General features: G+C 44.4%; 3 protein-coding genes and 1 non-coding gene across 4 annotated transcripts in view; 3 read left to right on the forward strand and 1 right to left on the reverse strand.

Moving 5' to 3' along the window:
- Nucleotides 1–18557, forward strand: part of IL18R1 (interleukin 18 receptor 1) — a 26328-nt gene extending 7771 nt beyond the window's left edge. Inside the window, exons 5-10 of the mRNA XM_052649379.1 lie at nucleotides 2855–2917; nucleotides 4100–4220; nucleotides 8382–8521; nucleotides 10361–10519; nucleotides 14944–15102; nucleotides 18202–18557. Coding sequence (XP_052505339.1) covers nucleotides 2855–2917; nucleotides 4100–4220; nucleotides 8382–8521; nucleotides 10361–10519; nucleotides 14944–15102; nucleotides 18202–18557 — 998 coding nt within the window. The remainder of the gene's footprint in view (nucleotides 1–2854; nucleotides 2918–4099; nucleotides 4221–8381; nucleotides 8522–10360; nucleotides 10520–14943; nucleotides 15103–18201) is intronic.
- Nucleotides 18558–36659: 18102 nt separating this feature from the next.
- IL18RAP (interleukin 18 receptor accessory protein) lies at nucleotides 36660–60561 on the forward strand. Its single transcript, XM_052649556.1, has 10 exons — nucleotides 36660–36732; nucleotides 37538–37859; nucleotides 38287–38470; nucleotides 45822–45972; nucleotides 51275–51340; nucleotides 53913–54036; nucleotides 56034–56185; nucleotides 57262–57399; nucleotides 59300–59473; nucleotides 60188–60561. The coding sequence occupies exons 1-10, from the start codon at nucleotides 36660–36662 to the stop codon at nucleotides 60559–60561; spliced, it is 1758 nt and encodes a 585-aa protein (XP_052505516.1).
- Nucleotides 60562–69240: 8679 nt separating this feature from the next.
- On the forward strand, nucleotides 69241–121133 carry SLC9A4 (solute carrier family 9 member A4). The gene is made up of 12 exons (XM_052649388.1): nucleotides 69241–69496; nucleotides 75145–75608; nucleotides 91929–92188; nucleotides 94473–94690; nucleotides 98115–98317; nucleotides 98878–98964; nucleotides 101237–101307; nucleotides 104123–104284; nucleotides 111323–111419; nucleotides 114899–115030; nucleotides 116270–116357; nucleotides 120781–121133. Exons 1-12 carry the CDS (start codon nucleotides 69241–69243, stop codon nucleotides 121131–121133), a joined length of 2391 nt encoding a protein of 796 aa, XP_052505348.1.
- LOC128057036 (U6 spliceosomal RNA) lies at nucleotides 91766–91869 on the reverse strand. The gene has a single exon (XR_008200230.1). It is a non-coding gene; the product is annotated as a U6 spliceosomal RNA (small nuclear RNA).
- Nucleotides 121134–128401: the final 7268 nt, after the last annotated feature.

A 128401-nucleotide genomic window follows, 5' to 3' on the forward strand; every position in this document is an offset into this window, starting at 1 on the left:
GCCCCCCTGGATCCTGCTCTGTATCAAGATAATAAGCCACATAGAAGCACCATGGAATATGAAATTGAAGTCATCTGTGAGTTTCTAAGGGTTCAGAAAGAGTCCAGAGGTAGAAGAGATGCTGGAGGCTGTTTGAGCTGGTTCCTAGAGGCAGAGCATGAAGGACAGATAGGAGGACACGCTAGGGACAGTCCACTCAGGCGAGAGCATGTAAGGAGCACAAGTCTGGAAGAAGCTTTACATTTGGGGATGACGGCTTTTATTCTGGTTTACCATGAACCCAGACCCTATGTAATGGAAACACTGAAGCCTGGACTTGTAGGGTATTGGAGACCTTGCTTGCTTGCTTGGAAAATCTCTTCAGTCATGTCTGACTCTTTGTGATCACATGGACTGTAGCCCACCAGGCTCCTCTGTCCATGGGGACTCTCCAGGCAAGAATACTGGAGTGGGTAGCCATTTCCTTCTCCAAGGCATCTTCCCAACCCAGGGATCTAACCCAGGTCTCCTGCATTGCAGGCAGATTCTTTACCATCTAAGCCACCAGAGCTGGAGACCTTAGAAGTAATTATTTAATTAAATCCCACCCAGTGAAGATATCCTTCATATGGCTCAGCCAATAATAGATCATTCAGTCTCTTCTTGGGAACTGCCTTGGAAATGACCAAATCACTCAGCAGCTGGGTCCAGATTTTAATGCTTGATTGTCAACGAGTCTTTTTTTTTTTTTTTCCATTGAGTCCACTTATGCCTTCACAATGAACTGTGGAAAATTCTTAAAGAGATTGGAATACCAGATCACCTGACCTGCCTCCTGAGAAAACTGTATGTAGGTCAAGAAACAACAGTTAGAACTGGACATGGAACAACACACTTGTTCCAAATTGGGAAAAGAGTACGTCAAGGCTGTATATTGTCGCCCTGCTTATTATATAACTTATATATCATGAGAAATGCTGGGCTAGATGAAACACAAGCTGGATTCAAGAATGCTGGGAGAAATGTCAGTAACCTCAGATATGCAGATGACACCACACTCATGGCAGAAAGCAAAGAAGAACTAAAGAGCCTCTTGATGAAACTGAAAGAGGAGAGTAAAGAAGTTGGCTTAAAACTCAACATTCAGACAACTAAGCATATGGCATCTGGTCCTATCACTTCATGGCAAATAGATAGGGAAACAATGGAAACAGTGAGAGACTTTATTTTCTGGGGCTCCAAAATCACTGCAGATAGTGACTGCAGTCATGAAATTAAAAGACACTTACTCCTTGAAATGGAGAAGGCAATGGCAGCCCACTCCAGTGTTCTTGCCTGGAGAATCCCAGGGACAGGGGAGCCTGGTGGGCTGCCATCTATGGGGTCGCACAGAGTCAAACATGACTAAAGCGACTTAGCAGCAGCAGCAGCAGCAGCAGCAGCAGTACTTGAAAGGAAAGTTATGACAAGCCTAGGCAGCATATTAAAAAGCAGACATTACTTTGCCAGAAAGGTCCATCTAGTCAAAGCTATGGTTTTTCCAGTAGTCACGTATGGATGTGAGAGTTGGACTGTAAAGAAAGCTGAGCACTGAAGAATTGATGCTTTTGAACTGTGGTGTTGGAGAAGATGCTTGAGAGTCCTTTGGACTGCTAGGAGATCCAAGAAGTTCATCCTAAAGGAGATCAGTCCTGAGTGTTCATTGGAAGGACTGATGCTGAAGCTGAAACTCCAATACTTTGGCCACCTAATGTGAAGAACTGACTCACTTGAAAAGACCCTGATGCTGGGAAAGATTGAAGGCGGGAGGAGAAGGGGACGACAGAGGATGAGATGGCTGGATGGCATCACCAGCTCAATGGACATGAGTTTGAGTAAATTCCAGGAGTTGGTGATGGACAGGGAGGCTGGGCGTGCTGCAGTCTACGGGGTCACAAAGAGTCAGATGCGACTGAACGACTGAACTGAACTGACGCCTTCCTGTAGTTTCCACTCATGTCTGTGGTTGCCTTCAGTAACGCCACAAATTAAATCTGGTCCCTTCTGCAAAGGGACCCACTCCTTCAAGTGTCTGAAAACAGGTGGCTTATCCACCCTTCTTGTTCTTTCCCAGGAAGCTGTAAACTCCTAGGTTGACTCATCCAACAAGGTGGTGGGCTCACAGTTTCTAGAGCTCATTTACTTTAGCAGCATTTTCCCTTTTCTCTCCAACTGTCCACGTATATAGCTTTATTCCATGCATGCATTGTGAATGTACAAATTACCACAAGCTTCCTGTCTTCAAACAACATAAATGTATTGTACAGTTTTAGAGGTCAAAAGTCTAAGATGGTTTCCCTGGGCTAAGTTCCAGGTTTCGGTAGGATTGTGTTCATTCTAGAGGCTCTGCAGGAGAATCAGTACCTTGCCTTCCCCAGCTTCTAGAGGCACCTTCATCCTTGGCACATGCCCCTTGACAGTGCCCTGCACCCAGTAAATCTATTTTGAGGCATTGAGGGCAGAGAGAAGGGAGAACATAAAGGCAATTCCCAGTGAGTCTGCGTCTTCTAAGTCTGGAGGTTTCATTGTCTTCCTGCATTTTCTGGCCTTTAGCTGTGCTGGGCAGAAGTCGTAGGTGGAATTGAGGGGAGACCAAGTTCAGTAAGCTCTCTCCAGCTAGGTGAGCTTTCAGTTGATGGAAAGTGAAAGGGCAACCAGTATTCCCTGCCTCCCTTATCTAATGAAAATACAATAAAGTAATAAATGTAAAGTGATGATTGTCAGAATGTTTGTTACCTGCAATAATAAGTATATTACAACAGATATTGTAATACATCTGTCTTCGCAAAGCTCCCTGCAACACTAATGCATTTTTCTTTTCTTTATTCACTTTCAGACCACAGTAAGATAATCCCAGCTCTTCTTGGACCAAAGATCGATGAAGTTAAAGTGGAACTAGGTATATTTTGACCAATATATATTTTGGGTTTATGAACGGGGGGCATAATTGAGTCTTTCAAGGCTAAATCTGGTTTTTTATTGATCAACATTGTGTTTGTAACACATATCATGTTTACGGAACAATATTACAGAAGCAGGAAAGCCTTGTCATTGTTTGAATGTTGCCCTTTTTAGTGATAGTTAAAATTAGCAATGTGTTCAAATGATTATGGAAGTGCCTATGGTTTGCAGACCCATGGTTTTAGTCACTTTCTATGTGGCTTTTCTATAACAGTAACTGTTGTTTAGTCACTAAGTCATGTCTGACTCTTTGCGACCCCCTGGACTGTAGACCTCTAGGCTCCTCTGTCCATGGGATTTTCCAGGCCAGAATCCTAGAGTGGGTTGCCATTTCCTTCTCCAAATAGTAACTGTGGTCCTTTTTCAATATGAAAACTCAGTGGGAATTCTCTAGAGAAATTATTCAAACTTACTGTATGGTTTGAATATTTGATTAAGGGATTCACTTTGAATCAGTGGACTGACTTGAGTTGTGTTGGGTTCTTTTGTGACCCTGCGGACCGTAGCCTGCCAGGCGCCTCTGTCCATGTACTTCTCCAGGCAAGAAGACTGGAGTGTGTAGCCATTCGCTCACCAGGGGATCTCCTGAGCCAGGGATTGAACTTGTATCTCCTGCATTGGCAGGGAGATTCTTTACGCCTAAGCCACCAGGGAAGCCCCAGTTCACCCTGGAAGAACTTGATTCCTCACTGTACTTTCTGTCCAACTGTTTCTCTTGGTTTCCCCTGCACTTTGACAACTTTAATTTTTAGCTAATTTAATTTTTTGTCTTTTATCCATTTTGTTTTTCTAGACGTTACAGTGGGTGTTTTGGCCTGACACTGCTTATTAGACTGTTGGTTGAAAACAAAGTCCACTGGCCTTCCTAAGTTTTAATAATTGATTTCAACATAAATATTTGAATAGAGGCCAATTCATAGTTTGGTGATGACTCGTAATCACAACCTAATTTCTCTGCTTTATAAGTTTTTTTTTTTAATGAAAACAAGGCATATTTTTCCTAGATGCAGCACTATATTAGCATTATATGTTACATTAATATACATTGGCTTTATTAATTTTAGCCTTTGGGAAACTTGAGTTTCTAAAATCAGAATGTTGGTTGTCAACTTTTACCTAGGAAAAGATATACAGCTCAACTGCTCTGCTTTGCTGAATGAAAAGGATGTAATTTACTGGCACACCCCGGGAAACAATAAAAGTGATCCTAATGTACATGAAGGGAATATGACGAGAATTAGGTATGGATCTGTGATATATTGTTGTTGTTCAGCTACTAAGTCGTGTCTGAGTGTTTTGCAACTCCATGGGCTGTAGTGTGCCAGACTCCTCTGTCCATGGGATTTCCCAGGCAAGAATACTGGAGTGAGATGCCATTTCCTAATTTAGGAGATCTTCCCAGACCAAGAATCAAACCCACATCTCCTGCACTGGCAGGTGGGATCTTTACCACCAAGCCACCAGGAAAGCCCCTGTATCATATATATATATATATATATATATATATATATATATGATCAAAACACCAGACTCCTGAAAGACTGATAAGATGCTTGAGATGAATTAACTTATAATTATAACTGACATAGTTTATAATCATAATTCTCATATCCAAGCTGATGAATGATGCAGAAATTTATTGCTGAGATCTAAATTAGAAAGAGAAGGTCGGGACTTCCCTGGCAGTCCAGTGGTCCAGTCTGCCTGCTTCCAGTGTAGGAGGTGGGGGCTCGTTCCCTGATCAGGGAGCTAAGATCCTGCATGACATGTGGTGTAGTCAAAAGAGAAAAAGAAGGTCAGTGAGGCTTATTAGCACTGCCTTACAGAAGTAGCTTTTGGTGAGTCAGGATCTGATGGGGGTGAAGACTTTACCTTAAGCATCTTATGAAAGAGTGATTAACTAGGCCACTGTCATATGAACTTTGAACATCGTGTTAGATGCTTTGATTTTACGAATGTGCCAGAGAAAAGACCAAGTCAGGAGACTGGGACATGTCAAGTCACGCTGGGCCCCTTGAGCGCGCTCCAGACCCTTAGTGCATGCCTGGCTGTGTCGCCTACGTGTCACCGTGGGGCCAGCTGGGTGTCTGTGGGTGACACAGCCCGTCATCAGCACCTCTCTCTGAGAATCCTGGGACGCCCCTGGCCACAGGCAGGCCATCTATTAATACCACTTCCTCTCCAGATCTGCCCCCGTACTTTCCCCCGTGCACACTTTTCTTTGTTCTCTTGTTGGAAATTATGGAAACGAGAACTAAAAATTGCGAAGATGGAGAGAGCCATTTGAAGACAGTTTTTTGGAGATATCTTCACTGGGTGTGAGGAATGCTGACATAGACACTGCCTCCTGCTCTTTGGGGATAGTTCAGAGCTGCCATTCCTTATAGTGATTATCTTTTTTTTTAGGGTAGTCCAACTAATCAATTATATTTGCTTTTTAAAAATTTTTATTGGAGTGTAGTTGCTTTACAATGCTGTGTTAGTTTCTACTGTACAACAAGCCGAATCAGCCATATATATATATATATATGTATATGATTATCTTTCTTAAAGGTGAGAATTAAGGAAGTTTCTTAAGTCCAGGAGGTCTCCAAAGATCGTCGGGTGTAAATGATGACTCGAGAAAACACTGATTTAAATGACTCATCACCTACCCCACGACATTTGCTGTTGGTCGATTGACATTGACCATGGTAATTGTGGCAGCCTTTTCCTGTCAGTGCCCATTAATGGAAATTAGAAGCGCAATAAGAGCAGGTAGAATAAAACCCAACAGGGTGGTTAGGTATAAATTCCTAGGAGGCAGCGTTAGTGCAAAAAGCTCCAAATGGCATATAGTTCAATACTTAAATATCCTGTATTAAAGAACATGAGTTGGAGTAAACTCTGGGAGATGGTGGAGGACAGGGAAGCCTGGTGGGCTGCAGGCCTGCTGTCCATGGGGTTGCAAAAGAGTTGGACCTGACTGAGTGACTGGACAGCAGCAACAAAGGAATGGTTATACTTTATGAAAACAAAGCACACGGAACCTATGACCATGTATTCATTTTTGCCTGCACCTGCCTTTGTGGGATCTTAGTTCTCTGACCTAGAATCAAACCAGCACCTCCTAAAGTGCAAGTGCTAAATCTTAACCGCTGGACCGCCTGGGAAGTCCCTCTGTGGCCATTTAATGCTTCTGAACGGTTTGGAGTCATTACTGTCATTATTAAGTAATTGTACACTTAGGTTTTAGTGAGTCATGGTCCTGAGGTGTCTGTCACCTTAGCTGCATTTTTTAGCTTTTCCTGCTTTTTTTTATACACACACACACACACACACACACACATATATATATATGTTGTATATATATTCTCTATCGTCTTGCTGGCAGCCCTCAATTCTTGCTGACATGTGTGTACAAGCTTCTTACAGTGCAAGGTCCATGCCCTCACCCAGAATCAGGTGTGCGCTTGGTGCTCATGCAGCGTTGGCTCAGCTGGACTATGGCCTTCCGGCTGCTGTGTCTTGTCCTCAGCATCCTTTCCCCCACTGGATTCCTGCATTTCCCTCTTCCCATGGTCTATCGCTCATCTCTGGAGGCACAGAAAACCAACTCACCAAACTTACAGAAATGAGGCTTAAACTCAGCTAAGCGCTAAAGTGATGCCGAATCTTTCCTTATAGTGGCTGCATGAACTTATGTCTGCTATTTTGGCTTCTCGGTAGCTTTTCTGTGTCTTGTTTGTGGATTTCACATTGATGTTGAAAGAAAGATGAAAGTGTTAGTCGCTCAGTTGTGTTTGACTCTTTGTGACCCCGTGGACTCTTTACACCAGGCTCCTCTGTCCATGGAATTCTCCCGGCAAGAACACTGAAGTGGGGTGCCATTTCCTTCTCCAGGGGATCTCCACAACCCAGGGGGCAAACCGAGGTCCTCCCACATTGCAGGCAAATTCTTTACCATATGAGTCACCAGGGAAGCTATTTCTGGTTTGGTGACTTCAGTAGAGACTTTGGTTCTAAAATGAAACTGAGAGAGTTGGAGGCTGCAATGGGTCCCCCGTCCAGCTGCTGGAGGCCTGGCAGGTGAATGACTATACCTGGGAGTGCTGGTTGACCCCAAGCCTAAAGAGCCTGCCGTTGGCAAGAGGCAGATATCAAGAGCATTTGCCCTGTATCAAAGACAGGACATCTTGAGTCCTTTCATAAGAGAAAGACAGCTGACTGCACTGGTGGTCTCTGGTCCTTTTCTGACACTCTCTGAGCAGCTTGACTGGTATTTCTCATGTGCTTGGAGGATGTCTGAAAACAGTATTGTGTTTTAACTTACATGCGGAACAAAATAAGCGTTATCATTAGGGTTGTGAGGACAAGGCTGACAAGCATCTCTGTCTGTACCAAGGATTCGCAGCCCGTCACTGCTGGCAGAGACTTCACGGTGGGAGGGACACTGAATAGTCAGGATGGGAGGAGTGGATGAAACACAGGCACACCTTGGAGCTACTGCGGGTTTGGTTCCAGACCACCGCCATAAAGCAAACACTGCAATAAAGCGAGTCCCATGAGTTTTTTGGTTTCCCAATGCACGTGAAATTATTTACACTATACTGTGCGCGTCCCCAGTGACTCAGTGGTAAAGAATCTACGAGATGCGGGGACGCAGGTTTGATTCCTGGATTGGGAAGATCCCCTGGAGAAGGAAACAGCAACCCACTCCAATATTCTTACCTGGGAAACTGCATGGACAGAGGAACCTGGCAGACTACCATCCATGGGGTCGCAAAAGAGTCAGACACAATTGAGTGACTGGCCATGTACTGTACTCTATTAAGTGTGTGATGGCATTAAATGTAAAAAACAATGTCCCTACCTCATTTAAAAGTACTTGATGGCTAAAATAAATGCCCAAACCATTATGATAGTAGCATCAAAGATCCCTGATCACAGATTCCCTAACAAGTATAATGATAATGAAAAAATGTGAATTTATGAGAATTACCAAAATGCGACATAGAGACAGAAAGGGAGCAAATGCTGTTGGGAAAACGGCACCCAGAGACTTGCTTGATACACCTTTAATTTATAAAAAGTGCAATATCTGCAAAGTGCAATAAAGCAAAGTTCAGTAAAATGAAGTATCCCTGTAATTGAGAGAGAAAATATTTTCTTGTATTTTCAACTGTCATCTTCCAGGCATTTTAGTTCTAGGCAGCACCTGCCCCAGATGGTCTCAGGAGGACTGACATTCCCAGGGAGCAGGCAGCTCACACTTGAACAGAACTCACCAGAAAGCGAAGATCACTGAAGTCCACAGAGCATTGCTTTTTACAGGTGTATTTGTGCAAACAGATTCCTCTCTCATGGGTCATGTTGCTGGTAACGACCCACAGCCTATTCTAAACCATGTTCCTCTCTTACAGGACTTCAGAAGGCAAATGGCTTGCTTCCAGAATACTGAGGATTAAGAACATAAACACAAGAAATCTAAACTTTTCATACAATTGCACTGCGGCCAGTGAGGGCGGCACCAACACCAAAAGCTTCCTCTTGCTGCTAAAAGGTGTGAGAAATTTTATTTTTGGAAGTTGATGCAAACCTAGAATGCTGCAGCTGAGAGGCCTGTCATAGCTCATCCCTTCCTCACCTTACACACCAGGAACCAACCTCCTGAGAGGTGAAGGGTTTGACTTTTCACAGGTGTTCGGTGGCAGCGCTGGTGCTCAGCCTCACTGCTGTCCCTCATAATGTTAAGCAATAAAGAGTGATCACCACGTGGGTCCAATTAAGTAACTGTTTTCAGGGAAAAAAGAAAATCTAGAAGGAAATGTACTAGCATGTTGGCAGTGGCCCTGGTCACACTGTGGAATGGTTATTAAAAATTATTCTGTTGGGATTTCCCTGCGGGTCTAGTGATTGGGACTCCGAACTTCCAACGCAGGGGGTGTGGGTTCAGTCCCAGCATAAGATTCCTCACGCTGTGTGGCCAAAAAATTAAAATTAAAAAAAAAAGTGTGCAACTTTAAAAGTTTTGAACAGATTTATTAAAAAAAAATTATTCTGTCCTTTTTACCTTTATGTGTTATATTGTCCCTAATGAGCATAAACTCAATCCATCTAGGAAAGGTAACTTTTTTTCTCAAAGGACATTTTCACATAAAAATATGCAAAAATTCTCAGAGCTGAGTGCCAGGTAATGTGTTCACTACTTATTTGTAATATTTAATCCACCTTCAAAACAGCAGCCCTGTATGTGAAGGAGAAAATATTACTAGCTTCACCACTGTCCTGTGCGTACAGATAACACACGGAGTTTAGGGTATCAGTGACTTTCTCTAGGACACAGAATGGGTGATGGATCCAGGCTGAAGCCCACATGCCCTCACCTGGGCACGCAATCTCTCAAGGTTACCAGGGAGTAAGGGGTGGGGGAGGGGCAAATCAGAAGTTGGGGATGGACATATGTGCACCGCTGTGTATAAAACAGATAACAAATAAGGATCTACTGTATAAGTCAGGGACCTCTACTCAGTATTCTGTAATGGTCTATGTAAGAAAAGAATCTGAAGAAGAGTGAATTTATGCATACATATAACAGATTCACTTTGCTGTGCGCCTGAGACTCGCGTAACAGTATAAATCAACCGCACTTCAATTAAAATATAGTGTCGTTTGCAGAGACATGGGTGGGCCTAGAGAGTGTCATACAGAGTGAAGTCAGAAAGAGGAAAACGAATACCGTCTATGCACGGATATGTGCAATGTAGAAAAATGACGTGGATGCTCCTATGTGCAGAGCGGAAATAGAGACGCAAACGTAGAGAACGAATGTATGGGCACCAAGGGGGAAATGGGGGGTTGAGATTGACACATATAGACTAATGAGATAGATAACTGATGAGTAGAGCACGGAGAACTCTGCTGAATGCTTTGTGGCGAGCTGAATGGGAAGGAAGCCCATACGGGAGGGGGTACATGTATATGTGTGGCCGATTCCTTTGGCTGTACAGTAGAAACTAACACCACGTTGTAAATCAGCAAAAATTAATTAAAAATAAATAAAAATTAAAAGATTCCATGCCTTCACAATGTGTTCCCAGCCCACGAACTGAGCTTTATGTGTGGGTCCTTCTGCATTTTGCTTGGTGTCTCAGCATCCTAGAGATCTGACTTCCTCGGGTAGGAACAGACTCTCAGTCCACATCTCTGAATAATACCCTTGTATACATTTCTGTGGAGCAGAAAGATCACCGCAGGAGACTAAAGGCAGGAGTTCAGAGTAACTGAATAGACAAGTTGATTTGTGTAAAAGGTAAAAAACTGACCACAGCAGCATGACTGTCAAAAGACTCTGATGAGATTTCCCTGACTGATTTTTCCCATTTTCTTTTTCTTTCTAAAGACACAGTTGACATCCCAGGCCACGTCTTCACTAGAGGAATGATCGTAGCTGTCGTGATCTCAGTGATGGTTGTCTGCCTGGTGACCGTGGGTGTTATTTATAGAGTTGACTTGGTTCTATTTTATAGACATTTCATGGGAAGAGACGAAACCTTAACAGGTAACGAATGTCATAATGCTGGGATCTCTTATCTTACAGTTTCATTAAGAAGCTATGAACTAATCTTCACCTTACGTTGATTATATTGTTGAGTTAATGGCAGTAGGGGAGAAGGCAATGGCACCCCACTCCAGTACTCTTGCCTGGAGAATCCCAGGGACAGAGGAGCCTGGTCTGTAGTCCATGGGGTCTCAAGGAGTCGGACATGACTGAGCGACTTCACTTTCGCTTTTCACTTTCATGCACTGGAGAAGGAAATGGCAACCCACTCCAGTGTTCTTGCCTGGAGAATCCCAGGGACGGGAGCCTGGTGGGTGGCCATCTATGGGGTCGCACAGAGTCGGACACGACTGCCATGACTTAGCAGCAGCAGCAATGGCAGCAGAGGCTTTCCATGAGAAAAGCTATCTGGCGGATCATCTGCTGTGGATGCTGTCGGCGCCGCTTTCTCTTGTGCTCACTTACCTGCCGCCGAAAATCATTCCCTGATCCTTTCATCCATGTGTACTGTGTTCTTCTAAATGTCCTGTGACGTGTTCTTGCCCAAGGACGGTGAGTCTAAATGTCATTGCTCACACACCATCTGGTGCCTTACGAAAAGTGCACACTCAATTAAAGTCATTTAAATTGAATTGTATAGTGGTTCATTATTTAAACCCGGCAAAGGAGGCTGCATGATGGACTTGCAAGAACCTTGAACTCCATACCACATGACCTGAGTTCCAGTCCCCTAGATCTGCTATTTTTTTAATTTGCTCCTCCTTCTATCTGGGGACTGTGGTTTCTCAGTTTTCCTAATTTTGAAGGTGATTAGAAGTCCTCAAGATTCAAAATAGAGGGGCTTCCCTGGTGATCCTGTGGCTAAGACTCCACGTTCCCAGTGCCGGGGCCCCGGGTTTAATCCCGGGTCTGGGAACTAGATTCCACATGCTGCAGCTGAAAAAAGACATTCTGAATGTCACGACTAAAAAAAAATCCCACCTGCCACAGTGAAGATTCCGAGGGCTGCAAATAAGGCCCAGGGCAGCCAAATAAAGAGATAAATATTTTTTCTTAATTCAAAATAGTTACCAAATTAGAAAGATATATGTATAATGCATCGCACTTGCTTTTGTATCTGTGTGTGTGTATGTGTGTGTATAGCACATATGTAGCTCAAAACACCAAAACTCTTAGAAATGATACATATATGTTTGTTCAACGCCTGTTTCCCACCTCATCTCCTATTGGTAGTATATTCAAATGAATATTAATAATAGAGAATCGTATTTCAATCCTATTTGAAAGTCAGATCTTGCCATGCTCTACACCCTGTTCTGAACTTTGCTTTACTGTACCTTGGATACCCTTCCATCTTAGTTTATAAAGCCTCTCGTTTTTTCGGGTTGCACAATGTTTTATTTCTGTGGATGCACCTTTGTTTATTGAGTCACCACTTGATGGACACTCGGGTTTCTTACAGCCTTCCGTTATTGCAGAAGTGATGCAGTGGAGAACTTTGTATAGCCATCATTTCGTTTGTGTGCAGTGTAACTGAAGGGAAACTCCCTGAAGTAGAATGACTAGAAATATAGATGTGGATAGAGTTGTTTTGATGTACGTTTGTGTGCTCAGCCACTCAGTCATGTCCAACTCTCTAGCCCCATGGACTGTAGCCCACCAGGCTCCTCTGTCCATGGAATTTTCCAGGCAAGAATACTGGAGCCAGTTGCCATTTCCTACTCCAGGGGATCTTCCCAGGCCAGGAATCAAACCTACGTCTCTTGCGTCTCCTGCATTGGCAGGTGGATTCGTTTACCACTAAGTCACCTGGGAAGCCCAATGGAATCACTGGCTCTTACTTATACTGATAGAAGGCTGTATTTCACAACAACCTAAGAGTTATTCAAGGGACCCACTTACTGATTAAATTCAGAAGTAGCTCTATTGCTGCCAACTTTTCTTGCCTTTGATATGAATGTGAATTCTGCAACTTTTACCAAATGTTCAGTCTTTCATATGTGCTCTATCCTGCAAAGCAGTTGCTCTAAACCAACGATAAGTTCTGATTTGAATTGCTGAACCAGGGTGCAAGAGGCAGAACTGGAGAATCTTTTCCCAGAGACAGAAAGGGTTGTTTTGTGAGCCTGGATGCTGCTGAAGATATTGGGCTGGGTCGTTGAGCATAAGTGATAACTCAACATAAAGAACATGGACCAAGAATGCTTTTACCCTATTCTTTTGATATAAAGAAACCAATAATATTTAGCCTTCAACTCAGTAGCAAATTCATTCACCCCAATAATGTGCTCAAGCATAAATCTAATTCCTCTAGCATCGAACCAAATGTCATGGGATAAGGTAGACCTTTTTACAACTACTCCCCCTTCTTCCTCTACTGACCCCAACTAACATCATATCCATGGAGATCTCTGCTTACTCTTTGACCAGGTTTTTTTGTTTATTTGTTTGTTGTTTTGTTTTCATTGTCTTGTAGCTGCTAATATTATTTGTCAGCTTTTTCAAGTTGTTGCATGTGTCCGCTCTGTCTTCTCAAATAGATTGGATGAAAGCAGAAGAGAGAGCTGTGTATTATTTTTCAGTCACCCAGTTAGTAGAACAGTCTTTATTGTTTGCTGACACAGTCCTCTTGAACACTGCTTTCCTATCCAGAATTAAATAGGAGCAGATGTTATCAATGAAAACCTATAATAGAGCAGAAGCTTTTCTATTGCCGTCTAAAGCATCATAGACCATGTAGCGTTTGTTCCTATAGCATATGATTTCAGTCATCTCCCATCACTTCTTTCCATTCTCCAGGCTAAATACTCAGCTTTCTTTTTTTTAATTAATGAATTAATTAATTTTTATTTTACTTTACAATACTGTATTGGTTTTGCCTTACATCAACATGAGTCTGCCACGGGTATACACGTGTTCCCAATCCTGAAACCCCCTCCCTCCTCCCTCCCCATACCATCTCTCTGGGTCATCCCCGTGCACCAGCCCCAAGCATCCTATATCCTGCATCAAACCTGGACTGGCGATTCATTTCTTATATGATATTATACATGTTTCAATGCCATTCTCCCAAATCATCCCACCCTCTCCCACTCCCACAGAGTCCAAGAGACTGTTCTATACATCTGTGTCTCTTTTGTTGTCTTGCATACAGGGTTATCATTACCATCTTTCTAAATTCCATATACATGTGTTAGTATGCTGTACTGGTGTTTTTCTTTCTGGCTTACTTCACTCTGTATAATCGGCTCCAGTTTCATCCACCTCATTAGAACTGATTCAAATGTATTCTTTTTAATGGCTGAGTAATACTCCCTTGTGTATATGTACCACAGCTTTCTTATCCATTCCTCTGCTGATGGACATCTAGGTTGCTTGTGTACCCCAATGTTCATTGCAGCACTGTTTATAATAGTCAGCTTCCTTTTTATTCTCACTTTCAGGGGGTGGCTTTGAGGGTAGATTCAGATGGTGGTAGAATTAAATGATATTAATAGCAGTAGAATAAGCCAAGATAGGATTTGCTTCCCAATCCTGGAAAGAGCTTATTTGGGCTCCTTGACCTTCTGTTTTCTTTAAGCTCCTTTAGTGCCCTAACCTAAAGTCTGCACTCCTTTCAGTTATGGCTTTTGGGGGCCTGGTCTAGGACTTGAACTCTTCATCTGTCTTCACAGGTCTCTGTGTCAAGAGGCCTTTTCGGTGTCAAGCAGTGGGACTCTTAATGTACATGCTTAGGAAACATTTGCCAGTTGACTACTTGATTCCCATACAAGGTCTGAGTATGTTAATTTTTTGTTGGCCGATAATAATAACTGAGTGTATTCCTTGTTGTTGACCACTTCAAAAGTCAGAGATAAAGAGGGATGCGTGAAAAACATGGAACCAAAGGATATTTGAGGGACCTTAGGCATTTCCTAGTTTAAACATTCTTGTTTTATTTTATGATTTGTTTTCTATCAAAAACACTTTATTCTTTTATTTAATAGCTTCATCGAGGTATAATCAATATATGAAGAACTGCACAGACGTTTTGATTGGAGTATAATTGCTTAACAGTGCGTTAGTTTCTGCTGTACCACAAAGTGAATCAGCTATGTGTATACATACGCCCCTTCCCTCTTGGGCCGCCCTCCACCAACGCGCCCCCCGCCCCGACACCCCACCCCTCTAGGTCATCACAGAGCGCCGAGCTGGGCTCCCTGTGCTCTTCAGCAGCCTCCCACTCGCCATCTGTTTCACACACAGCGGTGTATGTGATTTAATGTCTACACTGTGTTGGACTGATGTGCTTGAATGTGAGGATGCTATATTTAACTTTTCTGTTTCAATGATTCCATTCCCACCTTCCAGGACTTTCACTCAAGTCTTTAGTTAAATAAAGCCTTGTTTTCACACTGATGAAAAGGGTCAACCTTATCTCCTAGATGGAAAAACATATGACGCTTTCGTGTCCTACCTGAAAGAGTGTCAGCCCGAGCATGGAGAGGAGCACGCGTTTGCTGTGGAGACTTTGCCCAGGGTGTTGGAGAAACATTTTGGGTATAAGTTATGCATATTTGAAAGAGATGTGGTTCCTGGAGGAGGTAAGAAAGGGAATACCAGACAGAAAACTAGTGGAAGGGGACTTCCCTGGCGATCCAGTGCTTAAAACTCCTAGCTTCCAATATAGGAGGTGTGAGTTCAATCCCTGGTCGGGGAACTAAGATCCCACATGCTGTGAGGTGTGGCCAAATAGGTAAATACACATTAATAATAAATAAACATGGTACATCCAATTTTAAAAGAAGGCATTAAAAAAATAAGGAAAATTAGTGAAGATGGTTTTTAAAAGATGAAGAGCTTACCTTATAAAAGGCTCTCCTGTTTACTTAAAAAATGAAAGAAAAGTGAAAGTGAAAGTCACTCAGTCATGTCCAACTCTTTGTGCCCCATGGACAGTCCAATACATGGAATTCTCCAGGCCAGAATACTGGAGTGGGTAGCTGTTCCCCTGTAACCAGAAATTATGAGCAACCTGCACTCCTTCCAAGCGTGGCTTCTGGGGAGCCGGGTCCAGGACTTGAACTCTTCCTCTTGCTTCAGAGGTCTCTGACTCTGGAGAAAGGGAGCAAGTGCTCCGTTTTCAGAACCAGGGCCAGAATTGCTATCACAAAGCAACTGATAGATCAGAGTGAGGACTGCCCTGGTGGCTCATCGGTTAAGAATCTGCCGCCTGCCTGTCAGAAGATGTGGATTCTATCCCTGGGTGGGGAAGATTCCCTGGAGGCGAAAATGGCAACCCACTCCAATATTCTTGCCTGGAGAATCCCATGGACAGAGGAGCCTGGTGGGTTATAGTCTATGGAGTCACAAATCATCAAACATGACTGAGCACAGGATGAGTCCCTCTTTTGATGGTATTTTGTATAGCAAAACCTAATAAAACTAATTTAATATGTGATTCTTTGGACTATAAATGGAGGTTAATTCTTACCAGAAAATGTTTCTTCTTTATCGTGTTGACATTGTGAGAAAATTAAAATAGAAATTAGGAGTAATGGTAAAGGTTAAGTAAAATGAGATTGATGGTTCATACCATATTTTGATTGCAAAATTCAAGTTTTAAATTAATATATGAATACAAATGGCTGTAACATGATACTGAAGTATATTATAGCTAAACTCCAAATTATTCTAGATGCTAGTGCCTCACAAATGATGCAACACAAACATCTTGATAGTTGCCATCCCTCATTCATTCATTCAGCATTCGCTGAGCACCATTCTTGTGCCAAATTCTAAGTTGGGCATTTAGGATAAGGCAGTAAGTAAGAAACAGTTGTGGGGACTTCCCTGGTGGTCCAGTGGTTAAGACCTCACCTTCCAAGGCAGGGAGTGCAGATTTCATCCCTGGTTTGGGAGCTAATATCCCATGCAGCCAAAATGCAAAGCATAAAACAGAACAATATTGTAGCAAATTCAATAAAGACTTTTAAAAATGGTCCACATCAAAAAAAAAAAAAAAAGGCTTAGAAAAAGTGTTTTTTCCCTCCTAGGTTACAAATTAAGAAGGGAAAATGTTACAAATTAGAAAGAGAAAATATTTTTAAATAACAAATAACCTGTTTAAGGAATAATATACCAAATTGTCAGATGCACTCAACACTGTGATACTTTTGTGTGTCACTTCTTTGCATCCAAGAAGACACGCTGTCACAAAGTATTTCTTCTTGACTTTGCATCCATTTTATTATTAATATATTTCCATTATTTTCTAGGAATCATTTAAAGAACAAGTTTCTTCTTCATTCTTAAATAAAAATAAAGAATGTTTGTATTGTTATTCAGTTACTTAGTCATGTCCATCTCTTTGGGACCCCATGAGCTGCAGCACAGCAGGCTTCTCTGTCTTCCTTCACTATCTCCCAGAGTTTGCTCAAACTCATGTCCAAACTCATGCCATCCAACCATCTCATCCTCTGTTGCACCCTTTTCCTCTTGCCCTCAATCTTTCCCAGCATCAGGGTCTTTTCCAATGAGTTGACTGAGTGGCCAAAGTATTTGGAGCTTCAGCTTTAGCGTCAGTCCTTCCAGTGAATATTCAGGGTTGATTTCCTTTAGAATTGACTGGTTTGATCTCCTTGCTGTCCAGGGGACTCTCAAGAGTCTTCTCCAGCACCACAGTGTGAAAGCATCAATTCATAACTAGTTTGGATCAGAACCTCAGTCTCAGAAGGGCTAGATCTAGAACAGAGGTTGGCAGTCTGTCAACCCCAGCTCCAGTCTTTGAAGCAGCCACACGCATTTGCTCCTTTGTTGTCTGTGGCTGCTTTTGAGCTACATCAGCAGAGTTGAATAACTGTGACAAAGACAGTATGACCTGCCAAGGCTAAAATATTTACCATTTGGCCCTTTACAGAAAAGGTTTATCAACCTGTGGTCTAGAATAATGGCAATGTTGGTTTTTTTTTTTAATATTTCAATTAGAAGTTTAGCATGTTCTTCCATGCATGTAAAGAGGCAAGATGGTGTCATGATTAGGAATAGACACTCTGGAACCAGACCACTTGGGGTCAGATTCCAGTTCTGCCATTTACCAGCTGTGTGACTCTGGGCAAATTACTTAATCACTCTGTGCTTTGGTTTCCTCCTCTGTAAAATGAGGGTAACTACAGTACTTTCTTCATAGGATCATTGTGCTGATTAAAGGAGTTCATATATGTAACATGTTTAGAAGACAGTATGGCACAGAGTTGGAAAAAGAAATAACAACCCACTCCATTATTCTTGCCTGGGAAGCCCCGTGGATAGAGGAGCCTGGTGGGCTACACCCATGGGTTCTCAGAGTTGGATGTTACCGAGCACAGAGTTAGGCTAAGGAGGTATTCATTATCATCTTTGTGCAGTTGATTGCTTCTTTTAATAGGCACGTGGGCTTCCCTGGCAGTGGTTAAGATTCCTAGCTTCCAATGCAGGGCGTGTGAGTTCTATCCCTGGGCAGGGAACTAAGATCCCACATGCCGCACAGCCAAAAAAAAAATTAGTTAAAAAAAATAGGCATATAAAACTGAGAATGACTTACTTCAAACTTTATTAGTGAAGCTGAGTTAAATAATACAAAATAGGACTGTGCAACATGATTTTTATCTCATGTCCACCCTTTTGGTTTTCTTAAATTAACCTGCCACCTCTTGTATTTTCAGCTGTTGTTGATGAAATCCATTCATTGATAGAGAAAAGCCGAAGGCTGATCATTGTTCTCAGTAAAAGTTATATGTCTAGCGAAGTCAGGTATGAACTTGAAAGTGGACTCCATGAAGCACTGGTGGAAAGGAAAATTAAAATCATCTTAATAGAATTTACACCTGTCGGAGACTTCAGCTTTTTGCCTCAATCACTGAAGCTTTTGAAATCCCACAGAGTTCTGAAGTGGAAGGCAGATAAGTCTCTGTCTTATAACTCGAGGTTCTGGAAGAATCTTCTTTACCTGATGCCTGCAAAAGCAGTCAAACCCTGCAGAGATGAGTCAGAAGTCTTGCCTATTCTTTTGAAGACCTAATCTTCAGAAAAGCCGAGCGGAAGAAAGAGCTCTTGACAGTCTGATGACTGAGTGTCTGAGCCTGTGGATAACAGAGGGCATTATTCAAATATTTAACTCTACTCTGTGAACATCTTACTCACAGACTGAAGATGAACTTGGCATTTAGGTTGCCGGGGATAAGACTAAACATTCATCTATGGCCGTGGACTTCCACTGTGTGTGTACCTAGTTGCTCAGTCACATCTGACTCTTTGTTACCCCATGGACTGTAACCCCACCAGACTCCTCTGTCCATGGGGATTCTCTAGGCAAGAATATGGAGTGGGGTGCCATGCCCTCCTCCAGGGGGTCTTCCCAACTCAGGGATCGAACCCAGGTCTCCCACATTGCTTGCATATTGTTTACCATCTGAACCACCAGTGAAGCCCAAGAATACTGGAGTGGGTATCCTATCCCTTCTCCAAGGGGACTTCCCAACCCAGGAATCAAACCAAATCTATTATAGGTGGATTCTTTACCAACTGAGCTACCAGGGAAGTACCCTGAGCTCCCAGAAGTTCCTCCCAGAGGAACTCAAGAGAAATGTGTCTCCTATCTCTCCTTCTGTAACTGGATGCAAGCAGTCTGCTCAGTCACATAGTCAGCAACTGTGAGGTTGGATGTTTTTCAGTCACTCATTTGTGTCCGGTTCTTTGTGACCCCATGGACTATAGCCCACTAAGCCTCCCTGTCCTTCACTATCTCCTGGAGTTTGCTCAAACTCATGTCCATTGGATCAATGATGCTATCCAACCATCTCATCCTCTGATGTGAGGCTGGACATGGCACAAATAACTTAAGGGCAGGCTTTAAGAGCTTTTTAATGCTAAAGGTTGAGCTAAAGGATTTTAAGTTTACCTTGCGATATTGTCTATGCCGTGGGTGACACAGGAACTGGAATGGTGTCTCCAAGCTCTTGAGAGAGCTGCCTACCTCCACACACCTCAGTGCCTGGGACTGGCTGGGGATGGGGCTGCAGGGCTGTGTGCAGGGCGGGGTGTGAGGTTTGAGCTATTGTATCAACCTCAGGGCATCTTTAATCATCCTTGCTACAGTTGCAGGCCTACTGTTCTTGAAATCCCACTAAGATGCTACAGAGGGCTTGCTTAATTGGACCTATTTGTGGAAACTTCTTAAAAGGAACTGCAAACAACCTTTTATCTTTCATGCCAGACACAAATCATTTTCTGGTTTTTTTTTTTTAAAAACAGTCTCAGACATTTCCAATGAGTTGGAAATGGGATAGAGACCAGATCAAATTAGTTATTCAGCAGCCAAATAATTGATGGTTACTTGCTCGATTTTTTTTTTTGAACCTTTTATATTGGGGTATAGCTGGTTAACAATGTTGTGATAGATTCAGGTGGACAGCAAAAGGACTCGGCCATACATACACACATATCTATTCTCCCCTAAACTCACCTCCCATCCAGGCTAACATAACACACAATGGCACATAACACTGAGCAGAGTTTGCTGTGCTGTCCAGGAGGACCTTGTTGGTTATGCATTTTAAATATACTTGCTCAATTTTTAAAAGGTTACAAATTTCAAATGCCCCTCAGCTCAGCAGTAAAATAAATAAGCCTACAAATTTATTTGATCGGAGAAGGCAATGGCAACCCACTCCAGTACTCTTGCCTGGGAAATCTCATGGGTGGAGGAGCTTGGTAGGCTACAGTCCATGGGGTCGCCAAGAGTAGGACACAACTGAGCAACTTCACTTTCACTTTTCATTTTCCTGCACTGGAGAAGGAAATGGCAACCCACTCCAGTATGCTTGCCTGGAAAATCCCAGGGACGGAAGCCTGGTGGACTGCCATCTATGGGGTCGCACAGAGTCGGACACGACTGAAGTGACTTGGCAGCAGCAGCAGCAGGATCAAACCTGCCAAGGGAGACGCAGGTTCCTTCCCTGGGTCGGGAAGATCCCCCGGAGAAAGAAATGGCAACCCACTCCAGTATTCTTGCTGGGAAATCCTGTGAACAGAGGAGCCCAGTGGGCTACATTCCGTGGGGTCTCAAAGAGACAAGACTGAGAACAGATGCGCAGGCATCAGATGGAGGGACAAGACACGGGGGTGTGCAGCCAAGACTCCTGAACTGGACCCTGGGCTTTCTATTACCATGACCTCTGGCGTCTCCTCTGACTCACCTGTGATGAGTTTTCCTCATCAGTAAAATTAGAATTTATAAGAATTGTACAGGGGGGCTAAATGAGTAAATATCAACGAAACACTTACATCAGTTATTGGCACACAATTAACGCTCTGTAAGTGTTGGCCCTGCCACTCTTGTTATTATTAATTGTTGCTTTTCAGTTGCTAAGTTGTGTCTGACTCTCTGCAACCCCATGGACTGCAGCTTGCCAGGCTTCCCTGTTCCTCACTGTCTCCCCAAGTTTGCTCAGATTCAGATACATTGAGTCAGTGACTTGAGGATATTCGTTTATTCAGAGAAGCATAGGCGAGAAGTACATCTATAGGATAAGCTTCATTGGAAAGGATATTTCTTCACTGGACTTGTGCAACTTTCAGTGTCTTTCATATCTGCCTCCTTAAAGTGAACCCAGTACTCTGGGCCTTCCTGACGGCCTTAGTGGTAATGGCTGGACCTGAAAATCAGTGAGAGTGAGAGCTACCAGCCTTACAGAGAAAGGAAAGAGCTGGGTAAGCTTGGAAGCCTAGTTGGATATATGGGTACAGTGTGACAATTCCCCCCAAATTTAAAGCAGATACTGTTTAAAACAGCTGTGGTACTACTGTATATAAAATAGATAATCAGCTAAGACCTACCCTACAGTACAGTCCAGGAAACTCTGTTCAATATCCTGAATGACCTATGTGGGAGAAGAATCTGAATGGATATATGGACGTGGATACATGAATCACTTTGCTGTACACTGAAACTAACACAACATTGTAAATCAATGATACTCCAACATAAAAGAAAAAATTAAAAAAATTAAAGGCGACTTAAAAAATTAAATAGAACAGCTGTGGTAGATACTACTGAAAATCAAAAATAAGATTTTCAGTATAAGAAAGTGATCTAACTGTTGTAGCACTTACAACTTTGTATGCCAGTTGTATGGTTAAAAAAGTAAAAGGATTTAATTACTAAGAAGATTTATATGTGAAAATATACGGTCATGAGAAATTTTATTCCTATCATCGTCTCTAACAGAATGATTTGCTTTCTCATTATGTGTCTTTAAATACATTAAATGGATTTTGTAGTAAATGTGTTAAATGTATATATTAAATATGTGCTTTAAAACACATTAACGGATCGTTGATGTTGTGCTTTTATTTTTGAAAAATCTCAACATCTTTTTCACTTATTTTAAAATTTCAGGGACTTTTCTGGTGGTCCAGCAGTTAGGACTTTGGCTTGCAACGTAGGGAGTTCGAGTTTAATTCCTGATCAGGGAGTTAAGATCCCATGTATCTCTCAGCCAAGAAGTCAAACATAAAACAGAAACAATATTGTAACAAATTCAATAGACTTTTAAAAAATGCCAACCCCTCATTCTCAATGTGGATTCCCACCTCTCTGATAAGATACAGGTCATTCACAATGAACGCTTACATCTGTCTTTTTTTATGTCAAATTACTTTGTACCTACCTTCTTAGGTTCACCTTCCATCCAGGAGCCAAAACTGAGCTTACTGTCACAAGGCCACCCAATGCCCAGCAGGAATATCAGGTTTTGCACATGCCAGTTAATTCATGTGCCTATTTTAAAATGTAAGTGCATGGTGCACTGGGATAACCCAGAGGGATGGTATGGGGAGGGAGGTGGGAGGGGGGTTCAGGAGTGGGAACTTACGTACACCCATGGAGGATTCATGTTGATGTATGGCAAAACCAATACAGTATTGTAAAATAAAAAAATAAAATAAAATAATAAAAATAAATAAATAAAATGTAAGTGCAAACATTTCCAACCAGGACCAATAAGTAGGTCTGAAAAAATAATGTCATTCTCTTTTATGACTTCATATGTCCTTACATATGGAGTCCATCTCAGAAAATGAGAGATGAGTCAGCCACCGAAGATGTACAAAGAAACACTCCATGTGTGTCCATTATGTGCTGGAAGTATTTACTAAATTATTCTGACACTCTCTCAGAGCAGGTGGTGGTTTAGTCACTAAGTCGTGCCCGACTCTTTGTGACCCCCTGTTAGCCCACCAGGCTCCTCTGCCCACGGGATTCTCCAGGCAAGAATACTGGAGTGGGTTGACATTTCTTTCTCCGCTTTGCCATTTCCTTCTCCACTCTGAGAGCAGAGAGCGACCTTATTACCCAATATTCTAAAGCCTGGAACATGAGACACGACCAATCCAGGGACCAGTCCTGCGCATACAGGTGGCTAGTGTCACAGGCTGGAGCAGAGACGGTACTGAACCTTCTCTTTGGAATCACCTGCTGCACAGCGAGACTTGAGGGAAGCTGTGGGCACTTCTCGGGGAGATATGTTGTACCAGAGCATCTAGACAGTCTTGCAGAGAGGAAGCAGGGCTGCTTAGGACTGGCTCATGCTACACAAGCGAAGTCGCTTCAGTCGTGTCTGACTCTGTGCGACCACAGGGCCTGCAGCCCGTCAGGCTTCTCCGTCCATGGGATTCTCCAGGCAAGAGTACTGGAGTGGGTTGCCATTTCCTCTTCCCAAGGTATGGCTCAGAGGGGGACAAAAGAGTACAAGGGTTCTTCTAGGCTACTCGGGTAGGGATGGAGGGCAATAGCACCCAAGTTCTCCACGGGATGGGAATGTGCACTCAACCGTGGTAGCTGCTAAGATACAGGGAGTCAGACCCCTGACAGGTACTAGGAGCGCATCCAATATGGATGCTAGTGGTTGACCAGCTGGCTCCAGAGGACTGTCAGCCGGGCATAGAAGGGGTGAGCTCCCTGCAGCCATCATCAGCATGCTTGTCTGAACGAGACACCAGCACAGTCGAGTTGAATTGCGGCTCTAAATGCTCAGGGGACATAGCTCATCGCATCACCCCGGCGAGAGTGCAGCTCTGAGGGAGGAGACCTGGGCTTTAGGGGGAGCCAGCTTCCTGAGCAGAAGCTACTCTGAGAGATGGGCTTGGGAGCCTTGCGGGGCTCTTCAGAGAGTGACCAAACCACAGCTCTGGCAGGAAACGGGCTGTGTGCACTGTAGGCAGGACACAGGGTCCCTGCAGACCTGCCTCCAGACCACACTGATAGTGATCACAAGCCAGGTGGGGAGGGCTGAGACCAACCCTGTATATCTGCAAGAGGCTTGTGAAAACCAGCTTTTATCTCTTTGTAGCCTACCTTGTGGTTGCACATACCATCCGGGGAACACACGATGCCCCATTTACACACTAGCCACAACTCGATGTGCAAGTTTAATAATGGTGAGACCCTAGAGAAGCTGTCTTACAGAGTGAAGTAAGTCCGAAAGAGAAAAACAAATACTGTATATTTACACATATATGTGGATTTAGAAAAATGATACAGACGAACCTATATGCAAAGCAGAAACAGAGATACAGACATGGAGAACAAGTGTATGATTCCAAGGGGAAGAGATGGGATGGGCTGGGAGACTGGGGTTGACACGTGTACACTATTGATACTATGTATACAGTAGATAACTAATTACTGTACAGCACAGGGAACCCCATTCAGTGCTCTGCAGTGACCCAACTAGGGAAGAAATCCCAAAAGATGGGATATACCTGTATGTAATAGCGATTCACTTTGTTGTACAGTAGAAAGTAATGGCATTGTAAAGTAAGAATACACCAATAAATAATAATAATACTTAATGGTTAACATATTAAAATCAACTTTCAAATTGGGTTTTAGGAATCCCAGGGCTCATGAGAGGTGTCTTAGTGCATATCCAGGCAGTGGGACGGAGTGAGGTGGGCATATAGGTGTGCTGGACCCCAGACCGCTCCCCACCTCCCACTCTCTCCAACCTGTCAACCAGCCCAGCACTGCTTTTACCCATTTTTATTTTGAGATTTCATGTGACAATTTTATTTGGCAAAATCCAACATGTCTGAATAGGCCATGTTTTAGATGTAATGAATGCAAGCAATCCTTTCTAACTAAACAGAAATGATCATAGAATTGTTTAGAAAGGGAAATAGACTCTAGGCACCACCTTTATGGCAGAAAGTGAAGAGGAACTAAAAAGCCTCTTGATGGAAGTGAAAGAGGAAAGTGAAAAAGTTGGCTTAAAGCTCAACATTCAGAAAATGAAGATCATGGCATCTGGTCCCATCACTTCATGGGAAATAGATGGGGAAACAGTGGAAACAGTGTCCGACTTTATTTTGGGGGGCTCCAAAATCACTGCAGATGGTGATTGCAGCCATGAAATTAAAAGACACTTACTCCTTGGAAGGAAAGTTGTGACCAACCTGGAAAGCATATTGAAAAGCAGAGATATTACTTTGTCAACAGGGGTCCATGTAGTTAAGGCTATGGTTTTTCCAGTGGTCATGTATGGATGTGAGAGTTGGACTACAAAGAAAGCTGAGCACTGAAGAATTGATGCTTTTGAACTGTGGTGTTGGAGAAGACTTTTGAGAGTTCCTTGGACTACAAGGAGATCCAACCAGTCCATTCTAAAGGAGATCAGTCCTGGGTGTTCTTTGGAAGGACAGATGCTAAAGCTGAAACTCCAATTCTTTGGCCAACTTATGCAAAAAGTTGACTCATTGGAAAAGACTTTGATGCTGGGAGGCATTGGGGGCAGGAGGAGAAGGGGACGACAGAGGATGAGATGGCTGGATGGCATCACTGAGTCGATGGACATGAGTTTGAGTAAGCTCTGGGAGTTGGTGATGGACAGGGAGGCCTGGCATGCTGTGATTCATGGGGTCACAAAGAGTTGGACATGACTGAGCGACTGAACTGAACTGAAGGCTAATCTTCCAAGGATATCTTCCATAGTGTTAAGTGTTAGTCACTAAGTTGTGTCTGACTCTTTTTGACCCCAAGGACTGCAGCACATCAACCTCCCCTATCCTTCACTATCTCCCAGAGTTTGCTCAAATTCGTGTCCACTGAGTCAGTGATGCTATCTAACCATCTCATCCTCTGCTGCCCCTTCTTATGTCTTCAGTCTTTCCCAATATCAGGGTCTTTTTCAATGAAAAACATTATATAGCATTATATGGCTCAGCCACACAATGGTCACAATGTTGTGAATATTCAACATTTAACTAAAATTAAGGTATATTATTTGGAGGCAGAAAGGGAGGGAAAATGTGTTTGTGGTAGGGTTAGTGTTTGGGGGTTAAACACAACTTTCATTGTTAGGAAGCCATCATTTTATATCTACAACTTTGTCCAAAGTCAAAGTTCTTAGAAAGGCAGGCTATGTCGGCTTACTCATTAATCCCTGACCTGTTTGCTGCAGTGTTTATCACACTCTGCAGGTTCTGGATCCCCGACTCTAACGGGAACTCTTCAATCCCTCTTGACTTCTCTGTTACAGCCCGCAGCAGCTACTTCTCTTTTCTTCTGAAACTTCACTTGGTTTTGTGAGATTCCCTCCTTGTTTTCATGTGTGAATGTGTGCACGCTCAGTCCCTCAGTCATGTCCAACTCTTTGTGACCCCATGGACTGTAGCCTGCCAAGGTCCTCTGTCCGTAGGATTTCCAAGGCAAGAATACTGGGCTGCCATTTCCTCCTCCAGAGGATCTTTCCTACCCAGGGAGTGAACCTGTGTCTTCTGAATCTCCTGCATTGGTGATTATAGTCTCCCTTATCTTACTGAAACCAGCCAGCACGCCTGTGTCTTTTCTCCAGGCATATTCGGTGGTATATGTTTAATTAGGGGATAGAGTTGTTAGTATTTTTTCAAGCTAATGCAATAAAATAGAGTGTCAAGTGAATAAGGGTATAGGCAAGTGACTGATAATGCTGAATGATGATAAAATTTAAGTTGGAAAATGCAGAGATGATGGGTATCATATTGGTAAGATCAACAAAGGTTCATCTGTGACCACATGATGTCACAGATGAATCCAAATTGGAGTGTTTCAGGGAATAAGCTGATAGGAGGAGACTGTCAGGGTGGAGGGTGCTTGAGATGGAAATTACAGAGGCATGTCAATTACTAGTAACGGCAGGTGTAGGAATAAATGCCTGAGGTAGGTGTGAGGACAAGACTTTTAGAAGAAAGGAAGTTGAAGAACTGAGAGATCAGGGTGTTCCTTGGATCATCTAAGTGAACATGAAAATTCAGTTCAGTTCAGTCACTCAGTCGTATCCGACTCTTTGCGACCCGATGAATCGCAACACACCAGGCCTCCCTGTCTATCACCAACTCCCGGAGTCCACCCAAACTCCTGTCCATCAAGTCGGTGATGCCATCTAGCCATCTCATCCTCTGTTGTCCCCTTCTCCTCCTGCCCCCAATCCCTCCCAGGATCAGAGTCTTTTCCAATGAGTCAACCCTTCCCATGAGGTCGCCAAAGTATTGGAGTTTCAGCTTTAGCATCATTCCTTCCAAAGAATGCCCAGGACTGATCTCCTTTAGAATGGAGTGGTTGGATCTCCTTGTAGTCCAAGGAACTCTCAAGAGTCTTCTCCAACACCACAGTTCAAAAGCATCAATTCTTCAGTGCTCAGCTTTCTTCACAGTCAAACTTTCACATCCATACATGACCACTGGAAAAACCATAGCCTTGACTATATGGACTTTTGTTGGCAAAGTAACGTCTCTGCTTTTGAATATGCTATCTAGGTTGGTCACAACTTTCCTTCCAAGGAGTAAACTTCTTTTAATTTCATGGCTGCAATCACCATCTGCAGTGATTTTGGAGCCCAAAAAATAAAGCCTGACACTGTTTCCACTGTTTCCCCATCTATTTCCCATGAAGTGATGGGACCAGATGCCATGATCTTCATTTTCTGAATGTTGAGCTTTAAGCCATCTTTTTCACTCTCCTCTTTCACTTTCATCAAGAGGCTTTTTAGTTCCTCTTCACTTTCTTCCATAATGGTGGTGTTGTCTGCATATCTGAGGATATTGATATTTCTCCCGGCAATCTTGATTCCAGCTTGTGCTTCTTCCAGTCCAGTGTTTCTCATGATGTACTCTGCATAGAAGTTAAATAAGCATGGTGACAATATACAGCCTTGACAAACTCCTTTTCCTATTTGGAACCAGTCTGTTGTTCCATGTCCAGTTCTAACTGTTGCTTCCTGACCTGCATACAGATTTCTCAAGAGGCAGGTCAGGTGGTCTGGTATTCCCATCTCTCTCAGAATTTTCCACAGTTTATTGTGATCCACACAGTCAAAGGCTTTGGCATAGTCAATAAAGCAGAAATAGATGTTTTTCTGGAGCTCTCTTGCTTTTTCCATGATCCAGAGGATGTTGGCAATTTGATCTCTGGTTCCTCTGCCTTTTCTAAGACCAGCTTGAACATCTGCAAGTTCACGGTTCACGTATTTCTGAAGCCTGGCTTGGAGAATTTTGAGTGTTACTTTACTAGCGTGTGAGATGAGTGCGATTGTGTGATCGTTTGACCATTCTTTGGCATTGCCTTTCTTTGGGATTGGGATGAAAACTGACCTTTTCCAGTCCTGTGGCCACGGCTGAGTTTTCCAAATTTGCTGGCATATTGAGTGCAGCACTTTCACAGCATCATCTCCCAGAATTTGAATTAGCCCAACTGGAATTCCGTCACCTCCACTAGCTTTGTTCGTAGTGATACTTTCTAAGGTCCACTTGACTTCACATTCCAGGATGTCTGGCTCTAGGTGAGTGATCACACCATCGTGACTATCTTGGTTGTGAAGATCTTTTTTGTACAGTTCTTCTGTGTATTCTTGCCACCTCTTCTTAATATCTTCTGCTTCTGTTAGGTCCATACCATTTCTGTCCTTTGTCGAGCCCATCTTTGCATGAAATGTTCTCTTGGTATCTCTAATTTTCTTGAAGAGATCTCTAGTCTTTCCCATTCTGTTGTTTTCCTCTATTTCTTTGCATTGATCGCTGAGGAAGGCTTTCTTATCTCTTCTTGCCATTTCTTGGAACTCTGCATTCAAATGCTTATATCTTTCCTTTTCTCCTTTGCTGTTCACTTCTCTTCTTTTCACAGCTATTTGTAAGGTCTTTTTTGCATTGTTCTGGTGAGCATAACGGACTGAACTCTTCAAGGAATGTGAAACTGAGAGGACCCCTGAAGGGCATTCCCAGGGACAGAACCCCAAGTCCCCCACCTCTTGTCTGTAGGAGAGCTTTAGCTGCCTAGGCTTTCCTTGAGTTCCAAAGAGCAAATTTAATCAAAGTGAGAAAATGCAAAAACAAAGGATAGCAATAAAGCAAGATGCAATGCTAAGAATTCAGCCATAAAACTAAGTCAAGGACATTCAGCTCCTCCTCAAGGGCTGAAGATAAGATTACCTCTCCTGTCAAGCCCACTTCATTCTCAATCTGAGCTGTCAAACAACTCACTTTAGGAATCGCCTCCCTGAATCACTTTAGACTCACCTCCAAGGTCTGCACCAGGATCTCTGAAGCTTCACAAAGACAGCTCCCACATCCCAACTCACTTGAATCTAGTTCAACCCAACAGGTATGAATACAGGCCATAGGCAACCCTTATGTTTGGCCTTTCCCTTCCAATCTAGACATGTCTCTTCCCGGGTCTTTATTCTTATTGCGGTGTTGCTGCCTCATGACACTGTGAGCCCGGAGCTTCATGTGCCTGCAATATCGTTCATCTGCTCCCTGGGACCTGTCTGGAAACAGGCCTGGAAGAAACCCCATTTTCTCTTGGAATTCTAGGCAGATTTGTGACCTGGGACGGATATGTTTTGGGGTTCATTCCTAGTTAGAATAACTCACTCCCTTTTTTCTCCTCCATCTCAGGTAAACACTTATTTCGCCTTCATCCCAAAGTGAACATAGTCTTCTTTTGCATTTTACATCATCCTCTAGATAAATGTAGAAACAGCCCTGGAGCGCTCTGATGCTCAATGAATCAGCCTTATCTTGAGGAAGGATGGTTTCTAGCCTTAACCAAGAAGCTTAATCAAAACTCTTTCTGACCAGGGTGCTCTCAGAGAGTCCTCAGTTTCTTATTAAGTGATCTTATTTGTTCCATGAAAGGAACAGTAGTATTCTTAATTGGGATTTCCCAGGGGGCTTAGTGGCTAAATAATCCGCCTACCAATGTAAGAGACGAAGGAGACGCAGATTTGATCCCTGGGTCGGGAAGATCCCCTGGAGTAGGAAACCACTCCAGTATCCTTGCCTGGGAAACCCCAAGGGCAGAAGAGACTGGTGGGCCATAGACCATGGGGTCACAAAGAGTCAGACACACCACATGGGGTGTTCTTAATTATATGTTATATTTTGAATCTTTCCTTTAATAAAAGTAGGCACCAAAAAACATTGATGATTTTAGAGTTTAAATTTATTTCCATGTCTATATAAATAAATTATTGTTTCAAATAAATGTTGATAGAGTTTTTCTTTTTTTTCTTTTGCAGAATTAAAAAAGTTAATCACAAGAAAAGCTTTAGGTTATATCATAAAGGTTACATTTTGGGGAGTTAGTTTTACAAAACAAAACAGAAAAACCCAAAACCCACAGCTGAGAAGTTGAGTTGAATGCTAATAATCTGTACAGGAAATTCCTGTAAAGGAAGTAGGCTTACTCACTCTTTCAACTAAACCTAACCGCAAACCTTATCTAGTCAAGGAGGTTGGCCTGGAGAAAATTTTAGATGCTTCATCTTTAGGTCATTTCCTTCTACTGATAGAGGCAGTTAATTTGATTTTTCTCTTTATGCTCACAAATTTGACAATGTCAATGGTCATTTTCCTTTAGTAAAAGGTTTTCCTTTTTTTTTCTCTCCAGTTTTAGCTTATTATTTCTAAACTTGTGTGAGTTACATGTATCTCTCTGGGCAGGATGACATACTGTATTCCTCTTTCAAAATGGATATGCTCACATTTCTTCATCAGATACAAAAGCCGGCAGTCACTGAACTAAAGCCTTGAAGTTCCTTCCTCCTTTTCAGTGTCTTAAGGACAGGAAGTGCAGGTAAGACATGAGTACATTTTTTTCACGAGATTTCCTAACCAACAAATGTAAGTTGAGGAAAGAACTTGAAACATTCTCAGAATGGGTTGCTAATGCAGTTCCTTTTCATAAACTGTTTTATACTGATAGGTGTGGTATTGAACTAGCAAATTTTGTATCTCCATATATATGGAGGCTTCGCGTTATTAAAAAGCTCGTGGTTACCAAATAAGCCTTTCTATAATGCTGCGGGAAAGCTGGAGAGTAGAGGGATTTAAGGTGGTTGCTGAATTTCAACGCTTGTCTTGACTTGACCGCCTTAAGATCTCTGAGAGTGTAAGCTACACTCTTTAAAAAAATTAGTTGTTTGGCTGCACCAGGTTCTAGTTGCGGCACATGAGTGAGATCTTCAGCGGCAGCAAGCGGGATCCAGTTCCCTAGCCAAGGATTGAACCCTGGCCCCCTGCTTTGGGAGCTCAGAGTCTTAGCCACTGAATCAAGCTACACTCTTGATCTTCTGTAAGTCCTAGACAATGATATATAAAGCTACCATGGATTATGCGAGAACCATAATAATATTAGTTGAATTAAACGGTTGCTATTACAGCAGATCAGATGTCTGCACGTACATGTGTTCTCTGTGTATAGTCACCGATGATCCCAGGGGAAATTGTCTTTGACAGTGGGATTCCCCTACTTGAGTCTCAGATTCTTTGTTGATACCTGCCTACTCCACCTGCCTTTCTTGCCTGGAGAATCCCAGGGACAGGGGAGCCTGGTGGGCTGCCGTCTATGGGGTTGCACAGAGTCGAACACGACTGAAGTGACTTAGCACTGGCAGCATTCTCCCATCAAAAGCCTGGATAAGCAAAAAGATAGTTCATCATCAACCAAAGATATTGAAAGCGTAGTCTTGACCAACTGATTGGGAGGCGGGGTTGGGGGGAGGTGGGGGGATCATAAACCTCTGACAAAGGAAATACGGAAAGCAGATATGGAAGCTGTTTTGGAGAAGAGACCCTTCAGATACTTGAAGTCACCCTGTGACTCTCATTTCCATTTAAAAAATTTATTAATTTGGCCATGCCATTTCTTAGCTGTAGCTTGCAGGATTCCTAGTGTGGCATACAGACTCTTACTTAGTTGAGGCATGTGGGATCTGGTTCCCTGAGTAGGGATGGAATCCAGGCCTTCTGAATTGGGAGCACAGAGTCTTAGCCACTGGACCACCAGGGAAGACCCCTCTCATCTGCTCCTCTGAGGTGGTGACATATGGCGATAGGAAAATTAGAATCTCTGAGACCCTCTTCATACGGACACAAATTCCTCTGCTAATATTTCTAAGATGTGCAATTATCATTAATAGTGGGATCCGCTCTTCAAGCAATGTGAGGCCTTTCTTGTCCATCAGTAAAACCAGAAAGACAACAGCCACCTTCCCAAGTGTGAGCAGAAAGTATATAAAAGGGGAGGACCTGGTTAGATTCAGAGCTCCCTGGCTATTGTTTTACTCCTATGAACAGACTTGCAGCCTGGTTTGGTTAAGTTGCTCAGTGCATGATATATGTTTGATAAACGCACCTTGGGTAATTCCTTATGATTCCTGGAAGTGTTTTTTTGGTGATGGTGGAATGGAAGGCATCTCATAGACACTAAAAGATCTCAAAGAGGTAGATGTTGACAAACAAAACCCATTGAGTTATCCCACATGGATGGGGTTTACAGAATGGACCAGCTCTCACGTTCAGCTGACGGCAGTGCTGGCAATAACTGCCCTGCCTAGCACAGACCCACCTCCCCAGGCTCTGTTCTTGCCCTGGAGCAGGACTGCGCCGGGATGCTCTCTGGGTCACGGTGACTTCCCTGACACTTGTCTATTTCTTTCATGTGTTTATTTTTGGCTGCACTGGGTCTTTACTGTTTCACGCAGGCTTTTCTCTAGTTACGATGAGCAGCGGCTCCTCTTCGTCGCGGCACACAGGATCTCATTATGGTGGCTCCTCTTGTTGCCAGCACAGGCTCTAGGGTCGTGGGCCCAGTAATTGCAGCACACAAGCTTAGCTACTCCACAGCATGTAGGATCTTCCCAGACCAAGGATAGAACCCCTGTCCCCCGCAGTGACAGGTGGACTCCCATCCCCTTCACCACCAGGGAAGTCCCCTGACACTTGTTTATAATATAGAGCCCAATGTTCTTCTCTTTGAGAATCTGATTTAATATGGTTTGGAGAGCTCAGACATGTGAATTTATAACAAGCATTCTGAGTGATTCTTGTCAAGGAGATCATTTGAGAAACACAATCCCAGAGACAAAGGCATAGCCTAGGGACAGTCCTAGGCAGCCTGAGGTCCTATGCCAGCAAGTAAGCTTGTCATGGATAGAACATCTGTCCACTCAAGATGTGGTTGGGAATTTCTGAGGGCTGGAGACTTACAGGTGTCATGGTGGCTGATTTTCTATGATTGGTCATTGGTTCATTCAATCATGGAACCATGGAATGTTAGAGCTGAGATAATCTTAGAAATCACAGAGTCTCATGATTTCCCCCATCAGGGAGCTTTAAAAAAAAAAAAAAAAAAAAGGCAGATTTCTCAGCCAAATCCCCAGAAGTTTGAGCCCCCTAGCTCTAAGGTGGAAGAACGACTGTTACAGTCCAAATAATTTATTTTACAGATAAAAAATCCTGAAGTGCAGAGGGAGGCTACGTGTCTTAGCTAGAATCACACAGCAAGTTAATTGTCGATATTGGTTTGTTTTGACTCCTGAATTCTTCTTCATTTATTTGGACAATAGAATTGATTATGATGTATGCACGAAGATTTGTCCTAGGCTTTGGAGATAAGATTTCTGAAACAGGATCTCTGCCCTTAAGGAGCTCCCAACCTGGTGGGAGAGCACAGTATCAGTTCAGTTCAGTTCAGTCGCTCAGTCGTGTCCGACTCTTTGCGACCCCATGAATCGCAGCACGCCAGGCCTCCCTGTCCATCAGCAACTCCCGGAGTTCACTCAGACTCACGTCCATCGAGTCAGTGATGCCATCCAGCCATCTCATCCTCGGTTGTCCCCTTCTCCTCCTGCCCCCAACCCCTCCCAGCATCAAAGTCTTTTCCAATGAGTCAGCTCTTCGCATGAGGTGGCCAAAGTTATATGAAACGACAATTACAGAGTGGTGTGGATAAATTCTGAAAGAGGACTCACTGAGCTCTGTGTGAGCCACACCCTATTCCTGGAGACAGTGTGCAGCCTGCAAGACAGGCTCAGTTCCTGCCAGCATGGAGCTTTGATTCTAGTTAGGGGAAAAGTCTCTAAAACAAGATGTTTTTCAGACACTAATGAGTGCTGAGACAAAGCAATCCAACACGTGAGTGATAAGAGAGATGGCTGCTGGCTGGTGCAGTGGGGAATAGGGAGGGAGGTAGACCACTTGATCACGCTGCAAGTGGTCAGTGGAGGTCTCTCTGGGAATGAAGCACAAGGTAAGGCCCAAGGGAGCCATATCAGGTCATACAGGGTTTGGCGTCTGATACTTTGGAATGGACTCTTTATCTCATGGGTGGAGGGCTGGTGAGGTTATCAGCACAGAAATGACATTCTCAGGCTTGCTGTCTAGGCAGATGCTTCTAGGCAGTGACTGGAGATGGAGCTATTGTCCCTTCAGGGGCTTTGTGGGCAAAGGAAAGGCAAGCAGAGGCGGGAGGCAGACAGCATCTTGAAAGGCAGTTACTTATCCTGCCCTATTCCTCGACTACAATCTTGGTAGGAAGATAAGAAGAGCCCCCTCCTCACCCCCGCATTGTTACCACTGGGGAAAAGTGATGCGGTGACTCTGGTCCCCGTCCCTGGCACCCTAGGTCTTCCACCATCTTGGGAAGCCCTTTCTTCACTGAACACGCCCTCCTTTCAGCAGATCAGCCGCCAGGTGGAAACATCTTGACTTCGGGTCCCATCAGGGCAAATGGATCTGGAGGGACCTCCCACTGTAGATGACTCTGTTCGCCTCCATCCAAGGTAATGTCTCTGTGGTTTTCTGGGTTTGTCCCTTCCTGCCTCCTCAGAGGAGTTGGTACATGCTGTCTCTCCTTAGCCTCACTTGCATTTGGCCCGCTCCCCCTACCACTCCTCCTCCAAGGTGGAATGAAGTCAGCACAGGAGGAGATACCTCTCTGTCCTGTCTCCTGTGTGCAGGGTAGCCTGGGGAGGGCATGGCTTGCCCCACTCCCCACCTTCCTTTCGGACTCCCTCGTCCCCATCACCCTAAACCCGCCACACTTGCGGATCCAATCGGCCGTGGCCAAGCCTCACAGAAGCTGTCCAGTCCTGCTTGTGCCCAACTTCTCTGTGGCTTTTACCATCGATACTGAGTCTTTCCTCCGAACTTCCTCTGTGCTTCAGGTCAGGGTGGTCTCCGTGTTGTTTCTCTCATACGGGTAGCCCCTTCTGCCATATGAGGACTCAGTGAGAAGGTGTGACTTATGAACCAGGAAAAGAGGCCTCACAGAAGGTGACCCGGCTGGTGCCTCGATCTTGGACTTTCCAGACCCCAGAATTTTGAGAAAGATGTTTCTCTTGGGTATATCACCCAGTCTTTGGTTTTCTGTTATGGCAATCTGAATGGCAAGAATACATGGAAGACCTGTACCAAATAGGTCTTAATGACCAGTATAACCACGATGGTGTGATCCCTCACTTAGAGCCAGACATCCTGGAGTGTGAAGTCAAGCGGTCCTTAGGAAGCATCACTACAAACAAAGCTAGTGGAATGATGGAATTTCGGCTGAGCTATGTCAAATCCTAAAAGATGGTGCTGTTAGAGTGCTGCACTTTACATGCCAGCAAATTTGGAAAACTCAGCAGTGGCCACACGACTGAAAAACATCAGTTTTCATTCCAATCTCAAAGAAGGGCAATGTCTTCAAAAAATGTTCAAACTATCACACAAAACATGGGGTCCCAAAGAGTTGGACACAACTGAGCAACTGAACAATAACAACAACAATAAGCTGAATGGACCCGGGTACGCACCCAGCAGCCTCATCTCTCCTCTCTTCCAAATGGTCTGAAGGGTCCAGCAACCACTCTATCAACAAGGTGGACAAAACCACCGTGAGCACAGCCCAGGGCCTGACATTCTACCCTGGGGTGACCTTCTTTCCCTTTCAGACTTGAGAGAATCCTTAGAAACGCCACCCAGCAACAGTACTCCCTGTCTTACTTGGGGCACAACAAGTCAAACATCCGCTGTTCTCTAACATCTATTACAAACCAGCAAAGGACAGACATTCTCATTTATACACATGAGCAACAGGACTAGCTTCCCTAACAAGAATCTGACATTTTCACTCAACTTGGGTCATCTTTTCAGCAAAACTTTCTCTGAGCTCTTTCTAAACTTCTCATGAAAATAGACGCGATTAGAAGTGAAGTGAAAATCGCTCAGTCTTGTCTGACTCTGCAGCTCCACGGACTGTAACCCGCGAGGCTCCGCTGTCCATTGGATTCTCCAGGCAAGAATACTGGAGTGGGTTGCCATGCCCTCCTCCAGGGGATCTTCCCAACCCGGGGATGGAACCCAGGTCTTCTGCATCGCACGTGGGTTCTTCAACTGGCTGAGCCACCAGGGGAGCCTGAAAATATACATACTTGGTGAGAAACTTAAGAAAAGGAAAAAAAAAAAAGTATTCCAGGAAGAAATAGCATCAAAAGAACACACTGTACGGAGTGCAATTTCAAGCAGGACCCAGAGTCGGAGATGCCCTTCCTCCTTCAGTTGAGTAAGAAGTGACGTGTGCAGAGACTGCCACACACCGCTGAAAATGCCACTAGAGTGTGGGCATGAGAGGGCTCTTTGGGCAGGACCTGCCCTTTCAAAGCTTCCTGTGTGACTTGTGTTTTGATTGCTGGTTCCAATTTCTTCATTTCCCATTTCTTGATTTACAGAAACGATAAAGATTCTCAGGGTGGAGCTCTGAGGGGCAATGTCCTCTACTGTGGCCACAGAACCAATGTCCTGAAGCGATGACAGGGACCCAGGGAGAATGATGCTTTATTTGGGCTGGATATTTCTTTGGCTTGTCGCACAAGGGAGAATTAGAGGATTGAATACTCCAGGTAGGGGTTTTTTGACTTTTCCTGCTAACCCTGTGAGTCTTATGTTCCAAGTTGAAAGAGACAGATATTCTGTAATACAGGAGAAAATTATATAATTATACAGAGTGCTTCCTCTCTGCTGTTAAAATGGGGGTGACATTTTTGGGGAGACACGATTGGGCTGAACAGCTTTGAGTTAATCCCAAGCATTGATGGGGAGCCCAGTTACCCTCTCGGAGTGTTCAGTGGCTGCAACTGAAGAGGAATTACAGGCGGGTTGGCCATCTCTAACAGGAAACCTCCATTACTATTAGTGATGCTGAAGACCAGTGGAAGGGAATTAGACCTGAACTTCTTTTCCTCACAAAATGGGAAATAATAATAAGAAAGACACCCATGGGAGCTTAATTCTTTGTGAAACCATATACTCTTTGGAAATAAAAGTTAGAGTGTCTTCTTTTTTAAAAATTACAACTTTCATTATTTTTTTAACAGAATAGGCAATTTTCCAGTCACTGTTTGAAGATAAACAGTTACTTTTATTTTTTTATTGGAATATAATTGCTTTACAATACTGTGTGAGTTTCTGCTATACAACACCGTGAATCAGCCATATGTATACACGTATCCCCTCCCTCTTGGACTTCCCTCCTACCTCCCACCCCTCCCCTCTAGGTTATCACAGAGAACCGAGCTGAGCTTCCTGGGCTGTGCAACTGTTTCCCACTAGATATCTATTTTATTCTTTATAGTGTATATGCACTAATGCTATAGAGTGTCATCTTCTAATGTGTTTCTGGGTTGTTTTGCTTATTGTGGTTTTCAGATTGCTTCACTGAAAAGCCGCTTAGAACATACTCTGCAAGGTGTGGAGAGGAGTTTGTCTTGTTTTGTGATTTGCCAGAGCCACAGAAATCCCACTTCTACCACGGAAGTCAACTCTCACCCACCCGAGGTTCTGAATACCTGCCCTGTAGTGGCAGTGAGAACCTATCTGATGTCCAGTGGTACCTACAGCCTCAGAATGGAGACCCAGCAGTAGAAATCACTCAGAATGCTCCTCAGGTCATCCAGGAGAAGAGCACCCTTCATTTTCTGACCACAGGGATAAATCATGCCGGGTTATATATTTGTAGACCTAGGATGAGGTAATGTCTCAAGTGTATTTCTCTCTGCAAACATCTCCACGTCCTTTACTATCTGAATATAGCAGCTGTGTTCACGTTGTTGTTGTTCAGTTGCTAAGTCATGTCCGACTCTTTGTGACCCCATGGACTGCAGCACGCCAGGCTTCCCTGTCCTTCACCATCTCCCAGAGTTTCCTCAAATTTATGTCCATTGAGTTGGTGATGCCATCTAACCATCTCATCCTCTGTCATCCCCCTTCTCCTCCTGTCTTTAATCTTTTCCAGCATCAGAGTCTTTTTTCAGTGAGTCAGCTCTTCCCATCAGGTGGTCACAGTATTGAAGCTTCAGCTTCAGCATCAGTCCTCCCAATAAATATTCAGGGTTGATTTCCCTTAAGACTGACTGGATTGATCTCCTGTGTTTACGGGACATTATTAACTTCCCTAGGAGCCCCCAAGAGAATGCCTGCTGTGTCCGGATGATCTTAGAAGTTAAGCCCCAAACAAATATGTCCTGTGAGAGTGCCATCTCACATGAGCAACACCTTCTTCTTGGTAGCATGAGCTCCATTTACTGCCCAGGTCTCAGCCACCAAAGTGATGCACAGAGTCCAGAGGTGACCTGGTACCAGGTAAGAATGACTCCTCTGAATCTGATGTCAGAGTTTGTTTTTTATGGTAACAGCTCCTTACGTACATCATAGAAGCATGGGTTTGAATCTGAGGTCTGGAGCAGGGGTCCCCAACCTCCAGAATCTAACGCCTGATGATCTGAGGGGGAGCTGACGTAATAATGATAAAGTGCACAATAAATGTAATGTGCTTGAATCATCTCAAAAGCACCCCCTCCCCCGACCCTGGTCCATGGAAAAACTGTCTTCCATGCAACCTGCCCCTGGTGCCAAAAATGTTGGGGACCACTGCTCCAGAACTTCCCAAAGCGTGGCCTCATGTCTATGAAAAAGACCTGACTTCCTAAAGCGGTCTATCCCCTAGCAGCCACAGAGTCTGATGTCCCAATCATTAGAACCACCCTCTTGATCAGTGCCAGAAAATCTTCTAAAACTCAAGTACATGATGTGGGAGGCTAAGACATAAACTTATGACCACTCGCTCATGCAGAAAACCTGATTTGTTCAACTTTACTGCCTTTGGAAAGCAAAAGGTATGGTTAAGGTGAAAGGGATACCCAACAAGTGTGTCTTGAACGGTTTCTAAAGAAGCAGGAGACGAGAATACTTTCTGAAGAGGGGACATCTGGGCAGACCAGACGGCAAACACAAGGCCTCCCAGGCGACAGGTGTCTCACGTTGGTGAGTAGTGGGTGGGGGGAGGGCAGTGTTAAGCCAAAAAGGGAACAGGAGCTAGGGAAAGACAAGTTCCCAAACGATTCTGAGTTAGGAACGACGTGCGAGTAAACCTCATGACAAAAACGTTTCACATTTCCCCTGGGCTTTATGGTTTTTCTAAGTTCTGTCAGACACACAAATGCTGCATGAGCATCTCTTCTCAAGTCCTCTGATGTCAGTTGAGCCCTGGGTGGAAGAATTTGGGAAGAGAGTTTAAATTGCCTCTGGTCCCATCACTTCATGGGAAATAGATGGGGAAACAGTGGAAACAGTGTCAGACTTTATTTTGGGGGGCTCCAAAATCACTGCAGATGGTGACTGCAGCCATGAAATTAAAAGACGCTTACTCCTTGGAAGAAAAGTTATGACCAATCTAGATAATATATTCAAAAGCAGAGACATTACTTTGCCGACTAAAGTCTGTCTAGTCAAGGCTATGGTTTTCCCTGTGGTCATGTATGGATGTGAGAGTTGGACTGTGAAGAAGGCTGAGTGCCAAACAATTGATGCTTTTGAACTGTGGTGTTGGAGAAGACTCTTGAGAGTCCCTTGGACTGCAAGGAGATCCAACCAGTCCATTCTGAAGGAGATCAGCCCTGGGTGTTCTTTGGAAGGAATGATGCTAAAGCTGAAACTCCAGTACTTTGGCCACCTCATGCGAAGAGCTGACTCATTGGAAAAGACTTTGATGTTGGGAGGGATTGAGGGCAGGAGGAGAAGGGGACGACCGAGGATGAGATGGCTGGATGGCATCACCGAGTTGATGGACATGAGTCTGAGTGAACTCCGGGAGATGGTGATGGACAGGGAGGCCTGGCGTGCTGTGATTCATGGGGTCACAAAGAGTTGGACACGACTGAGCGACTGAACTGAACTGAACTGAACACTTGTAATGTTTATTTGAAGTTCAATAGTTTGCTTTCAGAAAGCATGCAAAAGTTTAAATTCGACTTCCAAATATATTTGTTTATTAATGTAACATCATTATTTTAAATTGCCACTGATCAAATAGTTTTTATGATTTCTTTTAAAAAATGTACTTATTTATTTGACTGTACCAGGGCTTATTTGCAGCCTATGGGATCTAGTTCCCTGACCAGTGATCAAACCTGGGCCTTCTGCATTGGGAGCACAGAGTTTTAGCCACTGAACCACCAGGGAAGTCTCTATCTGTTGGCTTTCTGTATTCCCAGACTCAGCATCAGATACCCCTGGAGGGACAATTATTGTGGGGTGAGATGCTATATCCTCACTTGATTCTCTTGAGATTCAGTGACAACTGGTGTTATGGCCATTGTAGAAGTAAGTGAACAGGGAGGGTGAGTGCGTGCTGAAGGTCTCAATTTTATATCTTAAAGTGACACTGAAAACATACTGCCCCAGGGAAATCCTAATTTAAGAAACACCTTACTACAATGAGGTATCATTTCACACTGGTCAGAACGGCCTTCATTAAAACGTCTACAAATAAAAACTGCTGAAGAGAAGGTGGAGAAAGGAAACCCTCCGACACTGGGGATGGGAAGGTGAAATTGGTGCAACCCTATGAGCAGCGCACGGAGGTTCCTCAGAAAGGAAGACAGAGGCGCCGCTCAATCCAGCAGCTGCGCTCCTGAGCACACATGCAGACGAAACGCTCATTTGGAAAGATACATGGACCCCAGTGTTCACTGAAGCACTATTTACTATAGCCAAGATATGGAAGTAGCCTAAGTGTCCATCCAGTGAGCAATAAAGAAGATGTGGTGTACACACACACACACACACAATACAATATTACTCAGGCGTAAAAAACAATGAAACACTGCTATTTGCAGGAACATGGATGGACCTAGAGATTGTTACGCTAAGTGAAGTAAATCAGACAGAGACAAGTATCCTATGATATCACATATATGTGGAATCTAAAATAAGACAAAAACGAACTTATTGATGAAAAGGAAACAGATTCACAGACAGAGAAAACAAACTTATGACTACCAAAGGAGAAAGGAGGGGGAGGGATAAATCAGGAGTGTGGGATTAGCAGATACAAATGACTATACATAAAACTGATAAACAACAAGTTTCTACTGTATAGCACAGGGCCCGATAGTCAATATCCTGTAAAAAGCCATAATGAAAAAGAATTTGAAAAAGAGTGTATATGCTGCTGCTAAGTCGCTTCAGTCGTGTCCGACTCTGTGCGACCCCATAGACGGCAGCCCACCAGGCTCCCCCGTCCCCGGGATTCTCCAGGCAAGAACATCGGAGTGGGTTGCCATTTCCTTCTCTAATGCATGAAAGTGAAAAGTGAAAGTGAAGTCGCCCAGTCGTGTCCTACTCTTAGCGACCCCATGGAATGCAGCCCACCAGGCTCCTCCGTCCATGGGATTTTCCAGGCAAGAGTGCTGGAGTGGGGTGCCATTGCCTTCTTCAGTATATGTATATACATATGTATAGATATATATACATATATATGTGTGTACAGATGACACCACCCTTATGGCAGAAAGTGAAGAACTAAAGAGCCTCTTGATGAAAGTGAAGGAGGAGACTGAAAAAGTTGGCTTAGAGCTCAACATTCAGAAAACTAAGATCGTGGCATCTGGTCTCATCACTTCATGGGAAACAGATGCAGAAACAATGGAAACAGTGAGAGATTTTATCAGTTCAGTTCAGTCGCTCAGTTGTGTCTGACTCTTTGCGACCCCATGAACCACAGCATGCCAGGCCTCCCTGTCCATCACCGACTACTGGAGCTTACTCAAATTCATGTCCATTGAGTCGATGATGCCACCCAACCATCTCATCCTCTGTCATCCCCTACTCCTCCCACCTTCAATCTTTCCCAGCAACACAGTCTTTTCAAATGCGTCAGTTCTTCACATCAGGTGGCCAAAGCATTGGAGTTTCAGCTTCAGCATTGGTCCTTCCAATGAATATTCAGGACTGATTTCCTTCATGATTGACTGGTTTGATCTTCTTGGGTATCCAAGGGACTCCCAAGAGTCTTCTCCAACACCACAGTTCAAAAACATCAATTCTTCAGCACTCAGCTTTCTTTATAGTCCAACTCTCACATCCATACATGTATAGTGTGTGTGTGTGTGTGTGTGTGTAACTGTTTGCTATACACCAGAAACTAACACAACATTATAAGTGAACATCCTTGAATTTTTTAAAAAACACATTAATTTCATAGCCTCTAAATTGTAGTAAGAAAAGTCAGTGGTTCTGTTCATTATTTTCAGTTCTCTCGTAAGAAGAAAGCTTCCCATGGTTCAAATGAATCTGTCATCTGGGGTGATCAACATCTTACTATGTCAAGGTGGCTGTTCCCAGTCCCGGAAAGTAAGCTTGTCCCCAGTTATCTAAGTTGAAAATGCATTTGAAGTTTCAATGTTCGTGTCCCTAAAATGAAAGCTATTTTTGCTTTCTGGTAAGCACAATCCACAGGGTAGTTGACAGCTTTCTGTATAAACCACTCTTACAAACGAAACCCTAACACCATGAGGCATGCACAAAAGGAAGTTTTATTTCTTCTCTGGCTTGGCTGCAAAGGTCAGGATGTGTTCAGTGGTGATGACGCATCTGTCTTAAAAGCAGGCAAACAATGACTGACTGTTGTTAACATTGTATCTTTTTTGAAAGTTTTTATTTTGTATTGAAGTATACCCGATTAACAATGTTGTGATGGTTTCAGGTGGACAGCAAATATATACATGTATCCATTCTGATAGAGATTTGGACAGGTCGTCACACAGTATCATGGAAAGTCACAGACCTCCTGGAAGCGACATATCACTAAAAGTGATGACATTGGACAAATGGGGCTTCCCAGGTGCTAGTGGTAGAGAAACAGTCTGCCAGGGCAAGAAACGTCAGAGATGTAGCTTAATAATTTAATAATAAATAAATTATTAATAAATTAATCATACATTTAAAATTAATGATAAATTAATCGATGAACTCAAATGGACTGGACTGTAGCTCACCAGGCTCCTCTGTCTATGGGATTCTCCAAGCAAGAATACTGGAATGGGTTGCCATTCCCTTCTCCAGGGAATCTTCCTAACCCAGGGATCGAACCCAGGTCTCCCACATTGCAGGCAGATTCTTTACCAACTGAGCCACCAGGAAAGCCCTAAATAAAAATATAAGGACAAATAACTGGAATAAACAGAATTCGTCTAGAGATGATGTTATGTTGAGCTGGTCCAAAAGTTCCTTTGGGTCGTTCTTTGAGATGTCGTGGAAAAACCCAAATGAAGTTTTTTGCCAAGTCAGTATCACTGGGAGAGCTTCCCTGATGGTGCAGACGGTAAAGAATCTGCCTCAATATGGGATACCTGGGTTCAATCCCTAGGTTGGGAAGATTCCCTAGAGAAGGGAATGGTAACCCACTCTAGTATTCTTGCCTGGAGAATCCCATGGACAGAGGCCACAGTCCATGGGGTCACAAAAGGTCAACACGACTGAGAGATTCACTCTTTCTAATATTAAGGGGAGCATGTTTTTTGTTCAATCTTTAGTGAATCTTTGACCCAAGGCAGAGTTAGAGCAGTGGGAGAGGCTCCTCTGGAAGGGCTTGGGGCACTGAGCCTTGGGTGCCCACAACACGGCCGTGACCTCCTGCCAGTAAGACTGTGCCCAAATGACTTTTCCACTGGTGGTTCAAGACGGCCTCACTGACACACCACCGCACTGACGTGGCTGCTGTGTCCTCTCTGACCCTGAGCTCCATGGAATTTTCACACATAGACCGCCACTTCTTTTCATTTCCCCTGGCCTCATTCTTCTTGTCCCTGGTGCCCAGTGGCATCCTGTGAGCCCAGGGTCATGGGGAGCTGGGGAGCAGGTGAGGCTCGCCAGACCAAAGGCTGATGTGATGCCAGGGAGGGAGGGGGTTTTGGGAATTATTTCCAAGGTCCATACATTGGCCCATTCAATGGTTCTCACTGTGAAACTTCTGAACCCTGGGCAACTTCCTGCCCTCTGCGCAACACTACAATCCACAGGGTGTCAGAGGTGTCAGCTCTCTGTAGGACTCACTGGTGTTCTTTATACACTCATGCTGATCCACTCTCCTCCTTCCCTGTTTTGTTGACGACCGTTTCTTGTCTGAGCAAAACAAAGAATTTCTCATAAGGCCCCAGCAGCATCTCTTTCCTACTTGGAACATTTACGATTGTCTTATTAGAAGGGCTACCCATCCCTCTTGAGACAAATGGTTTATCTCTTTTCTTTGATGTTTCGCTTGAGTTCTGTCTCATAAACTCTTGTTTTTAAATTTTTATTTATTTTCGGCTATGCTGGGTCTTCGGTGCTGTGCAGGTTTAGCCGCCAAGGAAGCCTCCATCTCATAAAATCTTAATGATACATACTCAGCCATACTTACTTTTCATTAAAATAAATCAGGCTCACTTTGTAATTACTCATCTTCCCCATGGCCCAGCTACAGGCTGGTTCCACCTCTGCGTCCTCTTCTCTGTGTGCTACTTTCTCATATAATTTAAAACCCACCTTCACCAATTTCTGTTCTGCAGGTATATACCGTCTTCTCTAGAAGTTTCATCTCTGAGTTTTACCCCATGCTCTGAAGCTTCCGTTTAAAAGCTTCTTGATCCTTGAGATCCACTAAACACTGTCTAACCTCATCTGTCCCCCTTCTTGGTCTTGTTTGACTTCCTACCTGCAGCTGCCCAGCTCTGACCAGCTCTGATCTTCTTCTCAGCCCCTGGCCAACCTACTGGAAATTCTTTCTGGGGCCACAGGAAACACACCAGAGACTTGAGGAGGGGAATTCCTGCTTCTGAGAGTCAGCAGGCAAAGTGGAAGGGAAATTCCTTAATCAGAACATGAAACTCAGAATCAGAAAAATGCAGATGGATTCTCAGGTCTCTCGTGAGCTGTACAATATGGAGTAAAACACAGACTTCAGAACCTCAGTTTTTCATCTGTAAAATGGAAGCATAGAGTCTGTGCAAACCCAGAGAACCCTTAGAATAATCATACGAAATACACAGAGAAAAAACTTTGCAGCCTACATGCATTGTTGTTTAGTGGCTGAGTCATGTCCAACTCTGTTATGAGCCCATGGACTGTAGCCCGCCAGGCTCCTCTGTCCATGGATTTTCCAGGCACGAACACTGGAGTGGGTTGCCATTGCCTTCCCCAGGGGATCTTCCTGACCCAGAGATCGAACCCACATCTACTGCATTAGTAGGCTGATTCTTTACCACTCAGCTACCAGGAAAGTCTCTACATGGGTAGTAGGTTATCATTATTTTGTTACTTTTGTTTTTTTTTAATCTCTTTTCTTTTGACTGCAGTGGTGAGAAATACACCATTGGAGTACTTGTTGGTACACTCTTAGTGGGAAGTTGGAAGGCCGGGTGCTATGTGAAGGTTAGAGAATTAATGATTACAAGACTAATGATATACTGATCACCCATCATTCAGTAAATATTACAGCGCCCCTAAAGATACAAATACAGAATTTTTTCATAATTTGAGGGTATGAATTTCTGCAATATCCTTATATCTGACTGACCTTCTCTGGTTCAAATTTGTGAAGTTTGGCTATAGCTGAGCTTAATATGAATAGTAATTCTCTGGTTAAGTTATTTAATTTTCTTCTCTCTTGGATTAGAATGGAAAACTTCTTTGTGAAGAGAGGAGCAACCCAATTGAAGTGGATGAAGTTTATGACTATCATCAGGGCACGTACGTGTGTGATTACACTCAGACAGATAATTCAAGTTCATGGACAGTAAGAGCTGTTGTTCAAGTGAAAACCATTGGTAAGTGAGATTTTTCGGTTTCAGTATTTGATATTTCAAGTCCAGTTACCCAATTAAAGTTATCTTCTTTGGCTTAGTGATGTTTTTCCTTTTGGGGGGTAGGGGGAAGAAGATAGTCATAGACTATGGTCATGAAAAGCCTGGAATATTGGTAAACATCAACTTTCCATTAACCCAGCTTCCATCCTCTGAGGAAGGCCGTGTTGTGGATCATATTCAGTTGTCACAATTTGGGTTTTCTATGCACTGATTCATTGTTTTGTGATGCTATGTATATATATGTATATATATATATATATATATATAGGACTTTCCTGGCAGTTCACTGGTTAAGATTTTGCCTTCCAATGCAGGGGTGTGAGTTCAATCCCTGGTCAGAGAGTCAAGATCCCACATGCCTGCTGGCCCCAAAACCAAAACATAAAACAGAGGCAATATTGTGACAAGTTCAATAAAGGCTTTTAAAATGATCCACGTCAAAAAAAAAAAAAAAATCCTAATTAAAAAGTGAAAGATTCATGCACAGAAATAAAAAAGCTTAAATATTTCCCACATGAGAGATGATACATTTAAAAACAATACTAAATGTTTCACACCCAGAGGTAAGTGACACTCCTGTGCCTGTCACCAGCTTCAATAGAGGCTTTTCCGTCCCACTGTTTCTTTCCTGAAACAAAACACTATAGATAGAGCTTGAGGTCTAGGTCCCCAGCCCTTCCCACTTCCTCTCTTTGCAGATGTAGCCCACTCTTTCCATTTATGTGTTTATGCTTTTGCTACATATGTATATTTCCATTAATAAAGTAGGATATTGTTTTAAGTTATAAAATGAGATTTGTGTTACAAACACATGGGATTGTTCTTAGGCATTATTTTGCTAAATTACACCCCCATGAGCAATGTACAGATTCCTATTTGTCCAAAATATTTATAATATTTGGTGGTTTCAGGCTTTCTATCTATTTTATTTTTTGAATTATGAAAATATGATAATACATTTAAAAGAAACTTAGAAAATACAGAACAAAGTTACATATAGTTCTACTATATATTACAATTACTTTTTTAAGTAGATAGATTGAGATTTTTAGTTGGAGTTTGAATATCAAACTCTCAAAAATTAATAGAATGAATATACAGAGAAGCAGAAGGATATGGTAGACCTGAAAAGCACGTGAACCAGCTCAACATAATTAAGATTTATACAATTTTCAGACAACAGCAGAATATACATTCTATGCACATTTCCACAGACCGTAAGCCAGGAGGCACTGGGACATATCTAAGGACATAAAACAAGGTGCAAAAATGTCATGGTCTAAAGGTATTGAGATCATACAGAGTGTGCTCTCTTATCACTGTGGAATCATGTTAGAAATCAATATCAAAAGATATTTGAAAATACCCCACGTAGTTTCAGGGGCCATGTGACACCTAGCAAGAGAGACCTTTGACTTAGCCATTGAAAGCCTCAATAAAGTTAGAAGATGTTTCAGACTTTCTGATTTGTCTCAACTGGACTCTTTTTTTCCATTCCAATTTACATTTCTCTGACGACTATCAAAGTTGAATATCCTGTCATTCGTTTCTTGCTCCATTGAGCTTATTCTTCTGTTGACTTGTCTATTTTTACCCCAGGCTTTCCCTTGGGTCATTCTCATTAGATTTACCAACATCAGCATGGATAAACTATATGATATAAGTTAAGTATGGCTGATCTCAAAACATAACCATACAGATTGGTTGACTGAGCTCTTAGTAAATCTATTAATTACTTTTACTTCCTTTTCTTTCATTACAAGATACAAACCACATGGGGCACCCTAAGACCTGTCTACTTCCTGGCCCTCGCACTCGCCACCACTTTGGACGTCAGCGACTTACATTCATATGAGATTGTTCCTTGGGTGAGGGGTTAGAAGGCAAATAGCCCGCACGGAGGGAGCACTAGCTGCTCTTCCGCTCAGGCAGGATGACTCACCGCATCAAACTTTCAGTGGCATGATTTGCTTCTCTCTCTCCCAGAGGACACCTTGAAACATCCACTGCATCTTTGCACGCCTTCTCCGTCATCATTTCTCTCTCCCTCACTTACTCGTTCATCCTCTCATGTATTCATTCTCACACGAGTATTTGTAGAACATCTAATACATTTCAGGCACTGGGCTTGATGCTAAAGATGTAAGAGGGAACATCTGGACATTTCTCTGACCTCCCAGAACTTTCTATCTTGTGGGACAAACCAGAAGGATTCAGGCTACAGTTCAGTAGGATGAATAGAGAGAAGGGGAAGCCGTGCAGCACGTAGGAGGCCCATCAGACCCACACCTGGGTACCCGAGGCCAGCTGAGAAGTGAGGGGCAAAGACAAATCAGTCCACTGAAGATGGGCAAGATGCTGTTCCAGCCATAGGGAGCAGCACAGCTAATGTGCGGGAGATGAGAGAGAGCATGGTGCATTCAGGGAGAAGAAGAAAGTGCGTTGAGGGTATCTGGAAGCAGAACTGACTCCACACTGTTTTCGTAAGTCTGGACTTTGTTCAAGGAACAACCGGGAGCCATTGAGGGTTCTATGGAGGAGTGTGTCATGAATAGATCTGGTTTGGACATAGATCTCTCTGCTTATTGTGCAGAAAATGGGTTTGGGGGAGCAACAGTGGAGGCAGGAAGAAGAATTAGGAGGCTTTTATGAGGCCGACAGGCCGCTGCTGATGGTGGCCTGAACTAGGAGGGACAGAGGGATAGAGATAAGTGAATGAACTCCAGAAATATTCAGGGAGCTACACCTAAAGGGGTTTGGGAATCAGGAGTGAGGAAGAGGGAAAAAGAGGTGTCCAGGATGAGAGCCAGGTTTTATGCTGGGCAAGGAGGTGGACTTTCCTGTAATACACTGAGAGATGAGATAGAAAGGGGAGGAGTGGGGTGAGCTGGGATGGGATGGAGCAGAAGTAGAAGGGGAGGATGTGGGATGCGGGGCTGGTAGAAGCAGCAGGCGGGAGGCTCGATTATGCTCCTGAAAGATGCCTCTTGCCGCTTTTGCGGGAGGGGCTGTGCTGGGCCCTCCTTTCGGTGTGAGGCTCCCCTAGTTTCGGAGCGTGGCCTTCTCTAGATGTGGCTCGGGCTCGGGTGCCCCATGGCATGTGGGGTCTTAGTTCCCCAGCTCGGGCTGGAACCTTGTCCCCTGCGTTGGAAGGTGGATTCTTGACCACTGCACCACCAGGGAAGTCCTGTTTGAGCATACCTAGCAAAGTGATTAGAAATGGCTTTATATGTATGTAAAAAACATGTGGATGGAGTTTAAGTGCAAGATGAAAGAGGGAAATCAAAGACGGTTTACTTTTCTGGCACGCTGAGTTGGTAAACCGTGGCACCGTGTCATGAGACAGACGAACAAGAAATGAGTACGAGGAAGAAATTCAGTGTTAGCCTTGACAGGACTTTCAGCCACCAAGTCACCGTGACAAGGGGTGTTTGGATAAACCAGACTGGGATGTAAGAGCTGGGGCTATGAATGTGAGAATTGTTGGCATACAGTCGAGGGAGACGGGGTCAGGCTGGGAGTGAGGACAGAGAGGAGAGATCCAGAGAGCATTCAGCGCTGGGGGGTGTGGGGGACAAGGAGCATCCTCACAGGGGCTGAAGCAGGGGTGTGAGGGCAGAGGAACACTGCCCCAGAACTCGGAGACAACGTGTTGCAAGAAGGAAGGAGGGAGGCTTGGCCTCATGTGGTGAGACCCAGGAGTAGATCGCTGGCTCTGGGAAGAGAAGGGTCATTACTTGCATCAGCAAGTGGGTATCAGTGGAAGGGCAGGGAGGGAGCATAAAGGAAGTGAAACCGATGACGCAGGAGAGAGAACCTTTCAAGGGCAGAGACCTCTCACGGGGAAGGGACCTGGAGCTGCCCCACCCACGTGGAGAGCAGGTGGAATGAAGACCACCCGGACAGAACTGAGAAGTGATATCCACCAGAGGCAGAGCAGGAGGAGGAGCCCAGAGCAGGAGCAGAGCAGAGACTGGGAGGACAGGCCAGCATCGGGGCCCGGAAATGTGCAACCCAAGGAGGAGAGGAGAGCATGCCCGCAGCAGCCAAGGCTGCTTGCTGTTGTTTAGTCGCTCAGTCGTGTCTGACTCTTGTGACCCCACGGAGGGTCCCACCAGGCTCCTCTGTCCATGGGATTTCCCAGGCAAAAACACTGGAGTGGGTTGCCATTTGCTTCTCTAGGGGATCATCCTGATCTAGCTACTAAGAGGGAAAGCAGGTTAAAAACTCAGCGGACTTTTGTGCAAGGAGGTCACAGAGGTCACTGGCAACTTTGGCCGAAGGGGTTTCAGTGGAGAGACAGGAGCAGAAATCAGACGTGTGGGAGGGGAGGGGAGGGAGGAAATGAACACACAGTGCTCCTTGCAGAACTCAGTGGGAAGGAAGGAGAAGGCGTGGGGATGTGAGTTGAAGGGTGTTTTTTCCTCTGTTTTAAGATAGAGAGACTGGGGAATTCCCTGGAGGTCCAATGGTTAGGGCTCTGAGCTCTCACTGCCTGCCGAGGTTGCAGGTTCAATCCCTGGTCAGGGAACTAAGATTCCTACAAGCCACTGCAGGGAGTGGCAAAAAAAAAAAAAAAAAAAGATGGAAAGACAGCAAGGATAAATGCTGATGGGAACAGAGCGAGAGAGAGAAAGTCAAAGATACAAGAAGGTGGTGTAATTCAAGGAAAGAGGTCCCTGAGAAGTAGGAGAGGAGTAGGAAGTGCCCGGAGTAGAAGAGGTGAATTTTCCTATCTTAGGAGATAAGGCATCTTCAGGAGGGAGTTTGACAGTGGAGGAACATTTGAAAGTTTGTGACAGGAAGTTGAGGGATAAATGATTCATGAAAGGCTGAACTCACCTTTATTTTGAAATAAATCGTAAATTTGAGGATGGAGGAAGAGGTGGTCTCCAATCTGGCTGACCCGTACATTTCCTCAGGTGGGTTCTCCTTCCTGTTGCATTTCTCCAGATGGACCACAAACCAACCTTGGAGGGAAAAGATGAGGGTTCAAGTCTGTGGGCGGCAAGCAGGCTGGCCTAGAAGAAAATGTACCCGGGCGGATATGAACTTATCAAGGACTCATGTTTTGCTAAAACCTGCAATCTGATGTCACAGTCATTTCTGGAAGCATGATTTTCACATGCAAACTTGAATTTCTAGTCTTATGGATTATGGGTAAAATCTGGAAAAGTTCCCCCAAATTAGATCAAAATGTGACGGTGCAGACCAGGCCTTCGGATTTCCAATGCAAATAATGATTTCTATTTTTATCTTTTAGTGAAAAACACTAATCTCAAGCCAGATATTCTGGATCCCATCAAGGACACCTTGGAAGTAGAACTTGGTAAGATGGGTGGGGTCATCACCCTTGAATGACCTTGTACTTCTGGGAGCAGGTCTAAGAGTGATTTAAGGAAGAGCATCAGGATCTCAAGTCAAACAGAACTGGGGGTGAATCTAAACTGGGCCACTGATGAGCTCTGTGACCTTATACAGTGGCTAAATCTCTTGAAGCCATGGTTTATAAAACTGTAACTGGACAAGCCAAAGTGACCTCACAAAATTGCATTGAGAAATAAGGGTGACTTGAAAGTCAACCATGGTTAATAGATTTTTAAAAAGATTCTTCCTTACTCCACATAAATTGGAACATAGATTGGTTAGGTCCATTGATTATAAATTTAACCAATTTACCAACGTGCTGCTGCTGCTAAGTTGCTTCAGTCGTGTCCGACTCTGTGCGACCCCGTAGACAGCAGCCCACCAGGCTGCCCCGTCCCTGGGATTCTCCAGGCAAGAACACTGGAGTGGGTTGCCATTTCCTTCTCCAATGCATGAAGGTGAAAAGTGAAAAAGAAGTCCCTCAGTCGTGTTTGACTCTTAGCGACCCCATGGACTGCAGCCCACCAGGCTCCTCCATCCATGGGATTTTCCAGGCAAGAGTACTGGAGTGGGGTGCCATTGCCTTCTCCTAATTTACCAACGTAGGCAGCACTAAATATGTATGAACATAGTGGGTTTGGTTTGGCCTTTAAAATAATCACAGGAGAATACTACAATCCCTGTTTAAATAAGTTGTATTCCAAAGTAGTGTCTTCTTTGGGCTGGAGGGGGAAGCGACGTCTAGTGGTTCCCTTGGATTTTGTCAGCTTCAACAATATCTGCATCTTCCCACATAGCCACGTAAGAACTGCTGTCTTTAAAACCAAGTGCTGATTGCGCCAGTAAAATACATGCCATTTTAAGTGCTAATAAAGTATTTATCCTTGCAGAAAGAAAGGAAAAAGTAATATTATTGTAAAAGGCCACCGCATAGCAATTTCTTTTAGATGCTAATTACGGCTGCCCTGATGGCTCAGGGATAAAGAACCTAGGAACCAAAGCAGGAGACACTGGTTTGATCCCTGAGTCAGAAAGAGATCTTTCTGGATCTTTTTTACCCCTGGAGGGGGAAATGGCAACTCACTCCAGTATTCTTGCCTGGGAAATCCCACAGAGGAGCTTGGTGGGCTACAGACAAGACTTAGTGACTAAACAAGAAGATAATATATCTCATTATAGAAAAAAAATGTCAAGATAGATACGGTAAATTACCACTAGGTGGCGGTAGCGGTATACCTGATAGTGAACTAGAGCCACTGGGCTGGCTAAAAGGGTCATTGGGTTTTCCCTGTAAGACCTTATGGAAAAACCCAGATGAAGTTTTTGGCCAACCCAATAGTACAGGCAACATCACAAGAATGAAAGGAAGGAGAAAAGAAGGAGGGAAAGCATTAACTAATATAAAAATAGCCACGTTACCTATGTGCTGTGCTGAGTAGCCTCAGTTGAGTCCGGCTCTTTGCGACCCTGTGGATGGTAGCCCACCAGGCTCCTCTGTCCATGGGGTCCTCCAGGCAAGAAGACTGGAGTGGGTTGCCATGCCCTCCTCCAGGGCATCTTCCCGACCCAGGGCTTGGATCTGAGTGTCTCACGTCTCCTGCACTGGCAGGCAGGTTGCTTACCACTAGTGCCAGGTGGGAGCCCTAGTTACGTACGGTACCAGTGAATGTTGATGTTATTACTGTCAGAAAAGCATTATCAAGGTGGAAAGGTGAGTTTTCAAATGAAGTCCCTAAACTTTATATGGTTAAAATACTGAATTTCTGGATAACACTTCCCCAGAAAATGGGTAGAAAGAGGGCAGTGTAGTTACATGCACACCCATCCACAGAGCACAATTCAAAATAGAGCTGAATATCCAGATAATCACCAAAACCTCAGGATTTTCCTTTAACGTGCAAATGCTTTTGGCCACCTAATATGAAGAGCCGACTCATTGGAAAAGACACTGATGCTGGAAAAGATTGAGGGCAGGAGGAGAAGGTGACAGAGGATGAGAGGGGCTGGATGGCGTCACCAACTCAATGGACATGAGTTTGAGCAAACTCTGGGAGATGGTGAAGGACAGGGAAGACTGGTAGGCAGCAGTCCATGGGGTCGTAAATAGTCGGACACGACTGAGTGCCTGAACAACAAGAAATGCAAATACTGCCTATAAAATATTCTTCAGCAACAGCCTTGTAACTACTTTAGCAGCAGCGTTGCAAGACGGGGCTAGTCACTGAAACTGCTCATTTCCCTGGTGTTTATCCTGAAACCACATCAGAACTCTTAGTGTATGACCATGCCAGTCTTCATTCGGGTAAATAAAGCCACAGGTTTGAGATCTAAGTGTTGCCCAGTAGAGACAAACATTGCTGGTTTTACATGTTTCTCAATGAGAGATGGGTAGACGGTTGGCTATGTCCGGCGCGCCTGCCCTACCTGTGCACCTGACCGCCTCGCGGGACAGTTTCCAGGTGGTGTCTTCCTCCTTCAGGGCACATCATTCTCAGCAGCGGCCTTCCTGATTTCTGTGGCCTCTTCCTTTTCAGGAAAGCCTTTAACTCTTAACTGCACGGCACGATTTGGCTTCGAAATAAACTTTAATCCTGTGATAAAATGGTACGTCAGAGAGTCTGACCAGGAGTGGGAAATCGAAACACCCAAGGGACGAAGGTAAGAAGGAAATGAGCCAACTTATTCTTTGCAATTCACATGAAAGGCTTTCACCTTTAGAAAACCCCTCAAATGTACACCCAGAGCTGCACACACACACCCACAGTTAATGGTGTGGCCACTAGCGCCAGCTAGTGGAGCAAGCAAAAGCGTAGATGTGCAAAGTGTGAGTTAATTTTAAACCTGGGGGCCAAAGGCAGTTTTCTATGGGCTTCCCTGGTGGCTCAGAAGTAAAGAATCTGCCTGCCAAGACAAGAGATGTGGGTTCCCTCCCTGAGTTGGGAAGGAGTAGGAAATGGCACCCTTCTTCAGTACGGTTGCCTGGGAAATCCCATGCGCAGAGGATCCTGGCGGGGTACAGTCAAGAGGGTCATAGAACTAAATATTTCAGTTGTTTTATTACTTTTTAAATTTATTTTTATTTTTGGCCTCGTGACTTGTGGGATCTGCCCCCTCTGACCAAGGATTGAACCCAGGACCCTGGCAGTGAAAGCCTGGAATCTTAACCACTAGACTATCAGAAGTTCTCCCCTATCTCCCTTTTCTTTGGCCCTGTGATTTTTTTTTTTTTTTTTTTTAGCTGCACTGTGCAGCATGTGGGATCTTAGTTCCCTGACCAGGGATCAAACCTGCATTCCTTGCATTAGAAATGCAGTCTTAACCACTGGACTACCAGGGAAGTCCCTGAAGTCCCTTTTTAAAAATTACTTTAAAAAATTTTTTTAAATTTTATCAGCTGTTTCAAAGTTCTGTTTGTAGAACAGTTTGCTGTGGCTGCTTTGCCCACCACACTAACGAGCAGGCACACTGACCCAGGCTACTTGAATAGACTCGGTGTGTCTAACAGACTGGAGAAGACTCTGCACCCGTGCCAGACACTCCCATCCCCCTGTGCGGTCCTCCTTTCGCAGTGGGGTGAGTCAGGGTCTGAACTCTGTAGTCCTTAATGGTCTGAGTGTATCCAGAGGAAAAGGCACAGGAATAAGCAATTATGAGACATGAGGAACAGCTGACACAATCCGACCTGGGAAATGAGAGCCAGAGATGGGATAGCTATTTTTTTCTTATTTGTTTAGGCATGTCCACAGCAGCTTTATTTACAACGCTGTTGTTATTGTTTAGTTGCTCAGTCGTGTTGGACTCTTTGTGACCCCATGGACAGTAGCCCATCAGGCTCCTCTGTCCATGGGATTCCCCAGACAAGAATATTGGGGTGGGTTGCCATTTCCTTCTCCACGGGATCATCCTAACCCATGGACGGAACTTGCGGCTCCTGCGTCTGCAGGCAGATTCTTTACTGCTGAGCCACCAGGAAGTCTTTCAGTAGAAGTTAGACATTTATAAATTGTTGTATGTCTTCTCAAGGGGAATTTGTCATGAAAGAAAGATCAGATGAGGCCCACAAGCAATTATCAGTTCAGTTCAGTTCAGTTGCTCAGTAGTGTCTGACTCTTTGCGATCCCATGGACTGCAGCACGCTAGGCTTCCCTGTCCATCACCAACTCCTGGAGCTTGCTCAAACTCAACTCATCAAGTTGGTGATGCCATCCAACCATCTCATCTTCTGTTGTCCCCTTTTCCTCCTGCCTTCAATCTTTCCCAGCATCAGGGTCTTTTCCAATCAGTCACTTCTTCGCATCAGGTGGCCAAAGTGGTGGAGCTTCAGCTTCAGCATCAGTTCTTCCAAAGAAAATTCAGGACTGATTTCCTTTAGGATTGACTGATTTGATCTCCTTGCAGTCCAAAGGGCTCTAAAGTCTTCTCCAACAGCCAATTATATTCTAGTATAAATGCTTAGTATGATGCTTAGCCAACTCCATCATTTTTAAAAAGTGGGTCATCTCTGAGTATCCTCCATCCTTCCAGCATCTCCGTGTACTATCTGACAGCTCTTCTGAAAGCCAAACAGTTTGTCTGCTTATATAAGTTCCAAAAACTGTTTAATGCATGTCAATCTGTGTTACCCAAGCAGTGTGGTATTTTCTGTCTTTTCCTAGTGTTAAATCCACCTTAAAGGATGAAGTCATAGAACGTGTTGTCCTCTTGGAAAAAGTTACTGAGAGTGATCTTCACAAGAAGTTCATTTGCTTTGCCCAGAACTCCATTGGGAACACTACTCAGTCCATCCAGCTAAAAAAGAAGACAGGAGGTGAGCCTGAAGGGGGGTGCAGAATGTACCCAACTGCTTTTACCTAGGAGGAGAGGAACTTTCCTTAACAGTAGTCATGGTGATGATGGCCACAAACTTGCACCAAATGCCAAAGTTCTAAGTGTGCACTTTGCTTGTGTTGAGTCATTCAATACCTTCACCAAGGCCACACAGCTTGTAAGTTTCACATCGGTGATCGAGAGCTGGTCCTCTTACTGATATTCTGCATACAGGGGCTGTGCTGGAGAAACCTATCATTTGTTCATTCACTCATTCATTTTTCTGTAAAGACCTACAGAACATGCCCTACATGACAGGCATCACGCTAGGACCTAGCCCTCTTTCTTATTTTCCTCCCCTGGCTTCCAAATCCAGAGCATGTGATGGTCTGGACTTGGAGAGTGGAGGAGAGAAAGAAGGGAGATGGAGAAAATGCTCAGTTTAGGAGTTACACGTATATATCACAGATTGTGGCTGGAGAGGAAATTCCTGATAAGGAATGGCTTTCAAATTTCTTTAAGAAGTTCAGAGTTGAAGGTGATATCATTCATTCACTGATGAATAGAGACGAGAAAACAAGCACGTTTGGAATGCTTGTGAGGCTTAACCAGGACACACTTAATGCCTGGTGCCTGGTGGATGCTCTGTAGAGGTGTAGGTTGAAGGTGCCAGGTGTTAGGTACTTTAGAGGTGAGAAACCAAGCTGGAAGTAGCTCTGGGCTTCAGGAAGTTTAGATTTTAGTAGATCTGATAACACATGAAAGTAGATTATAGTAGGCAATGAGAGGGAAGCTTATCAGGGAAAAGTAAATAAAAGTAGTTTTTGTCAGTTTCCCCAGTCACCCCCAATCAGGAACTGGCCATTATCCTGGGTTCTCTTGAGTTCATTTTATGACAGTTCCTTCAAGATGTGATTTAAGACATGTCCGGAATTGAGAGAAATGTTTTCAGTGGCAGTGATTCTGGTAAATCACCTCTGGCAGAGGTGCCGGGCAGGTGCTGTGTGAGTGGGTGTGCTGGGAGGGCGCTCAGGGTCTGTGACCGCTTGCCTCACAGCCGCGCATCCCTGTCCCCAGTGGTGTTCCTCTACGTCCTCCTGGGCACAGTCACGGGCCTGGCAGGCCTGCTGACCATGGGCGCGCTGTTCTACATGTACTGGATTGAAATAGTGCTGCTGTACCGAACCTACCAGAGCAAGGACGAGACGCTCGGGGGTAAGACGGCCCACCTCGCCTCTGCTGTTTCCCCTCTGAGTGGACCTAGAGGAAGAGGGCTTGGGACACGCACGTTCCCTGAGGGACAAAGTCGTGACCCCCAGCCTCTGAGATCCTTCTGCTGGTCTGGTGGCTTTACACCTGGGAGGGTTGGGCCCCTGGGGGAGAAATGTTCTCTTCTCTTTCCAGTTACTAGGAATCTTGCCAATGATGCTACTGTAGGACATATTGGACTCAAAAATGACTTTCCACTCAACATCCTAAAGCGAGATGGTGGATGACTTCACATCTCCATGCCTGCTGCGTTTTCTCTTCTGTAAAGTAGGGTTGTAATCACAATGAATGCCATGCGGACTCATTGAATGGACACACTGAGGGTTAGAATAACACGTAGCACAACGTGAGCGCACAGGACATGTCCGTTCCAGGCTTCCCAGGTGGCACCATTGGGAAAGAATCTGCCTGCCAATGGGGATTGGCAGAATCCAACCCCCTGGGAAGGGAAGATCCCCTGGAGAAGGGAATGGCAGCCCACTGCAGTATTCTTGCCTGGGAAATCCCATGGACAGAGGAGCCTGGTGGGCTCCAGTCCACAGGGTCGCAACAGTTAGACACGGCTGAGTGATTGAGCAGGCACGCATAGCTGCTTCACAGCATTGTGTTAGTTGCTGCTGTGCCACAGAGTGAGCCAGCTATGTGTATACATATATCCCCTCTGTCCAATAATACTATTTGAGAGGCATCATGCAAAGGGCTGGGAAATGGGCCAGCTGTGTCCAGTTTCAGAGCCCAGAGGCTAACTATTGCGATTTTCTAAAGTTTCCATTTAGTTCTTCAGCACACCTTAGAATCTATGTGTATTTATAATAGTTGAGTCAACAACGGCATTTGTTGTTATTGTTGTTTGGTCGCTAAGTGCTGTCTGACTCTGTGTCCCCATGGACTGCAGCCCTCCAGGCTCCTCTGTCCACAGAATTCTCCAAGCAAGAATACTGGCGTGGGTTGCCATTCCCTTCTCCAGGGGATCTTCCCCATCCAGAGATCGAACCCACCTCTCTTGAATTGGCAGGCAAATTCTTTGCTGCTGGGAAGCCCCAACAGAATCTTATGGGACCTTAAAAATATCCTAAACAAGTTCCAAAATATATTTGTCTATCTGAAAGGGAAAGGAACAAGCCTGCTGTAAGTCAGATACTAAACTCTTCGTCTACGTTATCCCAGGAAACTTTGACAGCAGCCTGCCAGGGGTCCCTGATTTTACACTTGGGGGTTCAAACCCAGGTATGTGTGCCGTCAGCTCGCTAGCGTGCTGGGCCCTCACAGTGCTTTGCTCTCTGGATATTATCGTGCTTTGATGGAGCAGACTGTCCTTTGATGTGTAACTAATGAGCCAGCAGGGCTGCAGCTACACAGAAAGCTTGGAGGAACTCCGGAGTGTGTGTGGTTTAATCAGAGAAAAAGCTCTGGCTGTTTGATCTGACCTCAGGGAAGACGCAGGAGTGCCTCATTGATTAGAAGCTGATTCTGGGTGCACAGTCAATGCCCCTCAGCAGTGTGGTTCTGAAAAAGTGAACGCAGATGCTGCTTTTGAGTTTCAAAATCAGTTCAGGGCTTCCCCAGTGATTCAGTGGTAAAGAATCTGCCTGCCAATCTTGGAGACGTGGGTTTGACCCCTGGGTCGGGAAGATCCCCCTGGAGGAGGAAATGGCAACCCACTCCAATATCCTTGCCTGGAGAATCCATGGACAGAGGAGCCTGGTGGGTTACAGTCCATGGGGTCACAAAGGGTCTGATCCAACTGAGTAACTAAACAAGGATCCCAAGTCTTAATTCTTCCCCACTTACCATAAGGCTTGAGCTTAGGTAGGTATTTACATTTTTTCTTGTTCCTCTTTCTCAGACCAAAAGGAGTTCGACGCCTTTGTATCCTATGCGAAATGGAGCCCCTTTGAGAGCAAGGCCTCTTCATCTCTGAGTGAGGAAACCTTGGCCCTGAATCTTCTCCCTGATGTTTTGGAAAACAAATATGAATATACCCTGTGCCTGCTTGAAAGGGACGTGGCCCCTGGGGGAGGTAGGTCTGCAGCCAGCAGGAAGCGCAGAACAGGAGGAGAGCTGCAGGCATGCACTCTCTGTGTTGCCCTCCGTTCTTTCTCCTGGGCTACGTATCCTCTGGAAGGATTCAGGAGCTTAGAACGTCTTGGGCAACAACGACATGGAAAGCCGTGTGTTGCAGAGGCATGCTCCATCGTGAAAAAAAATCCGTCTTCAGAAAGCCCAGAGAGACTTCCAGAACAAAGCTATCTTTTCTGGCTCCTCAACCAGAAGTTAGTTCTGTCCTCCCAAATGAGTGGTCCCTTTCCTTCCTGGGACTCTGCCAGCCACAGACTCAGCACTGGGCCCAGCAGGCTCCCGGGCTGGGCACCATCAGATGTGCAGACCTCATTTGTCCCACCGTCCTCCTCTGCCTCAGAGGCCCCCACCCAGGAGCCATGCCCCTCCCTCATTCCAGTCAACCTTGTTCCAGTGAGTTTTGATCCTGGAGGGACTCAGAAGTGGAGGGGAGAGAACACAGGGGAGGAAGCTGACACTGACGGTCACTAGACAGGGAGTATAATCCAACTGTCTGTACAGTTAGTTGATGTAGTAGAAGTGATCAAGAAAACCAGACTTCTCCTTTCCTTTGCCATCGCAAAGAACCCCTCTGGGTGGATCTGGGAGATTCAGGGTTATGGTGACTCAAGGTTTAACAATAACAATTGCAAATAATTAAATTCTTTCTCTCCAGTGTACACAGAGGACATTGTCAGCGTTATTAAGAAAAGCAGGAGGGGAATCTTCATCTTGAGCCCCAACTATGTCAGTGGACCCAGCATCTTTGAACTACAAGCAGCAGTGAATCTGGCTTTGGAGGATCAAACACTCAAACTGATTTTAATTAAGTTCTCTTCCTTCCAAGAGCCAGAGTCCCTACCTCATCTAGTGAGAAGAGCTCTCAGGGTTTTGCCTACCGTCACCTGGAAAGGCTTAAAATCAGTTCCTCCTAACTCTAGATTCTGGACCCAAATACGCTACCACATGCCTGTGAAAAGCTCCAGGGGAGTCACGTGGAACCATCTGAGAATTACGCCATGGATTTTTTCTCTGCAAAAGACGCAGTAAGACAGAATCCACTGGGAGGAGCTCCCAGCCTGGAGGACGGTAAAATGCACGTGAACCGCTTCCCCTGCCTCCCATCCTGCCCCTGGTGAGCAGAGACCTTGACGGACGGAACACGCAGCACACTCCAGGCTGATATCACTGGGAGGGGCCCTGCCAGCCCTGAGCAAGCTTGGCCGGCACTGGAATGAACGCAAGCTGTGGTGCAAGGCTCTGATTCCCTGGACAGGACAGAGAGAGGGCGAATTCTCCAGACTCCTGCACACATTCAGCCCACTAAGTCCCTAAGATTTTCCTAGTGGTCTGAGCAGAATCGGCAGATACAGCCACCTGGTTTTGTGGCTGTGGACTGTTGTGTCATGTATCGTACGCATCGCTTTATGTATCTTTGCAATCAAATAAATATTACTTTATTAGAAACAAGTGATTAAAACTTTGCCTAAAGCATCTCTGTGAAGAAGACAATTCTTATTCTGTGTTCACCATTCACTGGAGCCCAATACGCAAGGAGGAAAAAAGAAAACAGGGGTCAAGGACCAGACAGGACCTTGGTTCAGCTCTATGACGTCATTGTGGGAACTAGAAGGAAGATCCCCTTCTTCTGGGCTGACACAGCCCTGAGTCAGGACACAGGCCTTAGGGAGCAGAGTGGGGTTAGTGTCAGCTCCTCCTTGTCGCCTGGCCTTTGTGCAGAGCCTGAAGTTCATGCTTTACTCTGGACCACAAGAAGTGGGGACCAATTAAGCCAACATGATTTGGCCAATGAGGAGACAAGGAATGCACCAGTGGTTTTGCATGCATGAGTGTGTGTGTGTGTGTGTGTGTGTGTGTGTGTGTGTGTGTGTGTGTATGTGTGAGTATGTGTGTTAAGTCACTTCAATCATGTCTGACTCTTTGCAACGCTATGGACTGTAGCCTTCCAGGTTCCTCTGTCGATGGGATTCTCCAGGCAAGAATGCTGGAATGGGTAGACATTTCCTTCTCCAGGAGATCTTCCTGACCCAGGGATCTTATGTGCCAAATATTGTGTTGGCCTGAAAGTTCGTTCAGGTTTTTCTGTAAGATGTTATGGAGCTTTTTGGCCAACCCAATAGAAAGACAGTGGCAAGAGGCAGCAGTCATGACAACAGTCTGGGAAATAACTGTCTACACTGGTTAACAGACAGCAGTATTCGGGTGTGAACAGTGCTTAAGTCTGAACCATTGGCCCATTGAGACTGGTGGTCCCCATGTGCTTCCTGGCCCACTGGTCTCATTGAGTTCCTCATAAGTGATGGACCATCAGCTGGGGGACCAAGTACCTGCTTCTCCTAGACAAGGCTCATTTCATTCTCACCAGTGTGTTTTCCTGATGAGAGTTCAGCCTGCAGTTATAACAGTGTTCTAGTCACAGACGGATGTCCGAATGCCATGCTCTGTCTTCCCCATTTGTTGTTACTGTTCAGTTGCTAAGTCGTGTCCAGCTCTTTGCAAACCATGGACTGCAGTGCGCCAGGCTTCCCTGTCCTTCACTGTCTCCTGGAGTTTGCTCAAACTCAGGTCCATTGAGTCAGTGATGCCATCCCATCATCTCATCCTCTGTCGTCCCCGTCTCCTCCTGCCCTCAGTCTTTCCCGGAATCAGGGTCTTTTCCAATGAGTCAGCTTTTTACATTAGGTGGCCAAAGTATTGGAGCTTCCCCAATAAAAGGGAACGATTCATTTGTGCAGCAAAGCAAAGCACCTTCTGGGCTGACTCACACATTCTGTGTCCCATTCACTGGTATGAGCGTGATCCAGGTTTAAAGTCATTGTCATCTGGCCACTGCTTAGTGCCTGTGGGAAAGGCTCTGAGGTATCTTTGCACAGAGGCACCCACATCACTAAAACCACAGCGGCTTGGCATCAGGCAGCATCCTTGTTGGGAATTTCAGTGATAAAGTTGGGATAAAGTTAAAGATGAGCTCAAGGGTACAAATTATTCCTGGACGGAGTTTCTTGTGGGAAGCCTCATTGCAGGGTCTCAGAAGGGAAGGAGGCACGCTGTCGTTGTGCCATGGTGTCATGGCGATGACCCAAGTCCTTGGTTTTCCGGTCGGTCACTCTCAGAGACCTAAGCCTCAGAAATCTCTTTCGGCCAGTCTATCCAGGTTTCTTTTATTCTAGAATAAGTATGGCCATAACTGATATTTCCGGAGGTCCAGAGTTCTGTTCTTTTTAAAATATTTACTTACTTATTTATTTATTTGGCTGTGCTGGGTCTTAGCTGTAGCACGTAGGATCTTCAGCCTTCGATTTGGCGTGTGAGATCTTTAGTTGAGGCATGTGGAATCTATTTCCTTGACCAGGGATCAAACTCAGGCCCCCTGTATTGGGAATGCTGAATCTTAGCTTCTGGATCACCAGGAGGTCCTTGGAGTTTTGTTCTTAGATTGCTTCAGTCAATGTTGTTAGATTGCTTAAGTCGCTTCACTCGTGTCCTACTCTGTTTGACTCCATAGACGGCAGCCCACCAGGCTCCGCATCCCTGGGATTCTCCAGGCAAAAACACTGGAGTGGGTTGCTATTTCCTTCTCCAATGCATGAAAGTGAAGAGTGAAAATGAAGTCGCTCAGTCGTGTCCGACCCTCAGCGACCCATGGACTGCAGCCCATCAGGCTCCTCCGTCCATGGGATTTTCCAGGCAAGAGTACTGGAGTGGGGTGCCATTGCCTTCTCTGTCCAAAGCTTATTTCTGCATATACACAAAAAAGAAACTAGGTCTACCATTTACAGAATACACTCTTTCAGGCAAATAGGTGCACTGAGGATAACAAATAAACATTTAGGATGAAGCTTTATTTATATTTCTTACAGGTAATTCAATCAAATAAGGTGGACAGCCAAAACAAGTTTGTATATACAGGAGACTGATGGTATTTAAACAACTGATCTTGGTAAATTACAATGTGAAGGAATAATTTTTTCCCCCCCACCGCACCTTCTAAATAAGGTGCCCATATGCTCTGGTTCTGTTTTACACCTGTTGTCCAAGTGCAATTTCATAGCGAGAGTATAATTTCTGATTCTAAAAATGTGTCCCATTTCAGATGACGATCATCTCACCTCTAGGGCATGTTGTAGAATGGTCTTTACTGACCCTGGGTGATATCTCAGGCAGATCTGACAATGTCCCTGGTCTCACCTGGGTTTTAATACCCACATTTACTATCTATATTATTACCTTTCCAGTCTGCAGTGCCATGTAAGACGGAGTAAGCATTCAACCACCTTTCCTCCACTCTTTGTAGCTATGAAGCTTGGATTAGAGGCATATAGAAATCTGTTTGGTTTTTCAATATGACACGAACGAACCCATCTATGAAAAAGAAACAGAGTCACAGACATGGAGAACAGACTGGTGGTTGCCAAGGGAGCTGGGCTGGAGGAAGGATGAAGTGGGAAGCTGGAGTTAGCAGATGTAAGCCTCCACATACACGACGGATAAACAAGGCCACAGAACTGCGTTCAATATCCTATGATCAATCATCATGGGAAAGAATATTGTCAAAGGTACATATGGACACACACGCATAACTTACACTGCTGGGTACCTGCTTGGTTTCGAGAGCCGCCGTCTCTGTGGATGGGGGCGGGGGAAATGTCCCTGTTGATTCCTGCAGCTGTGGTCTCAAGAGGGAGTGGCCAACATCTGTTGATGCTTCTGTCTTTCCTCTTACCACCTGGTGGGGGCGCTGGAAGCCGCGGCGGGAAACGCACTGCAGGGTGGAGCGCTCTCGCAGAGGGAGCAAGACGTGTGTAGAACCTGAGACCTTGCTGAGGGTAGCCAGGAAGGCACTCAGGAAAGCGGGCTCACCTCCAAGCTTCAGAGGCGTGAATCTGACCCTAAATAGAACCCCGTCAGCTCTGAGAACTGAACTATAGGATAGACTGCTTCCTGAGTTCCAGGGACAAGCCCAAACCGAAGGACAGTGACATAAAACTGACAGTCAAACCGCAAGGCTGGTTAGAATTTTGGGCTTGAGTCCAAGTAGGTCAGTTGCCTGCTTAAACAAAGTAGCATCCTACATAGGATTTCATAAGATCCGGAGTTGCATGACATAATATTTCAAATATCCAGGATACAGTCCATTGAGAGCAAAAACTGACATTTTCTGATGGAATTTTCAATGCAGGTAGACATAATATCAACGTACAAGGGACAAGGTAGGGGCCTTTGTGTGGTGGTAAGGCACACAGCCTGAAGTAGTAAAATATTATTTCCAAGTAGAAAGTGAAAGCGTAAATATATTTTTATCCCTTACGTTAGGCTGTGCCTCTGCGACCCCATGAACTGTAGCCCTCCAGGCTCCTCTGCTCATGGACGTAACGTTTTCAGGCAAGAGTACGAGTGGGTTGCCATACCCTCCTCCAGAGGGATCCTCCCCACCCAGGGGTCGAACCCATGTCTCTGGTACTGGTAGGCGGGTTCTTTACCACTAGCACCATCTGGGAAGCCAGTGTGCAGGTGAGTCAGAGCAATGTGGGTGTGCACAGGGGCATGGGTGGGGTAGGAGGGTATCCATCGTGGGCCAGAGGCTTAAACTGCATGGCGTCCAGGACAGATGAGAGACGGTTTACTCTGTGTGTACAGCCTGGGAGGGGCACCGGCAGACATCACACACCCATGCTGCTGATTGATGGAGCAGCAAGAGGAAGAAAAACACGGAACACAGCAGCGGGAAACAGGAAGGCTCTCCTGCACGGTCCCTCCAGCTCCCTCTGCTGACGGAGCTTCATGGTGCTCACCATAAGGGATAAGGATAAATGCTTCAGAAACTAAGTCCATTCCGTGGAGTGGATACTGAATGGTGAATTTGGGGCCAAGAGGTAATGGAGTGATTCCTGGCATAGCGTGCACCAATCCATCAATAGCTGTACATGCAAAAATTAAGTACTTCTCAGCAATAGAAGAGAATGTACCGCCGAGACACACACAGCTTGGCTGAAGCTCAAAGCATGATGTGCGTGCATGCATGCTAAATCACTTCAGTAATGTCTGACTCTTTGTGACCCTGTGGACTGTAGCCCACCAGGCTCCGATGTCCATGGAGTTTCCCAGGCAAGATTAACCATGGCCTCCTCCAGGGGATCTTCTGGACCCAGAGACTGAACCTGAGTCTCATGTCTCCTGCATTGGCGGGTGATTTATTTTTTTTTAATTTTAATTTTTACTTTATTTTACTTTACAATACTGTATTGGTTTTGCCATACATTGACATGAATCCACCACGGGTGTACATGCATTCCCAAACATGAACCCCTCTCCCACCTCCCTCCCCATAGCATCTCTCTGGGTCATCCCCGTGCACCAGCCCCAAGCATGCTGTATCCTGCATCGGACATAGACTGGCGATTCGATTCTTACATGATAGTATACATGTTACAATGCCATTCTCCCAAATCATCCCACCCTCTCCCTCTCCCTGTGAGTCCAAAAGTCTGCTATACACATCTGTGTCCTTTTTGCTGTCTTGCATACCGGGTCATCATTGCCATCTTTCTAAATTCCATATCTATGTGTTAGTATACTGTATTGGTGTTTTTCTTTCTGGCTTACTTCACTCTGTGTAATCGGCTCCAGTTTCATCCATCTCATCAGAACTGATTCAAATGTATTCTTTACCATTAGTGCCACTTTGGAAGCCTGTTGTTGTTTAGTTGCTAGGTCGTGTCCAGCTTGCCACCCCGTGGACTGTAGCCCACCAGGTGCCTCTGTCCATGGGGTTCTCCAGGCAAGAATACTGGGGTGGGTTGCTGTTTACTTCTCTAGGAGATCTTCCCGACGCAGGAACTAAACCCACATCTCCTGCATTTGCGTGCAGAGTCTTTACCACTGAGCCACCTGGGATATATATACATGTATAAATGATTCAATTTACTGTAATAACCCAACACTGCAAAGCAACTATATGCCAATAAATTAAAAAAAAATTCACCTGGTGTCTATTATGTACTAAGCACTTTCCTCTCAGACATGTGTTATATCACTTAATCTTCACATCACCTTTAAGACAGTCATCATCATCACCACCATCACCATCATAACCATCATCATCACCATCAATAAGGCAGTTGAACCTCTGTGGTGTTTAGAAGACACCCAGGATCACACAACTTCAACTTTCTTCTCTCTATAAAATCCCTATTCCCTTAGGGAAGCAATCACATTAGAATTGGAAGACCGAGCCAGGAGCCACACTCTAGTGTGAAAACGTGTTTCATTTCAGAGCTGATATTCATGCCCACCCCATCCACCTGCAGCACCGTGGTGCCTCTCCTCCCCTCACGATGCGGAATCTCCCAGAGTATACTGCACCCTTCCGCAGCGTCCTCTGTTCCTCCCTGAGTAGTGGAAGTTTGACTTTGGGGAGCAGAGACAGAGCTCGGCTCTTCTGTCCTGAGAGCGGGGTCAAAGCTCTTGACTTCACTCCAGCGCGGGATGCAGGCTTTCAATTTAGGGTGTGACGTGCCAGCCCTTGATCTGAGGCCATCCAGCTTAATTGCTAGTTGCGGGCTTGGAAAGCAAATGGTGTTTCTGGACAGCACCGGCCAATTCTCTATCACTGCTTTCTTCTCCTTTCTTCCTAAAAAAAGAATCAAATTTGAGCCCCAACAAAGTAACAAGAGCTTTGGGGCAAGCATGGATACTTCAATTCCAGAAGCACTGTGCAGATACTTTTCAGCAAAGTCTATTATACCGCCTACTAGGGGAAAGAAGAAAAGATGTGCTAATCATTTTGTTTAAAACTATTCTTGGAGGAAGGTGATTATCTAATTAACCATGGGCAGGCACAGAAAAGTCAATTCTGCTCCTTCAGAACAGAAGTGGCTTTGTGAAACTGAGGATAAAAAGGAAGAAAACCAGCACCCTCCACCTCAAACTTTGCTTTCAACTGTGCACAGTTGAAGTCCTAGGTGAAGAGAGATTTCTCTGCTGGGTACATCACCCCTTAATTAGTCTCTTGAGGGTGGACCGGATTTGGTCACTTAAATTACAAGGGATCCACTGGAAGAGGATGTCATTCCACTGACATCCTCCACACCACTGAACTCCACGAGTAGACGGGTTTAGAAGAGCAGATGACAAAGATCACAAGGCTTCTTGGGAGCTGGCACCAAAAATGGTCAGAGGAAGCCAGGTTTCTACTGCTAATACAGTCATCAGATGATTAAACCAAAAGCTTCAGATGGGTCATTAGTTTGCTGACCTAAAATGCCGTAAAAATTCCTTTGGTGCTCTGCTTTGCAAGCTGAGTTTTCCCTCCATCATATTTCAAATCTATTCGTCTATGAACCTGGTTTAGATGACGATTACATGGTCACCTTAATCCCTGAGCTTCCCTGGGGCTCAGACAGTAAAGACTCTGCCTGCAATGCAGGACACCCAGGTATAACCTCTGGATAGGGAAGATCCCCTGGAGAAGGGAATGTCAACCCACTCCAGTATTCTTTCCTGGAGAATTCCATGGACTGAGGAGTCTGGGGTGATACAGTCCATGGGGTCACAGAGAGTCAGACACCACTGAAATGACGAATCAATTCAGTTCAGTTCAGTTGCTCAGTCTGACTCTTTGCGACCCTATGAACCGCAGCATGCCAGGCCTCCCTGTCCATCACCAACTCCCAGAGCTTACTCAAATTCATGTCCATTGAGTCGGTGATGACATCCAACCATCTCATCCTCTGTCATCCCCTTCTCCTACCTTCAATCTTTCCCAGCATCAGGGTCTCATTTGAAAAAAGGAGTCAGCTCTTCGCATCAGGTGGCCAAAATATTGCAGTTTCAGCTTCAACATCAGTCCTTCCAATGAACACCTAGGACTGATCTCCTTTAGGATGGACTGGTTGGATCTCCTTGAAGTCCAAAGGACTCTAAAAAGTCTTCTCCAACAGAACAGTTCAAAAGCATCAATTCTTCAATGCTCAGTTTTCTTTATAGTCCAACTCTCACATCCATAGATGACTATTGGAAAAACCATAGCCTTGACTTCATCATTAATTGAACCTTCCAAGTACTGACGCCGACCACTAGGTGTCAGCAGTGTAACTGCCAGAGAACTCAGGGAAAGCATTTCATTACAGAAGTCAAATCTGAACAAATAATTAAGTGTGGTTCAAGAGCTACCTGCAGCCTTGGCCATTCAAACCAAGGGAGCTAGCAGGGGGAGGAGAGAAGGAGCAGGTGCAACCCAGGTTTCTGGGAGAGAGGGAAGGACCCTCTTCCTGGTTAGGAGGGCCCTAGTGACACCTGGAATGAGAACCATGGTGTTCTTTTTAATTTTCGCTCACAAAATGAAACCAGTGTGCAGTGACGTGAGGAAACAGCTTTAAAGGAACAGGTATTTCTGCTTCATAAATTGCTCTTCGAATTACGATCGGATGGAAGTCACACAGGTAGTTAGTTCTCTGGGCTTTCTCGAGTCTGTTGAGTGACAGGATGCATTTGAGTCAGAAGCTATGTTGCCTGAACACAAATGCTCTAAAGGGGACTTGAAAACATCTATACTTGGAACTCAGTGACACGCTTGGACTCTTCCCGGACTGACCCACGGGCTGTGTGTACATCACCTGTGACCCAGGTGGAGGCTGTTGCGCTCTGAAATTCCTCCTCTCTTCACGAGAGTGGTGCATCGGGGCACATGCTCCGAGAGAAGCTCACAGCATGGGCGTTCGGGGGCTTGTGCCTTTCTGTCCTTGGAATTGGTGCCTGTTGCTAGCGACCCTCCAGTGTTGTGGAGCATCTTCTGAGTTGAACAGATCCACAGATTCCTCTGCCCAGCGTGAGCTTAATGTCCGGTTTGCTGCTGCCAGCTCCCAGCCAGCCGAGGCATTATCTGTCTTCACACTGGATTATGACTACGTGCAAATTCCCTACGAGGTCACCCTCTGGATACTCCTAGCATCACTTGCAAAAATAGGTAAGGGCCTCGAGTGTCTTACCTGGTTTGGGGAGTTGTTTTCTATGTGAGATAATGTGTATGAATATGCCTTGTAGATGGTGGGTCAAGTGGATTTTAACTATTGCTGCTATTACATGAAAATTCTATTCTCTTGACTCAAGGGAAAGGCATAACTGATTTTTGTCTGGCCATTTATTGCTTCAGGTTGTGCTATGAAATTTAAGGACCTATTTCTGGGCTCTGGGTTGTTTCTATTTCATCTCCTTTCAGGGTGATAGTCATGTGACATTATTTGGTATGTAAAAATCTCAAGTTCTGTGCGTTAAGAAATGCGGAGTGAAGTATGCTGACCTTGGGGTGATGCCCACTGGAAATTTTAGGACCCACATAATGATTCTTCTGTAAAATGCGCTTTCTTCATTCTTGGCCATGGAACCATGGGCTTCATCAATGACTCTCTTTGTTCATTTTTAAAAGTGGTATGTGCTCCTTGAAAATTGACAGAAAGCAAGAAACAAGACAACCAGTGGCAACTCATAGCCCTCAGTGACGAGGGAGGTGGAATTAGAGATGGTATCTGTCAGTAAAATCTTGGTTTACACCTGAGCCAAGAGGAGCCAAGGGCACACTTGTGGTTTCTTCTGCGACATAAAGTAGATTCAAGCTCATGGGTGAAATTCTAGCCAGGGTTCTCAGTGCCTCCAGCCCAAGTGATGGATTCCACTCTGAGACCATTTAATCCCCAACTTCACCCCTTTTCTCCTTAAAAACAGGTATTCCAGAGTGGAAGGCGGATACAATCATCTCAATGGTCAAGCGTAGCATCTCCTTTGCCTTAGTGATAAACTTTGTTATTTGAGTAGATAGCCTCACTGAAGGAGACACAGTGAAGTATGTGGGTGGTTATTTATATGTTTTGTCTGGAATGGCTGTGAAGTGTGGGTTAAGCCAAGAAATCAGACAGTTAACTCAGGATGCTGGCCATTTCATTGAACTCGCTCCTCGTGGATGTTGGGGGCACCGGCATATTCATTAGGCGCCCTTCATAACTGCCATTCATTTTGAGCTCGTAAGGTATGCAGATAAATTGTCAGTTTGAAGAACTCTTGTGTGGTCACATGACCCAGTGACACAGAGGGTCTCACATTATTTCTCAGAAGTGCTCAGGTAATCATGGGGTTTCCCAAGGGGATGATATTCTCACTTTAGAGCTAGGGGTCTATCACCTTTCCTGCAAGCACACGGATGCTAAGGACAGTCCAAGTGATCTTCTGTGACCTTGAGGTGTCCTTTGTCAAAATGCCAGTGACTCTGGTCCCACCCATTCCCTTCCTTTCCACAGGAATGCGTGAAGTTGGTCCGGAACCAGGAAACTAAATCTGCCACTGACTAGCTAGTCACGTGTCTTTTTTAATCTCAATTTGTTCATCTGTGAAATTATTCCTGAGATCTCTTCTTGGTGCAAATAAGGATTTTCTAATGGAAAAGAAGCTTCCATTCTACACCACTAAACATCTCAATGCACACAGTGTATGGTTTATGCCAGCAGAGAACACGGATAGTCCTATAGAGGTGTTGCATGAGCCCAGACTATGTCTGCAAGTTGAGAGTCCTGTGAGGATGCTGTTGTTCACTGAACTGCTGCCTAAATGTTCTTGATTTTCATGTGGATGCAACTCAACATGCTATAGAAAAAGAAAACTAAAGTAAGTTATCAGTTGGCGCATGCCTATTGAAAAACAATGTCACATTTGCTGGCCTTTAAGAATTCAGGTTATTTTTGTATTGTACATGAAAAGAGGGCTTCCCTGATAGCTCAGTTGGTAAAGAATCTGCCTGCAATGCAGGAGACGCCAGTTCGATTCCTGGTTTGGGAAGATCCCCTGGAGAAGGGAAAGGCCTGGAGAATTCCGTGGACTGTATAGTCCATGGGGTTGCAGAGTCGGACACGACTGAGCGACTTGAAATGAAGGTCAAATTTAGTGAATGTATAGTGTGATCCAAACGCTGGGCTTGTAGCTTCATTGTTGTTGCTGTTCAGTCGCAAAGTCGTGCCCGTTTCTTCACAGCCCCATGGACTGCAACACACCAGGCTTTCCCGTCCTTCACTACCTCCTGGAGCTTGCTCACACTCATGTCCATTGAGTCAGTGATGCCATCCAACCATCTCATCCTCTGTCGCCCCCTTCTCTTGCCCGCAGTCTTTCCCAGCATCAGGTCTTTCCCAATGAGTCGGCTCTTCCAACCAGGTGACCAAAGTACTGGAGCTTCAGCTTCAGCACCAGTCCGTCCCATGAATATTCAGGATTGATATCCTTTAGGATCGACTGGATAACTTTATATATGATAGCAAAATAATCGTCATCATAATAATGACATAAAACTTTAATACTTAAGGAGTCCACAAAGATTCTTTAGCTTCTATATTATAAAGCTTGAATCAAAATCTGATTAATAATCGCTAGTATTATCATTCATTCTTTTATTCAGTCTTCTACCAAGACACGTGTATTGAGCGCCCAGGCAATGTGTGGGAGTCATTTCGGTCCCCAGCCTCAGAGGAGAAGATGGGGCAATCTAGTCATGCCTCATAGATGTTCCAACAAGGGCCATCTCTGACTTTCAGGCGGCACTTACTTATCTGTGACCATTTAAGTTTCAGGCCCTGAAACTGTAAAGTCTAACAGTGAGTGACTGTTTTGTCCATTATGGAAAGGGAGAAGAGTTGTGAAAGGTGAACTTTCACAAAGTATTTCCCTGAAAGGGCCCTGCTACAGGCTGATCCCTCTTCCTGCTATCAGTGAGTAGATGCACCTTAGTTTCAGGCAGGTGATGTGGGCTCATTTCAGGAAACTCAATTCCTGGAAGCAGGACCACCCCGGGGGGAGACACAGGGCCTGAAAAAAATCACACCAGGGGCTCTTCTGCCTACCTTACGTATTTTAAAAGTGAAGTGTGATTAAAATAAGCACTCACTGAAGAAGGAAGAGGAGCAAGAGAGGGGAGAAAGAGAAGAAGGAAGCTGTTAGTAAGAAATGGAGAGCGCTTCCCTCGTGGTCCAGTGCTTAAGAATCTGCCTGCCAATGCAGGGGACATGGGTTCGATCCCTGGTCCAGGAAGATCCCACATGCTGCGGGGCAGCTAAGCCTGTGCACCACAACTGCTGAACCCTGTGCACTACAGCCTGTGTTCTGCAACAAAAAAAGCCACCACAGTGAGAAGCCTGGGCACCGAAGCTTGAGTGTAGCTTCCACTGACCTTAACTGAAGAAAGCCCTCATGCGGCAATGCTGCACAGCCAAAAATAAGTAAATAAGGAAAAAAGGAAGAAAAAAAGAAGGCAGCACTCTAGAAGGAGAACTTAAACTGGTCTTGAAGCCAGCGGGCAGGGTGTGTGGTTTGTCGTGTCTCTGGATACTAATTAAAGTCCATTGTATTAAGCTGCCTGCTAATGGTAGATGGAGAAATTCACAGCTGTGGTCAGGGAAGCCCACAAGCTCTGAATCTGAAAATTCCTAAGAAGACCTTCCATGGCCCCCAAGGCCTATGGGAGGGAGAAAGGAAATGGCAACTCACTCCAGTATTCTTGCCTGGAACATTCCATGGACAGCAGAGCTTGGCGGGCTACATATTATAGTCCATAGTGTTGCATAGATTCAGACAGGACTGAGGGACTAACACCACCTCTTTAGCCTTGAATTTCACACCCTCCATTGTTTAGCTCAAAATTATCTTGCAACTCTTCCCCTAATAACCTTCCCAATTAAAATGTGCTCCAGTCAGATTGTTGCAGGGAAGAACAAAATCTGAGTACAGGTCGGATCTGTTTCTTTTACTTTAACCTTTCATTCTCGTTGCTTCTGTTTACTAAGAGGATACTGTCTGTACATAATGGCCTGCCGTGGTGAACCCAGCCCCTCGGCCTGAAGGTTAAACCAAAGTGCCTTTGTTCAGGGAAACCCCCTGACTGGGTCCACCTGTGGATTGCTACGGGAAGGAGGAAATTAACACATGCCCTCCCAGTGTTAGCCATCCCAGGAGATATTTGCAAGATTATAGGGCTTTTTACTTTAACTCCTCACCTCCTCTGTCTCTGAGTTTTATAAAAGAAACTGGCATCCAGACCCTCCAAAGAGCAAGTTTGGACTCAGTAACAAGGTGAATCTACTCGATGAATGAAGGTATTTTTGAAACCATGTAGCTGGGCTATTCCTGACTCTCCCCTAGTTCTCTCCGAGCTCTCCGCTTCTAAAATGCCTTCCCTTCTGTGACTCGATTATGTAAGTCCTTGTTGTTGTTTAGTTGCTCAGTTGTGTCTGACTTTTTATGACCCCCTTGGACTGTATCCCTTGAGTGGGGATTCGACGCCCAGATATACATGGTATAGAGCACCTGGCAGCAGGATGAGGAATGGGCTGGGAGATGGGGGGTGAAGTAGGAGGTCAGGAAGACACTGCAGTGAGTGGATGAGAAGTGGGGAGGCCCTGCCCTCAGTGAAAGCCACGGGCGTGGAGAAGAGTAGATACGCATCAAGGGCAGCGAGTGGAAGGTGTAAGTGATGAAATAGGTTGCTGATGCGTGAGGAGCAGAGGTGATGGAGTCCCCATAAGAATGCCACTTGACTTCCTCTTAAGTGGCTGACTGGGTGGCAATGTCATTGGTTAAATCAGGGAAACAAAGACTTTTCATCTTTATTTATTGGTTTGGTCGAGAAGGTGTACATTGGAAGGAGCTGGTGTTGAATCCCTGTGATAGACCTTTTTTTCCTAGTTAAAAATGCTTGTTTTATTTTATTTTTAGTTGAAGTGCAGATGTATATATAAGTTACAGGTATATGACATAGTGATTCATAATTTTTAAAGGTTATACTCCATTTATGCATGGGTGCACTAAGTCTTCCGTTGTGTCCAACTCTGTTCAACCCTATGGACTGTAGCCAGCCGGGTTCCTCTGTCCATGGAATTCTCCAAAGCAGTATACTGGAATGGGTTGCCATTTCCTTCTCCAGGAGATCTTCCCAACCCAGGGATCAGAACCTGTGTCTTCCATGTCTCCTGCATTGGCAGGCGGGTTCTTTACCACTAGAACCACCTGGGAAGATATACTCTATCTGTAGTTATCATAAAATATTGGCTGTATTCTCCATGCTGTACTATACATCCTTGTAGCTTATGCTTCACCTAATAGTTTGCACCTCTGACTCCCCTACCTATATCTTACCCTGGCCCCGTCCCCCTCCCCACTGGTAACTACCAGTTCATTCTCTATACCTGGCAAATTGCTTATTTTTTTTTTTTTATTAAATTCGCTAGTTTATCCCGTGGATCCCTCAAGACTCTTGCTTGAGCTTCAAAGGCGAGTTTTGCATGAGAGCCGAGTTCTCCCTCTCACAGCCCTCAGGATGGAGGAGGCAGAAAGCAGGAGGGAGGAGGCAGGAGGGCAGGGAAGGACTGAGAAGATCCTAGAACCTGCGCAGGCTGTGGGAAGCACTTGATCTTGTCAAGCTGCAGCCTTGACAAGGATGCTGAGGCTGGGAGATGCGCGCCGGCTTGCCTGGGTACCCATCCACGTGGCTCTGAAAGGCCCCTGGCACCCACCTCCCCTGGTGTCCCAGCGGCCAGAGCCGGGTCACCTGCCCACCTCTCACCGTGGTTCTCTGCTCCGCAGGCTTCCACCTCAACCGCAGGCTACCCGGCCTCATGCCCGAGAGTTGCCTGCTCATCCTCGTGGGGGCGCTGGTAGGCGCGGTCATCTTCGGAACGGACCACAAGTCCCCGCCCGTGATGGACTCGAGCGTCTATTTCTTGTACCTCCTCCCGCCCATCGTCCTGGAGAGCGGCTACTTCATGCCCACGCGGCCCTTCTTCGAGAACCTCGGCTCCATCCTGTGGTGGGCGGGCCTGGGCGCCCTGCTCAACGCCTTCGGCATCGGCCTCTCGCTCTACCTGGTCTGCCAGGTTCCGGCCTTCGGGCTGGGCGACGTCAACCTGCTTCAGAACCTGCTGTTCGGGAGCCTCATCTCGGCCGTGGACCCGGTGGCCGTCCTGGCCGTGTTCGAGGAGGCGCGTGTGAACGAGCAGCTATACATGATGATCTTTGGGGAAGCCCTGCTCAATGACGGCATCAGCGTGGTGAGACGCACACACCTCCCCAGGGAGCAGGGCCGGGGTCGGGGTGGGAAACGGGCAGCACAGAGATGGGCCCCGGGCGGCCTGGCCACATCTGCCGCTGGGATCTGCAGGGTGCCCACACTGGCTTGCTTCACTGCTCGCCTTCACTAGCTTCTGTTTTAAGTTCTGTGTTTTTTTTTTTGGCCAAGAAGGATGTGGGATATTAGCACCTCCACCAGGGATTGAACCTGCAGCCCCCTGCATTGGAAGGCAAAGTCCTAACCACTGGACTGCCAGGGAAATCCCCACTGTCTTCTTTAAAGACAGAAACAGAGGAGAGGGTGCCCAAGTCTAGTAAATTTGGTTTTCACTTTGCAGAAACCCTTGCTAAAGGCTCTTCTGGGTTTTCACACTGGGATGAGCAACATTATTGTTGTTTAGTTTCTAAGTCATGTCCAATGCTTTTACAACCCCATGGACTATAGTTGGCAGGCTCCTCTGTCCATGGGATTCTCCAGGCAGGAATACTGGAGTGGGTTGTCATTCCCTTCTCCAGGGGATCTTCCCAACCCAGTGGTTGAACCTGTGTCTCTTCTGTCTCCTGCCCTGGCAGGCGGATTCTTTACCACCGACACCTGGGAAGCCTGGGAGAAGCAATACTTTGGATTTAATGTTCTCTCAGCATCGGACCTCACCTTTTAGATTTCTTTCTTAAGTCCTGATTTAGATGATGAAGTTAAAATAAAAGATAGGGGTCAGGAGAGAGATGATGACGGATTTGCACGAATGCATTGGCTTGTTTGTGTGACTCAGTTGTGTGACTCCCATAGAGAATGTGAGGGAGCACCTTTGCTTAGGAGTCCTCTGGGAGAGAAGCTGAGAAGGCTTTACAGGCCAGATCAGCACAGAGCATCCACCCCAGAGGTGTCTTTGGCTAGAGGTGCTGAATATTCTAGGCTGGCTGTTGCAGTGCTGTTTCCTTATGTCACTATAAACCTTCACCAGGGTTAGTCTCCATGATTTTCTATAAACTTTGATGCACTTTTCTTATTTTTACATTGATATCACATCACATAACAAATACTAGAATGCACTTTCAGTGTAAAAGACTCCAACAGTACAAAATTATACCGAGTAAACAAAAGCCTCCACCTGGCCCTCTCCTCACCCCCCTGGATCCAGTTTCCATATCCCTTCTGGTCTTTATCTTGAACACAGGCATATGCATAGGTAAGCGTTGTTGTTGTTCAGTTGCTAAGTTGTATTGGAGAACTCCAGGCATCCTTGTCCTTCACTATCTCCTGGAATTTTCGCAGATTCATGTTCATTGAGTCGGTGATGCCATCCAACCATCTCATCCTCTACCATCCACTTCTTCTCCTGCCCTCAATCTTTCCCAGCATCAGGGTCTTTTCCAATGAGTCACTTCTTCACATCAGGTGCCCAAAGTATTGGAGCTTAAGCTTCAGCATCAGTCCTTGCAGTGAATATTCAGGGTTGATTTCCTTTAGGATCGACTGGTTGGACCTCCTTGCACCATTCTACATAAACTAGGTGGGATTACATCAGATGTATGCTTAGATGTAACAAATCTTAGACTTCTTTCTAGATCTTTTCCACTGTTGCAGAGTATTTCATAGATGACATTTGCAATGATTTATTTAACCATTTCTCCATGGATGGATATTCATGTGGTTGCCAGTTTTTCACTTTCAAAAACAATACTGCAATAAGTATTCTTGTTTCTACACGCTTCTCTCTTTTGTACTTGTGTGCCTTTATATAGGATAGTTTCTTGAAAGTTAAGTTTCTGGGTTAAAAAATAGTTGTACTTGGGGGTTCCCACCTTCCTGTGCAGGGGGTTACAGGTGTGACCTCTGGTTGGGGAGCTAAGATCTTGCATGTGTCACAGCAAATAAAAAACACCATGAAACAGAAGCAGTGTTGTAACAAATTTGATAGACCTTTAAAATGGTCCACACTGAAAAAAAAATCTGAAAAAATTAAAAGTGTTTAAAAGTAGGTGCACTTAAAAAGTTGAGAGATGCTGTTCTAATCACCTCTTCTTCATTCAGCTGATAAAGGAGGGATTCCCACCCGAGGGTTAAGGAATGACTCCAACAGTTAACAAATGAGACTAATGACAGTGTATTAGTCACGTATACTCACAGTTCCGGGGAGGAGGGCATAACACATCCCACAGGGTCACCTGGGAGCTGCACTCGGAAACAGAGTGAGCTCTCAGTGTCTGCAGAAGACACTGTTAGAAGGATGGGGTACCTCCTGGTTCCTCGGGAAAGATGTGCTTGACTTTTTTTTTTTTAACAAACATTTATTTGGTACCTATTTTATTCTAGGCATTGTACTAGCTTACTTGGGTGGCAATAATGAGAATGAGACGAGGTTCTTTGCTCTTTTTTAAAAATTTTTATATTGGACCATAATTGATTAGCAATGTTGTATTAGTTTCAGGTGTACAGCCAAGTGATTCAGTTATACATCTATCTATTCTTTATCAAATTCTTTTGAGTAATTCCACAAGCTGGCCGGGAACTGGCCCCCAGTTCACATGGATGTGCAAGTACTGGTCCCTGAATAAGAAGCTTATCGGCTGGAGGATGTTACCCTGGTGTCAGGCTGCAGGGAGCTTGCAGTAGGGTCACTCAGGACCCCACCTCTTTTTACCAAATAAAGTATTAAACCTTAATTTCAGTTTTTATGTACACAGCCGCCAAGATTTCCTGGAAATCTTTATGGGCTTATATTTCCATAGAAAATGTGTTATTAATAAGTGCATATTTCCTTGTGTTGCTGTCAACAAAGGGCCTTGTTTTCTTAATGTTTTCCCATCTAATGAGAAAAAATGGATGACAAGTGTTTGTTGTAATCTGCATCATGATTAAGCATCTTTTCAACAATTGTAGATCATTAGTGTTTCTTAGCCTGCAAATTGGAAGTTCATGTCCTATCAGGGTTGTCAGACTTAAATAAGTATATAGGACACCAGTTAAACTTGGATTTCATATAAACTATGTATCATATTTAATAAGTGTGTCCCAATTATTGTATGCAAGCATTGATTTTTGTCCACTTTTCTTTGAGACCATTTGCTGGTCTTTTTTTTTTTTTCTTTTTTAAAGAAAACTTTAAAAAAGAACTTTTAAAACTTTCTAAATTTTAAACTTTTGGGTGCTACATAAAAAACAAGTATTTTCTCCCATTCTGTTTCTTAATTTTTTTAAATCTTGGTATCCTGTAAAAGTTTTTAATTTGTATGTAGTCAAACCTACTGTCATATTCTTTTCGTATTTTGCTTTCTGACACTGTACATAACCAAAAATCATCTAAACTTTAAAAAAAATTTCCCCTTTTACAATTAATTATGTAAGTCACCTAGCACACAGTTTTTTAGTATTGTTAGTCATAATTTTAGTTTCTCTTTTTAGAATTTTTGTGTATTAGTGTTTTTTTTTAATTTTTATTTTTACTTTATTTTACTTTACAATACTGTATTTGGTTTCATACATTGACATGAATCCACCATGGGTGTACATGCATTCCCAAACATGAACCCCCCTCCCACCTCCCTCCCCATAACATCTCTCTGGATCATCCCCGTGCACCAGCCCCAAGCATGCTGTATCCTGCATCGGACATAGACTGGCGATTCAATTCTTACATGATAGTATACATGTTACAATGCCATTCTCCCAAATCATCCCACCCTCTCCCTCTCCCTCTGAGTCCAAAAGTCCGTTATACATATCTGTGTCTTTTTTGCTGTCTTGCATACAGGGTCGTCATTGCCATCTTTCTAAATTCCATATCTATGTGTTAGTATACTGTATTGGTGTTTTTCTTTCTGGCTTACTTCACTCTGTATAATCGGCTCCAGTTTCATCCATCTCATCAGAACTGATTCAAATGTATTCTTTTTAACGGCTGAGTAATACTCCATTGTGTATATGTACCACAGCTTTCTTATCCATTCATCTGCTGATGGACATCAAGGTTGTTTCCATGTCCTGGCTATTATAAACAGTGCTGCGATGAACATTGGGGTACATGTGTCTCTTTCAGTTCTGGTTTCCTCGGTGTGTATGCCCAGCAGTGGGATTGCTGGGTCATAAGGTAGTTCTATTTGCAATTTTTTAAGGAATCTCCACACTGTTCTCCAAAGTGGCTGTACTAGTTTGCATTCCCACCAACAGTGTAGGAGGGTTCCCTTTTCTCCGCACCCTCTCCAGCATTTATTGCTTGCAGATTTTTGGATCGCAGACATTCTGACTGGTGTGAAGTGGTACCTCATTGTGGTTTTGATTTGCATTTCTCTAATAATAAGTGATGTTGAGCATCTTTTCATGTGTTTGTTAGCCATCCGTATGTCTTCTTTGGAGAAATGTCTATTTAGTTCTTTGGCCCATTTTTTGATTGGGTCGTTTATTTTTCTGGAATTGAGCTGCATAAGTTGCTTGTATATTTTTGAGATTAGTTGTTTGTCAGTTGCTTCATTTGCTATTATTTTCTCCCATTCTGAAGGCTGTCTTTTCACCTTGCTTATAGTTTCCTTTGTTGTGCAGAAGCTTTTAATTTTAATTAGATCCCATTTGTTTATTTTTGCTTTTATTTCCAGTATTCTGGGAGGTGGATCATAGAGGATCCTGCCGTGATTTATGTTGGAGAGTGTTTTGCCTATGTTCTCCTCTAGGAGTTTTATAGTTTCTGGTCTTGCATTTAGATCTTTAATCCATTTTGAGTTTATTTTCATGTGCGGTGTTAGAAAGTGATCTAGTTTCATTCTTTTACAAGTGGTTGACCAGTACAGTTCCCTGTGCTCTACAGTAGGACCTTGTTCATCCTGGCACAATATTCTATTGTGAGAATGTGATGTCAAAATAGATAGTACCGGGGGCAGGGTAAGGCTTTGAAAATAATCCAAGATATGGGGGTGGATTCAGCAAGTGGAAGAGACCCACGCCTGAAATTAGAAATCACTTCCTTTATTCATAATGAGAATCTCTAAGTGTTGAGCATGACTCTAGGCTCATCAGATGGGCACAAGCTTTCCTGCTGGGTGAGCATCTCAGAAAGCCAAGATGTCAGCGAGTCACCACAGGACCCTGGACTCCAGCCTGCCAGCCTATTCAGAGACCTCATTTCTCAGCACGTGGCCCTCAAGCTCTGTGCCTCAGAATCCCCCAGGTGGGTCTGATGGCCACTCAGACATCCAAACCCCACCCCAGACCCACTGATCCACACTCTCTGGGAATGGAGTCTGGGAATCTGTATTCTTAACCAGCATCTCAGACAATGGCTAATGTTTGAGAACTCCTGGTTCATGGCCTTTAAGTGTCAAGAGACTGACCCATCTGGATATAGAATGTTGCTACATCTGGGAAAGAACTGAGTTGGACTCATCTTGGAGATCCCCTTTCCCTCACCCTTTCTTCCTTTAGATGCTTTCTTACTTTGGGTTTTGTTACAGTAGAATAAGGGATGCCAGCTGGGAACCAGTCCCCCCTCCTAAGGCAGCCTTTCTGAACTATGATGCCTCCAGATGTCTTCTCACTGTACTCATATCCAAGTCCCTTGGGGTCCCTTGCTGACTGTAATGCCATGTAAGGCCTCTTGGCAACCCATCATGAGGCCATTATTCTACTTCCTCTTCATAAATCTTTAGTGTCATGGTCTGCATGCCAGGTGGAGAAGAATTTGCAGACATGAGACAGAATGAGAGGTGAATAGAGTCTTTTAGAGTGAGAGATGCTGTTAGAACAGTGGGCCATTGCAAGGGAGAGCCGATACCTTTCACGGGATAGTAGCCAATTATTATAGCTTCAAGACAGAGGAAACTCCTGCTAGAAGGCTGGCATTAGGTGATTGGTTAGGATGCTATAGGGTGGGCATTTTTACCTAATATGGGGTCCGAGAGCTGTATGGTTCAGGTCAGGGGAATTCAAAGCAACTGTTGCTATGGGGCTCGGTCACTTCCAAAGGTAACCTTGGTACAGAGTTCCACATCTGTGGCCTTGGTAAAAGCCTTTACACCTGTGATCTTGCTATAGGGCTCCACAGTTAGAGAAATTTAGAAATGACAGTATCACCTCGCTTGATTTTCATAGAACAATCTCTTTCTTGATGCAACCTATAGACTTTCTTGCCGAGACGTATTCTTTATTGTTCAGTTGCTAAGTCATGTCTGACCCTTTGTGACCTCTGTGGACCCTTTCCTTCACTATCTCCCAGAGTTTGCTAAAAGTCATGTCCATTGAGCTGCTGATACCATCTAACCATTCTCATCCTCAGTCTCCCTCTTCTCTTGCTCTTAGTCTTTCCCAGCATCAAGGTCTTTTCCAATGAGTCAGCTCTTTGTATCAGGCGGCCATGAAAACACAGGGCTCTCCTATCTCCCTGGCTGCCTCTCAACTTGAGACTCACTCTGGCCTGAATTGTCTCTAGATTTTACATCTAGACCTGTCGGCTTGGGGGTTCTTTGCTAACAACATTTGTTTGACTTTCCCAAAGTTTAATTGCTTCCACTTGGACTTTTTTAAAAAAATGATCATTTCAAAATAAAATTGCAAGTTTTGGCTGACCATAGTATCTGTGGAGGGCCCTGCTGTGACCTCCACCCGGCGAAGCTGCTGTGGCATTGGCTCCAGGTTGAGATGGGGGCTTGCCCACATGTCACTCCGGGTCACTCTGTGGTCACCCACAGCACAGTGATATTAAGTGTGTGCTGGGGCCCTTCTGAATCCCTGCATGAAATTGGAGAAGCTCGGGGCTGGATTTAGAAAGCAGTTTCACAGCAACTGGTATTTAATGCAGGGCAGTTGTATTTTGAGCTCAGGGCTTGGACTCACCCTTTCATTGAGGAGGGCAGCCATCACACGTGGGCTCTTCCAGCAGAAAGTCTGAGTCAGCAGAGAGAGACCTGTGATTTGCGGGTGACTTGAGACAACTGCAGATCCTCATCCATGGAAGAGCTTCCTGGTGCTGAAGGAAGATGTTGCAGAACCATGGAAAAGAGTGATGACCCTCCAGGCCTCTTGTCCACTTAACTTCTCCCTCTTGCTGCAAATGTTAGGTTATGGCTCTAATCATAAGAACATCCTTAGTGGTGGGCAGAGGAAACAGAGACAAAACCCAAGTACCTTTTAAATAAGAACTAGTATCCTCAGCAGATACTTCCCAGGTGGCTCAGTGGTAAAGAACCCTCCTGCCAGTGCAGAAGACGTGGGTTCAATCCCTGGGTTAGGGAGATCCCCTGGAGAAAGAACTGGCCACTCCAGTATTCTTGCCTTGGGAAATCCCATGGATGGAGGATCCTGGTGGGCTATAGTCCATGGGGTCGCAAGAGTCAGACACGACTTAGCAACTAAACCACCACGCATCCTCAGCTGAATCTCATGGCCAACTTCATAGCAGAAAGAGAGAGGCAGCTGCCATGTCCAGGCTCTGTATGGGGTCACTTGCGCGTTTACTATTTGATCCAATCCCTAGATTTTTACTGTCAGGCCTGAATGAATAACCATATTTCACAGATGAAGAAACGATAGCAAAGGGAGTAAAGCTGCAGAAGGGCGTCCGGCCTGGCCGTGATGGACCAGACGTGGGTGCACAGGAAGCTCTCTTCCCATTCTCTTCTTTTTTCTCATTTTATTTGTATTTGGCTGTGTTGGCTCTTCACTGATGCTTAGGCTTTTCTCTAGTTGCAGTGAGCAGGGGCTACTGTCCATTGCGGTGCATGGGTTCCTCATGACTTCTCTTGTGGCAGAGCATGGCATCTGGAGCACAAAAGTTGTGGCACAGAGGCTTACCTGTTCGTCGGCATGTGGGATCTTCCTGACCCGGGGATCGACCCTGTGTCTCCTGCATTGGCAGGTGGATTCTTCACCACTGTGACACCAGCGAAGTCCCCCTTTCTCTTCTCTTTTATTCTTACCCTTTGAATGTTCAACTCATGGAGCTGGAAAGACAGGAGAGAACCCATATGTTACCAATGAGGAGACTGGGCTCATGTCCAGCGGGCAGGAAATCCAGCGGTCTTTCTCCAAAATAGAGTTGGCTTGTTCGGCCAAGTCCAGCGTGTGGATCCAGGAAAGATTCTGGTCATCTCTGTGCCTGAGTTCTGTAAAATTAGGGTGATGGTATTACTTAGCTCTTAAGACCACTAGAAAATTCCTGTTAAGCCTTTAGAACAGTGAGTGCTCAGCATGCAGGGAGAACCCAATGCACGCTGGCTGTTGTTTTATATCACACCAACTCAGGCCAAAGCCTTTGACTGTGTGGATCACAAGAAACTGTGGAAAAGTCTGAAAGAGATGAGCATATGAGACCACCTGACCTGCCTCTTGAGAAATCTGTATGCAGGTCAGGAACCAACAGTTAGAAAAGGACATGGAACAACAGACTGGTTCCAAATAGGAAAAGGAGAACGACAAGGTTGTATATTGTCACCCTGCTTATTTAACTTATATGCACAGTACATCATGAGAAATGCTGGGCTGGATGAAGCACAAGCTGGAATCAAGATTGCCAGCAGAAATATCAATGACCTCAGATATGCAGATGACACCATCCTTATGGCAGAAGGTGAAGAGGAACTAAAGAGCCGCTTGATGAAAGTGAAAGAGGAGAGTGAAAAAGTTGGCTTAAAGCTCAACATTCAGAAAACGAAGATCATGGCATCTGGTCCCATCACTTCATGGGAAATAGATGGCGAAACAGTGGAAACAGTGGCAGATTTTATTTTGGGGGGCTCCAAGGTCACTGCGGATGGTGATTGCAGCCATGAAATTAAAAGACGCTTGCTGCTTGGAAGGAAAGTTATGACCAACCTAGATAGCACATTAAAAAGCAGATATTACTTTGTCCACAAAGATCCATCCAGGCCAGGCTATGGTTTTTCCAGTGGTCATGTATGGATGTGAGAGTTGGACTCTAAAGAAAGCTGAGCCCCGAAGAATTGATGCTTTTGAACTGTGGTTTTGGAGAAGACTCTTGACGGTCCCCTGGACTGCAAGGAGACCCAACCAGTCCATCCTAAAGGAAATCGGTCCTGAATATTCATTGGAAGGACTGATGTTGAAGCTGAAACTGCAATACTCTGGCCACCTGATGTGAAGAGCTGACTCACTGGAAAAAATCCTGATGCTGGGAAAGATTGAAGGCGGGAAGAGAAGGGGATGACACAGGATGAGATGATTGGATGGCATCACCGACTTAATGGACATGAGTTTGAGTAAGCTCCAGGAGTTGGTGATGGACAGGGAGGCCTGGTGTGCTGCAGTCCAAGGGGTTGCAAGGAGTTAGACACGACTGAGCGACTGAAATGAACTGAACTGAACTGAACTCATGGATATCTGTGCTGGTTATCTCCCTCCTAGTAGGCATTTGGTTTTAAATATGACACTGCTTCATGTACTGTAGGCACTTTGTTCTTATATTTGTATGTCTCCCTGGTTTTCCTGCATCGATTTGCTGAATAAGCAACAAGGTAAGGCCACCAAGGTTCCTATCGCCTCGCATCTCACCCCATACCATCCTCTTCCACCTCACTGAGGGGTCTCAGCATCCCCCCGCTGCACCTCATCTGAGAGGTCCCTACATTCCCCCTCCTCCACCTCACTGAGAGGACCCCAAGTCTGCTTGTCCAAGGCTGAGATTTGAGCCTAGGCAGCCTGGCTCCAGAGCATCTCTGCTTCTAACTGCCACTCTATGCTGCCTCTTCACCCCTTGCTCACTGTCCCCCTACTTTCTTCTCTAGTTTTTCTCCTTCCTCTGATAATGTCTTCATTGGGCATCTTGCTGCCACTGTGGTCCATTCTTTGGGAGCACAGTGCATGAGAGGGTGGTAGAAGGAGCCACTGAAAGTTTCTGAGCAGGAACCTTCGGCCAGCCACATTGGCAGGTATTTTACATACTTTCGCTTCTTGCAAGCTTAGTCACTCAGTTGTGCCTGACTCTGCAATCCCATGGACTGCAGCTTGTCAAGCTCCTCTATCCATGGGAACAAGAATACTGGAATGGATCATCATTTCTTTCTCCAGAGGATCGTCCTGACCCAGGTGGTATGGATGACGTGGTAAATTCAAAGCAAGCTAGGATGGCAGGGAACAGCTTGCCAGAGGAAACTGTGTCTAATTTGGAAGAGATTTTTAAAAACATTCATTTGGGGGTGAATTTTCCTCCATAAGTCTCTCTGGTGTATATTAATATTTTCCTGCCTCAAAGAAATCCTAGCTCCAGGAGCATCCCATTCAAGAGGCAGTAAATTGTGCCCGTGAGCATAGACAGGGAGCCCATGCCCTAGTTCAAGTCCTGACTTCTTTACCTGCAAACTGTGTGACTTCAGTTGAGTGACTTAACCCCTCTGACCCTCAGTTTCCTTTCTGCAAACTGGGGACCAGGATGTCTGAGGGTTCAAGTGAGTTGATACACATAAGCATTTAAAACAACACCTGGCACAGAGTTAAGTACAGACCTTTGGTGTTTGTAATATTATGATTTACAAGAAGAAACATATATATTTGGTCTTTGTCCACATTCAGAGCATTGCTATCGTTGTTCAGTTGCTCAGTCATGTCCGACTCTTTGTGACCCCATGGACTGCAGCATGCCAGGCTTCCTTGTCCTTCACTATTTCCCAGAATTCATGCATTGGAGAGGGACATGGCAACCCACTCCAGTGTTCTTGCCTGGAGAATCCCAGGGATGGGGGAGCCTGGTGGGCTGCCGTCTATGGGGTCACACAGGGTCGGACACGACTGAAGCCACTTAGCAGCAGCAGCATGTCCATTAAGTCAGTGATGCCATCCAACCAGCTCATCTTCATTCAGGGCATTGAGCTCATTAAAACCCTTGGAATTTCCTAAGTGAAGAGAGCTGAGTTTGTTATGCTAATGAGGTGACTTTTGGAAAGCCCCTACATAACCTTAGGAAGAGGGCTGGTTGCCAGTGGAATCAGCCTTATGATTAAGGAGCTGGACTTCCCAGTCTCCCTCCTTAAGCCTCCCCACTCCCACCTCCAGGAAAGGGAGCTGAGCTGGATTAAAGTCAGTCACCCATGACCAGTGATTTAATCAACCCAGTCTATGTAACGAAGCCTCTGTAAAAAGCCTAGAGGATTGGCTTTGGAGAACTTTCAGGTTGGCGGAGATTTGGGGAGGGTGGTGGTCCTGGGGAGGGCACAGGAACCCCATAGCCCTGCCCCCATCCTTGTCCTAAGAATCTCTTCCATCTAGCTGTTCCTTCTGTAGTAAACCAGTCTTCAAGTTAGTAAGATGTTTCTCTGAGTTCTGTGAGTCATTCTAGCAAATTAACCAACCCCAAGGAGGGTCTATAGCTGGTGAGTCAGCTTGAAATCAAGCTCCAGCCTTTCTCCCCGCTCCTGGAGGGTCAGGGAGTGGGGATGAGAGATACAACCTTATCATCACATGGTTGTTTCCTCCAGCAACCAGTCCCCTGCCTTGGGGGCAGGGTAAGAGGGAACCCCAGCAAGAGTCACCTCATTAGTGTAAATTCAGGAGAGACTGAAAAGCACTCATTACAAATGACTCAGGGAATTGCTAGATCTTTAGGGACTTTGTGCCAGGTACTGGGGACAAAGAAAAACATATACATATATATTTTTCTTTTTAATATTTTATTTTTTTAAATTGATTTATTTGGCTGCACTGGCTTTTAGTTGCAGCACACAAGATCCTTTTTTTCCCCCCGGCATCTTTTAGTTGTGGCATGTGGGATTTTTAGTTGTGACATGCAAATTCTTAGTTGTAACATGTGGGGTCTACTTCCCTGACCAGGGGTGGAACCAGGGCCCCCTGCACTAGGGGCATGGAGTCTTAGCCACCAGACCACCAGGGAAGTTCTCTAAAATATATATTTCTTATTTTGTCCTGTTGCTGCACCTGCCCACTGAGCAAAGAAGGTAAATCTGATTTTGTTTCCCCTTAGTGCCAGGCATGTGTTTGAGTGTTAGCACTGGCTGAGTTTCCCCTTCCAATATATTAAAAATACACACACATGATTGTGATTTGAAAGGAATCCAAAGAAAAGCTTTCATAACTGTAATGATATCCAGAGCCGTATAATTTGAAAGATAAGAATTGTTTTCCATGTAGTCATATGGATTATGTCTGTAAGTGTAGTCTTCTTAATTATACGTATGACTTTAGCTTCTGAAAATGCCGTAGCCTCTTCCTGGCAGTGCGCACTGGTGTCTGGGGCCAGGAGTAGTCCTGTTGACTTTCCCAGGTCCTAGGAACAGATCAGGCTGCTTCTTATAACCTGTAGAGCAATGCAAAATAGTTTTCGTTTGTGGCCTAAACATGCAAATCTTTGAGTCCCAATCACACTCCGTGAGTTTCCTTGGGTTTAAGAGTCAAATAAACTCCCAGAGTCCCAGTTAAACTCATTCAAATATGCTTTTTGAGTTTTATGCTAGCTTCCGTCCTCTCATATTGGCTTCACTCCTTGGAACAAGAACACAGCTTCAAAGGTGCAACACCCAGGGCTTCTAAGACCTGCACATGGGTTGCTTCAAGGTCAGGCAAAAGGTTAAATCGAACTAAATACAGTCACTGAGTTGGGATACAACCACTAAGTTTCTTTTGGATTCATTTTGAAACCATAAGTCACAATTTTCTTGCAAAAACTCAGGCAAGGTTTTTCTTAGAGCATGGTTTTGCTTTGCTTTGCTAAATAATATCCGTGTTTGCATGCTCAGTCGTGTCTAACTCTTTGCGACTTCATGGACTATAACCCGCCAGGCTCCTCTGCTCATGGGATATCTTAGGCAAGAATTCTGGAGTGGGTTGCCATTTCCTCCCCCAGGGGCTATTCCCAACCCAGGGATGGAACCTTTGTGTCTCCTGCATTGGCAGGTGGGTTCTTACCATTAGCGCCACTTGGGAAGCCTTGTTACAGCAGCCCTGGGGAACTAACATAGAAGGCAGTGTGGCCAAGCTGCCCTGGAGCGGGGCATGAGGATGCCCCCCTCACCGTCCTTCTCCTCCATTAGTAGAGTTCACTAGATGAACCCACCCTGAAGACTGGTAACACTTGAACTACTCTCAGGAATGTTGCTCTTTGCCAACTCACATTCCAAAGACAACCTGTGCTGGGCTGGATAACATTCTGGATCTTCATGTGCAAATGCACAGCAAAAAGTGTATGAATTGATTCCATCCTGACTCCGGAGAGCAATAAAAGACTTTCATTGTTTATTATGGAGTCTATGTTGAAGGGTGCATTCAGAGCCAGAGGAAATCAATTGATAATGACACCAAACTCAGGGAAGAGGCTGGCAGGAAGCAGGTGCTCCGTGCTTTAAAGCTGTATTATAGTTCTTGGGGCTGCCCAGGTAATTTAGTGATAAAGAAACCCCTGCCAATGCAGGAGACACAAGAGATGCAGTTTTGATCCCTGGGTTGGGAAAATCCCCGGGAGGAGGGCATGGCGACCCACTCCAGTATTCTTGCCTGGAGAATCCCATGGACAGAGAAGCCTGGTGGGCTACAGTCCATGGGGTCACACAGAAACAGACACAATGAGCATAGGACAGATTGTACTTACTCCCTGAAGCTGAACAGATTGAAATTATTTGGAATGCATATAATTTTAGGCAGCTGTGTCAATATGTCTTCTTGTGTAATTTATTGTGGTATATTATTCAGCTAGACCCAAAGTTAAGAATCTGTGTGTAAACCAACTATGTATAAAGTAGATAACCAATGAAAACCTACTCTACAGCACAGTGAGCAAAAAAAAAATTAAGGTACAATCTGTTTATAGAACATGTGTTAAGCTAAGCTTGAAAATGCATTCCAATATACAGTAGGTGTAGACACGTAGGGTTTGATTCCACTCATAATGAGTTACCTAGAATAGGCGACTAATTTATAGAGTCAGAAAGTATATTTAGTAGATTGTGTGGCTGGGGACTTAGTGTTTATTAGGGACAGAGTTTAAGTTTAGGAAGGTGGAAAATTGGGAAATGGATGATGGTGAGATTGCAGAACAATGTGAATGTACTTAGTACCACTGAGCTGTACAGTTAAACCTGGTCAAAATAGCAGAGTTCCAAAGAATAGCAAGAAGAGATAAGAAAGCCTTCTTCAGCGATCAATGCAAAGAAATAGAGGAAAACAGCAGAATGGGAAAGACTAGAGATCTCTTCAAGAAAATTAGAGATATCAAGGGAACATTTCATGCAAAGATGGGCTCAATAAAGGACAGAAATGGTATGGACCTAACAGAAGCAGAAGATATTAAGAACAGGTGGCAAGAATATACAGAAGAACTGTACAAAAAGGATCTTCATGACCCGGATAATCACGATGGTGTGATCACTCATCTAGAGCCAGACATTTTGGAATGTGAAGTCAAGTGGGCCTTAGAAAGCATCACTATGAACAAAGCTAGTGGAGGTGATGGAATTCCAGTTCAGCTCTTTCCAATCCTGAAAGATGATGCTGTGAAAGTGCTGCAGTCAATATGCCAGCAAATTTGCAAAACTCAGCAGTGGCCACAGGACTGGAAAGGGTCAGTTTTCATGGCAATCCCAAAGAAAGGCAATGCCAAAGAATGCTCAAACTACCGCACAATTGCACTCATCTCACATGCTAGTAAAGTAATGCTCAAAATTCTCCAAGCTAGGCTTCAGCAATACGTGAACCGTGAACTTCCTGATGTTCAAGCTGGTTTTAGAAAAGGCAGAGGAACCAGAAATCAAATTGCCAACATCCTCTGGATCATGGAAAAAGCAAGAGAGTTCCAGAAAAACATCTATTTCTGCTTTATTGACTATGCCAAAGCCTTTGACTGTGAAAAGAAACTGGAAAATTTTCACAAGAAACTGTGGAAAATTCTGAAAGAGATGGGAATACCAGACCACCTGACCTGCCTCTTGAGAAACCTATATGCAGGCCAGGAAACAACAGTTAGAACTGGACATGGAACAACAGACTGGTTCCAAATAGGAAAAGGAGTATGTCAAGGTTGTATATTGTCACCCTGCTTATTTAACTTATTTGCAGAGTACATCATGAGAAACGCTGGCCTGGAAGAAACACAAGCTGGAATCAAGATTGCTGGGAGAAATATCAATAACCTCAGATATGCAGGTGATACCACCCTCATGGCAGAAAGTGAAGAGGAACTAAAAAACCTCTTGATGAAAGTGAAAGAGGAAAGTGAAAAAGTTGGCTTAAAGCTCAACATTCAGAAAACAAAGATCATGCCATCTGGTCCCATTACTCCATGGGAAATAGATGGGGAAACAGTGGAAACAATGGCAGATTTTATTTTGGGGGGCTCCAAGGTCACTGAGGATGGTGATTGCAGCCATGAAATTAAAAGATACTTACTCCTTGAAAGAAAAGTTATGACCAACCTAGATAGCATATTCAAAAGCAGAGACATTACTTTGCTGACTAAGGTCTGTCTAGTCAAGGCTATGGTTTTTCCAGTAGTCATGTATGGATGTGAGAGTTGGACTGTGAAGAAGGCTGAGCGCTGAAGAATTGATGCTTTTGAACTGTGGTGTTGGAGAAGACTCTTGAGAGTCCCTTGGACTGCAAGATCCAACCAGTCCATTCTGAAGATCAGCCCTGGGATTTCTTTGGAAGGAATGATGCTAAAGCTGAAACTCCAGTACTCTGGCCACCTCATGCAAAGAGTTGACTCATTGGAAACGACTTTGATGCTGGGAGGGATTGGGGGCAGGAGAAGAAGGGGACAACAGAGCATGAGATGGCTGGATGGCATCACTGACCCGATGGACGCGAGTCTGAGTGAACTCCGGGAGTTGGTGATGGACAGGGAGGCCTGGTGTGCTGCGATTCATGGGGTCGCAAAGAGTTGGACATGACTGAGCGCCTGAACTGATCTGAACTGAACCACAATAAAACAATTTGAAAAAAAGAATCTGTGTGTAAACTGTTTTTCATTTGTTTCTCTAGAATTAATTACATGAATTTTAATGAATAATTTAAACAAATTAACATCTGAATTCACGGTAAAGACTGGTTGGTATTACTAGCTGGAAAATTTATGTAGATGACTTTGTAAAGGCTACCTTGATTTCTTTTTCTTTTTTTTTTAAGATGCTTTCAAATTTTTAAATTTATTTTTATTTTTCCCAAACTTTAAACTTTTTGTTTTGTATTGGGGTTAAAAATGTGGAACTCTTCACAAATTTGCATGTCATCCTTGAGCAGGGGCAGCGCTGGTCTCTGTATCATTCCAATTTTAGTATCCGTGCTGCCAAAGCAAGCACAACTGTTTCTCATTTCTAATTTAAGTCTACTTTCCTTTTCTCATTTTCTTTTCGTCTAGGTCTTGTACAACATATTAATTGCCTTCACGAAGATGCACAAATTTGAAGGCATAGAACCCGTGGACATTTTGGCTGGATGTGCCCGATTCATCATCGTTGGGTGTGGGGGTGTATTTTTTGGTGTCATTTTTGGATTCATTTCTGCGTTTATCACCCGTTTCACCCAGAACATCTCTGCGATTGAACCCCTCATCGTCTTCATGTTCAGCTACTTGTCCTACTTGGTGGCCGAGACACTCTACCTGTCTGGCATCCTGGCGTGAGTACAAACGAAGGACCAACTCCCATCCAAGAAGGAGAGTTTAGGACCACATCTTGTGGACCAGAATTAGGAAAGGCCTGACTTCTAAAGCTAGTCCTCAAAAGGGATGCAGGATTCAGGTTCCTTGAACTTCTGTCAAATCTGGTTCAGGTCCTTTGCCAAACAAATGTTCTCCCCAGCACCTGCGTTTGCTCTGTCCTGGTGATTTGCCTGAAGAGAGCTTGCTTAGCAAGTACAAGGTCAATTTATAATGCTCAGAAAAGCTGATGCGGAGATGAGCTGGGAGAGATTCAAGGTTAAGGTCTCACTTCAGTTGTTATCTTTTTTCCTTGAAAAATGCATCATTTTAAAGGGAAGCATGCCAGGAACCACTGTCATTCCTGGACTATGCTTGCTTCTCTTTCACTTAAGTCACATCATTGCTCCAGGACTGGTCAGTGTGGAGTAAAACTCAAGAGATAGGATAAGACTAGAAATACAGATATTTTTTTTTTCCTAATGAAAATATTTTTGAAATGTTTATCTTTGTTTAGATCTTGGAATAAGGCTTCTCAACTTGATTTATTATATCTGATCATGTTGCCTTTTTTAAAATGATGTTATCCTCATACCCAGATCCTTGGGCACAATTTTATTGTATAGAAATATTTATTCTGATTACATACAGTAGTATAAAGTCTAGGCAGCTTCCCTAGTGGCTCAGACAGTAAAGAATCTGCTTGCAATGCAGAAGACCCGGGGTCATTCTCTGGGTCGGGAAGATCCCCCCAGAGAAGGGAATGGCTACCCACTCTAGCTATTCTTGCCTGGAGAATCCCATGGACAGGGGAGCCTGGCGGGCTACAGGCCATGGGGACACATAGAGACGGACACAACTGAGCAACTAACACTTTCGTTTTCACAAAGTCTAGGCACTCATCATTCTCTCTCCTTAAAAGTGAATGTGGATGGACCTAGAGTCTGTTGTACAGAGTGACGTAAGGCAAAAAGAGGAAAACAAATATCATATACTAACGCACATGTGTGGAATCTAGAGAAATGGTACTGATGAATCTGTCTGCAGGGCGGTAATAGAGCTGCAGACAGAGAGAACAGACTTGTGTACACAGATGGGGAAGGAGAGTTAGGAAGAATTGGGAGAGAAGCCTTGACGTATGTACACGACCATGTGTAAACATAGCAGGAAGCTGCTGTTGCGCAAGCAGCTCAGCCTAGTGCTCTGTGGCGACCTGGGGGCGGGGGGATGGGTGGAGGGGTGGTGGGAAGAAAGACCAAGCGGCAGGGGATATATGTACACTTACGGCTGGTTCACTCTGTTGTACAACAGAAACCAACACAACATTGTAAAGCAGTTATATTCGAAGTATAAATAACTAAATACCATCAGCGAAAGGAAATTTCTAGTTCTCATCAGGAAGTCGCAAGTCTAAAATTAAGTAACGATTCTGCCAGTTTATTCAAATTAATGTATTTGGCTCATATAACCTATCTTGCATTTTTGAAACCCACCTGATTTATTTAATATACTAAAAGTATATATATATTTTGAATAATAAAAGCCTACTATGTACTGAAAAAAATCGAACAAACTACTAAGACAAAGCAAATCCTTTCTTTTCTTTTCAAACTTGCTAAGTGGCTCTAGAATGAAGCATTTTAAGTGAAAATGTTCTCATTAAATTTTTGTAGGGAACATTATAGTATGAGGGGTCTTGCTGAATTATTCTTGCTGGGTGACTGCACTGGCTTTATTTTGGTTTAAGGCAAGTGAAGCTGGGGGTAAGAGGTAGGGCTGACATAGCTTTTGATGAGAGCAAAATAGAAACAGTCCTGCTTCTGGCTCCTGCATGAATTATGCACCATTTGTTTTTTGGAAACCGTGCCACTCCCACCTTCCCCCATCACAGTCAACTTGTGCAGACCCCTTGGGTAGTGAGAAGAAAAAGAAAGAAAATGAACATTTGCAGTTGGAGATGTTCTGTCTGGATAAAAACAGGATTTGTGTCTCTGTGCCATTCCGGGCTTCCCAGGGAGCTCAGTGGTAAAGAATCCGATGCAGGAGACACAGGGTCAGGAAGATCCCCTGGAGGAGGAAATGGCAAACCACTCTGGTATTCTTGCCTGGGAAAAGCCCATGCACAAAGGAGCCTGAGGGGTTACAATCCATGGGGGTCACAAAGACCTCAGACACAACTGAGTGAGCACCCACATACACCATCACCAAACGAGGATTTTCCAGTGAGGGACAAGGTCCTGTGGCTTCTCTCTGTTCCTGCTGCAGAATCACAGCCTGTGCGGTGACAATGAAAAAGTATGTGGAAGAAAACGTGTCCCAGACCTCGTACACGACCATCAAGTACTTCATGAAGATGCTGAGCAGCGTCAGCGAGACCCTGATCTTCATCTTCATGGGCGTGTCCACCATTGGAAAGAACCACGAGTGGAACTGGGCCTTTATCTGCTTCACGCTGGTCTTCTGCCAGATCTGGAGGGCCATCAGTAAGACATGGCAGGGCCCACAGAGTCCTACCTGCTTCTCTTTTTGTTTTTCTTATTCCTTCCTGCAAGGTTAAAACATAAGCAGTGAGATGATGCCAACTGGTTTAACTGGTTGGCAGTGGGGGTAGAGGGGTTGGGTACCTTATGGCGACCAGGAATGTTCTCTGGTTGCTTCCTCAATCAGTTCAAAATAATTACTGGCTGATAAGTTTCTGCACTAAAACAAGGCTGGAGCCAGAGCACTTTTAATTTTTTTAATTGAGGAGAGAAATTTCACAAAGACACATTTAAATATAACTCAGTACATGTACCCTTTGCTCATCACATCTTTGCCAATTTGTACCTTCGTGCACCTTAAATTAGATATAGATTATAAACTGCAGGCTCTCTTTTACACTTTTGTTACAGGAAAAGTGCAATCTCACAAATTGTAGTCTATAGAAGGCAAATCCTGCCAGAAAACAATCTCCTAAATATTACAGATGGTTTTAGTCAAGGATTGAGTATGATGTATAGAAAACAAAGGAAGTGGATCCTTTCTCTTTAAAAAAAAAAAAAAATGCTTTGTAAAGGCAATGTAACTCATTGTTGTTCAGTCCCTAAGCCCTGTCCAAATCCTTGCGATCCCAGGGACTGCTGCGTGCCGGGCTCCCCTGTCCGATCATCCCTATCAAATATGCATCATTTAAAAACATGAGATGTCTTGTCAAAGGCCTTTTAATTTAACTTGTACATTTGTTTCTGGAATTAGTAAGAACACTCATTACTGAACTATAAGATTTCTTTTGGAAGCAGTTATATTTTAAAATGGTTTTGACCAATATTTGAAGCATTTTTTACATGACTTTGATAGGTGGTTTCAAGCCAATTACTCAGAGAGAAATTAGGAGAAATGGCTGAGAACTCCTCTTGAATATATCCATTCTAAATTCAGAATGGTTTTTAGGATGTAGAAAAGAATAACAAGAATGCAGAAATATTAAAAACATTGATAAAAATAACTCTGAATATGTGTGCCTTGGGTCTTCAGAGAAGAGAATTAGAATACTCTGATATAAATTTATAATCTCACGTCAAGTCTTATCACTAATTAGCTATTTGACCTTGGGAAGACACTTAACTGTGCTTCCCAGGTGGCGCAGCGGTAAAGAATCCACCTGCCAATGCAGGAGGTGTGAGTTCAGTCCCCGGGTTGGGAAGATCCCCTGGAGAAGGAAATGGCAACCCACTCCAGTATTCTTGCCTGGAGAATCCCATAGATGGAGGAGCCTGGTGGGCTACGGTCCATGGGGTCACAAAGAGTTGGAGGCGACTGAGCACATTTACAGAAGGTTAACTGCTGGAAAGCTTCTTCCCCAACCACAAAACAGTGTACGTGGACAGATTTCTTAGGTCCTTTTAGGTTCTAATACTGCAGGGACCTACAGAGTCAAGTTAATGTCAAGAGGAGCATCAGATTCAGAGCTTCAGCCCAGCCAACAAGAATAGAAACCATCCAGCAGATTAATGTTGCGGAGACCTCATTATGGTTGACCCTTGGTGACCATCCAGCCCAGCTCCTGTATTTTCTATCCAAGGAAAATGATGGAACAGTTCCCAAGAAAATGACTTGGCCACATCAGGGTGAGGGACAGAGCCAGGTGTCAGAGTCCAGCTCTCTGGGTACTACCTGACTCATCGTAGCTAAGAATAGTTCTCACTCACGAAGGGTTATAATGTAGAAGGTCATGTTTTCTGTTATTTATAAATATTGAGTTTATTGAAATTTACCTCCATCTTCTCATATAAATACTGTCAGCATCTCCATAAAGCAGATGAGGACATTGAGGACCTGACAAGATTAAGACACTTGTCCAAGGTCACATGACTAGCCCGTGGAGGAGCCGGGACAAACAAAGCAAAATGAAAAACATTAAATTGCATTGTCTCCTGTATTTTCAGTGTCCCTACTATCAAAGGATGCTAGGAAAGAATAACAAGAATGTGGGAATATTTAAATTATTCACAAAATTAACTCTGAATATATGTGCCTATTGGGTCTTCAGGGGAGAAAAGAATTAAGAATATGCCGATATATATTTATAATGTCACATCAAGTCTTGCCACTATCACTAACTAGCCGTTTGACCTTGCTGGTGATGGTGGTTCAGTAGCTAAGTCATGTCCAACTCTATAACCCCATGAATTGTAGCACACCTGGCTCCTCTGTCGTCCACCATCTCCCAGAGTTTGCTCAAACTCTTGTCTCTTGAGCTGGTGATATTATTTGACCTTGAGCAGAGAGTCAACTACTCAAAAACTTCTACCCCGAGCACACGACGGTGAGTGTGGACCAATTCGTTCAGTCCCTTTCAGTTCTAATGCTACAGCGATCTATAGGGCAGTAGAGTTAGTGTCAAAGATGCTTGCTGAGATGTCTGTGTCATTAGAAGCCACATGAGGATACTGAGTGCTTTATTATTTTCTGATTAGTCAGAGCTTAAGTGAAGGGACCTCTCTCACCAGGAAATGGTGGAATTTCTCTCACCAGGAAATCCTGCGTTGGTTGTAATTCAGCCGTGTGGGCCACTGGGAGAGGAGAAAGATGTGATAGACAACACCTGTTTCCAATAAGCTCTCCCACCCTCCGTTTCCACTTACTGACAGTAAGAAGCCCCCTGGTGACCCCTTGCCAACTTCCTTTCTTGTTTGCATTGAGTTTCAAGAAGAACCAAACCACCCACACAAGCAACCCCCCAGGCACTGAGAGGGCCCCTCTCACCTTCAAAGTCACACACCTCCTCTGCTGACTCAGTGAGAGTAGGAGTTGATAGAAAGGCTTGTACCCTCCAAGTAATACCATTGCTTTTCTTAAGTTTGAAAGGCAGAGCAAAGTTTATGAAAATAGATTAGAAAATAGATGCCATTTCTTATAGCAAAAGAATCAAGATGTATTCCTCTAAATACGCAGACATGCTCGGTCACTGAGTCGTGTCCAACTCTATGTGACCCCATGGACCGCAGCCCGCCTGGCTTCTCTGTCCATGGTATTGTCCTGGTAAGAATACAGAAGTGGGCTACCATGTCCTTCTCCTGGATCTTCCCAAGCCAGGGATCGAGCCCTCGTCTCCTGCATTGCAGGCTGAGCCACCTGGGAAATCCCAAACACACACACACACGGAAACACACACACTTGTGAGCATTCCTGTCGGGAACGTACCAGAGCATCCCTGTCGGGAACAAGGCTTCTGCCTTGAAGCACTGCTGTGCCACAACTAGCCAGGAAGTGAGAAGCTTTGTGAGCTGATCTGTTGGGCGCGGACAGTCGTAGGTGTGATGGGATCCAGTTGCCTTGCTTGGGGGCACATGGCACGACCTGTATTCACTAGCACTGTGTCTGCTCATTCATGGCCCTCTCCTCTAATACATGTTCTCCCCCTTCTAGGCGTGTTTGTCCTCTTCTATGTCAGTAACCAGTTTCGGACTTTCCCCTTCTCCGTCAAGGACCAGTGCGTGATTTTCTACAGCGGTGTCCGAGGAGCTGGGAGTTTTTCCCTTGCGTTTTTGCTTCCTCTGTCTCTTTTTCCTAGGAAGAAACTGTTTGTCACCGCTACTCTGGTCGTTATATATTTTACCGTATTTATTCAGGTTGGTAGATTTCTTTCCTATTTGAAATAAGTCTATTCCTCTCAGGATTGTGTGTTAAATTAATAAAATACCAAGACAAGGATACTGTTATCTGATTTTCAGATATGTGTTCCATACTGAAACTAAATTCCCAAATATGTCTAGATCATGTTTTGGGTCATGCCGTAAACTCTAAATTTTGATGACTTTTGAATAATAAAATCAAAATGTTCTTAGGTACAGGAGAATGATAGCACCTCTAATGTGTATTACTGAAAATAAGATTCCAGTTGGTACTAAATAGTTTTTATTTTAACTGGAATTAGTGCTTAGCAAACTGATGGGAGTTTAAAGAATGAAGCTAGGTCCTTGGTTTAAAATATAATACCTGTTTTTATTGCAGAATTTAAAAACATTGAACGAGAACTAAAGTAAACACTGGAGCATTTGTTCAGGAGAAACTAGTACAAAACAAAGACATAAAAATTGAGAGTCCCCATAGTTCTGCTAATAGACTTGTGGTCTCTACAGTGACAATCTTTGCTACAACAAAACCCTTTCTTTTGTTGTTTACAACTTAGGGAATCACAGTTGGCCCTCTGGTCAGGTATCTGGATGTTAGAAAGACCAATAAAAAAGAATCCATCAACGAAGAACTCCATACTCGTGTAAGTTATCTCTTGGTCATGATTAATAAATTAGTAAGATGTGCCCTCTTGGTCGCCTATGGGACTTGACTTAGAGGTGTGGACATGTCAGTAGACATGGTCTCGTTCCTCTCCAGCTCCACCAGCAGTGTTACTATAGGAAATTATCACAGACTCAGTTGCTTGAATCTTACAGTTATTATCTTATGGTTCTGGAGGTCAGAAGTTCACAGTGAGTCTCACTGGGATGAAATCAAGATCTTGCAGGACTGACTTTCTTTCTGAAGGTTCTAGGAAAGGGTCTGTTTTTTTCCTAGATTTTTTTTTTTCCATAGAGGCCATTATGGGCTTTCTTTGTGGCTCAGATGGTAAAGAATCTGCCTGCAATGCAGGACACCAGGTTTGATCTCTGGGCCGGGAAGGTCCCCTGGAGAAGGGCATGGCAACCCACTCCAGTATTCTAGCCTGGAGAATCCCATGGACAGAGGAGCCTGACATGCTGCAGTCCATGGGGTTGCAAAGAGTCGGACACAACTGCATGACTAAACAACAACAAATGGCTCTGGGGATTAGACATGGGAACGAATGCACAGAAGATGTACTGTGAGAAGCTTCAGCTCCTAATGAAGAGCATCCAGACAATGCTTTCTTGTACGGCACGGACACAGGTGAAGTACAAACAGTAACTGGGGACACTTGGCACAGGCGCTGTCCAGGAGACTCAGGCTTCCAGCCACAGGCTTCAAGACCATTGACCCACATAATGTGTAGTTTTCTTTCATGTCTGAGAGTCCTTACCTCTGATGCTGAAAAAACTGATGAAGTCAAAGTCGGTGCAGAATTTCATGGCCAAAGTCATCCATGGAAATAAAATAATTTTAATTCCAGGAAATCCAATCGAAAAAATTTCCAAGCCCATTTGGAAGTATTTAACAGCTGGGGGTAGGGAGTGAGCGTTTTAAAAGAAGTATTCCTCCAAACACAGTGGAATACAGCCCAAGTGCTTTGGGCTTCCCTGGTGGTTCAGCGGTAAAGAGTCTGCCTGCCAGTGCGGGAGACACAGATTCCATCTGCGGTCCTGGAAGACCCCACCGGCCTCAGAGCAGCCTGTGCCCTGCAAGTACTGGGCCTGTGCCCTAGAGCTGGGAGCCGTAACTACTAGAGCCTGCGTGCCCTGGAGCCCGTGCTCTGCAGCAAGAGGAGCACCACCGTGAGAAGAGCACACACTGCTTCTAGAAAGAGGGGCCCCCAACTGGCCCAGGCGGAGAAAAGACCCAGCAGCAACAAAAACCCAGCACAGCCAGCAATAAATAAGAAATACACAGAGCTTAAAAAATATTGTGGTTTAACCTGATTGAAGATTTTTGTCTCTGTCTTTATCCCCTCTACTCATTACATTAAGAAATTAGGTAGTATACCTAAAATAATAGAGCCTGGATATTTCACCCCTTTTGTATTTATCTCTTTTTATCACAAAAGATATAATTATTGGTAGAAAGTGCATAATTGTTTCAGAATTAATTGAGTATGTTCATCTACTTTCTCCCCAGAATTTAGAAGCCATGATAAACTTCACTGATTACAAACTTAGATTATTTGTAAATTAATAAATTATAAAGAGATTGTGTTTTTCCCTAAATTCTTATAAACAATTTGGATAAGGCAAATGGAGTATAACTGGCGTGGGTGGTGAAATGTAAATACTGAGACAAAAAGATCAGATAAAAACAGATATAATTTTATTGTTATAATTTTGTTGCTTTGTCACGTCTGGTTCCTTTTGCAAACCCGTGGACTGTAGCCCACCAGGCTCCTCTGCCTATGGGATTTCCCAGGCAAGAATACTGGAGTAGGCTGCCATTTCCTTAATAGAATATCCATAAAACTATATTTTTAGAAACTGTATAAAAAGGGACTGGCATTTTCTTTTCTTTTTGCAATGAAATTAGAGCGATAATTAGTTATTAGGCTTTATATCCATGTCATTTCAGTAATGAGAATCATCCTTGATCATTCTAGAAAGATAGTATTCATAGCAAAGCAAGTACCTTGTTTTCCTTGGAAGTTATGTGCTTTATTGAAGAGCTTATCTACAGAGCCTTTGAATTATGACACTTGGTGGCATTACTGGGAAAGGCATTGTAAGCTTCAGTTCTATAAACAGAGTGATAGAAAAGAAGATATGAGCTGGGAAACTAAAGCCTCCTTTGTTTTTCACAGCGTGTTAACTTTCCTTGTGTGTCTTGTAGGGTTAATGCTTCACTAGCAATCATTTTTCTGTGTTTGTTGTCAGCTGATGGACCACCTGAAAGCTGGAGTTGAAGATGTGTGTGGGCAGTGGAGCCACTACCAAGTGAGAGACAAGTAAGAGGCCGCTTTCAGCCCCAGGGAGGGGTAGATGTGACGTGGGGACCGCGGAAGCTTCCCCTGGGAGCTGAGCATGAAATTCGAGAGAACCCTGAGGAAGGGGGCCAGGAAGACAAAGGGGCCGGGAGTCATGCCACGTAGAAAGCAGGAAGAAGTCCCGGGAAATGGACTCCCGGGGCGGGGGGGCGGGGGGGGGGGGGCGACAGTGAACTTGGGACTGAGTGCTTTGGAGAGGACTAGTACAACCTGCTTCCCAGGTGGCTCAGCAATAAAGAATCCACCTGCCAGTGCCGGAGATGTGGGTTCGATCCCTGGCTCAGGAAGATCCCCCTGGAGAAGGAAATGTCAACCCACTCCAGTATTCTTGCCTGGAGAATCCCATGGACAGAGGAGCCTGGTGGGCTACTGTCCATGGTGTACAAAGAGCTGGACAAGACTGAGTGACTGAGCATGCGTGGGGCATGTTAGAACAGAGACAAATGCATAAAGTATATAATAATGCAGAAGTGGGTTTGGAAAATAAGTGAGGCAGAGTATGCAGAGAACGCAAGCCTGCCAAGCGTCAGCAATAGCAGTGCATTTCCATATGCAGAGGCAAGGGAGAGCATGTCCTGGTTTGGATATGGTCAGAAAGATGAGACAAGGTGAAAGATTGGAAAGACAAGGACGCACTTTTACAGTGCAGAGGCCAGCGTCTCTGTACAGCCATTGATACTATAAAGTTCAATTTGACCTTTAAGACTCATATCAAAAGGCTATTAAATAGGAGTGTAGCCATACTTGAACTTCGGAAAGCAAACTACACAACGACGTGGAAGCTGGATTAGAAAGAGAAAAATTAAATGGGGAGACACATAGCATTGGCATACATTCACTACCATGTGTAAAACAGATAGCTAGTGGGAAGCTGCTGTATAGAACAGAGGGCTTGGCTTGGTGCTCTGTGATGACCTAGAGGGTGGGATGCAGGGGTGGGAGGGAGGCTCAAAAGGGAGGGGATATATTTTACTATATAAATCGTGAGTTTATTAACCCGATATTTTAAAGCAATTATACTCCAATAAAAACAAAGGGAGGAATTATCTCTCACACCACATGATCTCCTTAACTGTCCTGTGTTCTTATTCTCATTTTAAAGATGAGCAAACCAACTCTGAGAAGTCAATTAACCTGCCATGCAGTGGAACCTGGATGTGCGTTTAGGTGTCTTGTTTTCAATGAGCCACAGAGCTTCCAGACTAGTGAAGGTCAAGAATTAGCAGAAGGGATATTGAAATACTTCTAGGGGAGACATGCTGGCTATGACATCAGAAAAGGAAGATGAAGCAAGGGAAAATGAGAATGACCATCTGATCTTCAGATAGCGAGCAGAGGGAGGTAGCAATGTCACGGTTAAGTTTATAGACTGTAGAAGAACGTTTAGAGTTAATAGCAGATTCTGCTTAAGTGTCTCATACTCACTCAACGCCTTTTGGAACTGAGTTTCGAGTTCAGGAGGAAATCGTGACTGGTGATAGAGATTGTGAGTTGTCAGTGTTTGGTACCCAAAGATGTGGGTGTGGCAGAGATGACTGGGATCCTGGGAAGAGGGGAAGCTCCCTGAGGACAGGACTTGGAGAAGCTTTCCGTTTTTTCCTTTTTCCTTTCCTCTGAGGCAGGAAAGGGAGAGGAAGAACAGAGGAGCCTGGGAAGAAGTCATGAGAAAGGCTAGAAGGGAAGCAGGACGTGCAGGGTTTATAGGAAGTGGCCACCAAGCCATCCACTAGGAGGAGCCAGTGGCTGGTAGCACAAGGGCAATGGCAGCCACTGGTCTTGACCAGTACAAGGTCAAGGTGAGCCCAGCTTGAGGAACTCAGACAAGTTCTGATAGTTGAGGGGCCAATGGCAATAGATCGAGGAATAAACAGAAACCATTGCTTCTCATGAAGAGGGCTGAGGGATGACCCTGTTGGAGCCAGAGGGAGCCTGGTATGAACCAAACACAGATCACAGAGCCCATGAGTCAGAGCCTGCTCAACCCAGAGGAACTTTGGCTGATTAAGAGTCCATTCACCCCACAGATCAGGAGACCAATCACCAGATGACATTCCAGCAACCCAGGAAATAAAGCAGCAGACACATTACTCTTTGAATGGAAGATGGCTGGAGGAATTGAAAATTCCTCCTCCAAAGAAATGGCTGACACTGAAGGCGCCACGTTCCCTGAGTGGCTCAGTCTAACGGGGCAGCCCGAGCTTTGAGACAATGGTCAGCGGCCATCAGTGTCTGGCTTATTCAGATGCTCCATCATTCAGAGTCTACGTGGGCTCTCCCACCAGCCCCCACCTAATTGGCAGGATCCAAAATATCTGCAGCATAACTACTGTAACTACCAGGCTGTTTAAACTTATGGGTTCTGGTTGAATAGGCCAGCATCGCTGTAAGTGCAGCTGCCACTGTTACCAGTTACTAGGATGGACCAACAAAAGCCCCGATCAACCCCTCCTTTCTTCTCCCACAATGGGAACTGAACTGGTTTCTCCTGCTTCCCATTTAATGCCTACTTTTTGCCCTGATTATAGCTTGTCCCTCCTTTTGTTAGGTTGATTTTCAATGTATTCAGGCCATCTGGCCATTCTTTCTTTATTTAAAAGAAATGTATGAATTCTATGTTTTTTAAAAAAAAGTGTTCAGCGTCTATGAACTCCAGGCACTGTCCTGGCGTTTTTGAGAATAATACAGTTAAGTGGTATTTTGTTTCAAGAAAAGTATATATACTTACATAACATGTACAGGGCCAGAAGATTTCTGAAATATTGGTTTGCATTTTTAGGTTTAAGAAGTTCGATCATAAATATTTACGGAAAATCCTCATCCGAAAGAATCTGCCAAAATCGAGCCTTGTTTCTTTGTACAAGAAGCTGGAAATGAAACAAGCGATTGAGATGGTGGAGTCGGGGGTTCTAAGTTCTACAGCCTTTTCCACCCCCCATCAGTAAGTGACATTGCCCTTGAGCTGGACTTTCAGCGTCAGAATTACAGAGAGCAGTAGCTCATTGTTCTATTTAAAGGTGATCCTGGGAGTGAAGAGGCAGAGATGTAACAAAGTAAAAATGAGATGAGTAACATCTACATCTTGGCACCTTGTAGCTTGGTCCATGCTCCATCGATTACACCTAATTTCTGAAAAGTACTTTCTAGCAACAAAAAGGAGAATTTTTTGACATCTTTCTTTGGGAGGGAGGGGCGAGTGAGTTTATAGAATATTTTTAGCATATTTAGAAGTCTTTCTCCTCCTGGGTAGACATGTCTACCCTTTAAGCCCTGCTGATGCGCCTCTGCTAGGCTTCCGTTCTCTTCTCCCGTGAGTCGTCTCTTCCGGTCTGCAATGGAAGACCAGGCCTGCATCCTAGGATGCTAACTGGGATTGGGGGACGAGGGGTTAGGAGCAGGAGCTGTGGTGATTGGTGGGATATTTAAAGAGAAGGCTGCGTTTGTAATTGTGTCTCAGGCAAAGATCTGTGGGAAGTTGGGAGATGACTTGAGTCTATGTGAGACCAGCTGTGAGCAGGAGCACAGAGGGGCCAGGGGACCTTAGGGAGTTGGTAAAGAGACAGTGTAGGGAGGGGTAAGTCTGGCACATACGCCATCATTATAAGAGGATCCCTGGTGCTTCAGCCAGAGCACCTGGAAAGCTATAGTCCCAAGAGCTGGTAGACATTTTAGGCCTGATGGAGGCTTCCCAGGTGGTGCAGTGGTAAAGAATCTGCCTGCTGATGCAGGAGACATGGGTTCAATATCTGTGTCAGGAAGATACCCTGGAGAAGGCAATGGAGACCCACTCCAGTATTCTTGCCTGGGAAATCCCATGGACAGAGGAGCCTGGCGGGCTACAGTCCATGAAGTTGAAAAAAGCGGGGCATGACTGAGCACACTGACATTGGTCTGAATTTAATAAGAACCCCTTCAGTGTCATGAGAATTATTCCACCCCCCACCAAGGATGCCCAGTTTTCCTCCAAGAAACAGTGTACAAATTGGGGAAAGTAGTCACGATGTATATTTGGCATAAGTGACTCCAGCCTCTCCACTCTGGCATCTTGAGAAGATCAGGAGTACCCACCTTCTCCTAACCTCCTCATGTTTGAAAACCAAACAGACAAGAGATAAGAATAGACAGCAATCAACTTGCCCTCAGTGCCTGAGTGTTATTTCTCACCCTTACTTGCTAATGAATCAGAAAAACCATCACCTTTCTTAAGTGGGAAAAATCCCAGTCTGGGAAAAAGATCCAAAGGAGCGCATCCCTGAGGGCGTCTCGGTATAAACAGAAAGCTCTCTGCCTTATTTCTTGGTGAGACTGTTTTTGTGGTTGGTTGGTTGGTTGGTTGGTTTTACATAGCTTTAAGGAAACTTCCAGTCCTAAAATGAGAAGATGTTGACATACATTAATTGGCAGTGACGTGATGAGCCATAGGAGACCCTGAGACAGGAAGAAAAGTGGGGGGTATTGATCTTGTCTTTGTTTAAAATGTTGCTATTAATATTTCATTCATCATTGATAATTTTGCACTTACTTTTATTTTCTACAGCATTGCACTCAAATCCTACTTCACTTAATTCCTGAACTTTTGGGCATCCCCTTACCCAAGGTTTCCCTCGTGGCTTAGACAGTAAAGAATCTGCCTGCAATGCAGGAGACCCAAGTTTGATCCCTGGATCAGGAGGATCCCTTGGAGAAGGGAATGGCTGGCTACCCATTCCAGTATTCTTGCCTGGAGAATCCCCATGGACAGAGGAGTCTGGTGGGCTATAGTCCAAGGGGTCGCAAACAGTTGGACACAGCTGAGTGACTAACACTCTCACTTTTTCACTTTTTCACTGTTAATGCTCAACAGGAGAGATGCAGGCAGCTTAGACCACGAGGAACATCCTCAAACATCTACTCACTAGTGATGTGAGGACTTGTCTGGGTTAGGGGTGCTTATCTCAAATGAGACCAATCTCTTGTGTGCTAAAATATATTTTGGATCTCGGTATTATTTTGTATTGGTCATAAGCAGGTGACCTCAAGGCAAATTTTAATCCAGTTTCATTTGGAGGCTGTGTTTGGATTGAGTCAGTCATTTTTCTGACATTCAAGATTAGCAAGAGAGCCTTATAGCTTAGAGATACCCCCTTCTGTAGCCCAAACTAGTTAGTTAACCGAGGTGGGAGAGGTTTTTTAAAATCGATATTTACTACAAGTCTAGTATTTAAATTGCCTTCATTTGATCTCATCAGAAATCTGGAGGACATCAAGCAAAGAGGAATTCCTCTTCTAAGATCAAAGCAGCTAATTTCTTAAAAAACAAACCTTCATACAATAATAGGAAAAAGAAGTGTGTACTCAGCTCGCTTTTTGTGATTCTCTATGAGAGCATAACAACAAGACGCACACATATTTTTTTTCTTTAGAAGTTGAAGCAATTGTTCTCCAAAAGGTTAAGATTCCTAAACTCGGTGACCTTCAGGAGAACACTACCCCCAGAAGTTGTCTATGGCACACTGTAGACGATGCTGCTGCTGCTAAGTTGCTTCAGTCGTGTCCAACTCTGTGTGGCCCCATAGATGGCAGCCCACCAGGTTCCCCCATCCCTGGGATTCTCCAGGCAAGAACACTGGAATGGGTTGCCATTTCCTTCTCCAATGCATGAAAGTGAAAAGTGAAAGGGAAGTCGCTCAGTCGTGTCTGACTCTTAGCAACCCCATGGACTGCGGCCCACCAGGCTCCTCTGTTCATGGGATTTTCCAGGCAAGAGTGCTGGAGTGGGGTGCCATTGCCTTGCTGATTCTAGAGAATTCCATTACTTTTACATGCATTATTTTATTTGACTCTCAAAACAACTCTATGGCGTAGATAAGTATGTATTTGGATTATTATTCTAAATATGAGGCACCTTGCTTTACCCATGAGCAGTAAGGTCTTCAGAAACATCAGTGGGTGGAGGCTCAAGCTGATTAAAAAATATTTGGTTGCTATTAAAGCGCTAGTGGTAAAGAATCTGCTTGCCAGTGCAAGAGACGTGAGAGATTCCAGTTCGATCCCTGGGTCAGGAAGATGCCCTGGAGGAGGGCATGGGAACCCACTGTAGTATTCTTGCCTGGAGAATCCCATGGACAGAGGAGCCTGGCGGGCTCAGATACTACTGAAACAACTCAGCACACAAAGAGATATTAAAATATTTATAATAAACACATAGGCATAACACACTACAGCTATATGACTTCCGAATATTGTCTTTAAAAACTCCCAAATACTTATAAGGTCATATATATATATATATATATATATATATATATATATATATAGCACATATTGGTTGATTATAATTTAAGAATTTTTCAGTTGATCACATATTGCCAGGTGTGGGTTTACAGTCATGCATGCAGACACCAAAGACATTCTAGAGTCATTCTAGAGTCTAGAATGAAGATTCTAGAATCTTCATTGGATTCTAGAATGAAGATTCTCACGCTGTGCTCACTTCTGTGATGGAGTATTGTCTTGTGGGGAGCCGGGGCCATGATTCTGCAGTCCTCATTCATCCTCAGTGATGGTCACTATGGTGGCCTTTCTAAGAAGACACAAGGCAGCCACACACAGAGAAGAGCTGTTGGTACCATTGTTTACTCAGTGGGCATGTCCTTTGGTCAACATACATTTTCCTGGATTTCATGTATAAAGCTACTAAAGGAGCATGGATTCTTCCAGATAAATCCAGATATATTTGATCTTTTGGGACTTCAAATTATGGCATGAATATGACATCTACTAGATTTCATACCTACATTGCTGTGTTTAGAATTGAGACCTCTTTTTAAAAATAAATGTATGTATGTATTTATTGTTATTTTTGACCACTCTGGGTCTTCCTTGCTGTGTGTGGGCTTTTCTCTAGCTGTGGAGATCAGGGGCTACTCTCCAGGGGTGAGGCTTCTCACTGCACCGGCTTCTCTTGTGGAGCACTGGCTCAAGTGCATGCAGGCTTCAGTACTTGTGGTGCCTGGACTTAGTTGCTCCATGGCCTGTGAGATCTTCCAGGACTAGGGATCAAACCCATGTCCCCTGCATTAGCAGGCAGATTCTTAACCACTGAACCACCAGGGAAGTCCTGAAAATTCTTTTTACATTATTAGAGCCTCTGGGTTGTTTTTGTTTTTGTTTTTTTTCCAAAAGATTAAGAGAAATCTGAACCTTTTATTCAAATACATTTACGTCCCTGTTTTCCCAGTTTGATCTTAATGGCCATGAAATTACCAGTGACGTTTTCTTTAAGGTGATCAAGACTTCCTTTATGTCTTCTTCCAGTGCCAAGAGTCTTTTAGTTTATAATTTTACTTTTTTGACTTAGAGATTACTAACATTCAGTTTTTCTATGGCTTTTTATCTTTTCTGTGCTTGTGATATGATCATTTCAGGGGTGATTTTGCTAATGAAGTAGCAGGTAGGAAAATGCATGCATCACCTTGGTTGGGTCAGTAATTCTTCCTTATAATTTTATAGCTACAGCTTCTCAGTGTGGATTAATATGAGGCAGTGCCTCTGGGACCCCTGCATTATATACCCAACCAGCAACCCAAATGGGCTTTAACTCAATCTGATCCTTCCCAAAATGGCTAATTATAAACGGGGGAGAATGCCAGTTAGATCTCCTATCTCAGGTTTAACGTTATCATTTCCTTTACCCGTGGTTTCTCCCTCTTTGGTCAGTTTATTAGGAACACAGGAAGTGGAACTGTTTGATTAGCTGTAGTTTCTGTTTAGCAATAGATTCCTCCCACCATAATAAAGGAATGTGTGCAGATGCAGATTGTGGGAACACGTGGGTGTATCTACATCAGAATGAATTTTGTTTGAAGGACATTTAAATAGTTAGGTTGAAATAGCTTGATAATATTGTTTAAATCACTGAGGGTGGTAACAATATCAATACTGTTGATATTTTCAGCTCTGAGATATAGAAACTGATTTCACTAGAAAGGGTATTAGTCCGTTGGCAGATGGCATTGCTAAGTAAATGCTGGCGTCCTGTGATTTTTCAGGATTCAAATGCTTGAAACCCTTTTACCGGTTGTACATTACTTACAAAATGTCTTTGCTGTTTATTGGCAATGACACTACTGTTTGGGGCGGGGGGAAAGAACTTAAAAAGTGGCCTGTATTGAAAGCAGTAACTACTCATCTTTACGATCAATTATCCTAAGACCTTTAGAAGCATGTAATAAAGAATCCACCTGCCCATGGAAGGGGTGCAGGTTTGATTCCTGAGTTGAGAAGATCCCCTGGAGAAGGAAATGACAACCCACTCCAATATTCTTGCCTGGGAAATCCCATGGACAGAGGAGCCTGGCGGGCTGCAGTCTATGACGCCTCAGAGAGTTGGACACAACTGAGCATGCACGCACACGTGGAAAATAGTAAATTAGCACACGTGTGCATTTCAAAAAACTGCACCTAGAAAAGAGAAAAAAATCACAACTCCTTAAGGGTTTATACCAAGATGTCAGGGGAGGTGACAGTATTATAAGATAGGATTAATTTTCCTTAGTTCTCTCTTTTTTTTGTTCATATGTTCTACAGTGAGCATATATTATTCATACAGTAAGTTTTTAGGAATTACAACCACTAGACCCAAGTGATTGAAATTGAATATGTATGTCACATGAGAATTCTGCACATAGCGATGTCATGACTGAGAACCTCTGAGGACAATTGTGCATTGTTGGCTAACCTGGCCCTGACTTGGCTTTTGAGCCCTTTCAGGAGGGGTTGGGGGGTGGAGGTGCTCATGGTCATGGAGGCCAGAAGTCAACTGCTTCTAGAATCTCAGAGGGTCCAGTGTCTCCAAGCTGGGCTGGTTTTCCTGGTGGAGGTGGAGATAGTTTAACTCTCTTTGTAAAATATGATTTTAGTTTCTTCCCATTATTCTTTAACCTGAGATAAAATCCCTAAAGAGAGAATTCCAAGATAAATGTACTCAAAGTTTTAATACTGGATAGGCTGTTGTTGTTTAGTTGCTAAGTCACGTCCAACTCCTTGCAACCTGGGGCCTGTCAGGCTCCTTTTTTCATGGAATTACCCAGGCAAGAATACTGGAGTGGGTTGCCATTCCCTTCTCTAGAGGATCTTCCCAACCCAGTGTTCGAACCTGCGTCTTCCGCACTGGCCGGCAGAGTCTTTACCACTGAGCTACCTGGGAAGCATTAATTAGTGCTATTCCAAATGTGACTACCTGGCGTTATCTGTGAGCCTTCAAGGAATAAGCTTATTTGTGCTGACTCTAACAGTGAATGATTTGATTTACATTTTGTGGTATCCTTTCTAAGAATGTATTTTCTAATCATTGATTTTTATTTTTTTAATAAACATATCTGTTCATAATGGATATGGAGGAAAAAATAACTGGTTTGTCACCACTTTTTAAAAATACATTAGAAATGGAGGGACAACTACAAAATTCTCAGACTTGATTAAACTTCTGAAATGTTCAGGGAGAGACAAAAAGGAGGAAAAACTAATTACTCATAATGTTCTGTTTCTATGCTGTATGGTAGATGTGCGCATGCTTTATTATTATATTATTCTTTATACCTTACATATAGTAGAAATTTTTTATGGGCAAAAATATTTTGTAAGATTTTAAAATAGGAAATTTATATTGTTAATGTAAATAAGTGGTTTGATATGCTGGTAGTAATTTTTCCTAATGTACATTGAAATAAAAACAAACCTATTAAATTTTAAAAGTTATATATATATATGAGTTAGAATAATTCTCACATAAAAGTTATAGACAAAGAAACCATGTGTTCAAAATGCAAGTCAAGACACATGTGCCAATATTTTCTACGAATTTCCTAAAACAATAGGAAAGTTTATGGAAAAACAGGGGTTCTGGGTATTGGAACTCCTAAAAGTAAATTGATAGTTTTGTGGTTGTCTTGCCAAGATGAAAGAATAATGCTTACCTTCCCTCCAATGATGTCTCCAGGGCCCAGAGGACAAAAGAAACCAAAAGACTTTCCCCTGAAGACGTGGAGTCCATGAGGGACATTCTGACACGCAACATGTACCAAGTTCGACAAAGGGTGTGTATATAAGACTTGTCCCTACTGCTGTTCTAGGAACCGGTCCTCCAGATATCAGTTCTTGTTCAGGTAACCCTCTCCCAAAGCAGCCTTCCTGCTGAGCAACTTCTCTCTGCTTAGTTTGGAAAACAGAAAGTTAATTGTTATGTTTCTGCAGCAAAATTGGCCCCCATGGTAGAAAGAGAAATGCAGATCCAGTTGCTGGCCTTAGGGGTCAGGCTGCCCCAACCTGCAGACCTGACTTTCCAGGATCAGCAGGGCTCCCTCCCTGTTTAGAGACAGACCGATGATGAAGCTTGTCCACCAGGGAAGAAATATGGCCCCAGGATGCCAGTGGTGATGGAGCTGTCTCAGCATGATTGGTTGTAATAGAGCTTAGAAAACTGGAATGGTTTAGATTAGAATTTCAAAACCACAGTGCTGAAAGCCTGAGGGAAAAAAAGGGAGACATGTCAGGGACGTCCCTCGCAGTGGTTAAGACACCAAGTTTCTAAGGCATGGGTTCAATATCTGGTCTGGGAACTAAGATCCACATGCCACTTGGCCAATATACATATATATATATATATTCCCCCCCCCCCCCCCACAATGAAGAGACCTATCAAGCATACTATTTATCAGTTTTAGAAAAGGTGTAGAGGCTATTCAGGTGAGTTCTTTTGAAATTTTGACTTAATCAAATGACATTTATACTAATGTCTTCTAATTAGGAGCTATTTAAGGTTGAGGATTCAGTGGAACATCCCAATTGTTGAGTAGGGTTATAAGTGAGTTTACTGCTAAGGCCTTGGTTTTGTGACTATGTCATGGGATTCCCCCAAAATCATTTAGTCACAGTTCCTCATTTTTAAGTAGAAGATGCTGAGGTCAGAAGAGTTGTTTTGGTTTTTGTTTCTGTTATCATCATGTCTGACTCTTTGTGACCCCATGGACTCTAGCCTACCAGGCTCCTCTGTCCATGGGATTTTCCAGGCAAGAATACTGGAGTGGGTTGCCATTTTCCTCTCCAGGGGGTCTTCCCAACCCAGGGCTCAAACCCGAGTCTTCTGCACTGGCTGGTGGGTTCTTTACCACTGAGCCACGTGGAAAGCCCTAGGAGAGTTCTCTCACTTCTTTAAGGTCACAAAACAAATTTGAGTTAAGAACCCAGGTCTTCCAACTGCCTAGCCACAGCTCTTTCCATGACTTCAGAATTACATGATCTGGGGTAGGTGAATGTTTTCTGGCTGCTGTTTTGAGAAGGTCAGTGATCAAGGGGAATGTGTCAGCAAAAGGCCCTGCACCTGCTGGAGGAACACAGGTCAGCAGCAAATAACACGCGTCAAGTAAACCCAGCAGCTTTCAAATCTTTCCAAGTGAAACCATTTCAGCAAGACTATCACTTTCTGCCTTAGATAAGTAGGTAAGAACTTCCTGATTGAAAGAACACCAGCCTGCAAAGGGGTCACAGCCCCAAGGGTGCCTGGTACTGAGACTCTCCCCATGGAGGTGGAGAGTGAGGTTAGGGAAAGTCCTCAGTTGGTAAAGAATCCGCCTGCAATGAAGGAGAGCCCAGTTTGATTCCTGGGTCAGGAAGATCTGCTGGAGAAGGGATAGGCTACCCACTCCAGTATTCTTGGGCTTCTCTTGTGGCTCAGCTGGTAAAGAATCTGCCTGCAATGCAGGAGACCTGGGCTTGATCCCTGGGTTGGGAAGATCCGCTGAAGCAGGGGAAAGGCTACCCATTCCAGTATTCTGGCCTAGAGAATTCCATGGACTGTATAGTCCATGGGGTCGCAAAGAGTCAGGCACGACTGAGCGACTTTCACTCACTCACTGGGAAATGAGAGAGATACTGGAACTCCAGCCCACCGTAAACGAGGCTGCCTGTGCATCCTCTCTTCTCTTATCACGTTCCTAGAGAGTCATGTTTCTTCTATCAGCACCTGTTCAGCCTGCCCCCAGGCTTCTCCCGTCTAAGCTTTGCAGGATCTCCCTTCCTTGCTGCCCGAAATGAGCGGATAGGTGATAGCGAGTCCTGTGGGGAGAACATACGTGGTAAACCAAGGAGCTCTACCGGAGACGATTTTTGCTTCCACTTTTGTTCCATGAGAGAATGAGACTCACCTGTCCTGCCCTTTCTGTCTTTCCTGTCTCATCCCATCTTCTTCTTTTTTTTAAAATTTCATAATATATTTTATTTAACCCATGTTATGAGCTAATGGTAAAAGAACCTGCCTGCCAATGCAGGAGACATAAGAGACACGGGTTCTATCCCTGAATTGGAAAGACGCCCTGGAGGAGGGCATGGCGACCCACTCTAGTGTTTTTGCCTGGAGAATCACATGAACAGAGGAACCTGGAAAGCTACAGTCCATGGGGTCACAAAGAGTCAGACATGACTAAAGTGAATTAGCATGCACGCATGGGCACACATCAAAAATATTTCAATGTGTCATAAAAATAATAATTACCAATAAGATATTTTATATTCTTTTGACAAAATTAATGTCTTCACAATCAGTAAGTAGCTAATACAGTACATTGCAGTTGGAATTAGCCACACTTTTTCCCTAAAGTCTCCTTTATTTTTTTCTTATTTTTAAAAAATATTTGTTGTTTATTTGTGTCATTGATTAATGATGTGTTAGTTTTAGGTGTACAGCACGGTGATTCAGTTACACATCTCTATGTGTCCATTCTTTTTCAGATTCTTTTCCCATTTAGCTTTTTACAGAACACTGAGCAGAGTTCCAAGAGCTATACAGGAGGTCCTGGTTGGCTATCATCTTGTGTTGACATAGGTCATGTGACTCCTCCCTCCACCACGGTTCTCTTGTTCTCGTGAAGGAAAATTCCAGGATGCAGTTCAGGACAACTGTCTGTCTGCTTCATTGCTAGTGGAAGACCATTAGCAACACTGAGCATCCTACAGTGCTGAGGATGGTCACAAAGGTGGCATCCACAGTTGGGCATCTGTACCTCCGGGAGGACCGCTCTGAGAGTCACAGGATGGCAGCACAGTGGGGGCCACTGCCCCTGTGAGCCAGAGGCACGGGCTCCAACCGCAGCTCCATCCTGGTGGGCTGGCCCAGATCTCAGACCTTTCCTCCAGAGCTGCAGATGGCATCTCTGTAATTGAAGCAAAGGCTCAGAAGGCGTGGGTGTCACCTTCTCCTTCTACTAAGCATTTTTAAAAATATTTATTTATTTGGATGCACCAGATCTTAGTTGTGGCACACGGGATCTTCCATCTTCATCACTTCCATCTTGCAAGATATTTAGTTGCAGCAAGTGGACTCTTAGTTGCCTCATGTGATATCTGGTTGCCTGACCAGGGATGGAACCCGGGTCCCCTGCATCGGCAGCCTGGAGTCTTAGCTTCTGCACCACCAGGGAGTCTCTCTACTAGTTTTTGTGCGTGACTTTCCTGTGGTCTCCAGAGGCTGGAAGCCATGCAGAGATGTCAGTACATGTTTGATGCCCCTTTCTTTCTGCAGACCTTGTCCTACAACAAATACAACCTCCAACCCCAGACGAGCGAGAAGCAGGCGAAGGAGATTCTGATCCGCCGTCGGAACACCTTCAGGGAGAGCATGAAGAAAGGGCACAGCCTGCCCTGGGGGAAGCCGGTAAGGGGCGACGCCAACTCACCCCGAGCTGGGCCAGTCCCCGACTGGGGCCTCCTCAGGTGACTCCTATCACTGTTTAAACAAACAACCATTCCCTTGGCGCCAGAGTAAGACGAAGCAAAGAGGGTACGGGACAGCAGACACCCCCTTCTCTGAGCCCATGGCTTTTGGGGCCCAAGCTCCAACCCACACTAACGTGAGGCTAACGGTCCATTGTCTGTTTTTAATCAGGTTCCTAGGGGGCCTTTGGGGCCCAAACTGTCCCCGGGGTTGTTTTTGTTCGGTCAGTCAGTTGTGTCCAACTTTTTGCGACCCTGTGAACTGTAGCCCACCAGGCTCCTCTGTCCATGGATTTCCCAGGGAAGAATACTGGAGTGGGTTACCATTTCCTTCTCCAGGAGATATTCCTGACTTAGAAATCAAACCCAGGCCTCCTGCATTGACAGGTGGATTCTTTACCACGAGCCACCTGGAAGTCCATGGGGTACGTGGCAGCAAACTGCGCCTGCTCAGGCTGGGCCAGTGACTGGAACATACTCCCTGCACTGTGAGGCTAGACGAGTGGCCAGAGACGGGACTCCAGGGGCCCCTCCATGGACGGGGGGCTCAAGGATCAAGGAAGCCTGCTTCTCTACCAGGAAGGTACAGAGAGGAATCTGTTCTTGCCAAGATTGGACCTTATCTTCATGGCGCCAGCTGTGCGTCTCACCTGCTCCTTTTGAGGCCATATCTTGGGCTTCCTAGGTGGTTCATCGGTAAAGAATTTGCCTGCAATGCAAAAGACACAGGAGATGCGGGTTCGATCTCTGGATCAAGAAGACCCCCTGGAGGAGGGCATGGCAACCCACTCCAGTGTTCTTGCCTGAGAAATCCCACAGACAGAGGAGCCTGGCGGGCTATAGTCCATGGAGTTGCAAAGAGTTGGACACAGCTGAGCACACACCAGGCAATCTTATAAGGAGACGCTGGATGGACGTTGAGTCTGGAGTAGCTCCTAATCTCTACCCTGATCCCAGTGGGCCACTGGAGGAACTTGGAGGGGTTTATCATGGTCTGTTTCATCAGGAGAGGAAAGGGAGAAATATTGAAGGTGGAAGCATTGTTTTCCTTAAAGTAACTGAAAGACAGTGATGCAAACAGGCTGCGCCGTTGTGACTCTGTATCGTTCTCCTCGTTTGCCATGTGATGCCCTCAGTTACAGGGGCTAACTCGTCTTTTTATTTCTCCTGTTGCCCTCAGGCTGGAACCAAGAACATCCGCTACCTCTCCTTCCCCTATAGCAGCCCTCTGCCAGCAGGCAGAGACATGAAGGTGGCTGAATTCACAGGTAACTTGCATACAGGGCTGCCTCTCTTTATTTTCAGGCGTGTAGGTCAAAAGGCAAAATCAAGAATATTACGTAAGTACACACATGACAAGCAAAAGAGAACACAGTTGTTGTTATTGTCCAGTTGCTAAGTCATGACTCTTTGCCACCCCATGGACTGCAGCACCCCAGGCTTCCCTGTCTTCACCATCTCCAGGAGTTTGCTCAAACTCATGTCCATTGAATCAGTGCTGCTATCTAACCATCTCACCCTCTGTCTTCCCCTTCTCCTTCTGTCCTCAATCTTTCCCAGCATCAGGGTCTTTTCCAATGGGTTGGCTGTTCTCATCAGGTTGCCAAAGTATCAAAGCTTCAGTGTCAGCATTAGTCTTTCCAATGGATATTCAGAGTTAATTTCCTTTAGGTTTGACTGGCTTATCTCCTTTCAGTCTAAGGGACTCTCAAGAGTTTTCTCCAGTACCACAGTTCAAAGCATCATTCTCCAGCACTCAGCCTTCTTTATGGTCCAACTCTCATATCCATACATGACTACTGGAAAAACATAGCCTTATTAATTGAATTAATAACTTTATTGATAAACAGTGAAATTTATGTAATTTTTATTTATTGAGAAATATTATTAAAAATTTTTTTCAGCCATTTAGAAATGTAACAATCAATCTTAGCTCAGGAGCCGTACCAAAAGATACAGCAGGGTGATATACCTGGGGGTCATCAATTGCTGACCCTTGACTTAGAGAAACATAAAATGGGCAGTTTTTTGAAGTGATAGGATTCACCTATGGTTTATAAATTAGAAGAATTCTCCAAAGTTGGCTAAATTTTACTAAAATACTTTCACCAAATTTACTGATTGGATGTTTCCCATTTAATATCTAATGCATGCTCAGTCGTGTCCGACTCTTTGTGACCCTCTGGGCCACCAGGCTCCTCTGTCCATGGGATTCTCCAGGGAAGAGTACTGGAGTGGGTTGCCAGGACCTCCTCCAGGGGATCTTCCCAACCCAGGGATCGAACCAGCATCTCGTGCACCTCTTGCATTGCGGGTGGATTCTTTACCACTGGGCCACCGAGAAAGCCCGTAATTTCTAATACTTAAATAGAATTTTAGAATTATTGAAACTGCCTATTGTGCTCATAAAAGCTGTTATTTTTAAATGTATATAAATTGATTTCCTATTAGCATAAAGTGACGTATGATATGCCATGTTCTCTGTTTCAATATTACAAAATTTTTAAGACTAAAATTCACATTGGAAATTTAAATAAACTAAACACATAGGATTTGAGAATTAAACGTTTGAAGAATGAATATAATTATTCCTTACAATGAAACTTTTTCTGATATAAAAGCATGTTTGATATAAAATCAAAATCAACCAATAGAGAAAAGCAAAAAAAAAGAAGGTTGAAAGCACTTGAAACCTTAACACCCAGAGATATTCACTGTAGAGTATCTTGGTAAGCATCCTCTATAATTCTACCTACATCATTCTGATCCCTATCCTACCAGAACCTGCTTTTTTTTTTTTTAATTTTTTCCCCTGTCGTTGGAAGGACCTACTTGGCTCCTCGGGGCTGGGGCCCGGGGCGGTGGAGGCCCGAAGGCCAAGGGCATGTGAGGTGGCGGCGGTGGGCAGAGGTCCTCAGAACCTGCTTTTTTTAAAAAAAAATCACACATAGCACTACATGATACATTGTCACAGTATAGTCATTGTTTGGGAATTTTTATAAATTGTCCAGTTCACTCAGCCCTATGTTGTGGAAACATTTTGATGTCAATAGATAGGAACCTAATAATCATATTAATGGCTTCAGTTCAGTTCAGTTCAGTCGCTCAGTCGTGTCCGACTCTTTGCGACCCCATGAACTGCAGCACGCCAGGCCTCCCTGTCCATCACCAACTCCTGGAGTTCACTCAGACTCACGTCCATCGAGTCAGTGATGCCATCCAGCCATCTCATCCTCTGTTGTCCCCTTCTCCTCCTGCCCCCAATCCCTCCCAGCATCAGAGTCTTTTCCAATGAGTCAACTCTTCGCATGAGGTGGCCAAAGTACTGGAGTTTCAGCTTCAGCATCATTCCCTCCAAAGAAATCCCAGGGCTGATCTCCTTCAGAATGGACTGGTTGGATCTCCTTGTAGTCCAAGGGACTCTCAAGAGTCTTCTCCAACTGACAGTCAATTATATGAGAGCCCATGGTCTTCCCAGATGGCACCGTGCTAGGGAATCTACCTGCCAGTGCAAGAGATGCAGTTTGGATCCTTGGATTAGGAAGATCCCCTGGAGGAGGAAGTGAAGACCCACTCCAGTATTCTTGCCTGGGAAATCCCATGGACTGAGGAGCCTGGTGGGCTTGTGGGTCACAAATACTCAGATAGGACTAAGCAACTGAGCATGCCCAAAGAGAGTTTTGGATTCTTAATTCTGTTTCATTGGTCTAGTCATCTATTCCCAGGTCACACTCTTGTAAGTAGTATTATTTTATGATAAAAAGAGCTATCACACAAAATCAAACAAACAAAACAAAATAACACCAGCTATAGGGTATATAGTAGTTTAATTTTTAAAACTCTTCTGGGTATAAACAGCCGGTGCTGTTAGGTTTCTTGAGTGATAGACAGCCTGACAGTCTTGTCATTTCTTGAGATGAATGTCAATATCACAAGCTATGGTAGCAGCTTCAACTACAAAAAATGTACAAATCTTTAATAGTCTTATAAATAAAATAACAGCAGAATATTAAAGGCTTACTATACCTTACAAAAAAGGATTTATCCCAGAGGTGGGGTTTGTTTAACATTTGGAAATGCATATGTATTATTTACCAGGTAAATTGGTCTAACGGCCCTTTCAATAGATGCCATAAAAGACTTTTCATATATGCTCTCAGTATAAATGGCAAAGTCATAGGAAAATATATATAGGACTTACATGAAGAAAGCATAAAGCTCTACTTTTCCATGCTTCATTACCTCTTTGTAAAGAGGAGAATGTTGGTACCCCTCACAGAGAAAAGTGTTGCCCTGAGTGAAGCCATTTAGCATCGATAAAACCCTTAGACCAATGCCTCCAACCAAGTAAGTGTGCAAGAAATTCCATGCTTGTGCTCAGTCGTGTCTGACTCTTTGCGACCCAATGAACTGTAACCTGCCAGGCCTCTCTGTCTATGGGATTCTCCAGGCAAGAATACTGGAGTGGGTTGCTGTTTCCTGCTCCAGGGGATCTTCCTGATCCAGGGACTGAGCCTGAGTCCCCTGCATCTCCTGTTAGCAGTTAGATTCTTCACAACTGAGCCACCTGGGAAGCAAGAAATATTAGCCATTATGACTGTTACTACTGAGGGACCTCAAAGAAGTCTTGACTTGGGTAGATAGGGGTATTCTTCAAAGGAAGATGATGCTTTAAAATGTCAGTTCGATGTGAATTAATCTAGACATTAAATGAAATCTTAGTCCCAGTGAATTTGTTTTCCTTCAAATGTGCTCAATTGGTTCTAAATTTCATGGGTTCTTTTTTGCTGCTGTTGTTAGTTGCCCAGTTGTGTCCACCTCTTTGTGACCCTATGAACAGTAGCTCACTGAGCTCCTCTGTCCATGGAGTTTCCCAGGCAAGAATCCTGGAGTGGGTTGCCATGCCCTCCTCCATCTTTCTAACCCAGGGATTGAACCAGGTCTCCTGCACTGACAGACAGATTCTTTACTATCTGAGCCACCAGAGAAGCGCCTCTAAATTTTGTTAGGTGAGCAAAAAGAGTGGGTAACCCAGAAATCTGAGAAGGGAAAGTAGTGAAGTGGGACTTAATTTTATCAGAGAATTGTAATCAAGTGTCAGATAATTGATGTTTGAGATACTGCTCCATCTGTATCTGGGCACAATTGTTTGCACTCACTTTCTTCCCAAATCTGAAGTCTTTATCCTGCAGGACAGGGTCAGCGCATGCCCACCAGGGCTCTAGGGGAGGGCGTGGAGGGAGGTGGGCATTCAGCAGATAGTGCCCTGATGTCCCCGCAGCTCACCGGGCTGTGACGTGGGGATCACTGTCCCTCCCTACTCAGCCCTTGTCCTCCTGGGTTAAGACACCACTTCCCTAGATGTGTGGGAACTTCTTGCTAGATTGAGGCCTACATACACTCTTCCAAGGCTCTTTTGCCTTTGGGGCCCACTTGGTGGTATAAATAGAGAAGTCCTGCCTGGACACCCCTCCTAAAGCCCAGGAAGACTGGGACAGGAGGAGCAAGCTCTATGGATGGACCGTGGCGATGGGTGCCCAGCCACGTGACTTTACCTGATGCCACAGGCGAGCGTAGGAGCTGAAACACCAGGAGAACTATGCCACCCTCTTAGTTCCTGCATCTGGATACAAAGTCCCCACTCTCGGATCTTAAGTCCTGTTCTTTCTTCCTTTCATCATACTGTCCCAGATCACGACGGCAGTGACTCAGAACTCCCTCCCATCACGTTCAACACACAGTCTCCAAAGGAGTCGATTCAGGAAAGACGATGGGCACCTGAAGTCATCCCGATGAGGAGCTTACACAGAGCAGGGACGCCACCACACTTTGGTTACCGAAGAAATGCGAGCCGAGAAGAGCACCTGGGCAGGGGCGGAAGGGCGACTTTGAGGCCCAAACCGCTGTTTCACGCAGTGGATGAGGAGTTTGAATCCGAGGAGAGTGAGGAGGAGGCCCCAGCATTTGGGTCCCTACTGTCATCGGAGCTCAGACCTGGCGGGGACTGCAACTTGTCCCACAGCCCTTTGCTCCAAAGGAAGTAGTATCGTGGTGTCACGTCCACGGGATTGTTTCTGGGTTTTTCCGGAGTCCACTGTCTTCTGATTATGTTGAAAGCAGGATGTTCAGAGGTCTGGAGAGAGTTATTGAGTTTGGGTTTTTGGAAGCTATTAGACAGCAAGACTGTATTCTATAAGACATGATTCTGTAAGACTCTATAAGGGAGATTTTTCACAGGACCAGGAACACACTTGCTGGTTCTGCCATATTCTCAGCTGTGCTTCATAGCTGAATTCTCTGCAGAGGACAGACATCCATCCCCACAGGAATTATTCACTAAGTGTGCGCTTAGTGTAATTACTGAGATACAAGCAGGACTGGGCAGCAATTCCCCTTGGCTCTATTCATGTCTGCGTGTGCTGTTTCTCAGTCGTGTCTGACTCTTTGTGACCCTTTGGGCTGTAGCCCGCCAGGCTCTTCTGTCCATGGGATTCTCCAGCCAAGAAGACTGCAGTGGGTTGTCATTTCCTTCACCAGGGCATCTTCCTGACCCAGGGATTGAACTCACAACTCCTGCACTGGCAGATGGATCCTTAACCACAGATCTGCCAGGAAAGCCCTTGTACAGCATTGGTGGTCCATAAGACATCTCAGAGCTGGAGGGACGCTGGAGAAGGTGGTATCAGACATTCTTATTTTCCAGGGGACAAAAGTGAGGCCTTGAGAAGCTGGCTGTGCCTCTTCAGCGCCTGCTTCCCTCGGAGGCCATGGGCTTCTCTCTAGGACAAACGTGGACGCCAGGGGCTGACAAGGGCTATCTTACTGTCCTGGATTTCTGTTTTGTAAATGATGTTAACTCAGGGTTCTGCAGCTGTGGTGGAGGTGACGTCAGAGGAGCGTTCTGTCTCTCTGCTTCCCAACCTGGGGTGTAAGACTGCTTCTAGTTTCTTTGTGCTGTGTAGCTCAGTCATGTCCGATTCTTTTGCGACCCCATGGACTGTAGCTTGCCAGGCTCCTCTGTCCGTGGAATTTTCTAGGCAAGAATACTGGAGAGAATACTGGAGTGGGTTTCCATTTTCTCCTCCAAGGGATCTTCCCCACCCAGGGATCGAACTCTTGTCTCTCGTGTCTCCTGCACTGGCAGGCAGATTCTTTACCACTGCGCCACCTGAGAAGCCTAGCATGTCTGACAACTTTATAAATTAGGAAAAGTCATTTTTTATGTAAATAAAATCAGCAAGTATGTTGATGTTGTCTAGAGATTTTGCAAGTACGTTTTATCCACAAATAATGCAGTTTTTTTCCAAACTCAACTCTGTCAAGTATCTTGTTTCTAACTCCTCCTGAGAAAACCCAGCCACACAGACAGAAAGCTCTTTCTTAGAACATCAGTCGGGGTTAATTGTTAATTGGGCCATAAGTCACTGGGGATAAAAGAGACACCTGCCTCAGAGCTGGCCACTCCTCTAATTAACAAGTGATATGTTGTTTCATCTGCCCACAGTATTTGATCTAATAAATTCTTTTTCTTTCTGAGACTCTAACCAGCTTCCAAGCCAAGGATGCTCAAGAAGTATGACAGGTAAGAAGTCACAATTCCTGCCCCACTCCCAGACATTTTACTCAGCAGAGAAACTAGAACCATGTTGTAAAAACGAATGAAGGGGGTCACCACTCTGTTTTCAGGCAGAGCAGTGCGGATCTGGGATCAATGTGCATGTGTGTGCAGTCGTGTCCGACTATTTGTGACCCCATGGACCGTAGCCGGCCAGGCTCCTCTGTCCATGGAATTTCTCAGACAAGAATACTGGAGTGGGTTGCCGTTTCCTCCTCCAGGGGATCTTCCCAACCCAGGGATCAAACTTGGGTCTTTTGTCTCCTGCACTGGCAGGCGGGTTCTTTATCTCTAGTGCCACCTGGGAAGCTCGCAGCGGCTGTAGCCAAATCATTGATTGGGAGTGTGCATCTCCCATTCAGTACAGTGACGTGAAAACGTGAATTATCCTTTAAGCAATTATTTGTATTTCTGTATTTTATTTCTGTTGACATATTATCTTTGAACTCAAGGAAATATGAGAAATACAGCCAGTTAGAAACTTTTAAAATAAAGGGTCACCTAGCACCGTGGCTCTGGACCAGTTTAAAGGGAAGGAAGGTCCCACGGGGTTTCATTTATTTTGTTTCCTCACAGGAGTTTTTTTGGGTGACTAAGAGCAAGTGAAACTCGGATTCTGGGTTTCGCTGGTGTTCTGTTTCGCCGGTGAAGGCTGCCCTTGTTTTGAGTTTGTACTTGTCCCAGATCCGGTTCAGGAGGCAACCCTGTCATTTAACTATACTGTATTCAAAAGGGTCTGTGTGGCGGGGACAAGGGTGTCCCCAAAGTTACAAATGCAGAGTTAAAAAAAAAAACAAAACACAACGAATCAGAAAGAGGAAAGGTATTCTTAGAGGCCAAAAGGACAGGTCCTCATCCAGGGACCCGCCCACGGGAAAGTCACACAGAGCAGGCAGCACTAGCCAGCATGGGTTTAGCAAACAATGCTTGCTGCCTTCCACCCACACCCCTGGAGCTGAATTTCAAGTTCTGAATTTAGATAATACTGCTGGAATTCCTGCAGTTTTGCTACACCACACTTGGGACTTCAGGCAGCTCTCTGTTAAAAATATCTGCAAAGAATATTCATTCCATTTCAGTCATGACAACAATGAAAATGAGTATTTGCAAAGCAGGGCTTCCCAGGTGGCTCAGTGGTCAAGAACACACCTTTCAGTGCAACGGATGCAGGTTCCTTCCTTGTGTGGGGAAGGTCCCTGGGAGGAAGGCATGGCAAGCCACTCCAGTATTCTTGCCTGAGAATCCCATGGACAGAAGAACCTGGCGGGTTACACTCCACAGGGTCACAAAGAGTCAGACACTACTGAACAACAGCAGTATATTTTATAGTATTTTTATTTTATACATTTTATGTTTTGCTGTTTGCTTTAGTCCCTAAGTCATGTCTGACTCTTTCGCAATCCCACAGACTGTGGCCCTCCAGGCTCTTCCATGGGATTTTCCAGGTAAGAATACTGGAGTGGGTTGCCATTCCCTTCTCCAGGGCGTCTTCCCAATTCAGGGATCAAACCTGGGTCTCCTGCATTGGCAGGCGTGTTCTTTACACCTGAGTCACCAGGGTGTCTCCTATTTATTTTATGATATTTATATTTTATATATTTCATATATATTAATATAGATTATATATATGTGTGTGTATACACACACACACACACACACACACACACATATATATATACATCTTTGCAAACTGGAGATCCAGGAAAGCCAACGGTACAGTCCCACTGAGTCCAAAAAGGCAAGATAACCAGGAATGCTGATGGTGAAGGTCTCAATCCAATGGCAAAAGAAAATCAATATCTCAGCTCAAACAGTCAGACAAAAAGACAGAATTCATCTCTTCTCAGTTCAATTCAAGACATCATGGGTTGGATGATGTCCGTCCACAGTGGGAAGGATTGTCTGTTTTACCCATTCCACGAATCTGAATGCTAATGTCTTCCTAAACACCTTCACAAGGGTGTATGAAGAAATCAGTGAATGAATACTGGTGGCTTAAAAATATGTACAACCTGAGAGTTGCGAATTAAGTTTTATTTGGGGCGAAACGAGCACTGCAGCCTGGGAGATGGCACCTCATCTCTGAGAAACTGCTCCAAAGAGGTGGACGGGGGTGAGGGGAGGTCAGTGTATATGTGGTTTTGATGAAGGAGGAGTATACGCTTAATTAAGCACATATTTTTTTGTAGAAAGTTTCTACTAGTTTCGTGAAACTTTGCTAGTCATGAATAGTCATTACCATGAAGGATTTTAGTGTTTTTCTAGATTTCAGGAGATACAGGAATCGGGCTCATAAAAGCAGCTCCTGAGAATATCTAACTATCTGAAGACCTGCCCTGCCAGTTTCTCTCCCCAAGCACAGACTGCCTCGTTTCTGCTATCCATCCTGAATTCCTTCGGGGAATGTTGAGGGTCCCCAGCTGCAGGAGCACATGGCTTTATCCTTGTAGGGGTGGATGGCAAGTGCCCACAACGGCAAGTGCCGATTTGTAGTCAACAACACCGTCTAGGCACGCTTCTTGATCTATGGCCTGCTGTGGTGCACTCTAACGTGTGCAAGGTTTACTACTGTTTTTTTCTAGAATCTAAAATTAGTGTTTGAAATATGAGTGTGTGTGTTCAGTTGCTAAATCATTTCTGACACTTTGTAGCTCCATGGACTGTAGCATACCAGGTTCCTCTTAACTTGGGATTTCCCAGGCAAGAGTGCTGGAGTGGGTTGCCATTTCCTCCTCCAGGGGAGCTTCCCGACCCAGGGGTCAAGCCCACATTTCCTACATTGGCTAGAGCTACCTGGGCTTGAATTCTAGCAGTTACTCAATTAATGGTAATTATTCTTTTGAAGTAGAACAAATACTACTTTTACTTTTAGAAAAATTACTTGTCTGAGACTACCCAGTTAGTGAAAATATGTCATAGGGTGATAAAAATAGATTCTGTAGTCAAACTAGTTTTAATTAAAAATATGGTTTCATCTTCTCCAGCTAGGTGACCCCCAGAAAGTCACTCTACTTTTCTGTGCCTCAATTTCCATATCTATGAAAAGGGGGTAATAATAGTTACTATCTACTTTGTGAGATTATGATGAATTTTAAAAATTCTCCTTGAAGATCCTGAAAACAGGGGCTTCCTTGGTGGTCCAGAGGTTTAAAACTTCACCTTCCATTGCAGAGGGTGCGGGTTCAACCTCTGGTAGGGGAGTAAGATCACACATGGCTTATGGTCAAGAAAACAAAACATAAAGCAGAACCAATACTGTAACAAATTCAATAAAGACTTTAAACATAAATGAAAAGTCCCTAAAACAGTCTTCCACATGGTATGCCTTCAACTGATATTTATTTAGTTTTTGCAAACGACTAGTTCACCTGATCCTATATGGAAATGTGGTTCCTGCAGTTGAGAGGTCTCAATCTGGGAAGTCAGAATTCTTGCTTCTCTGCTTGAGTTTTCATCTCTAGACTTTCTCTAGCTCCACACAAGGGTCTATTAATGGTCTGCCACTGAGTCGTTCACTAGCTGCTTGAGGGCAATCACCAGGTCTTATTCATTTTTATTTCTTGAAAGCCTAATAGGGTACCTAACACTTAGCAAAATGATTTTCATGTTTACATTAAACAGACTCAGATAAAGGAAGCATGCATATCAAGTTCTTGCTCCATCAGGGTTGTTTAAGAATTCTGTAGGTTTTCTGAGAGAGTGTTTGGTTTGGTATAAGATAAGGAAATGGACACGAGTTTCTCTGAAACTTGGATAGTTCATACAAAGGAGAATATGGAAACCAAGAAACAATAATGGCAAATATGACTCAGAGAGGTAACCAGTCATACTCATAAAATAGAGCAGTACATCTCTGCATAGACTGGTAACAAGGAAAACAAGTTGAGTACAGGGTGGGGAAGTGTTTGTCAAAGGAGGCTAGAAAAAATGAGAATGGTGTTTCTGATATGAATGTTTAGGGCATTTGTGCCTCGGTATTATGCAAGTAATCCAATTACACACAACCCTGTGAATAAGTGGAAACTACATTTGGCAAATTTTAGGAAAGCAACCTCAGATACACATACCTCATGGCTGCTAGGGTTTATTTTAAAGTAGTCTGAGTGGGAAATGTAACAAGAATTGCAAACATCAAATGTGGAGGGAAATGCCGAGAAAAGGCCACAAAAAGTTTGTTTGGGGGGCATAGATATAGGCCAGCGGTTAAGAGGGTAGCTCTGGAGCCTGACTGCCTAATTTTTTTACATAAGATCCTATATTGGTGACTCAGATGGTAAAGAATCTGCCTGCAATGCAGGAGACCCAGGTTCTATCCTTGGGTGGCAAAGATCTCCTGGAGAAGGGAATGGTGACCCGCTCCAGTGTTCTTGCCTGGAGAATCCTATGGACAGGGGAGCCTGGTGGGCTACAGTCCATGGGGCACAAAGAGTTGGGCACGACTGAGTGACTAAAACACACTTATATCGATTGGTTTTATGATGTTGGGCAAGTAATCTTTGGTTTTCTCATCTCAAAACTGATGATAGTGGCCATGTGATTTGGGAAATTAATAGACTTCTTGGGAGGCATTTAAGATACTGCTTGTCAATAACAACTGCTCAATCCATGTTATTCCTATGATTATTTCCCAACAAAATATGGACATTTTTCACACTTTCTTTGGCCTTTCAATCATACTAGCACACTGTCATTTTTTTTAAGTACTCTCTAATCTAAACCGAAGTGCCTTTGACTCCCTTTATCCAGAATTACAGAACCACTTCTGGTGAAAGATGAAGTATGCTAAGGTAGGGAAGGAGTCTTCTGTTGAACAGACTCTGAAAACCTTGGCTTTTCTTACCTAGAGACACTGTTACTTGTCACTGAAACATTTGCACCCTTACACATCTCCAGCTTGCAGTTGGGTGCAACTACTGTAACTCTGTAGCTTTGAATTCATAAGTTCAGCTATACGGATTCCATACTGATCGACCTGATCTTAAATATGTAAATCAAAAATCACTGTGTGTGTATGTATGTGCGGGTCTGTGCCTAGACCCTATAATGGAGAAAAATCTGAAAAAGTATATACGTGTGTGTGTGTGTGTGTGTGTGTGTGTGTGTATCAAAGTGTTAGTTGCTCAGTTGTGTCTGACTCTCTGTGATCCCATGGACCCTTAGTTTGCCAAGCTTCTCTGTCCTTGAAATTCTCCAGGCAAGAATACTGGAGTGGGTCACTGTTCCCTTCTCCAGGGGATCTTCCCAACCCAGGGACTGAACCCAGGACTCCTGCATCACAAGCAGATTTTTTACTGTCAGAGACACCAGGGAAGCCTATATATATATATATATATATATATATATATATATATATATATACACACATGTATATGAATTGCTTTACACGTGAAACTAACACAATATTGTAAATCAACTATACTTTTCAAAAAAAGAATAGCATGGGAAACTTGCTCAACTCTTAGCAAAAGAGCCCTCTAGTTTATTGCCCACGTATATTCCAATGAATGAGCCTGAAATAACTCTCTTTGGCAGCCTCTCAATGCTGCTCTTAACTTGATCTTCATGTTAACAGAGCAACTGTGAACACTGTGATCAAGTACTCAGACAAGTCATGAGAGGAGAGTCAAAATTCAAGCAAGGATCGTTTAATATCAGTAGTAGAAGAAATATTTGAAAAAGAGTGGAGATTCCATCCGG

This window comes from Budorcas taxicolor, chromosome 11 (genome assembly GCF_023091745.1).
Source record: "Budorcas taxicolor isolate Tak-1 chromosome 11, Takin1.1, whole genome shotgun sequence".
Classification (NCBI taxonomy): domain Eukaryota; kingdom Metazoa; phylum Chordata; class Mammalia; order Artiodactyla; family Bovidae; genus Budorcas; species Budorcas taxicolor.

Bases quoted from the DNA above. Each gene is read 5' to 3' on its own strand.
- IL18RAP (XM_052649556.1), top strand. From the start codon at position 36,660: ATGATGCTTTATTTGGGCTGGATATTTCTTTGGCTTGTCGCACAAGGG. The intron at 45,973-51,274 runs GTAAGTGAGATT...TTTATCTTTTAG, and splicing joins TGTTCAAGTGAAAACCATTG to TGAAAAACACTAATCTCAAG. The intron at 59,474-60,187 runs GTAGGTCTGCAG...CTTTCTCTCCAG, and splicing joins GGACGTGGCCCCTGGGGGAG to TGTACACAGAGGACATTGTC.
- SLC9A4 (XM_052649388.1), top strand. From the start codon at position 69,241: ATGGGCGTTCGGGGGCTTGTGCCTTTCTGTCCTTGGAATTGGTGCCTG. The intron at 111,420-114,898 runs GTGTGTATATAA...TTCTTTCTGCAG, and splicing joins TGTACCAAGTTCGACAAAGG to ACCTTGTCCTACAACAAATA. The intron at 116,358-120,780 runs GTAACTTGCATA...ATACTGTCCCAG, and splicing joins GAAGGTGGCTGAATTCACAG to ATCACGACGGCAGTGACTCA.